Source organism: Meriones unguiculatus, chromosome 18, assembly GCF_030254825.1.
Source record: "Meriones unguiculatus strain TT.TT164.6M chromosome 18, Bangor_MerUng_6.1, whole genome shotgun sequence".
Lineage (NCBI taxonomy): Eukaryota > Metazoa > Chordata > Mammalia > Rodentia > Muridae > Meriones > Meriones unguiculatus.
Genome location: NC_083365.1, coordinates 27,636,111 through 27,758,006, shown reverse-complemented (window position 1 = coordinate 27,758,006; position 121,896 = coordinate 27,636,111). Strand labels below are relative to the sequence as shown.

The 121,896-nt window shown below is 42.5% G+C and overlaps 2 protein-coding genes and 1 pseudogene across 5 annotated transcripts; all 3 read right to left on the bottom strand.

Moving 5' to 3' along the window:
- Positions 1-861: 861 nt before the first annotated feature.
- Scg5 (secretogranin V) lies at positions 862-49,201 on the bottom strand. 2 transcript variants are annotated; one of them, XM_021649473.2, is made up of 6 exons: positions 49,066-49,201; positions 47,177-47,409; positions 15,327-15,476; positions 12,180-12,292; positions 4,897-4,950; positions 862-1,404 (listed from the first exon to the last, which is right to left on the bottom strand). In XM_021649473.2, the coding sequence occupies exons 2-6, from the start codon at positions 47,400-47,402 to the stop codon at positions 1,309-1,311; spliced, it is 639 nt and encodes a 212-aa protein (XP_021505148.1). In that variant the 5' UTR covers positions 47,403-47,409; positions 49,066-49,201; the 3' UTR covers positions 862-1,308. The 2 variants fall into 2 exon arrangements, with proteins under 2 accessions (XP_021505148.1, XP_060227882.1); XM_060371899.1 differs by lacking the exon at positions 49,066-49,201 and adding an exon at positions 49,008-49,026.
- LOC132649125 (U6 spliceosomal RNA) lies at positions 32,006-32,099 on the bottom strand (annotated as a pseudogene).
- Positions 49,202-52,129: 2,928 nt separating the features above from the next.
- Arhgap11a (Rho GTPase activating protein 11A) lies at positions 52,130-72,744 on the bottom strand. Of its 3 annotated transcripts, none has more exons than XM_060371898.1 (12): positions 72,726-72,744; positions 68,463-68,533; positions 66,348-66,444; positions 65,124-65,377; positions 64,305-64,468; positions 63,991-64,134; positions 62,455-62,529; positions 61,581-61,748; positions 57,796-57,922; positions 57,224-57,329; positions 54,876-55,014; positions 52,130-54,566 (listed from the first exon to the last, which is right to left on the bottom strand). In XM_060371898.1, exons 4-12 carry the CDS (start codon positions 65,186-65,188, stop codon positions 53,035-53,037), a joined length of 2,520 nt encoding a protein of 839 aa, XP_060227881.1. In that variant the 5' UTR covers positions 65,189-65,377; positions 66,348-66,444; positions 68,463-68,533; positions 72,726-72,744; the 3' UTR covers positions 52,130-53,034. The 3 variants fall into 3 exon arrangements, with proteins under 3 accessions (XP_060227881.1, XP_021505153.1, XP_021505152.1); XM_021649478.2 differs by lacking the exon at positions 72,726-72,744 and adding an exon at positions 71,300-72,124; XM_021649477.2 differs by lacking the exon at positions 72,726-72,744 and adding an exon at positions 71,300-72,124 and having other exon boundaries at positions 54,903-55,014.
- Positions 72,745-121,896: the final 49,152 nt, after the last annotated feature.

Below are 121,896 nucleotides of genomic sequence, written 5' to 3'. Positions count from 1 at the left end.
TGGCACATCCTTCCACAGTGGCCAAGAGAAATGGTCTACATTAATTCTTCATATCCATAGCCATAAAGATTTCTACCTTATTTGCTATATTTCCAGGCCAGTGCTTACCATAATCTGGTCTTACTATGGGGCCTCACCTGTGTTGCTAGTGTGGAAAATTTTAAGGCATATTCAAGCGGAGAGGTAAAAGCACAGAAAATCCTCAGGCACATGCGACCCAGCTTCAACAGCCATCAATATAGCTAATCCAATTCATCAAAACCCCAAATTCCTTCCCTATCTCTCCTCATCACTATTAATGGATTATTTTAAAACAAATCTGCACACCATCTGCACAAATTTCAACCGGCATCTCTAAGACACAAGAACTCTTTAAAAAGTTGCCATAAAACTTTGCAACAACTAAATCACCTCAAATATTCAGCTATTAGTCACACTTCCCCCATTGTCTGATAGATAGTATTTTTCAAACAAATAAAAACGTACACACATTTCATTTGGTTCATTTTTCTCATAAGTTTTTTTGTTGTTTTTTTTTTTGTTTTTTTCTAATTTGTAGCATTTCTCACACATAAGCCCTGGGCTTGGGGGCGGGGGGGAGGAGCTTGCCCTGAAAATCCTTCTATCACAGAGAAACACTGTCTTGAAAATAAAAATCCTTCCATTCTGGGTTTTGCTGATTATCCCCATCATGTGTTGAATATTCCCAGTTGTAGCCTATGTGAAATGGGGATCACACCTTCCCCATTGACTTCATAGCATTAGTACTAAAATTAGATAGTTCTGCATGTCACTTTGCTCTATTAAGTGGAGAGACTGATTTTTATACTGTTATTTAAAAAGAAAGACTTCACAAGCCAATGTTTGCACATACATTTATTAAGAAGCAGTGGAGTGAGATGTGTCGGCCCCTCCCCCGGAGTACAAACTTCTTTATTGGTGTGTAACAAGGCCCAAGGGCTAGGCACACTACATAATCAAAATCAAATGCTAGCTTTTTTACAGACTTGGCCCAAACAGCACAACCCAAAACTGCCAGAAATCTGAGCATTTCATATCCGTGTTTTTATTATACTTGACATATACATTTTAATTGTAATGGTTCTTGCAGATCCACATCAAAAACTTCCCCAAAAGAAAAGGAGCTTTCATTCTAGTTTAGCAGAAAGCACAGGCATCGGTGTGGAGGCGAATGCAGGGACAGCTGCTTTTCATCCATAATTATCTATGTAAGACACATGCTGCCACTCACGGGGCTCTATGACATGCACATAAGCATCGCATGGGTTTCCACCTACTGTCTTCTCTTTATTCCGGCTCCTTCTCCTCTTCTGAAAAGTGGGGGACAGATTTCTTTGCCACAACATTGTCCAGCCTCTTGCCTTGCAGATAGGGATTGACACTCTGAAAAAAAACACAGACCTCTCACGTGAGTGAATGAGAATTGTTTTCTGACTGTTGGGTTAACAGGAAAATAACATGGCACTTAACCACCCACCTGCCAAATGATGGCTCCAGCAAGCTGGTTATACCTCAATGCCCAATAGTAAACAGTCTATAGTATACTATATACAGTCTACAGTCTCACTGAAAGATGTCACTAAAAGTGTCATTCATATAACCATAGTGTTCTTGATCAAATGCATGTCTTTTTATGTTGTATTTAGCTTAAAAGTGTGGGGTGAACTGGAAAGCAAAATCTTACTACTAACTTAGTTACCAAGTGTCACATGAAAGAAAATGTTTATTCTATGGTCCTATTTAAGTGGGAGTGGGACTCCGGAATGCATTAATTATTCTACAGGAAGCATGTTCAAAAGAAAAGACAAACAGGGCATGTAGGAATTAGTGTCTGAAGACTACTCTCAGGTCACCCCATGCTTGCAAGTCTTGTATTCGAGGATTCTGCTAAACAGAGTTCATTAATGGCTCTAGCAATCACTTCTAACCTCCCCCAAGTCAAACTCAAAAGCTGAATTAAAGCACAAAGCCATCCAGAAATGGTCTTCAGTTTTTATTCAGGCCTTCATATTCTGGAATCTCTTTCATCTGTTGATGTTCTGAATGAGTCAAAGAGTTTCCACCGCTTCTCTAATAATATCAATTTTTTTTTTTTTTTGAGGTTTGGATTTGAACTGGTAACTGGAGCTCTGCAGCACAGTCTTCAGTGAGCAGGAAAAATGTCAAACTTTTTGGAAGGTATTTGTTTATTGATGTTGCCTTCCAGCAATGGAACAGAAATGTGAGAAATAGGATGAGGTTACGAACGAGGAGCAAACCTGTTGCAATGCTAAGCCCTTATGAGTGAACACACACAGTTTTCATGTGGGCCTGGACTGCATGGCTCTCTTGAAAGGTGAGCAGGAAGGTTCCAAAAGGCAAGGAATAACCCTTGTCAATGTTTTTCACATTCTGTTGTGTAAAACATGAATCAGTAAGGACCCCAGCAACTTTGCAAAGATGAAGATTGCAAAGCGAAAGGTGTGTCTTTATATACTTTAAGAGAGATTTGTCACAGAAAGATATTCATCCTCAGTGTCCAAAATAGTGCTTTCTGATGGAAATTGTCAACTAGTGTGGTCTGGTTGGCTCACCCTAAGAAATCATAGAAGAACCTGTGAGTAGGCAAACTTAATGTGCTTGGCACAAGTACATTCAATACCAAAACTGCTTTGCTGTTTTGCAACAGTATTCTTAAAATTCTAATATGTTAAAAGAGAATATTCAAATTTGTCAGCTGTGAGGCTAAGTAGCTGATAATCTGTTTAAGAGAATTAGTGTATTTTAAATGGTAACAAGATACAGCTTCAGAGTTAAATTTTATTCAAAATCACCTAAAGGCACATTGAGCTTTTATTTGTGAAGCAGCTAGGAATTCAAATGGTCTGGAGTGAGTATAAAAGTCACAGAAAATTACATGGGGCTTTGGTTGTAACTTTAGGCATCAGCCCTCTTGCTAAGAAACATCCATGGTGCAGGATGGGCTGTCTAGACCCAGAAAATGTCAAAGGTTGGAGCAACCGGGAAGAGGGAGGCACTGAAGCCAAGCCTTGACAGTTTTGAATTGTTGTTCAATTATTTAATCAAACGTTTTGTTTTTAAGTGTATTCTGAAGAACTCACAATACTTATATATGTATGGTCACTCGTGGGTAGGTTATAGAGAGATCATTATTGACACCTGACAACTGAAGGACAGCTTGGGACAGATCCTTGCTTGCTGCCCTCTTCAACCCCTCAGGAGATGGTGAGCTTCACTGGAGTAAACCTTAATTTTTCAAATATATGAGCTACCATTTCTGTAGATCAGCTCATGCTGCAGACAGAGCAGTTAAGGTCTTCAACCAAGATGGGAACAGCAGCTGTAGTATGGCAATATGGAAGGAAAATTTTGTTTGCCCGTCCGTCTAGAAGGGCCCAGAAATGAGAATGGGATTTATAGATGTCTGAGAATAGAAAGAACCTGATACCCCAGGGACACAACTGACCCTTATTTTCCTAAATTCTAAGCCTTGTCTCTGTGGAAGAAGTTGAGGCCAAAGGAAAAATACTTTGTAACATATAGCTAGAATTTTGAGTTTTGACAATCACTAGTCTCATGGAAATGTGATCCAAGGTAAACCTAAGTTCCTCAGAATCAGGGCAGAAGGTGTAGCTGGCCAGCAAGTAGAAGCAATTAAACCTATGTGCTTAGTTATTCTTTTTGGGTCTGTCATTGGTCTTATTTGGAAATGTCCTTGTTGCAACCATAGGAGAGATTCAAGTCATCTTCCTGGTTAATTATGTATATTCTGAACTCCCAGAATAGAATTTCTTGATGTTCTCTCAAGAGCACATTACACCCTTCCTCTTGCCATCTGCAACTGGAAGCTGTAATCACCAAGAAAAACCCTAATAACCCTGTTCATTCTCCCAAAGATCTGCTTCCAGATGTAACAGTTTTCTGCTTCTTGCATGGAAATTGCCTGTGAGTCTTCTGTGTTTGTCAGGGAGCCCAAGGGCCTTATGGTTACTACCAAGGACACAAACCCCATATTTGTTAAAGTATTTTCTGATTAAACTTGGCCAAGCTCATCAGATTGGCTACAACTGCCACTGACTAGATTCCCAATTTTCTCCAAGATCCCAGGTGCTCGCTATTGCAAACAATGGTCAGTGGCCTTGGGTATACTTTAACTAAAATAATAGCTATGGTAGTACTTTACTGTGTACTAGCAAGGTTTTCACCCCTCTTGTCCGGACATTGATCACTGCCAAGTCTCATGTACTGAAAACCCAATGTGACCTTGACATTCAGATTTGTACCAGGCAACACCGTATGAGGAGTAGCAAAATGCAAAACACAGAGACAAAGGCCCATCTTGAACAATCCTCCAAGGAGAGCAAACTCAGCCTGCACTCAACTCGGCAGCCAGCAAATGAAATAGGTGGACTGCATGTTACACCAACCTGCCTAGGTTGATAAGAAAGATAAAAAAGATAAGAAAGATAAAAAAGAAATTAAAAAGTATGGCCCTCATGATAACACTTTCACACCTCCTGCTCTCTGTCTTATGATTTACATAATGGATACAGAAATGTGAGACATTTCTTCCAATGGCTTACAGAGTATCTGAGGAAAATCATGCCTTCACAGCTTTCCTCCACACTCCTCCCCTGCAGGTGTAGGAGGTTGTGCCAACTATTGAACCTTCCCTTCATGACCGCTGGCCTGAAGGGAAGTAATGAGTGTTCCGTGATTTTCCTTGTGGCCCTTGCTATACAGGACCTCTGTTCTACTCTTTGGAATTGCATCACAAAAAAAAAGTTCTGCCACTTCCTCAAAACTAAATGTCCCAACTGCCCCTCTCAGAAACATGAGACATCCCAGCAACGCCCAGATCCCCGTGTGACCTACCCTCCTCTTCCGAGTCTGTCCTCCCTTCATCTTCTCATAGAGGAGTTTCTTGTTCTAGAGTGGAGAGAAAAGAAAACACAAGTGAAGAAGTCTGGGTTGCATTTGGAAACTGTCTACTTTAAAGGGACACTTGGGGTGTCCCCTGGATATTTGCATACACATATTTTGGAAACAAAGCTACATGAAAGGAACACCATGTCAGAATGATAGACCACAAGGGAAAATCTGGGGACTGCATTGCTTTTCAGAGAGTCTTTTGCACTGCACAGTGTCACCAACAATCTCATAAACAGGGGGAGATGGCATGTCAGACTGCAAGGGTGCGGGAAGCCCATCTCTGCACTTTGAATGGCCTTTGTTTAAAATAAATAACCTTATCTTGCTATCTAATTCCCTTTTTATGAACGACACACACAAGTGTTCTCTGGAGCAGTGTCCAATCATTAACAACAACCCTCCGGGTAAATAAACGAGCTGTTGACTTCTGCAGCAGTGTCCCTCCCACAGCTCAAGTTAGTGGTCCCATCAAGCCAATCACAGAACCATTTGGTCTATAACATTTTTAATAGAGTGAACTTAAAAACTGCCAAAAAAAATTCTTGACAGAAAGCAAAGTTATATTGTGTGTGTGTGTGTGTGTGTGTGTGTGTGTGTGTGTGTGTGTGTCAGGGTTGGGGTGGGGGGTGACGTTCTGCTACCACAGTTTGTATAAGTGTTTCCACATACTGCTGTGTCTCCAACACACAGTGGATTTAAATGAGCTCTAGAATATCAGACACATGCTCAACACATTTCCCTCCAGTTGAGATCATAAAAGACAGAACGCTTAACCTGAATATGGAACCAGAGAAAGGGATTTGGGTGTTTTCTTTGTGTTGTTTTATTTATTTGATTTTTGAATCATAAGGAAAATAATGTATTAAAGAGATGATTCATCTTGTTGTAACTACAAAACCCTAACACTGACTTCTAGAAAAACGAGCTGACAGAGTTCTGGTGAGGAGCAAGTTTATACAGCATTTGTATCTTCTGAGCTGTCTGGTTATTAACAAATATTTAAATGGTAGATTTGAAAGTGAAAATGACAAATGCCAAGAATGTGCTGCATCGTTTTCTTGTTCATTAAAACCTACCACCTACAGTTTACAATGAAGAGCTTTGCCCAACCTCAAATATCCAGGGGTGCGATGTGTGCCAGGAGAAGCTCTTCCATTTGCTAGAAACACAGGCACTGGCCAGAGCCCCTGTCTCTGGCTCACTTGGAGATTGGGTCAAATAAATATCGGGAGGGAGAAAAGGCAGGCCTGCTGGCCGTTCCCTTCAGGAATGAGAATATTACACTTGGTCTCAACCTCAGTGTCTGAATGTAAACAACTCTAATGCACATAGAATGTTCCGGGTGCTCATGCCAGAGCTGGGAAGGGGGTTGGGGTAAAAAAGTGAGGATAGTGACTTCTCAGATACATCATTTTCTCCAGCTGTCTGAACTTGAGGGGAGACAGTAGGGCTTGCAAGCTGGTACACTAGGGCCCACTGCCCGTCTGTCCTGGCACAGATCCAGCAAGCTGCAAATGAGATGAAGGCAGCAACATGTCAATCCCCTTTAGAGGATCCTGGGGGGAAATTATAACCAGAAGTATGCAAGATCTGGAAGTCTTACTCTCAAAGATGGTCCCTGCATTTCTGGAGAGCTGAGCTCAGAACCAGTATGTTCATGCCCCCGCCCCCCACACACACTCCGTGGTGGATGTAGCTGGGCTTTCTCCGTTAGCTCTGTGCCAGGGTGGATTTGGTGGTGGGAGTTGGCAGGTGTAATGTGAATGAAAGGAGTATATGAAATGAATGAAAATAAATCAGCCACCTCCTCTGACACGGAGTTGTTAGTTCCTTGGGAAGGAGTGGCCTAAGTTACAGGAGAACAGCTGGTTTAACTTCATTTAAGGGCTTTCCATTATACTATCAAGATTTTGGACAACTTATTTCTATTTCTAAAGAACCCTGGGGATGGACATCTTGGAGAACTGCCTGATCCTAGGACAAGGCTATAGAAAGTACAAGAATTAATGGTGCTAAATATCTGATTGGGCCAGAAAGGAAGGATGTGTTCAAACAAGTGCTAGAGTTGTTCCAAAGGAAGGAAAAGCCAACTGGAAGAAATTTCTACTGGCCAAAATGCAGGATATTTTGAACATCAAGATTAATAGAAATGAATCTCTAGAAGTGCCAAATGAACAAGCATGTTTATAAACAAGGAAGGAAGTAATGGAAGCTCTCTATGAGAGTGGGATGCAAATTACCAAGTGGAAAAAGGACAAGAGAGCAAGAAACTTGTCATTCTGCATCTATGGTGGTTGTAGTTGAGTCTAGTAAATCCCATCAATGAGTGAAAAACATATGGGTTAACATCTTCATGGAAGTCAGAGTGTTTATACTCTCAAAGTAGTTTCCCACAAGTTAACAATTAATTTCAAATGGAAAATGATAACTTAATGCCAGAGAAACACGGACACCACTTTACAAGAGGGAATGAAATTTCCCCGAACAGGGGACAACCTGACACCATGTACTCCCTTGATGTCTTGATGTAAGGTGCCAAGGATATACGTAACTATCATGACTATGAAGAAGCCTAAAACGATGATCTCTTGGACACAGAGAGAAGAATAGTGACTAACAGAGCCGAGGATGGTGAAGATGGAGGGAACATGGTGATAACCCGGGAGTGCATGCAGGTAAAGGAGGAATAACTCCAAGGGCTCTTTGGCACAAAAGAACAAGCATTTAAACATGTACTGTGTGTTTCAGAGCAGTGAGGAATACTCTGAACATTTTCAACATGCAGAAAAGAGCCAAGAGGTGCTGCAGAGGTGGCTCAGCAGTTACTACGACTGGCTGCTCCTCCAGAAGACCCGTGCTCCGTTTCCAGCACCCTCTAGGCAGCTTACAACCCCCTCTAACTCCAGTTCCAAGGAATCCGGTGCTCCCTTCTGGCCTCTGTGCATACTGTACAAGTATGAAGCATAGACAGATATGGGAACATAGCACCCATAGCCATAAAATAAAACAACAAAAGAATTTTTTTAAAAGAAATGAGCACAGTCTGAGGTTATGAATATGCCAGTCACCCAGATCTAATAATTGGGTACATGTACTGACATGACATGCTCTACTCCCTAAATATGTACAACTTATTATGTGTTGAGTAAAAGAAGAAATAAGATATGTAGCTCAAGTCTAATGGCATGGAAACTCAAGACAAACCAGAACTGAAGAGTGCTCCAATATTCAAACATGGCATGGTCCTGCAAGATAAACAAAGCCAGAGAGGGGTCACACTCCTCCTGTCTCCTATGGCTCAGCTAAAGCTCTGGTCAAATATAGACAAAAGCTGTATCAAGCACCGGGAAAGAGAAAACATTTGTTGTTTTACACAGTGATGGACACTCAGCAGGAAGTATGTTAAGGGGAAGTGCTGACATCAGATCTTTGGCCATAGGCCTTGGGGATTTTAAGTGAATGGGGAGAAGCTTACATCAGCCTTTGGTCATAGACCCTCGGGACTATATAGTTAGATATATACACTGTCAGGAAGGTTTCCAGTCCTAGGATAGGACCCCAAAGGCCACATTATGAGGGATGAATCATTACTGTGTTTGTAAAGATGGAGTTCAGTTCTCAGCTCTGCAATCACAAGCTCTTGTTGCTGAGCAGGCTACTCAGATCCCCGTGCTTGCATTTTTTTCCTCTATAGAATGAGAGCGAGGAGGATAGGCAGCCTGAAGGAGATGATTGAGATAAAATATTAGCACAGAGTCTGATGTGTAGTAAACAAGGAATATTGCAATTTCCTATTATTTTAGCAATTATTAGTAATTACCCACCACAGGGCCTAGAAGTCATGTGTTGTCTATTTAATAAATATCGTTTTGTGTAGTAACAAGGAAAGAGTGTTTCAGGAAATAAGACAGACAATGATATTTGTAATGTAGGAATCATTGCTAAAGATGAACTCTGCTCCAGATAATATAAAAAACAGGGAGGCAGTTCTGCCAAGGAAGGAAGCAAGGGTACTTTTGTGCAGTTGAGAGATGACTGTTTTGCAAGTTGAAAGGATAGTTGAGCTGCAGACACGCTTGAGACTATCCTTCTAAACAAACACCCAGGCTGCTTTGTGGACCCCCACTTAAAAAAGCAATAGACTCTCAGTTCACACTTCCATGAGAAGATCAAGCAAGCAGGGTTTTATTGCTAGGTGGTAATGAGAAAATAAACAAGGAAACTGACGTTTAAACAAACACATCATTAGAGCTGATAAGAAGCATAAATGTCATTCCTTTGCCATTGATCTGTGATAGCACTTTTTATACTTGCTCTTAAATTCTAGTCTTGGGCTCTAATGTGGATATGGAATCTGGGTGACCAAGAGAAGCACAAGGCAGAGTTCCAAGAAGGGAGCGGGAAGGAATAACAGGGCATGTGTGTGGGATTTGGTGAGAGAGAGCTTCTGAGGAAGATGGTGTGGTAGTGCATACCTTTAATCCCAGCACGCTGAGGCAGAGGCAGGTGGAGCTCTGTGAGTTGAGATGGAAGCTAGCCTGGTGTACAGAGTGACTCTCAGGACAGGCAGGGCTACGAAGAAAGACCCTGCCTCTAACAGACAAACAAACAAAATGCTGGAAAGAGAAGTTACCATCTCTTCTACCCCATCACAACACCAGATGGGCTCTGCCTACACTCAGACATGTCCTTGATTGCCTTTCTTCTTGTTCTCAGGCCTAGCTTCCACTTAGCTTTGCCCCCTTCCTTAAGACTTCAGTATTGCATCTCCCTAATGCTTCAGCATCCCCTGTGGTTGTGTAACAATCAGCCCCACCAGCCTCACATCTTCCTCTGCCATTAGTTTCCAAATTACCTAGCAATAGGACCCAGTCCTGACTGTGCTGTAAGAATGGGCAGGGTATCAATGCAAAATTGGACTAATTTTATCTTCATGCCTTTCGTTTCAATTTTCTTCAACACTGTACACCCACTGAAAGCCCAGAACCACTTCCTGGTGAATACTGGAGACTGAGCACCTTGCATAGTATCTGAAACAAAGTGAGCTCAGAGCCTGTTTGCTCCTCTCTGAATCTGGTCCTTGCCACTGCTTGGCAATACCTTACCCATCTATTGTGGAGCCCTTGACAGCACTCCCCTTAATTATCTGCTCTTTCCTTTCCGTCTCCTTACTGCTTCAAGCTGGCATGTGAATGCATAATGCATCTCATCTTTTCTCTTTTTAAAACTCCCCACAGGAAGAATTTATATTCATAAACTTTCATGTAGACTTTGTCTTTCCATCCCTCCCTCCCTGTCTGCCTTTGACTCTATCTGTCTATCTATCTATCTATCTATCTATCTATCTATCTCTATCTATCCATCCATCTATCTACACCATATAACCATTCTATTAAGTGTTCTCCCTTTGAAGTAACAACTTAATCTTCATCACTATTTTTATAATCAATGTAAGTGGAATTAATTTATTAATTTCTCCATTTTTTTTCTGTCTTCAGTCTCTCTATTTTATTTCTTACTAGTCCTTTGAGATACATTTTATAAGAGATTTTCATAATACACAAGATTTTTTTTTCAGTTTATGTTTAAACTGTGCCAGTAGAAGAAGGCTTAAAAATAGTTCTACAAAATAATTTTCTCTAACAGAACTATATATGTGGAGAAGAGAGTGAGAGTGATGAGAGTGAGAGAGAAAAAAAGGAGAAGAAAAAAAAGAGGAAGAGGGGAATAATGCAAATTGGAGGTGAGAGGTTAACTAGAGTTGCTTTGGTGTCTTAATTTGGAAATGTATTTTAAAGGCAGAGGGAATTCAGCTGACTCAATGTAAAAATGAAGAAAGATGCTAGAAAAGAGATTCTTAATGAGGATAAATTTCTTTCTCCAAAATAGTGCAGAAGGAAGGGGAAGGTTTAGCTTCAAGGTGTCAGTGTGCATTGTAAGCTAATTACCAAGGCCGCAGTTAGCGCTGACCTGAGGAGGAACTGATGAGGTCCTAGGGGCTTAGGCCACCTGGAGTGTCTCAGGAGTGGACACTCCTCATTCACTCGTTCCCCAGATACATTGACCATCCACTTTCACATGTGAAGCAGCACTGTTCAGCATTTCCCCATTTTTCTCACATGGCTTCAGCACTGGCTCACACAGACCTGACCACGGGCACCTAGACATCTTCCCATTCAATTTTAATTTCCCTTGGCTCATTGTTGTAGCCTGTTGGGATCATCTTGAAGCCCAACTCTGTCATCCAGAGTTCTCCCTTCCAACTTTGTGTCATCTGCTGAGAATCTGAGAAGCACGTGATCCGTATTTTCATTATAAACGCTGCTGCAAATGCTGAGTGGCGCAGCCCTCAGACACAGGGTAGCCTCTACCATTTCCCTCCGCTCCTGACACAGGTTCTCGAACAAGCTGTCTGTCGGTGATATTCTCTTGACTCGGCTGTGTCTCTTCTGCTCTCCCAATGGGAGATCATAAGAGATCTCGTCAAATACTTCAATGACGCCCGAGTGCTCCATGCCCACTTCATTTCTCTCATTAAGCTGGCACACAAATGCAGCGCACTGGCAATGGAATAATAGTTGCAGATCGACAAAATTTGTTTTTAATCACACCGGTGCCAAGGGGCCGTGATTTCTCTTTCCAAGTGCTTATAAAAACAACACCCTTCCTTGACAGCTACCCATCGTTGCATGCGACCAAACGGCGAGCTCCCTGCCACGCAGCTGGAGATTGTCTCTCTTTCCACAAAGCAGACTTACATGTGTCTGTTTCCAAGTCTGGATGTCTTTCTTTCCTTGATTCTGCAGAGATATGCACAGATCATCTATCTCCCTTAGATTAGGGATCAACTTTACACATTTCTCAGTATCTTTTCTTTTGAAAGAGTCTTTTCCTTTTCACTGAGTCCTGCTGTGTGGCATGAAGCGCTGGTGAGACATGAGAATGTTGTGACTTGGCTGTGGGGGGGGGGGAGCAGAGCTGATGCCTCTGGAAAGTGTATGGTCTGGATTGCTGTCTCTTTCCATAGAACTAGTATACTGCTCTATAGACACACCAGTGTGGTCTGGAATAATAATTGCATAGTGTCCCCCTGAGCCAGAGATTTCCACGGAATCAACGCCTAAACAGTTGTTGTTTCATCCCTCCATGCATTCTGTTTATCTCTGACACTACTAACCCCAAGAGGTCTGAGTGAACACCCTACCAGCCACTGAAAATGGACTTACCCACTTGCCCAAACCTGGGTAGTCATGTTCTGGATCAAAAAGGTGCTGGTTTAACTGGAATTCTCGACTGAACTCTGCAGTGTCAGGGGCGTTTTCTAGACATCCATCATCCGCTGCAGACAGAGGTTTTTGAGAAATGGTCAAGGCATCTGTTGTTACTCTAAAAGTTGATTTATCAAAACCATCTAGACACAAAAAGGTCATTGTCTGTTCATATCAGACACCCCAAGTCACGTTCTCTCTGGGATCCAATCCCCCTGGTAGATGGGATGTTCCAGGAGCAAAGACCTGTTGGCTGCTCTCCAAACCCACTTCCCTTTTCTCCTTGGCATATAGCAAGGCTAATTTTCCAGCCTTTCTTTGCAATAATGTGGAGTTGTGTGCCTGAGCCAATATAATGCAGGCAGAAGTGATTATTCCATTTCTCGACCTATCCCAGAAACCTTAGGATGATTCACTCTCCCTAGCCCTACACAATCTGCCTGTATTCATGCTGCCAGTAAGGGTAATAAGGGGCCTCAAGAGTCAAGAGAGCAGAACTACCTACCATTATCATTTCCTTACCTTCCCGTGATAGGTTCAGGTAAATGAAAAACAAGTGTCTATGGTGAAGAACCACTAGAACAAGATCTCTCAGCCTGTAGGACACAACCCCTTTGGGGTTCAAATGCCCCTTTCACAGGGGTAACCTAAGACCATTGGAAAACACAGGTATTTCATTACAGTTCACGACAGCAGCAAACTTGCAGTCATGAAGTAGCAACAAAAGTAAGTTTATGGTTGGGGTCACCACAACATGAGGAACTGTATTAAACAGCCACACACAGAAGCCGAGAACCACTGCTCTAGCAGGTCTCATTTGCTTCCATGTCAAGTGTCTCCTTAAGGGATATGTTTTCTTTCCACATGAGCCCCTCTGTTTCTCTTGGATGACATCTTCAGGAGCCACTCCAGTGCCTTCGGACAGGTCTTTGTGCTGTTTATTATACCATCAGTGGCTTAAGTTTTAGAGTGAGACAAAACAAAGGCTAAGGAGCAAATCCCAGTGCATGTGGGATCTATAGATTCAGCTTTTTAAAGTTAACCTGACTTCTCTAATTCTGTTTATTTACCTATATGATCGCTAGGTATCGCCCTGAAAGTGAGTTTTTAAAACTTCCTGTTCCCAATGTCTTTTAGACAACACCTTTAAAAGGGGAGAACTAGGGGTAGGAGATGCATGTCAGTGGTTGAGTGAGTACCTGGTTATCATTTGTGAAAGCCTGCGTTCAAGTCCCAGCATCATAGCATGAGGTGGAGAAGCAGAGAGAGGGAAACAAAGGCTGTGGAATTTTGTGCAAGGTCAGGGTAGGAAAGAAGGCCCCATTTCAAAGGTCTTGATGCTGTGTGTTACAAAGGGATAATGACCTGTCACAGTCAGTAATGAGAGGAGATCTATTTGCAATTAGCCAGGTTGTCTAGCTCGTAGGACTGATCTGAAGTCTTTAGACATCCAGTGTTGCAGCCCTGGGCACCAGAGGACTAGTGTGAAAGTTATTAGTCTTCCAAACAACTCCCAGTGTGACTCCCCACTTCTCACTGAGCTATTTCTTTTTCTTTTGTGAACTTATAGTTATCTATTTCAAAAAAAACCCTAATAATCCTTAACATTTACTTATATTAAGTATAAAGATGTACGTCGGTACATTAGTGGAGAGTCCTGATGGATAACCTTTGAAGAGATTCATGTAAGTGAAGTTAGTCTTTAAAATCATCTGTATGTTAACATATAAATTTGGGTGGGGAGGCAGAAAACATAAAACTCCTTCGCTGAAACTTTGGAACAAATATTTAAGTTTTGTCTTAAATATGAATGAGTCACCCGTTCACACTTGCCATGGGAGAAGGACCAGTCACACAGAGTGGAACATTATCTTTTTTAAAAATTATTTTAGATGGTTCTCTCTCTCTCTCTCTCTCTTTTATATGTGGGAAAGGAATACCAAGCAGAGTGGTCTGAACGCAGTGGCTTTGCAACCTTTTGGTAACTATTTCTAAGTACCTTTGAGTGGGCTGAGATTGAGCTGTAGAAATGAAGCCTTGCCAGGGACGAGGCTAAGATTTGGGGAGATGAAAATGTGCCCTTGAAGTCACCTTCTGGCCCTGCCGCCATGTTAGATTCTAGAAACTGCACTAATCTGTACAGGGAGATGGGTGACGATTCAGATGGGAGCATGGCGGGGCAGGGGCAAGTCGAGGTTCCATAGTTCAACTGTGCCATGCTGTATCATGCGTGATTCTAAGTATGGTGGTGTCGGTCCTAGTCAAGTGTTGCTAAATTGAGCGAGTGGTTATCAAAAGCAAACCAAAAGTAGATTCAGAGGGAGAGTCCAGCACTAGCACCTCATCTGCCTCTGTCTGCTCTCTCTGGTTCCTCTCCTCTCAGTGTCCTAAGTGCATGCACAGGGCACTATGTCACACTGGTCTTGCTCAGGATAATCTGGAAACAGCACTCTACATTCTTGAAGGCATTGTGTGTGTCATTTTTTTTTTTTAATAGATGAGGAAACAAGCCTAAAGAAGTGATATCATGCTGTGTGGTTAAACCTAGAACTGAGATCTCTTGGCCCACACCCTGGGCCTCCTCCCTTTGTCTTCTAACAGTAGATTGTAAACCTGGGTATGCTCCAAGGCAGGTCACTACACAGATGGCTAGGTCCCAGGTTCATTTTGCCTGATTCAACCAAGCAGCTGCATTTCTAGTTTATGTTTATGCTCTCAGGTTTTGCTGCTGCTGGTGGTCCCAGAACCCACTTTAAGAACCTCTGTGCTACATTCTGTCTTATCACCTTTTCCAGACCCCCGCACTTTGAGCTGATCTTTCTTCTTACCCATCCAAAACCCTACAAGCAAGTCAAAGGTGGCTGATGGGTTTGATGCCAGCCAGTGACTCAGAATTTCCTGTCATCTGGGGCCAGCCTCCCCACAGTGGTTCCATCATATCCAACTCCCATGTTGTTCCACCCAACATGGGAGCTCTGTGCTTCAGGGAAGAGAGAGGCCTCACCCTAAACAAGAAGAGGAACGTTCTTCAGAGAGAGCCCACACTGTAGCTCGGGAGAGAACTTTCAATTACCTTCCGTTACAACCCAAGGCTGTGTTCCTTACCAGTTTTCCCCAGAGGACAGGGATTTGGAGGGTCTGGGTAGCCTTGATCCTCACTGAAGTCCTTCGGAATGTTGTCACCCGTCAGCTCTGCCACTATGTTGGGGATGTTGCCAAAGGGACCCAGGTGCTGAAGACCCTCATGAGCTCCCCCTACAATGGGAGGAAACATCTTTAAATTAGCATCTACTCCGCAGACTATACAGAGGAAGCACTGTGCTGAGTGAGCAAGGGGAACATCTTACATGGTTCCTGCCTTCTTGAGGTTTGGAATTTAGCTGTAGAAATGGACACACAGTACACGTGAATCATTTCCTCATGTGAATTATGCGCGGCACGCACAGAAACGCTAAGACGGCATTATGGCGCTTGGAGAGGAGACAGTTCCATCTGGCTGGCGAGACGGAGGGGTTTCTGGATGCTCACATAGGTGAGCTGGGCTCTGGAAGTTGGGTATGGACTTGGGTGGTAAGGAGGGGACACAAGGAGGCAATTGTCACAGAGGTCTGATAGATGGAAAGAACACAATGGGGGGAAGACTAAAGACAAAACTTACTAACATCCTGCCACCCCATCACAACTGCTCAAAACTGATGACTCCAAATGTTCTCTTCTGGGTTTATTTTTCTGCATAAATCTTCATAGGTGCTGGAGCAGTTGCTCAGTGGTTAAGAGAGCTTGCTGCCCTTCCAGAGGGACCTGAGTCTAGTTCTCTGCAGTCAGCAGTGGCAACTACCTGTAACTCCAGCTCTAGCGATCTGACACCCCCTTGTGGCATTAGTGGGCTCCCACACTCCTGTGCACACACACTCACACAAATACATAAATGGAAGAAACATGTTAAAATATGTAATTATTCTATTGCATATTAAAATCACAGGAATCTTTCCATTTGTCTGCCTGTGCTCCATCTCTGCACTTATGAAGGACAAGGTTGTTTCAGTTCCAATCAGTGAACCACAACACGCTAACTTGTCTTCTAATGTGAGACACTTAGTATTTCCCAATTTATTTTAGGCCCTTAATTTTTTCCATATTTTGGATTAACTTTCTTCAGGATAAGTTCCCAGAAGTAAGTCAACTTACTAGGTCAAAGGCTATAAACTTTTTTTACGGCTCATGATATTGTACTGCCAAATATTTTCCAAAAAGGAGGTACTAATTTAAATATCACCAAAACATGAGAGTTCCACTTTTACAACAGCCTCACTGGCACTGGGTTTCATAAAAATAAAATTTCATATTTTTTCTTGCTCATTTAAATGGATTTGACTGCCAAATCAATTAAATATCTTCCACATGTTTATTTACTGGTTTTCTTTTTTTTTTTTTTTATGGCTTGTCTGTTTATGCTTCCAGAATTGCAATGTTTCTCTTATCAATTTGTACAAACATTTCACTTAATAAAGATATCAGGTCTTTGTCTGTCACATTCTCTGCAACATTTCCCCACATTGTCTGACTTTGAATTCTGGTTGCTATTATAGTATTTTGCTAGCATCAGTTTTTAATATCTGCACAATCCGAGTTGTTTTTAACTCTCCTTTGCAATTTCTCTTTATCTGTCTAGCCTTGTAAAATCATTGCCTCTTCAGGGTTATGACCAAGGTTTGGATATAATTTTTTAGTCTTCTTTAAAAAATAACTCTTTAATCCATTATTTAGTTTAGCATGTTTAAAATAGATAACCTATCATCCCATCTCATTTGTCCGATAACTGTCTGGCCCCGTTTCTTTCATGTGAGCAACAGATTTGTAAGTGCCTCATCCATACACAGACACAACAGGGAATCAGAAGAAGCTCCTGTGAATAGCTTGTTTTACTGTACCTACAGCTGCCTTTTGGCTGTGGACTACTTCAATTGTTGCACGGCTGACATTTTACAAGGTCAAGAGGCTTTCTGTTCCCAGACTTAGAAAGACTTCCTGTTTTTCAACTCTGTAGGGAAGCTGGTGCTCATCCCTCATAGCTACTTTAATCTATGTACAGGGTGCTTACAGATGCCCATAGGGAAGATCTACTCTAAATTAAAGATAGCCTGTTGTGCACAAAACTACAGCCGAATCTGGGGAATACAGCCTTATCCTCTGGGTCCATAGGAAGCATGACCTCCCCTTCTGGACACTTACCCAAGTCCAGCAAAGCTCCCTTGTCCTCAGTGAATACACTGGTTTAGTCTTTTTGGCCAAACTTACTCTTCTTTGGATAGGCACCTAGTTTTCTTTGGGGTTGTAAACATATCCAAGTAGGATCATCATGGGTCGACCTTTGTGTCTTTCTGAGGTGTTTTTCCATCACCGTTTCTCTTATGTTTGATTAAAGTTTAACTCTAAAGAAACAAGCTTACCAGCCTTAGTAGCATTAACCCTCAAATCCAGACACCATCAACATGCTAGGTTACTGTGTGCTTATATTGTATTCCATTGCTCTGCAATTAGAGGAGGTATCTACAAATTATATATTTGGAAAAAAAAAATGGTCCGGGCTGGAGAAATGGCTCAGCGGCTAAGAGCACTGGTAGATCTTCTAGAAGACCCTGGTTTGATTATCAGCACCTACACAATGGCTCACAATCGTCTATAACTCCAGTCCTAGGACATCCAAAACCCTCTTCTAGCCTCCACAGGCAGTGCATGCTCATTACATACAGGCAAAATATCCATATATATAAAATAAAAATAAAGATTAAAAACCTTTTTCTGGGTGCAAGTGATGCATGCCTTTCATCCCAGCACTTGGGAGGCAGAGGCAGGCAGAACTCGGAATCTGAGACCAGCCTGCTCTACAGAGTGAGTTCCAAGACAGTTTGGGCTACATACAGAAACTCTGTCTCGAAAAAAACAACCAACCAACCAACCAACCAACCAAACTATGTGAATATTTAAAATGAGCTAATTTATGTACCTCATAAGCACATGTAGCCAATATTCAACAATATTAACATTCTCATATCATTCGTATTTATTATAATCTATATTAAAATACTGTGCTACATGTCAAAAATCTACAGTGGCTAATAAGTATCAGTCAGCCTCTTACTGCTTACTATTTTCATGTTATCATTCTGATGCTATGTTAGTTGATGTGTCCAGGGGAATAAATTCTTCATTTTAATTCTCTTAGTAATTGGCTTAAAATTCGTAAGTAACACTCAGGTTTTTAATTCCGTTTTTAGCTTGCTACTCTCATTCCACTAATTTGGTCTGCCTTTGTTTTTTTAACTAGATCTTCACGAAGAGCTGTCCAATTCTGACACAGTGGTAGCTACTTTCAGAAGCACTTTGGGGGTACATGCTTGTTTTACCAAATTAACCTCCAAATGGCAAAGGTTAAACCAAAGGATCAGTGCATTTGGTATTGATCTACCCGAAGCTTAGTATAATCCTGGCACTGTAGTCACCACCGCGCTTGTTACGGGGCCTGCTCTCTGCTCTCTGTGTCAATACATGTCTCTGCTTTTGAAAGCACCCTCGAATTAAGCGCCAGGAATTATCTGACTTTGGCTCAGAGGGAACTCATGTCTTCATGCTCCATTAGTAATTAACGAAAGAAGCAAACACAGTTTCCCTTAGGGAAAGCCTGCCAGGGCTCTGTTTACCTCCGTGCACCAGTACCGTTTAAATGAATGTGGCACTTGTTAGGCAGCAACAGATGTTTAGAACCAGGTAAATATATTAGAACACAGGCTCTTTGCAAACCATGCTTACTGACATCCAATCCAGAGGCCCTCCCTGAGGCAGGGACTGGAGGGTGAGGGGACAGGTAGATGTCAAAAGTGCTGTCTTGAGCACATCTGAAAAATAACCTTAAACGTAGTGGCATATGCAATTAAATGCTGTCTTTCTGATTCCTTCTACTGTTTAGAATAGAGCTGTGACAGCACATGCTCAAACAGCCAGGATGCTGTGACACTACAGGTTCTGCTGGCTCCACTTTCCCACGTCTCCTTAACGCTCTGATGTCGACCGAACTTGTTTCAAATTATTTAATCAATTTAAAATATTTCTTGGACACATTCTATGTGTCAACAATTGACCAAGACAAAATACCTAGATTAGGTATTTATATTAGATTAGAGGGTGAGGTGGTTTGAATGCAAAAGGCCCAAGTAGGCTCATGGATTTGAATTCTTGGTCACTTGGGAGTGGCACTATTTGAAAGGGTTAGGTGGTGTGTCCTTGTTGAAGGAAGGAATTCACTGTAGGTGGGTTTTGATGTTATTTTAAATCCAAAGCCAGCCTCAGTGGCTCTCTCTTCCGGTTCCCTGTGTCTGGATGGAGAACTCTCAGCTACATCTCCAACTCCACGTCTGCCTGCATGTCGCCATGCTTCCCGCCATGGTGATAAATTTCATGTGGTTATGGTGTCTCTTCATAGCAATAGAACCCTAAGACAGAGGGTCAGCTGTCAACCAGATTATCGTGGGTGATGTTTTCATTGAGTTCTAGTAGTTAGGGATGCAAAAACAGAACCGACGGGTACAATACAGCCAGTTGTAATGCATGCATCATGCAGCTGGGGAGCGACAGGATGTCACCATTATATACAGAAAATGCAGCCCAGTCCAGGGGCTTAAAGGACTTTCTGCAAGAATCAACACGCCAATAATTTTATTAGTGCCATAGAACACCAAACAGGGAAAGTGTGGTTTCTGTTCTCCAGTTGCTTCTTCAGTTTGCTTGGTTATTCAAAACTCACACAGTAAAACAATGCAGAATACCAAGATATACAGTCCAGTGTGGTTAAGCATGGTCACTCGGGAGTGGCACTATTTGAAAGGATTAGGTGGTATGTCCTCGTTGAAGGCAAAGGCGTCACGGCGTCACTGTGCCATGTAAACTAGAAAGAAATTAAGAAGGCTAAGGTTAAGAATGCTGCTCGGGAGTGAAATGGCAAGGACTGGGATCATGACGACCACACCACAGCTTGAAATGAGGCCTATAGCAATGCACAGGAGAGAGACGAGTCAGAAGTCTGCGGAGCTTGCAAAAGGTAATGAGTGGTCTGGCGGTTGTAGAAAACACCATTGGTGAAACAGGGTCTTTTTAATTGCAGCTTTGAAACTACTTCAGATAATTAATTCTATCCTGTGATGAAGCATTATCTGTGTTCTGCCACCCCTGTGGCACTCTACAAATATCTCTGAAAGAAATAAGAAATATCTAAGTCTTGTCAAATGAGATTTAAGGTCAGTTTTATTTGTGTAAAGTTTATGTAGTAAAATTGGTACCAGGCCACTATTTCCAAAATCTAGGTAATACAGATTCATCTGCAGATTTGTGTATGTGTGTATAATTGCCACAGTAGTGGTGTTTTATTTAGCTGTAACTAATGTAATCTAGGACTTGAGTGGGTGGGCTGAAGGAGTGTGTAAAATAACCAAAGGCCACCTGAGTTGGACTGATCTGCAGTAGAGCCTGTGAGGGTTACTATAGCAGTGATAAAATACCATGACCAAAAGCAACTCAGGGATGAAAGGGCTTATTTGGCTTCTACATCACTGTTTATCATTGAAGGAAGGAAGGACAGGAACTCAAACAGGGCAGGAACCTAGAGGCAGGAGCTGATGCAGAGGCCACAGAGGAGCGCTGCTTACTGGCATGCTCTTCCAGGCTTGCTCAGCCTGCTTTCTTATAGAACCTAGGACCATAGCTCATGGGTAGCCCCCACCCACAATGAGATGAGCCCTCCCACATCAATCACTAATCAAGAAAATGCTTTACAGGGTTATTTACAGCCCAATCTTATGAAGTCATTTTCTCAGTTGAAGTTCGCTCCTCTATAATAACTCTAGCTTATGTCAAGTTGACATAAAACTATGCAGCGGAGTTTTTGGATTTTCACAGTGGCCTGTTCTGGAGCACTCCATTAGGTTCTGACTCTCTTTCAAGCATACCCTACTCTTTCCTACATCCCCTTACCATCCTTTTCCCCCTGATTCTCCTCCTCTGTTGTATACCTTTTCAGAGCTTCTTGGTTTCAGCCTTTCCCTAGATTCAGCTGCATGATCACCTTCAGTTCCCTGCTTTCTAGCCAATGCAGTTATCTGTCTCAATAGAGCAACAATGGCAAGAGATGCCTCCCGAGTCCAGTACCTCCAAATCTCATTGATCTGGAAGGACATTTTCCAGATTAATTAAAAATTGTTTTCAGCATCTAATTCACTTTTGTATTTAAGTTGAGTACCAATAAATCCCAAGCTTCATCTAGCCTTCACCAGGTATAGGTTTTCGGGTGCACCAAATGAATTCTAAGTTTTCATAGAGTGGAACTACAGTATTAGACAGTATTCTGAAGTCTCTTGACTCTCCATGAGCAAAATCCAGAGTGAGGTTTCCAATCACAGTATTTTATCACTCGTCGCTGGAGAAGATGAATCTCCACATAGTATCCAGATGACTGAAGCATCCTTTTTAAGGTCAATATTTGTTTATCTAGTCACTCAAAGAAAACTTGTTTCTGTGAATTTTAGGCAGAGATTTTAAATCATATCTTGGGAATATGGCCTGGCCTCTTTAAAATAATTTTGGACTTACACTGCTAACCTCAGTGACTATGGCGTGACATAGTGTTCTCTGTTATAAAGTACACAATGAGAGAACTCTATTAAACAGTCCCAGCTGCTTTATAAGGTCCTTGTCTCATCCCTTCTTAGAAGCTATTAATCCTATCCATACCACACCCCTTTTGTGATGATTGCATGAATAAAATTAAAGTGGGTTTAGGCAACACAAGTCCCTGTCGATGCTTTTCTTTACATCGATTTATGTCAATGCACATAGGTGTTTTGTCAGATGCAGATTTCCATGCAGTAGGCAAAGGGCGGGTCTACGCTTGTGTAGCTCAGATTTTCCTGTTAATGCTCTTCTCGCTGGGCTTTTGGTGGCAACAGTTAAAACATGTAGCCAAGTTTCTTAGAACAGTGAGTAAACTATGATTAAGTTGGCTCTGAGAGCACTCTTGCTTCCTGGAAGTCAGTGTGCCCAATGTGGCTACTGAGAATATAGTCACTTGAGGTTTGGGGGTAGGGGAGCTGCCACTGCACTGACATCTCTTGGTTTAAAGCTGTGCTCTGGGTAAAGAGACACTCCTTTTCACAACAAAGCACCTCTGGCCTCACTTCCTGTTCCCAGGAGTCCTATAGACTGGGGAAGTAAAGCCTGTCCCTTGCTGTGAAGATCCCATGGTAGCAGAGAGCCTTCAGAGAGCCTTATCTCATTCCACCAAGCCACAAAAGCCTTTCCCAGCTGGACCGTTTGGAACCATCTTCATAGAGACTGATGTTGGTCAGAAACAAGAATAAAATAGACAGGGCCTGGCCTCCCCTCATTCCCTCCATCACTTCCTCTCTTGTGGGTCATGTTATGATTTCAATAGTTTCAATGCTCTTTTCTATCCTGTGGAGATATCTTTTCTATACTGTGAGGTCCATTGGACGAGGGTTACTTCTCTTAAGAGAATGCTAAGAATATGATTTGTTGCCTAAAGCTCTTCAGCAAGTTTTGTAGTCTGCCATTTTGTAATCTGAGGCTCCAGCGTGGTTTTCATTCTGAAAGACATCAGGAACATGCCATGACCGTGTGCGGGTTCCCACTGGATTTTTAAGACTAGCTTCAGCTCTTGAACACCACTGGCAGGATGGCTTGTCAGGACAACTGGGGTCTCCTCTGGGTTCTAGCACCCTGGGGGGGGGGTGGGAAGGCAAATACATCCGTGACCCGGGGCTTGGCTTCCTACTGTGGAGCAAGGTACCAGCAGAAACACTGAGATGGGAAAACCAGCCTCTCTCCCGCAGTTCCTTCGTGTCTGATTGCCGCCTCATGCCAGAAGGCTCAGCGTGTCCAGACGGAACCCTGCCTGGCAGACTTTGCCTCACAATTTGGTAACACCCTGACAAGCTCGCAGCCAGCAGAGTTCCATCAGTGCCCCTCACCCCATGCCGAGGCTGTCTGTGGAGTCATGTAGCTGGGCATCAGTGCTGGGCAATAAAGGAGAATTGTGGCGGGGCAGCCTGGTGCCAAGGAGCTAGTCACCCACCTCATAAAAGGGGAGTTCCGTGAGGAGAGTCTGGCAGGGAGAGAGCATAGACTCTTCAATACCAGCCATTCAGTGAGAGGGAAAGGATCCAGCAGTTTTCACTTATGTTGCCACAAGCTGCAGGCACTAAAAATATACTTCAGTCTTGTCCTGGGTTCCTCCAGTGTCTCCATCCATCACGTAGGAAGCCATCACACGCTTTCTTTCGTCAGTGTCTGGGAGACTGGAGCAACCACAAAACTGTTCTAAAGGGGACCTGGCTTAATCTTCTCCCCCCTCCCCCACTTCAGACTCTTGAGAGAGAGCTGAAGGTGCAAGAGAGACCTTACCTATAGAAATTAAGAGATGATGTGAAGAAAGAAATGGAGGCTCTCAGCTTGCAGCTAGGACAGAGAGAACTGAAGTGGGTAGAAGCATCTGAGCGCTCTCTCTAGAGGCCACAGACCAGGTGGGGAAGAGGTGAGGAGGCTAGACATGGTCTTTATAAAGCATCAGGAAGAACTGAGGAGGGACCATGTCCGAGGAACACTGAGAGTTTACGCAGAAAAGTCTCCTTTGTTCTGAAAGTGTGTGTGTGTCCACCATATGAGTTCATCTAAACACACACACACATGAGAGAGAGAGACAGACAGACAGACAGAGACAGAGAAAGAGAGTGAGGGGGGAAGGAGGAGGAGGGACAAGAGAGATTTCTGCTGAGAGGTAAATGTTCTAACGCTCAGGCATATTTATGACAAGCCACTATATTCTTTAGCTCAGGAGCCATAGACAACAGAACCCCTATTATAGGAAGAACCATCATCAATCCCTGATGTTTAGGATGGGATTCAAGCACACCTGCTACCATACCATGCCATTCCTTAATCTCCCGGTTGGATCTCGGTTTCCTCTGGTCTAACGTGGGAATGATATGCTTGTAGGAGACTCAAATCAGACATTATACCATACGCTCACCTCGGTGCTACGGCTTACTACTCTGCATTTAGTAAATATCAGCTGATTTTTATTACACAGTCATTATCTCCCAACAGCACAATCATTCTACAGACCACAGTCCTGTATTTGAGGGTTTGAACTCAAGACAGTTGGAATATTTTGATGACATCTATGAGTCCTTGCCAGTTAAAACTAGTTAATATTTGAGCTCATTCTACTCATTGTTCACAGAGCAGTTTTTCCCAGACCCACTTACACTCCTCTCCAGGAGCCTGCCCTCTAGTTAAAGGGGACAAAAGATGTCAATGTGGACAGACATCTGATGTAAATGCCCACCTGATAGGGCAGACATAGCAATCAGAGGAAGAGAGATGTGTTTCTCGCGTGAGGAAATGAGCATGCCACCCTTCACTCTTCCACGTGGATGCTGAAGACTCCATCTTCTCAACCTTATTAGTGAAAGATGGACAGGGCTTATGTTGCAATAACTACATTCCTTAGACTCACGACATGTGATCCCAAAGTACACAGCATTTGGTAAATGGGGAAAACAAAGGAATGATTTTTATCTATGCCCATTTGGCTCCTCCTTGAAATGCCTCAGGGCAGGGACTGGCCTAGGCAGTTTGCTTACAGTCCTTGAACCCCCACCCCCAAGTTCAAGCCTGGCCTTTCACAAGTTCAGCCCCTCAAGCTGGCATGGAAAGTTCTGCCTTGGTGAGTCTGACTGACCCATAAGTGAAATTGACCCTTCAGATGTGCTTTGGGTTGAAAAGCAGTTGCTTTCATCCTTTTTTCTTCTCCCTTCTCCTCATACTAGGATCTAAAACATACTAGAACCTAAAACCCTAGGGCTCCTTTGGGACCAGAGGCTACAAGAGTTACTCGTAGGCAGGCAAGCATCAAGGCAGAATTGAGGAGGTGCACTGCATCTGTAGGCCCCCCATCTCCATGTGGTCCCAATTTAGGAGCCCAGGCAACGTTGTTTATTTTAGAAAAGCTTTTTAGTTCACTTTTAAGGTATTTTGCTTAGACACTGCTTGCTTTTCAAAAGAAGAAAATGCCTATTTTTTTTTTCACCAAAGTGTGTTTGTTTTGGCTGTTTACTCAATTGCCAAAGTTCAAATTTTATTCCATAAATTTAATTTTTGTGAAGCCACCATGAGCCCTGCCTCTCTCAATACATACAAAACACGAAGAATAAAACAGAATAATCTGGACATGAAACAGTTTCAAGGAGACCAGAGATCCTGGTAGGTTTGAGAAAAGACATTTTGAATGAGTAATTTGCAGAAGGGCTTCTAGCTCCTTCATTTAACTCTTATTTGTTGTCTGAAATAAAAGATCAACTCATCTAATTATATAGGCCTAGCATACCTTTATACTGAGGCAAAAGGTCCAGTTTTGATGCTTTGAAAACTTTATTCTGATTCCAGTGAAATTATATGACCCACCAGAGTGGAACCCATGTTAAAGTATTGGTAGTCCTGGAAAATAAAATGGCGATTCCATTGTGGACGTGGTTGAATTAGGTGAGGGTGCAGTGTGCCAGAGTCTGCCCGAGTGTGCAAGAATCAGGTCCCACCCCTAGCTGCACTTTGCTTTCTGAAGCTGCACTTACCCACGACATCTTTCGCTCTCGAGGCCTGGGTGTCAGTCCATGATACTGGGTGCTGATTAGTAAGCTGTAACCCACTGCATAATGTATCTGCATCTTAAAAGACTTTTAGGGTGATTTGATGTCAAAGTGCTGATGCACTAACAGGAACTCCAGGACCCCCAGGTCGAGTGCAGTTGTGTCAGGGTCTTGGGTGCAGAGAATGTCCAAAGCCAATTTGAGCTTGGTAGGCATACAGAAATCAGGGTAAGCAGATATCAGAAGCCAAACTAGGAACAGGGAAGGAGTTAGGAAATTCCGAATTGGAGAAGAAGGGTCCATGGTAAAACTTCAACAAATTAAGAAGAGCCACTGAAGCCGCAGGAAATGGAAGTGATGAGACTGGGTAGATCCAAGACTCCCAAGAGAGTGAACATGGCTCTCTGTCCCAGACCCAAAGTTCTTGAATGATCTCTACCCAGGTTCAGCTTTCCAGCCAGCCTGGACTCTTAAAGGGAAACAGACCACAGAGAACACATGGTCAAGACTGGGCAAAAACACGGTGGCATAGAATGGACATGAGAGGGGACAAGGCCTAGCACTGCTGTACCAGGTCCCATCTGTCAGCTACCCTGGGGGTCCCAAGCCCCACACCAGCATTGACTAGGAGGGCACAGCTTGAAAAAAAAAAAAGTAACCATTCCATAATGTCAGCATGCATCCCTGACTCCCAACCCTTGTCTTCAATATAAGACAAGAAACCTCAATCTGGATCGGGTCACGGCAAAGTACTCTAACTTGACCTTCCCAAGTAGTAACAGCATTAGTGAGCAATCTCTTGCTTCCTCTCTCCACCAAAATCTGCTGTAGATAAAGTATCCTCTGTAAATTGCTAACACAAACATCTATTTTGGACAAACAGAACATTCTTTTCTGTTCCTGACTTTTAGCAGATATCACTATAAAAAAAAAATTGGTCCTGAGGAGGGGTGGGGAGTAGAGAGAGCATGTGACGTGTGTGCTGTGGAAAGTGAAGCTTAAAATAAATCCTCCACCAGGCTTTGGTGGTCTCTAGCTTTCCCACCTCCACAAACCTTCCCAGGGTCTTCCTTCTGAACCCATGCAATCTCTGCCTGGCATTAGGTATCAAACAGCAACAGAACAAACAAAATGACTAGGTATTTGTCATTTATCAATTATACATCAGGCACTACAGCTGAAGCTGGAACCCAAAGGCATGTGACAGGAAACACATTTGAAAGGCATCACAAAGGTAAGTGGAGGGTACCTGGGACTTGAGCTAAGGAGGCCCGAAGAGGCGTGGCAGGCAGGACACAGCCAAAAAAGATAGGGGAAACATTGGCTAATCCTTTTGATTTCTCTTTTATGTGCACATGATGGTGGTGATGATTCAAGTTCATGAATAACAGAGGACTCAAGATTGCCAGGAACTTCCCCATCCATCATCCTAAACAAAAACTTTAACTAGGGCTCCTAAGGAGCATCAGCCCTCGACCTGAGGAAGCTTCAGTATTTTGGAACTACCATATGGAGACACCACCAGACGGCAATATAATGTAAACCTCATATGTAACTGAAAATTGTCTGGTAGCAAAAAGAAGCAGGTGAGGCTAAAATTTAGTAATTTATTTTAACCTAGCTCAGTATATCCAAGTTGCTGTTATTTCAACACACAGTCAATCTACAAACTAGAGTTGAGGTGTTTTACATTCTTCTTCCACACTACCTTCAGTGTAGCCTGTGTAGTTTGAACTTAGGAATTTCTCAATACAAATGAAACATGCCTAGGAGCCACATGGGGCTGGCGTGGAATGGACAGGCATGCAGAGAAGGCTGCCCTAGGCTCTGAAGGCAGAGCCTCTGTAGTCTGACAGCTTGGGTTTAAATCTTGGTTCTATCAAACTGGCTGTACGACCTCATGTATAAAATGAGGACACTAAAAATCCCAACATTTTGGGGGCAGCATATGGATAAAATATTATTCCTACGTGTTTTGTATGGATTCTGGCCGATATTAAACATTTACTAAAAGTCAATTGTGGTCATCATTTAAAAAACACACATGACATATTCACATTAAAACCTTACGTGATCCTAAACAAACACACTTGCCTCTTGGAATCCTAAAGCCCTTCTCTATATATAGGTGATAATAACTGGACACTTATTAAATGTCCATGGTGTTGCCCCAGGACTCAGATGCTTGCATCTTATGGGATGTGGCTGTAGTTTTATTTATCACTATTTTGTGTGTTGACATGTGAGCGTGTGCTGTAATGCATGTGTGATGGTCAGAAAACAACCCTGGGGGGGTTGTTTTCTTCTCCCAAATGTATGTGGGCTTCAAACTCAGCTCTCCAGGTGTGCACAGTAATGTGCTTTTTTACCCACTGAGTCTTTTCATGGGTCCATGTGGTTAGCATTTTTTTTTTTAAGGAATACCCCCCCTCACCTCCGGGCTGGAGAGATGGCTCAGCCCTTAAAGGCTAGGCTCACAACCAAAACTATAAGGAATAGCCCTGCCTCAATTCCCCAAGACCAACTAATCTATCATAAGAGTCAAAATCTCTAATGAAAGTGGTTCCATTGCTTTTCTACTGAAAAGTTTATTTAAAGGTTCATACAGGATTTCGGAGGAAAAATAATTAATTATAGCCATGTTTTAAATAGCCTTCTTCTGTTCTGTATCACTATTTTTTTTCCTTAGGATGGATTTTGTTAAAAGTTTGGGGATTAACCGGGAAGCACTCGTGAGGATGTTTGCAACCCGTGATTCAAAACAGGGAGTGATACCCAAGTGATGGGATTGGTTGTGATATCAGAAATGGACAGGCACACCTCAGACCACCAGCTTTGAAGCCCTCCACCCTGTGCTTCCTGGAGGAGATGTGAACTGTTGTAAACTTCCTGGAAGAGTTTAGAACTGTTGTTTTAAAGCCCCTCTGTGGGAAAAGGTTCCAGAGGCTCGTTTCCAAAGAACACTGAAACTGCCATCCAAGCTGGTGATTCCGAGATGCCGTGACACACAGTCCCTTGTCATTTCTCCCTGCCATCCAATGGAGTTCTGAAGGAAGGAAAACAGTACTGTGTTTACCTAACAGGACTGGGTGTCACAGCTACGACTGTGCCCTTCTTCACAGAAACTCAGCAAAACCCACACTCAACAATGAAAATGAGTGAAGCAGATAGAATGGCATTTATTCAACTAACCAAGTTCTTCTGAGCCCAGAATGATCTCTAACTCCAAGTTGTGTAATTCAGAGAGTGGCAGAAACAGGCCTAAAACAAAGGGAAAAAAATGTCTAATGCTAATGTTATTAGACAGAATGAATGAAGGTGTTGCTTTCCAGAATGAGAACAAATTTTGTGGGTGTTGGCCTAGAGTACTGGGATGTTCACTTGTCCTATAGTTTCGGGGACATCAGGCACACTTTAGGGAAAGGCCACCCTGGTCATACATGTTCCAACTGTTTACTTCAGGACTATGATGTGGATTTAAGGGACTTGGCTGGTGGGACATGACATAAACATAATTTCGTTTACATTTTGAAAATATTTTTCATCCCCTAACACTTAAAGAGCTTTAGTCATGCCTGTATCTAACTCTCCTTCGAACAAAACATTTATAAGAAAAGTAGTGGCTATGAAAGATTCTCTGAGAACAAACTGAAGACCTGAATAGTTGGGGAGAAACTGGCCTCTGTCTCCACCCTGGGCATCAGTACCCCCACATCCCGAGTAAGGCCGCACTTTCCTGATCTCTCAGCTCTTTGGTATTCATCACATAGAACAGGCGTTCAGTCCATGTATGTTTCCAGGATGGTCTTTATTTCACAAGAGCAGAGAGTTATAAAATGTTTCTCAGTATTCCAGGTGTCATTTATGTAAACAAAAGGTCTACCCTGCTTCACAAAGTCCTGGCAGCAGACCGACAGTGAAGCAAAATGAGACCCCTCATTTGCATGGACCGCTCCCAAAAATAGCTGCTGCAACTGCAGCTATTATAATTGTGTGTATGGCTGTTTTGCATGCATGTATGGCTATGCAACTTGTGCATGCCTGATGCCTGTGGAGGCCAGAAGAGAGCACTGGGTGCCCTGAAACTGGGAATCCCTCTTAGAGACAGCTGTCCGATGCCATGTGGGTGCTGGGAATCCATCTTTGGTCATTTGCATAGCAGCCAGTGCTTTTAACCACTGAGGCATCTCTTCCAGCCCTTTTGAAATTACTACAAGTTTGTATTGTTTTTTCTTAACTTGGGTTTCCAAGTTTCACAAGTTTCAGGCCTCACCAAACTTGACTCTGTTCTGGGTTGTTCCTGAAGCCATCTATGAAAACCATCATGATTTCTTCAGATGCCAGTATTTCAGCCCCTACTCATTCAGCACAAATACAAATTTTACAAATCTATTAGATCTGTAGCCCTGGATAAATGAGCCTAGAGTCCACTCAGTTCTAAAAAGTCAAAGTGATTGGAACTGAGTCTTCTGATCCCAAGGGAGGGATTTGGGAAAGGGTGGACAAAGGAAGAAAAGAGCAAGCAAAGCCATGACTCCCAGATCCACTGTTGACCTTCCATCGACAGATGCCATATCATCGCCTTCAGCAAAGAACTTCCCTTCTGCAGACTCAATTGACTATGGAATGAGGTGGGTGGACAGGAAGTTCCCAAATGTCCCCTCTTGTGCCTTGATGCTGTCACATGCACCAGTTTCCTTCAGTATGTTACTTCTCACTGGATAACACAACAGCCCCAGGCACCAGTCAGTGGACTATTCTGGTGAGCTTCAGGCATCAGATTAAGCATTCTTTCCGCTATGCTATGCTTAGATGCTTGCCAGCCGAACAGTAAATAAGGCTGATGTCATTGGTCTGATGGTCTTCAGAAATGTCCTGTTGTCAGGCTGAGTCAAGGATGACCATTTGATGGGAAGCAGTATTAGAGTCTGCTCAGGGACAGGGGGACCGAAGCTGGAGCTGCCAAGTTGCAGGGATAGGGTCTGTTTCTCTCATGCCTCCACTTGAAACCTGTTTTTTGGTTTTGTTTTGTTTTGTTTGTTTGTTTTTTTTCAATCTCCACAGCTTGACCTTGCCACTACTGCCAGCTTCTTGGTCATCAGTGGGGTCATGTGAGTTATTAATAAACAACATCCCTAGGTACCCAGAGCACCAAACCCAAGCTCCTGGGAGGCCTGGGATCCAGAAATCTTCCATCTTAGCATTCCCAGCTAACCACTAAAGAGCCATCACGTATGTACAGAGAGTACTGTTTCCAGACAATCTGGAAGTGCTCATGTCTCCTGTCAGGAAGTCAGGTAGGGCAGTGCTCCTTAGTTATTGGGAAAGGGGAGAGTGAGGTTGGAGAAAGGACAGGGATGAGGGAATACGAAGGCGATACGTTTTCTTTCTAAGATGACAAAAATATTCTAAAATGGATGGTTGTGACACAGCTATACTGAAACCCACGAGACTGTGTAGTTTATTAGGACACTGTATACTCTAGAAAATATTTCCTCACAGCTGTTACCTGTTTTAAACAAAACCGAAAAAGGAAGGCCCTGATCTTCTGTCCCGGAACACACACGCATGCATCAGGCCCATTCATGATCACTGTCGGGCTTGTTACAAACTACATAGGACCAGTGGTGTCCTATATAGGCAAAGAGCTCCCAAGCTTTACCCATCTTATGACCACTTTCCAATTAATAGCCTCCTACTTGGCAGTTATCATTCCCTTCCGAGTCAATGGCACCACCTGGTGGTCGTTACAAAATTCTGTCTCCTCTCCCAGATCTTCACCCCAGTACCCCTCTACTTAAACTAAAAAGCTTAATTTTTGTTTGCTAAAAGTCTGAATGTGAAAACAAGGCACTTTCAGATTCAGGGTCAGGAACCTGATCAATTGAGCTATCTAAGCTTTCTGAAATAATTTTATTTTCATTTTATGTATGTCGGTGTGAGGATGTCAGATTCTCTGGAACTGGAGTTACAGTTGTGAGCTCTCATATGGTTGCCGGGAATTGAATCCAGGATGTCTAGAAGAGCAGCCAGTGCTCTTAACCACTGAGCCATCTCTCCGCCCCCCCCCCCCAAAATATGAAATGTTTCACAAATTTATATGTCATCCATGCCAATCTTCGCTGTATCATTCCAATTTTTGTATATGTGTTGCCAAAGGGAGCACAGCAGACCAACAGAGTCAACAAATCTTGGCCTGGGGGAGGCTGCAGAGACTGATTCATCAACATGAGACCATGGAGACCTAGATGCCCTGCTCAGATGTAGCCCATGGGCAGCTCAGTCTCCATGTGGGTCCCCTTATAAGGGGAACAGGGATTATCTCTGACATGAACTTGGTTGCCTGCTCTTTGATCACTTCCCCCTGGTGGGGCAGCCTTGCCAGACCACAAAGGAAGATTCAGACAGTTCTGACGAGGCTTGATAGGCTAGGGTTAGATGGTAGGGAAGGAGGGCTTCCCCTTTCTGTGGTATGTTGAAGGGGCTAGGGGGGAAGAGGTAGGGACATGGGACTGAAAGGAGACAAGGGGGTCTACAATAAGGATATAAAGTGAATAAAATAAATACATAAACAAATAAGGGACTGCAAAAAGAAAAAAGAAAACACAAGGCACACCACGCAGGCAATATGGAAGTTACAGCTGATGAAGAAGGAATGCATTTTGTAACAATTCAGAGAATAAGGAAAACAAATGTATGCAACACATGGAAGGAAAGCTGTTCGAGTTTGTAGATCATGAAACAAATACTAATTAAAACGGTAAGATGCCAGTTTTACCTGTCAAAGGGTTTTTATAAAAGTGCTCATAAAGAACAAATGGAAAAAACTGCCTCTGAAGAGAGGAGAGAGGAAGATAGGAAGGAAGAAGACAGAGGGAGAGACAGACCCTACAGATATTGGTTAAACAGTTGAGAGCAATCTGATAGTAACTAGGAAATAGAACCTAAAGATACACAGAGTTTGGTCAAATTATTCTGTTCTCAGGAATATCCATCCTAGAAAATGTATCAGGAATATACATAAAGGGCCACGTGACTATATATTCAGTGAGGAAACATTTATTAAGATGATAAATTGGAAAAAAATTCTAAATGCCCACCGTTGAGGAATGTTTGCACTGTGTATATCCATGTAATAGGATATAATGCAGTTACTAAAAATAATGACACTGACTTGATAGTATATAAAACAATATTTTGCTGCAATATTACTACAATCCACAGATAAACAGTATTTATGAAAGCTAGAGAGGCGGCTCAGTGGCTAAGAGCATTTACTGCTCTTATGCAAGGACCTGCGTTTAGTTCCCAGAACTCACATCACGGAGCTCACAACCCCCTGTAATGAGGGATCTGATCTGATCCGTCTTCTGGCCTCTGCACTCACGTGCACATAGCTCCCCCCATCCTGGCTCCCACCCCCACACAGATAATTTTAAAACCTTTATTTGAAGTGTTATTTTTAAGACTACCCATTAAGAGGAAATTACCAAACTAAAAACACGCCCCCACATATGCACATAAATAAATAAACCAAAATGATGCTAAAAATGGAAACGTCTAAGTGGGGAGACTGTGAACAGTCTTTATTATTTTTGTCTTAATTATTCACAATGGCTTTTATTACTTTTATGATTAAAAAAAAGGTTTAAACATAATTACTGAGTCCTTAAAGTTACTCCCTAAATTTTGTTGTGAATTTGCAGGGATAAGAAAAAGACAGAAAGGGAAAAGAAGAAAGGAAAGGGAAGAGGATATACATACATACATACATACATACACACATATATATGTACATACATGTGTATAAATGTATAGATACACACAGCTTCTGGAGCAGTAAATTTCAACAGAAGTTTTAAAAATACATTATTATTTTTTCATAATTTATTCACTTTATATCTCAATTATAGCCCCCTCCCTCGTCTCATCCTAGTCCCACCCTCCCTTCTTTTCTTTCCCTCTCCCCCTTCTCTAGTCCTCAGAAAGCGGACTCCCTGATCATCTGAACCTAGCCTACCAAGTCTCATGATGATTGCCTGAATCCTCTTCCTCTGTGACCTGGCAAGGCTGTCCCAACAGGGGGAAGTGATCAGAGAGCAGGCAACAGAGTTCATGTCAGAGACAGCCCCTGCTCCCCTTACCAAGGGACCCACTTGGATACTGAGCTGCTTATGGGCTACATCTGAGCAGGGCATCTAGGTCCTCTCCATGCATGGTTCTTGGTTGGTGCATCAGTCTTTGCAAGGCCCCCTGGGCCCAGATTTATTGGTTTTGTTGGTCTTCTTGTGGAGCTCCTGTTCCCTCTGGGTCCTTCTATCCCAAACTCTTCCTTAAGACTCCCTGTGCTATGCCCAAAGTGTAGCTGTGAGTCGCAGCCAAACTTTGATCCCCTGCTGGGTGGAGTCTTTCAGAGGGCATCTGTGGTAGGCTCCCATCCGTTCCCTCTCTTCAACCACTTCGGTAGCTATTCTATTTGCCCTTCTGAATGAGACTTAAACATCCTCCCTGGGGTCCTCCTTGTTACTTAGCATCTTTAGGTCTGTGGGTTATCCTGTATTATATAGCTTATCTTACACCCATCAGAATGGCTAAGATCAAAAACTCAAGTGACAGCATATGTTGGTAAGGACGTGAAAAAAAGGGAACACTACTCCACTGCTGGTGGGAGTGCAAACTTGTATAACCACTTTAAAAATCAGCCTGGCTTTTTCTTAGAAAACTAAGAAGAGTGCTGCCTCAAGGCCCAGCACTATTCCTATACCATTCCTAGGTATAACCCAAAAGATGCTCCACCCTACAACCACATTTGCTCAACTCTGTTCATAGCAACTTTATTTGTAATAGCCAGAATCTGGAAACAACCTAGATGCCCCTCAACTGAAAGAATGGATAAAGAAATTGTGGTACATCTACACAATGGAATACTACTCAGCAATTAAAAACAAGGAAATCATGAAATTTGCAGGCAAATGGATGGAACTAGAAAAGATCATCCTGAGTGAGGTATCCCAGAACCAGAAAGACACATGGTATATACTCCACAGAAACCTGCAAGGAACATTTAAAATGTTTTCAGTTGTCCCACTGGGGAAAATCTACTGACCTGTAGAGGCTAGGGATGCAGGCTATCCATCAATAAGAAATTTTGCAGCCTGGGCGTCAACAACACTGTTGAGGGTGCAAATTCTGCTATAGATTCAAACATAAGTGACCTAAATCTAGATCCTATGCTCTTGAGCTGTCCATTCTTGGCACACTGCTTACCCACCTCTATTGTAAGCCAGAACCATCCACACAGGAGTTAGGAGGACAAAATTGTAATATATAAAGTACTGGGCAACAGCAGACACAAAATGGGGATTATCTCTTCTACTAGAGCATTAATTTTCCTTTGGCTAAGCATTTTACACATCTCTTTTTACCCTCTTCATGGAGTCACTATCCATTTCAAGTATTTAAAAACATAAACATTTATTTTTATGTGTAGAAATGTTTTGTCCACATATATGTATGCATGTGTGTGCCCAGTACCTGTGGAGGACAGAAGAGGGCATCAGGTCCCCTGGTCTGAAGTTAGAGATGGTGCTGATCACCATAGGGGTCCTGGGAACTGAACCCTGGTCCACTGAAGGAGCAGTTAGTTCTCTTAACCGCTGAGCCACCCCTCCAGCTTCACTCACTGAAGTCAGATGAGTGCTATCATACTTCCTCCAGATTTTAAAGCTTTAGTATTTGGTAGGAATGATGAAAAGTAATTTATCGTTCTACCCTACCATCTAGCAAGAACTCAGAGACATACATTCTGAATACAGGGAGCATTACAAGAAAAAGACCGGCCTCCTGCCCTACAAGATGTGTGCCCCATGACCAGAAGGCTGTGGAGTATCTGCGAGGCGTGAGGGCACCAGAGGACGTGAACAGTAGTATCACATATTCATCTCCCATCAGCCATAAAAGCTGCATGTAATGGCTTTTTTAATATGAGCTCTACGGATCTGCCCTAGACATGAAACATATTCTATTGAGAGCAGAGCTCAAAATCTGCTCCCCCAGTCCTACTGATTCCTCATCAGAGCAGCACTTCTGCTGCTAAGCAACAGAGCAGTGCATCCTCTGCCAGAGAGATGCCTCTCAGCCCCTCACACATGCCGCCTCCCTGAGGATGAGGGGGGTCATCTGACCAGCCTCACACAGCATAGGTATCCTGAGGCAGGGGCAGAAGGCCTGAACAGTGCAAGTAAGCTTCAGGAGGAAAATGACTAGATACTGACAATTTACTGTAGCCATAGCTCCCGATCTGGCCAGCTGGGAGTGAGCTGACCACTCCCTGCCTCCAGGCACATCTTGCTGGTCCATGGCCCAGACCCCAAGGCACCAAAACTCTGCCTGTAAAAAAAGCCAGGCTCCAGTGTGCTGTAGTTAAATGAGAACTGATGCCAACAGTCCTGTTCACTGACCACACATTAAAAGAAAAAGCCTTACAGTATTCGTGCAATGGATCATTTTCTGTCAGAAAAACCGCTCGTTCCCCCCTTTCTTTGTAAACACTTTTAGACAATAGCACCTGCATCGTTGCCGTGTTTTCACACACTTCAGTGACCAAGAGCTATTCGGTGTCTGGACAGACTCAACAAGCGGCCCCTCCCACCATCTGCTGAAGGCCTGGAAACATGGAAAGAAGGGAAGAGACAAGAGACAGGCTGGTTGGATTCAGGAGACAGGCACGCTCCGTGGTTTAGAGCAAAGGAATTCTTCCCAGCAGGCCCATCCATCCCTGCCGCCTGTGGGGGAAAACCTTAGTCATTCACGGTTATGCAGTGCAAGGAGGCCTGCTGAGCTGTCCCACTAGGAGGGTGGCATTAGGAAGGTCCCCTGAGCCTTCCACTGCAGGGCAGGCCAGCAGCCTAGACTGGCTGTCCCCTCTGCCTCACGCAAAGAAAAATTAGGATAGTTTCCTGGGGAGAATGATTACCAGTCCTGGCATCTCCTCCTGGGTAAGAACCTCAGCATAGTCCTCTCAATCCCTAGGTACGTGTCAGATTTCTGCCCTGTGGGTTGAATGCTCCTCCCCCATCTGTGGACTGAGGATAGAATATTAGAAAAAAAAAATTACAAAAAGGTCTGTGCTTGCCCCTCCAGAGGTTTGTAATCAAAAGTATTTGACCCTGTATGAGTAACACTCATAAATACCAAGCTGAAGAGACACCAGGATCGGAAGAGACTCCGTCTTCCGTTATTCCAGTGGTGCTGGTGAGCTCTGCGCATGGGACTTGACCAACACAAACAGAAATGGGTGAACCGTCCACCCAGCCAACACCACTGAGGGGATATCTGGATTGTGTGGATGCCTTCTTGTCTGCAAGGAGAGGCACCAAGGGGCAAGTACAAGATGAGCCATGGGAAAGGCAGGAGTTATCCTGTGTGGGCTTAGGGGCTGGGCATTGTAGAGCATCTGCCTCGTTTACTGATTGTTCTGACATCAACAGCCCTGTTGACAGCCTCAAATGTGCTCAGTCTTTCTTTCCTGCCATCCGACCCCATAACCATCTTGAATTTGACACAATGGCCAAAGAGAATTTTTTTTTCTTTACTTCTACTCAAACCCAAGTCGCCAGGTCATACACCCTCAGAGAAACACAGCTCCAGTATGATGACAATGAGTCCAGTGGCAGCGTCCCTGGTTCAATGCCCTGTCTCCAACAGAACCATGTCTGTAATAATCCACATACAGGGCTCTCTGCTTCTAGCCCAGCATGCTACAGACATGCACTGAGCTTTATTTTCAGGCTCTTTAAAGTAGGGCTATCGGTCACAGTAGGAGCTACCAGATGGGTCTGTTTCTCTTGTTTGCTATTCTTCATTTAGCCAGCCCACTTCACTGAAGTGAGGTGCTGAGCAAAAGCACAGCCCACTATTCCAGATCTTTCTCGTGTGTTATCTTTCCTATTCCTATGGATGCCACTTGACTGAAGACCCATGGGAACGGCAGCTGGCGTAGGAAGAACATGGCAATCAAAACCTGCTGTGACCCCGTTTTTCTAAAGTACTGCTAAAATATTTCTAAACTATTCCTCTGGTGAGGGTTGATCCTTTGTAAAGAGGTTGCGACAATACCTGATTTGTAGTTGGTTTACGAAATTCCACAAGAGCAAATTAGGGCACTACATACTGGTTTTGAAGCCGGTGAAGGCCAGAGTTTCTGGAACAAAGTAAAAAGTTGGTAATTACTTGGTGAATGACTAGATGTAGAAGCATATTAGGGGACACTCTGATGGGACACTGGTTCATGTAAATGGTTAGAGAGGTCAGCAAGGAGACAGGGTGGTTCCAGTCCACTGCAGGCCATTTCTAATTCATTGGCACATTTGTCCTTCAGCAGCGCCTCTGACGCTCATCTGTGACACGTTTCACTTTTGGCTTGGCGTTTGCTGCAATGGCCATAAGGCCATGAGAGCAAAAACTGGGAAAGACAAATCCAAGCAGGGAAGGTCAATGCTCCCTCATCTTCACGAAGCACTGTTTCTCCCCGCAGCCCCATTGTCCTAACTCCTACAGTAGGGTACAGATAAGGCCAGGGAAACCGATTCCTCCAACGAGCCATAGGCAATGCGTAGGAGTGTTTTCTCTCTGGCCTGAGTTTAGCAGGACACAGAGAACGAAAAGATAGGATCATCTTTCAAACCTCTAGCTATTTACAGCTGGGAATAAACATAGGAAGACAAAAGACGTAGCTAGCAACAGAAGAATGCTTTGAGATATGGGGACGGGGCCCAGAGGTAGAGCATTTGCCTAGCAAGGGCAAGAACCTGGGTTGGATCTCAGCTATCACTAAGGAAGCAAACAAACAGACACATTTTGTGTTGGTGCCTTGATGTCCCTTAATTTGGCTGTCACAATGCTGTGAGATGGACCAGAGAGTTCATCTCCGTTTTGGGGGGGCTGGGAAAGTAAATGGTACAGTGGATGCCACTGCTTCATCACTTGTCAGAACATGAACTGGACTAGCCAGGCCTATCTCAATGTACATCCTACTGGCTGTGTAATCCATCCTCCCCTCACCCCCCAAACCCAAATCCCACATGCCTCTCCCTCTGCTAAAAATCACGGGGCACACAGTGCACAGCAGTCAGTGTTAAGGTCAGATTTAATTGCCATGCCTAACTGTGGTCTGCTTCACTTAGCTCTTTATGGGCCGCGGTGACCGAGGCGCTTGCACCAATTTGTTCCAATAGGGAAGTTTGTCAGAACATTTACTTCCTGTAGCCTCGGGTCCCCGAAATACCAACCACCCAAATCCGCATGTGGTTTACCATAATGCCTAATGTCATTATTGTTTCTCAACTAAATAGCCTGGGAATACAAGTCTACAGGGATAGATGTATTCAAACCTAACATAGCTGGCTTGCCAACAAACTTGAAAAAACTCAAGCCATTGTGGGAAACCTTAAAACCTTCAGTCTTTATGATGATTATATCAAATAAGACAGGTTACAGGAAACCAGTTTTGCAAACCATAAATGTTCTATAAAATTCGGTTACTGCTCTTCTGGTTCCTACACGGACATAATCCACTTTGTCAATTATCTGTGAAAAATCATCCGTTGCAGCTTCCCAGGTGACTCATCACGCTTCTCATTTGGCTGGGTCTTTTTCCAGATGGCACGAATCGAGTGACATGACACAGGGTTCGGCTCTAAACACCATGGGCTTTGTACAGATATGCTTGGCAGGAAAACTCCCAGGAGCCAAGGTTCACAAGGAACCAAGAAGTCTCCTGGGTTAAGCCCACACTACAGGAAGGAGTCTTGAAGTAATGCCTTGATGTGTGATCCTTTAGGCTTAGTGCTTGCATTTTCTTCCCTGCCAAACTCTCATGTGAACCATATGGAAAGTGGGATGAGAGAAAAAGGGTTAGAAAAAAAGAGATAAGTTTTCAAAACTTCATTAGGATTTAGAGGCAACACGGTACACTGTCCTCACTTGGTTTATTTAGGCTATTCATAGTAATGAACTGGGTGTATGGTTTAAATGCTGTTTTTCTACCAAAATTCCATGCATGGGGGCTTGGTAGACAGAAGAATGAATTAGAATGTAGAACTCTCAAGAAGCAGGACTTTGTGGAAGAGCAAGGTCTAACTCAGGCCCTGAACCCACAGATAAACACTAGCTGTACTCAGTGTTTCTATCCCCCCAAAACTATGTGTTGAAGTCTGAATCCCAGTGTTGTGACAGTGCAAGTGGCCTTCATGAGTTCTCCTGCCCCTGTGCTACGTCTGGATGCTGTGAGGAGTCAGCTACCCATGAGGCATGAAGCAGGCTTTCATCAAGCAACTTTGCCAGGGCCTGATCTAGACTTCCAAGAGCAGTAGACAAGTCACATGGTGCAAGAGCAGTAGACAGTCACATGGTCTACCGGATTCTTTTGTTAGTGCAGCCCAGACAGTCGAAGACAATCTGGGCCCAGATAAGTCACTTCTCTAAGTTAGCAGCTGTTGTGCATTATACTTCACCTCCCTAACTATGCTGCTTTTGTGTGCTCCTCTTTCACATGTCTGCTGGCTGGTTTTGTGTCAACTTTACACAGGCTAGAGTTACCTGGAAGGAAGGAGACTCAGTTGAAAAAAGGTCTCCATAAGAGTGGAGATAACCTACAACCCCTGCATAGAGGTAGCCCATGGTAGCTCAGTCTCTAAGTAGGTTCCCTAGTAAGGGGAACAGGGGCTGGCTCTTTGATCACCTTCCCCTGAAGGGGGAGCAGCCTTACCAGGCCACAGAGGAAATTAATGCAGCTACTCCTGATGAGACCTGATAGGCTAGGGTCAGAGGGAAGGGGAGGAGGACCTCCCCTATCAGTGGGCTTGGGGAGGGGCATGGGAGGAGAGGAGGGAGGGAGGATGGAATTGGGAGGGGATAAGGGAGGGGGCTACAGCTGGGATACAAAATGAGCAAACTGTAATTAATAAAAAAAATAAATTAATTAAAAAAAGATCGGGTTGTAGAGCATTTCTTAATTACTGATAAGTGGGGAAATGCCCAGAACATTTGGGTGGTGCTATCCCTGGGCTGGTGGTCCTGGGCTCTATAAGAAAGCAGGATGAGCAAGCCACGAGGAGCAAGTCAGTAAGCAGCACCCTTGCGTGGCCTCTGCATCAGCTCCTGCCTCCAGGTCCCTGCCCTGTTTGAGTTTCTGCCCTGACTTCCTTTAGTGATGGTCTACAATGTGGATGTGTTAGCCAAATAAACCCTTTCCTCCCCGAGTTGCTTTTGGTTATGGTGTTTCATTACAGCAATAGTGTAACCCTAGCTAAATAAGACAGCACCATAAGAAAATCATATTTATTTAGGGAATGAACTATAATTGTTTTTGTTGTTTATAATTTTCATGATTCAAGAGTAAGCCTGACTGAGATAGTGACAATGTCTGTTTATTCATCAGAGTGTCGTAAACATTGTTTACAACCACTGAGCTTACCACTCTGAATCTGTGACTTTGTCTTTGAGACCCGGTCACATTATACACCCAGACTGGCCTGGAACTCAGTACAGGAAACAGGCTGTCCTCAAATGTATGATCCTCCTGCCTCCACCCAAGTTTTCAGTGCTTGGGTTGCAGGTGCGTGCTACTACATCTTGCTTTGGCCTGTATTCGTCAGCAAACTGTCTTATTGCAGTGGTTCATATTTCCCTACATTTTGTGCACACAATAAGGCTGTATTTTTTTTAATCACTGTTGCAAGGACATAAAATGTTTATTAGGATTACTTTTCCAAAGCCTTCCCTTCCCTGCCCTTCATCTTCAACTATTTTTTTTTTTTAACACAGGTCCCTGGCAATTAGCACATAAAGGACTTTGAATCTCTCACATCTGAAAATAATGACCTTAATAAAAATCTCCCCCAGTTCTGTATCATCTGGTTCCCCCTCCTTCCCAGTCCTTTCCCCATTCTCTGGCTGGACCTGACCATTCTGGAAAAAAGCTTTTTGTTTGTTTGTTTATTTGTCTTGTTTACATCTATCTTCCTCCCCCTTTCCCTCATTATTGTCTCAATCCACTGCAATGTGGGTTTGTTGCACCCCTGCCCCCAAATTCTTGGCTCTGTCCAAATCTCTGATAACTCTCGTGGGACCATACCTCATTGTCTTCCAAAGACATAACAGGGGTTCCTCTTTTCGTGGTCTTCTTAATGCTTCATCTTCCTGATCAGTCTCTTTGCTTCTTTCTCCCATTCCCCCTTCATGTTTTTAAAACTCAGGGCTGCAAGCAAGCTAGGCAAATGGAGCTACTTCCCCAGCCTGCCCTCCTCCGGCCCCCCAGCTTCCTCTGCAGAGTCCCTTCTGCCTGGCTTAATGTGTCCAGATCTTCAGGACTTTGTCTCAAGTGCTCTGTCTCCGTAAGTGATGTGTATCTGGACACCTCAGGCACGCTACAGCCTCAGCCATTTCTAACATGGAGATGACTCCAAAAGAGCCTCCTTCACCCAAGCGTCTCTCTTGTGTTCCGTACTTCTGAGCTACCACCTTCACACCTCTTCCCAGATGCCCTGGATTACCGTAAATTATCATCTTTCCTATCTTGCATGCATTTAAAAGGTTTCTTATATTAGCCAGGCAACTGATCTACACAGGAAGTTTAGACTCATTTTCCAGGATCTTATTTATTTATTTAATGTAGATGAGTGCTCTGTCTTCATCTACACCTACATGCCAGAAGAGAACATCAGAACCTTGTATAGGTGGTTGTGAGTTCACCACATGTGGTTCACCATGTGGTTGAACTCAGGACCTCTGGAAGAGCAGACAGTGCTCTTTACCTCTGAGCCATCTCTCCAGCCCCAGGATCTCTTTAAAGAATTTCAGTTGTGTGGGTGATCTCAAGGTAGCCTCAGAGGACATAGGCCAAAGTGGAGGCCCACATGCAGCCAAAGTGAGTTGCAAACTCCTCTTCTTATTGATCCCTCTAGAATGGTAAAAACTAGAAACATACTTTCGTCAAGTAAGCTGGGCCAAGAGACAGCCCTGCTTCTTTTTCCTTTAAACGCAGAGAGAGAAGACCCAGTTAAGTGAGGCTCCTCTTCTGACCTTCCATGTTTGCTCCCTGCGGTCCTTCAGCCTTTGATCAGGAGGCAGATACAGCCACCCTGTGGCAGGGTGGAGGTACTGCAGCTCCTTTACTCAGCAAGGTTGGCCGAGTGTAGGCTCCTTAAAACCTACCTGCCTTTTCAAGAATGCTATCTTAAGAAGGACTTCTTTCCCTATTTGATATAATTTTTAAGTTTCAGTTCTCCTTGTTCTAAAACAAATAAATTTAGGTTCTAAAAGTCAGTGTTATGAAAAAGATTTTTTTTAATATTTTATGTTTAACAATAGAAGTATAAATTATTTAGGACCATCAAATGCTAATATGTAATGGTTTGAGACGTAGTGTTATCCAGTACTAAGTATCTAGTGGGGGTGGGGAGGGATAGACAGCTGACAACTTAGGAGAACAGTTTTCTGTTGTTTTGGTTTTTGTTCTTAACCAGAGGCTGTTAATATTCCAGAGCTAGTCTCTCTGTCCTGGCTTGATCCTCCCCAATTCAATAAGCGCATCAGTAAGCAGAGACAACTGTTACTCTCCAAAGTCCTCACCCTTAGCAAACAGCTCTCTGAGCCTGGGTCTGTGCCTGGGACAGCTGGTAGCGCTCCTTGCTTCTGAGGGCAAAACGACAATAGCATTTAGCCATGTCACAGAGATCTGCTCCAGGAGCTGGGGGAAGACGGGTCGTGCCGAACACAAGGTGCAGAGAGGCTGACCAATGGCGATGAGAGGTTGGAAATAAGACTGGACACCCAGGAGATGGAGCAGTAATGTGAATTCAAGGTCATCCTTGGCTATATAACGTGTTCGAGGTCAGCGTGGGCCATATGAGATCCTGTCTCAAACAAGTGAAAACTGACACACAAGCAAAGCCCATGTGCTGCTGCTGACTCATGGAGAGGAGGGGTCTTGCAGTCCTCTTACTAACGGCTTGCGTGACCGAATGTGAAGGAAGCCTTGCTTCATCCATAAGAGAGTCAGTTTTCAGAGAAGTTGCAGAGACCACGCTCAGCAAGGAAAAAGTGTGTGCACAGTGAAGACTTAGTTCACATGCCATGGAAGCTCATGCTGTTTCCCTCACATAGGGCTACTTTCTAGCAGCCTTTACTTTGTAATTTTGTCTTGCTTTTGGCCAAGAATTTAAACATTTGGAAGATGCTACTGCTCAGCAGTTTAAGGTACCTGCAGAGAGGTGCTTAAACTAAACAGAAACAAAGAAATTAAATAACTTGCTAAAAGATGACATCTCCAATAAGTAAGTGATGGAACTGGCATTTAAATCCAGGGAGATTTGTAATGGTTTTTACTCATAATGACTACATTAAATATGTGTTGAAGTTTGCATAGGAATACATGCACTGTGTATGTTCTCTATAAAAATGGGGGTGGGAGGGCACATATAACTGTATCTTTCTGATGCTGTTAGAGAATGGAAGAAGCTATTCCACAGGGCATGAGTGAGTCTCTGAGCACACAATACAACAGATGGACGAGTTCAAACAATGATATGTTCACATGAATAAGAATCAGGCCATCCAATTAAAACCCAGGACAGACTGGGAAAAGCTCAGGGCTTGTATTTGCTTTCTCTTCTCCCACTGTCTTTGGACTATTTCTGGTCAGTTTCCACCTCAGTTATCAGAGGCACGATTCTAAAATGGCTCCAAGATCCTTATCTGATGAGCATGAAAGATTCTCTGCCTTCCTTGTGGTGGAGACTAGATGACAAAGGTGGCTCAACAGTCACTCCCACGATTCTATTGCATTGCCCTTACCAGGCTAAAGGAGCCTACAATGGAGAAGCAAGATGGCACAAAAGAGCAATCTTGTTCAGGATACTCTGCTGCCCAAGGGCGGCCTCTAAGAGTTGAAAGGGACCCAGCCGACAGCAATCAAGCCAAAGGGAACTTCAATTGACAGCTGCATGAACACCAAGTCTGCCAATCACCGTGATGAGCTTTTTTTAAAAAAAAGCTCTCACAGCAGCTTGGTTGCATTGCTGGTCAACACCTGAGCTCAGCTTGGTGTGATTCTGAATGGTGTGAGACAGCCAAAGTCGTGGCCAGAGGTAACTGGGAGACAACAAGTGGCCTATGAAACTGATAATGCTGTGCTAATTTATGGTAGAGCAACAGTCAGAGGAAGCACAAGTCAATATCCATCCCTTAGGGGACACTGTGATGGCTCCCTACCTCTAGGATAACGATGGAAACTCATTATCTCTGATTTGTTGTAATTCATGCTCTTTCATTCCTCTGTGCCTTTTCACCATGCTTCCCTGAGCATTTTCTAGGCAAACGTCAAAACCCAGGTCAACCATTACTTCTCCTAAGAAGCATTGCTTATGAGCTCCACCCATTCCTGATTGGTCTCCTACTCTTTGCTCCATGGAAGCAGTGTGCATCAGGATACACCATAATGACTTCTTGTTGGTTCCCTTCTCCCAGTTAGCCTGAAACATTTAGGATAGAGGTACCTTGAAATGGCATGATCTGGTGCTTTATATTTGATTGTTAAATCATTTTGTTCCCTGAGGTTTGCCTGCTGTTACTTACAAGAGAACTGCCATGTACCCCAAATGGCGCTGCGCAACCTTGCTTCCAAAATTATTCCTGATTGGCTGAAAAAAATGCTTATATACCTGGGCAGGGCAGAAATGAGGAAGGCATTGCCAAAGTTCATGGGCTCTGAGGACAGAAGGATCATGGGAGGAGAGGGACAGGTGGAGGAGAATGAAGGAGAGTTGGCATGGAATAGATGAAGAAATGACATGGGCCAGGAGGAGTGAACTTTGAGAATGCCGTGGAGAGGAACTGTCCAGATGGAAAGTATATGCATGTATTTATGGGGATTATAGATGGGAAGTAGCCCAGATAGAAATGATTAAGGCAAATGTGGGTTTTGGTGGTAACAAGGTAGTTTAGGGGGTTAACATGTGCCCAGCCCCAGGCAAAATAAGTCTTATCTAAAAACCTATCAGGTATCTGTGTCTTTTATTATTTGATAGCAGGTTATATAAAACCACCATAATAATTGTAGGCATTTAATAATAAACATTATTAACAATTTGTGTTTTATACAACAGTACCCCAATATCCTGCAAAGCACAGATAGAGGACAATATATAGTTGGATACTGAATGAATAAAATGAGGCTTTGGATAAGCATAGGCTTTGATACCAGGAAAGACCTCCATGACAACAGCAGAGTGATTAACCACGTACTTTATGCATGGAGAACGAGCAAATATTTACCATCTCAAAAAAGATTATATAAACAGGAACAGGTGGCCAGTGCCGTGAAAAGCTTAGATTCTCCCAACAAGAATGGCAAGGAGTCCTATATAATTTATCCTGATTATAAGCCATTTGCTGTGGTTGCATGCTTGCAGATTCAAATTACTTGGGTTAATCTACTCCTGAAAACAAATGTCAACAAAAATGCACAGCAATCTCAATGGCTCAAAGTGATGGGCAGCAAGACAGAAATGGGAATCATTTACCAACACAGCATTCACAGACCCCTCGGGCATTGTAAGGTGATCAAAGCAGTGGAAATTATGTATCATTAATCCATCAGAAACAATACTTGCTCGATGTGGCTCTTGTGAGAATCGAAAGTGAGAATTCATATTTTTCTATAAGATCCACTGCCTTACTCCCAAGGGGAAGGCATGTGTGTGTGTGTGTGTTCACAGATAAATGAAATACAGCTTTTTACTTAAAGTTTTATAAGAACGTTATGAGGAACTTGGAAAACTGGAAAAATTCACGAGAGATGGTCATGCCATGCTTGTGAATGTGTTATGTGTGTATCAGTATTCATACAGGGGGAACTAGGGCCAGGGATGCAGCTCAACCCATAGCGTGCTGGCTTAGTATGTGGCCTGCATCCCAAAGCCCCAGATTCCTTCCTCAGCATTTTATAAAGTTGCCCCCACCCCCATCTTAGCACTGGGGAGGTGGAAGCGGGAGGATCGGAGTTCAAGGTCATCCTTGGCTACATAGGGAGTGCAAGGTGACTCCAGTTTATTTGAGACTCTGCCAGTGGAACAAACAACAACCCCCACCCACACGCATCAGAACAAACAAAAAGTCCTGGGAAATGGAGACTGTAGGCTCAGAAACACAAAGGAAACATCGTCCCTTTGGAACAGTACATACCTTCAATGCTCTGTGGCCCAACAAGATTCATGGCTTGGTGAGCTGGGTATTCCACGCGTGGCCTGGCAATGCCCAGCTGCTCCATCACGCCATGGAGCAGCCTCTGGATGTCTGTTTCTGAGACCCGGTCAGGGGTCCGTGAACTATAAGCAAGTGCTGGATTCCATTCAAACATCAGCCAAAACAAAAGAGCAGAGAGCATGACAGAGACCACCCTTGAGGCCATTTTTAACCTGCAGAAGAAAGGACCAAGGGTTATACAACTTGGCCAAAATTGGCAACGGTGATAACACAACTGTGGTGATATAATTATGAATCACAAGCTGAGACTGAAGGACCACCCTGAAAGGAGACTGCAAAGAAAATTTCCTAGAGGTTTGCTTTTGTATCAAGTGTCCAAGTTAGGTAGGAAACCACTGTGTGAAGGGAGTAAAAGGACAAAAGAAGGGATGAAGAGATGGCTCAGAGGTTAAGAGCATTGTCTGCTCTTCCAGAGGTCCTGTGTTCCCAGCAACTATGTGATGGCTCACAATTATCTACACTGGGATCTGATGCCCTCTTCTGGCATGCATGCATACATACAGATAGAACACTCATATAGATAACGATAAATAAATCTTTTTAAAATACGAGAAAGACAAAAGAGCCTAGGATAAGGAAGTCCCTCTAACTTGCTGAAAAGTCTAAGCCAGAACAGTCGTTCTCACACCCATGGTCTATGATCCTTACCAACCAAGCACTTTCAGTTTTGAGAAAACGGAGGATGATATTTTGATTTTTCCCAATGAGGGAGGGGGCCACAGCAGGGATACAAATTGAATAAGTTGTAATAAATAATAATAAAGATAAATAAATAAAGAAGTTAGAAAAACTAAAACAGAACACACACACACAGAAAGTTCTGGAGTGATGGCCAAGGGTGTATTAACTTAGCAGGCAGGCAATACATTAAGATCCTGAGCAGAGGTAGCCTCAGCTCAGATCACACCCTTCCAGAAAGCTATATGAAAGACGCTTCCTTGACTGCACACCACCTAGGTGATCTAGGCAAGTACCGCGGCCTCCTCTTCTGCAAAACGAGGACAGTAACAATCTGTCTTGTAGAGTTATGGTGAAGATAAAGGTCAAAGTCATGTAAAGGGACATGGAACAATGCCAGGTGCTGTGAGACCCCCGTGCTTTTATTCCAGTGATGGTGACATCGCCTCCCAGTTCTGAAACTTAAAGATCTGTGGAGGCGGCAGGGAGGGGAGGGAAGACAGTGCGATGGTGGGGAAAACGCAGCTGTGGTGTCAAGCTGCCTTACACGGTGGCGTCTGTGGAGACGCCTGCAGAGCAATGAAACAGTATCACACAGCTTCCCTGGCAGCGTTTGCTTACTATGGTGCGTCAGGCATCAACCAGATAAACCCATCTGAGTACTCAGTAGGGGTAGGGGTTGGAACAGAAAGGGACAAGCATCTTTCCTAAAACAAATAGTCACTTTATCTAATGTGCTTTTCTGCAGCTAAAGGCCTTTCGTAGCTACTGGCAGACATCAAAACCTTGCTCTTCAAAGAGCCGAGGACGGCAGTTTTAACAGCACAATCTACAGTTGTGATAAAAAAGCTGGATGCAGGCCTCATCATCCCCGTCTTTTTTCCATGAATCCCGAGTGCAGGGTGTTTTCTTTACTGCCAGCCAAAGGATGAACTACCCAATCACCGCTCTCAAAACTCGTTCCTTCCCCCTTATTTATAGCCAACCCTTGTGATCCCTGCACCCATCCTTTGTCTGACCCCAGCCTCAAGTTCAAGCATTTCTAGAGGGCACCCTCCCCCACCTTATGTACCCAAGTATTCCCGTGTTTCACAGGATGATCAGCCAGACGCCATCGCTGCTGTACTCACCGTGGGGTCCGCTGGCGAGCTCGTTGCAATCAGGGCCGAAGCAGGGAGCTGACGTGCTGGATAGCTCCTGCGTCACCTCCCTCCCTTCTTAGCCCCACCCACTCCCCGCCCACAGCAGGTGGAAGCTGCCTTCCCAGAGTTCCTGAAAGGAATTCCAGATGTCTGCGCCTCTGGCCTGGAGCTTACAAAGGATGCTTTCTGTGTTTCTCTTCGCTGTGAGATTTCTCAGGTGCCCGCTTTTTCCATCGGTCTCCTATGAACGTCATTTACCTCCTTCATTAGTCTCAAGCAATTCCCTAAACGTAGACCACCACTAGATAACCCATCTTTAGTTTTGGATCTTCTAGATTTTAAAATTAGCATACAAACGGGTTTCATGCTGGCGTTTTCACACTTTTCTAGTGCCTTTTCCTTTATCCCCTCACGTAAGCCTTTTCCCTTCTCATTGTCCCATCTGGTTTAACGACCTACACTCAAACCCACAGGTAGAAAAATCAAGACTCTTGAGAGAAAACGTCCAATTGTCTCAAATGTGGCAATGGCAGGGGTGACTAAGAAAAATCCAAGCCCTGAGGGGTTCTGGTGACAATGACACCTCTCTTTTGAATCTTTCCTTAACTCCCGAAAGAAGCCATACTTCCAAGACATGCAGAACTTACCCAAGCAAACCTAGAATTTATTTTTATATTTTGTGGTGCTGATGATGGGACCCACCGTCTACAGGACTCCTCGCCCTGCGAGCAACAAGAGTACAGCAGTGGCAAAGCCCATCAAACTAGGCATGAGTTGCTTGGGGAAACTTCTGGGAAACAGTAAGGCCCTAATGAGGCTGGAATCTTTTACTGCAGCAGCAAACCCATCTGCATTTTAATGCAATGAAGACTTGAGACAGAGCTTTCTGTGTGAAGCCTGGCATCCTTCCTCATGCTTTTTCTTTGCTTGATGCTTTTTGTTTCAAACAACATGACACATAAAACTCTGCTGGATCTAGGTTCAAAGCTTATGATGGCACACAATATTTACTAGAAATGAATACTGTTTATTCCAGAGTTTACTTCAATGCTGCTCAGTTATAGTCAGTTTTAGTTTGAAAAAATCAGTTACTACATTTTGCTGGCTGTGTAGTTGACTGAAACATACCAAAAATGTCTTAAGATTCGTATCATACTTTATCGACAGGGTGTGAAAGCCTTTATACTGCTGACAAAATGCTGAACATAATGATGGAAAGAAAGAAAAAACTTTATTTTGGTGTCCAACTTTTGTGATTTCAGTACATGCTCATTGGCTCCACTAGTTTGTGAACCCACAGTGAGTCAGCCCTGGTGGTGGGAGTACATGATGGTGGGTCACGATAAACAGCAGAGGACAAAAGGGACTGGGGTTCCCCAGTGACCCAATTCTTGCTAAAGGCTCTACAACCTCAAATAGGACCACTAGCTAGGAACCAAGCATTCAGCACGAGCCTGCGGGTAACATCTCACATTCAAGCTTGAATATAAGGATCTCACCAAGGCTATCTCCAGTGACCCTAGCTCAGCCTCAGGAGTAGCTGTGCCTACAGGACTTACCAGTGCACCTGACTGTAACTTGACATTTTTAAAGTAAAACATGAATCATGTATACCCTATACTTGATGATTCTCAAAATCCTACATTAAGTTCACAGTGACTGTGGAACGTCGCCCAGCAACCTATTAACTTTAGTTCTTTGTATATTAAAATGCACTGCTTATTTAGGAGAACACCAAATATTAGATTTTTACACTTAAAAAGTGTGAATAATTCTTGAAGTTACTGTACATATCACTTTTAACTTTGGAGATCACAAATGTATTACTATCTGATCATAAAGAAAATGAAATTATGGAAAGGGGCACGGTGGAGATGAGGGAGGGAGGGAGGGAGGGAGGGACTGGGAAGGAATGAGGGATCGGGACACGGCTGGGATACAGAGTTAATAAAATGTAACTGATAAAAAAAAATAAAAGAAAAAAGAAAAAAAAAAGAAAATGAAATTAGTAACAATTATTTTTGTATAAGACAATAAATACGAAGATGAAACCACATTTTAAAACTTTCTCAACTCTCACATATGAAATGATCTGGAATCTTAAGTGTGTTGAGGATTTTGCAGAATCTTTAAAACTGAGACAAGATCTAAATAGCCCACATCTCTATCTCCTGTGGGCATCTGCACCATGCCCTGCTCAGGCATCAAAGACACACTGAAATCTTAAAAGCAATTCCTCATATACACAGCTTAGCTCAAAATGTTTCAAATTTTGAAGCACCTCAGCTTTGTTTTAAGGATGTTCAATCAGTAGAGCCTATGTGAATATTCCAAAATCTAAAATATTTCTCTCTTAACTTTAGGTAATGGATCCACACAACCTATTCTAGCCATATATAAAATGTATGGCTAGTCTGTTTTGACCGGATAAATATGAAGTTTAGGACTAGAGACATTTAGTTTTTAAGTAAACTGTAAAATAGTTCTGGGAAAGGATTACTAGGTAATGAACATATGAAATAACCTTGAAATAAAACAAATCTTAGGGCAGAAGAGGTAATTTTTTTTTTTAATATCTATTTTTACAAGCACTGGTGTTTTATCTGCATATATGTCAGGGTGAGGGTGCCAATGGTCCTGGATATGGAGTTATAGATAGTTGTGAATTGCTGGGAGCTGGGATGCTGTAGGTGCTGGGAGCTGAACCCAGGTCCTCTGGAAGAGCAGCCAGTGCTCTTAACCACTGAAGCATCTCTCCAGCTCCACTCGTTCCTGTTGTGGAGGAGGATTGGTTCCTAGAACCTACACAGTGGCTCACAACCATCCAGGGTATCCAACCCCTCTTCTTACCTTGGAGAATAGGCACATGTGTCACACATACTTACATGGGTTCACATACGTAGATGGAGACAAAATACAAATAAATCTTAAACTCCCCACAGATCTTCAAGTAGAACCTGGCAAAGCAAACTAAGGACTTGCCTCACATACAGAGACACTAATTGTGTGTGCAATGCTTTGCATCTAAAATATAACAGTCTGAGGCAAGATGTTTCCAGGAAGTTATTTTTAATGTCCATGCTAAATAAATAACATTTAAGCACAGGATAAGACTATCAGATATTTACCTAAGTAAAATGTACAGAGATACATTAACAAATCAAATTCTAAAATCAACCATCTTCACAGAAAAAGAAAACCTTGATTAAAATTTTCAAGTTAAATTATTCCTCCTTAAAAATTTCATTATCATATTGGACAAAATAGATCAAAATATATTTTAAAGGTAATTACTTTTAAAAATGAAGTAGGGCTTAAAATTAATCAATTACTTCAACATCATAATATATGAATGTGCCTTAGTCATCATTCTGCTTTAAGCATTGTCTTTAACTCAAAATTCAAGTGAAACCACAGGAGACACTAACCAAATTCCTCAGTCCCAACAGGAGGAAGTATTAGCATACCACTGAGGCAAATTAACTTCTAGGATTTGGGTCAAGACAATAAACATGAACATAATTCAAGATCTGCAGGACTTACCCAATCTTTTTATGTATTAGAATTCTGTAATGGATCATGTTTCTGACTTGGAGGAATAACAAGAGACAAGCACAACTTCCTGTATTCTTCCTATCATGCATCCAAAATAAAAATCATGTCCCTTTTTAAAATAAATAGATCTAGGCAACAATTTCTTTAAAAAGTTAATTATAACCTTTGCTTGAAGAAATCACAATAAAGTTAAGTTTAAACGCTTCAGTCATAAAGAAGAGCAAAGAAGCCTTATGTGCAAGCATGAAAATCCAAATTGCTCCAGCAGTGAGTGAGACTGCTTCAGAAGAAAACTACTTGACAAGCACCCCGAGCTCCACACTAACACACACCGCAATCTGGCTGACCACCCCAGCAGTTGCTAATTTTATTTACACTGATGACAAGCACCACGATTGACAGTTACAAGTCTACAGGCTTACTCGTTGGTAGCAGTTGAGTCTTCCCAATAGGATTTTTGGGAGAACCTTTGTACCAGGCTCTTTCTTTTTCTGATGGTTTCCTAAGAACTCTGTCTTTTATCCCAGGGGCACAGACATTGTTGTTGTTTACAACAACTTTTAATCTATCGTGATTAGTGAGATCATCCAAGGGAAACTTGATTTGGCCGTCGGATTTGCTCTCCTGTTTACAAAGTCTAGTAGTTCCACGAGAATCATGCATAAGATCTGGATGTCTCTTCATTTTTGTGAACACTTTAGAAGTTACGTCAACACTTGATTTTGAGAGTGCATCACTGTACTTATCACACGAAGCCTTCTGTGGTTCAGGACCGGACTTAGTACATGAAATAGAGGGATGTTTTGATGTGCTTTCTACACAAGAGGGAAGAGCACTGTCACAGCTCACTGATTTAACCAGAGGAGAAGCTGCGTCACTAAGGATTGCCAATCTCTGCCTCACAGGCTGCCTGCCATGCTCCAACAAAGAATTAATTCTTCTGACAGACTGACGGACAGGGGTACGCTGGAATTTAAGAGGTGATTTCACTTTTGCTCTATTTGGTTCATTTAGAGAAAGTTTATTAAACCACTGTATGTGATCAGAGACCTTCCCATGCTCTGTCATTTGTGAACCTCCAGGAACTGCATCCTCACGTTTTTCCACCAGTGACCGTTGCCTAGCAAGTCTCTGGGGCCGAGGTTTGGAAAGGACTATCACACTGCACGTACTCTGCACTACAGACCGAGCCTCACCTTCCCCAGCACCTTCACATGCCCCCGAGTCCCCTTCCACCACGCTCTCATCCCTCCATGATGGAGGGCTCAACTGGCCCCTTCGGGACTGTGGCTCCTCTGTTTCCTCCTCACCGGGAAATTCTTGCTGGATTAAGTCAGCTTTTGGTGCTTCTGAGTGCCTGTCTTCACGTTCCACCTTCAGCTGAGCTGAATAACTTCCCGCGCTGGCTTCTCTATCAAATTCTGGACTTTGGAATGATGAGAAATTACTTTCTGGAACACAGTCCTCGTTTTCACCTGTGCAGCTCTCATCATTTCCCTTTGATCTTCTCACATTCACTTCACTGGATTCACTTTCTTCCCCCATGTTTGTTCCTGATGACCGCCCACTATTTATCACTGTAGTAAGATCACTCCCAGATTCGGAAAACGCTTTCTGAATCTTCTGCAAGGTTTTGGAGGTCAGGTTACCTTCATCCCCGCTAAGAGAACAACCCAGCAGACTGCTATCAGGCTGACTGTGGAAGGTGGAAGGCCTGAGCTCACATAACGTAAGTGGTAATTTTTCAACAGTAATATCAGGCTCCAACGAGAAATTTTTCACCTCAGGACTTATTATTATTGGAGAAGTTCCATTTGCACCCATGTCGTGAAAACTTGAATTGCTGGGTTCTGTCCAAGACATCCGGTAATCCACTCCATCTAGCTGATCTGGAGTTAGTAAGTGTTCCTCAGATTTGCTGATCTTTTCTGTGCCTAAAATAAAGCAGTTGATGCTTTTAATACTTTACATTTTGCCTAGTTTTGAAACACAATCCAAACACATAACAAATCAAGTTACTAAGCATTCTTTTCAAAACATTGAAGATGTTATAATTTAAGATAAAAATGTCCAATATTGACATTTACAAGCTTCTTCCAATTGTTGACAGAAAACTACACTGCCAAGTCAAATATTTTCACCATTAAAACGAGACCTTCTAAGACATAAAATAATATATTTTGTCTTAAAGAAACGGATACCAGAATTTGAGGTAAAATTCTAACAGTATTGTGTAAATGTACCTTTCTTTAGCAATCTTTCATCAATACCTGGGCTAAAAAGCAGGCCTGTTTTTACAGATTCAATCCTATTTTTTAGATTGTGTTGATTCGCTAGTCGTCGACCAACATTTTCATATCTATTGATGACAGAACATCCATTCTGTACAGAAAAGAAAATTTGAAAATGGTTTAGTTAAGTAAATCCAGTTAACTAAAAATAGTAAAACCAATTAAGTATTAAAATCAGGAAATAATTTTAAAAGGATTATATAACTGAAAGATAACTTTGTAACAAACACAAATATTCTTGTCTGCTGGTGAAATGTGAGAAGATTAGGTAATATTTTGTGAAGTAAAACAAAAAGAACGTAACATAGTTATTCAGTATTAGAAAAAGCAAAAGGTTGTGCTATTTCTGTGCTCTCTCTGTGTCAATTTGCCTGTTGACAAACTGTGTGCATACTGTGTGTGTGTGTGTGTGTGTGTATGTGTTTATGGGACTAGGGGTATGGGGTAGGGTGGTAAAAATTTTGCCTCATAATATTTACACTCTAAGATGAGATTTAAAATCAAGGTCAAAAGTGAGATGGAGAATACTGAAACAGTAAAGAAAACACTGCTGTTGATGGGGGCGTACAATTTCACACAGAGGATGAGAAGGCGAAGGGCAAGAGCATTTCAGAGAGAAGCTGCCAGCACAGCTTCTACAGCCAGAACGAAGATCAGACGCTAACAGCTCAGAGACATGCTCTGGGAACGGAGTACACGGAGCACTTCCTATTAACGTAGGAAGCTGGGGCTTCCTCCGAAAGGTTCAGACAGACGAATATTATGAGTTGGCTTTTTACAGGACTGTTCTAGGTGTCAAATATTGCAGAAAGGGCAGAAGCAGGCAGACCTACTTAGATGCAGGCTCTCCAGAGGAAAAGACACTCTGGAGGTAGCTAAGAGAAGTCAAGCAGGCTTCTCTAACATACTAGATGCAGCACATGAGGATGTGAGTGAGGAATCAAGAGCATGCACCGTTCGGCCCAGGTGGCTGGAAGAGCAAGCTGCAGAACTGAAGGGGATGATGGCAGTGAAAAGGACAGCTGCAGCAAAGGACAGTGTGTGTGGAATCGGTTTTGCCTGAACATCCAAGGAAGGAGTGAGCAGAAATCAGAGTTCAGTGCCACAACACACGCTCAGCACAATAGAAGACAAAGTACTGGCAGAATCCAAATCAAAGCAAACACTAATCCCTGCGAACAAAGACAGATTCTGCCTTGTTTAGGAGGGCTTTGTGGGCCACAAAACTTACATGTTCCTGTCTTAGACCAATAGCGTTGGATAACCTGTTACAAAGGCGTTTGCAAAGTAGCAGGAAAGTAAACAAAAGAACAGTAAGGGGTCTTGAACCAAATGCTAAGAGGGTAAGTAAGGCCTTTTAGTTGACAACTCCTGACTACTTGCTTAAGAAGGCTTCCTTGTTTTGTTCGTTGTTCACAGGCCACCTTGTTTTATTTTCTCTGTTTGCTTTTTGAGATAGAGTCTCACCATGTATCCCTGACTGGTGCAGAATCACTATGAAGACTAGGCTGGCACTGAACTCATAGAGATCCCCATACCTCTGCCTCCCAAGTGCTGGAATTAAAGGAATGAAGCCCTACCTTGAGAACAGTTTCAGTGGAGTTCTGAAATTAAAATAATAATAATAATAATAATAATAATAATAATAGATAAAGAGCAGCAGTTCAGCCAGGCCCTGTGGTACATGCCTGTAATCCCAGCACTCAGGGAGGCAGAGGCAAGTGGATCTCTGTGAGTCCCAGGCCAGCCTGGTCTACAAGAACAGCCAAGGCTACACAGAAACTTTTTCTCTCTGTCTGTCTATGTGTATATTTGTGTAAGAGTAATAGTACATGCTAAGGAAGGCAAATGTGAAAGGGTGTAATTCTACAGTTTTGTGTTACTATGATTTGTGTTATGCTAACAGATTAATAAAGATATGAGCCACTATTCATGTCCTTAATTGTGAACATAACTAAGAAATGCCTATAACATCAGATAGGCATACCTCTAGGGTTATCTGTGAAGGCATTTCCAGAGATTGCTAGAGAGAGTTCTGGCCCAATGAATCAATCATTCCATCAATGATTCATAAGCCAATGGCATTACTGGGCGGTTATAGAGAAAAGGATAAGTGCTTAGATCTAGACCATGCCCCAGCCCCTTCCTGTATTCCTTCTCTTTTCCTAGCTACCAAGATGCCAAGAGCTCTGCTTGCCACATCCTCCCCAGCAGAGTGAATTGACACTTGTGAAAACACCAAGCAAAGAAATCCCTCCTTGGTGCAGCTTGTTGGTTCTTCTACCACAAGGACAACTTACCGAATCTCTGTTTTTCCCCAGGCTAAATTTCAGACGAAGTGATCTCCGAACCTTTTCTTTACGACTGACTTTAGGAGAGAAGCAGCCTGCTCTTCCTGATTCTACCCTAAAGAGTGGAATTTAAAATGACAGTTTCTGGTATAAATATCAGAAATTCTTGCAAAATGAAAACTTGATTCATAGTTCAAAAACATCATACTGTTAATAATGTAATAATTTTATATTATTAATAATTATAAAAATCACTTAAACTTTAACATATTATATATAAATATCTGCATATGAAAATTATTAGTCATCCTTCGTCATTTATAAACCAGTATCATTAGAACAGATTACTTATAAGCCCAAGAGAACTTAAAATTACACAATCAACATAGAATAGGATTTGCATCAAGGACAGGGGATTCAATTTAGCATTTGTTCTTCTTTCTGATAGTATATGAAGGGCCAACAATTATTAAGAACACAAAGACTGAGGGATTTAAAGAATCGGATTAAGCTATAATTCTTGGTAGAATTACAGCATGTACTAGTCACCCAGTGAAAACACAATGTCTTGGACAGATCACCTGTAAACTTTTTTGCTCGCAATCCTTTTACTTCGCCTCAGGTCTGTATTGATCACGTGGTTTCCACTCAAGGCGATAGGTGAGAGCGAACTCTGAGATGACCCATCTGGGCTTGTATCAAGGTGAACTATAAGAAGAAGGACAGGTAATCCATTATACATACTTTCTTTACAAAATATAAAATAGCAGCAAGGAGATTTAAGTCCAATTTCTACCACTCAAACAGCAACAAGTACAATTTCTGCTTAGAGGTTTCAGGTATTAATAACTGACCAAAAGAGAAAGTATTAATGTCCCATTTAACAGTTACCAATTAGAGGTTAGACTAAGCATTAATCTTATATTAATGTTTTAAAGTTCTGCTTTAAACACTTAGTACTAAGAGAGGGATAGACCTTGCCAAGCTCTGAAGAGTATGTCTATCTCTTACTAAATGGCCTCAGGCTCCGGAAATAGTTTCTTGATGAACATTACTGTCAGGAATTATTAGAAGTGAGAAAGGATATACATGACTGTCAAAACAAAACCTATGATGCATAATATATGCCAATAAAAAACTTAAGAAACAAAGGAAAGTAGGTAGGTAGCAAACAGAAGATACACATACATTGGACTTACGTCCTAATCGTACTCAGTAGAGTTCCAACACACAGTTATTGATAAAAGGTAGTGACATGTGAACTGCAGATTAATGTCTTTATATACCGAGAGAGTGAGAAAAAGGGGGAGGGTCTTTTTTAAACTCAAATGTGGAAATCCACTTATCTTCAGACTTAACAAATATATTCTACCTGATTAGTGACCAATTAAGTAGGCCAAAAAAAAAAAGAGAAAAAAAGAAAAAATGATGAATTAATAGCAATAGAATTACTGCTCAACATTTAATAAAGAAAATTCACTGGTGATTCAAACTCAAACTAAGCTTAAAATAACAAGAATGTTTCCATTTTCCACTTGGCAAGCAGTTGACTGAAAGACTACAATTCCCACAGACCACTGGGAAGTCCTCCAACCTTGATAGGCTTTTAAATACTAATATTTAATATTGAAAAACTTTAAATATTGAAGTTTCTTTAATAGTTTAAGACTCCAACCTCTGGTGATTGAAGGTGCCACCAGATGTAGTTGTCAGCCTTCCTTCACAACCTATGAGGAAGGATTTTCCTTCTGGAAAACCACAACTTGCTATTCTGCTTAATTTAAGTATGAACCTTCAAAGGAAACAAAACCAAGGGATTTTTAGGAAAAAACAAAAAACAAACAAACACAAACAAACAAACAAAAAAAAAACACCAAACAAACTTGTAAGTCAGTTCCTGTGCGCAAAATGAAACGCTCCATGGTGCGTTTGAAACAATTATTAAATGTGAGATAGGGACCAGAGGGTTGGGCTTCATTTCACTTTTGGTTGATGAGAAGGTTAATATGAACCAATTGATATTCTGCATGTGCTTAAGAATAAAATAAATCTAAGGCTGTGGCAACAAAAATGTATGTTTAGTAGCTAATAGGATTTCAAATGTTACTGAAATGAAGAAATGACAAATGTCTAAAACAATATGCAAATTGCTTTGGCCCAAATTTAAAGGCTTTTATAATATATATATATAGATTTGATATGATAATCATATTAAAATCTGTATACCTAAGGAAGTAATCAAGAAGGAGGACCCTGGGTAAGATGCTCAATCTTCATTCAGAAATGCAAACGAGATGGACATCATGGACATCGGAAGAGGGAGAAAATAGGGAACAGGTCAGGAGCCTACCACAGGGGGCCCCTGAAAGACTCTACCCAGCAGTGTATCAAAACATATGCTGAGACTCATAGCCAAAGTTTGGGCAGAGTGCAGGCAATCTTATGAAAGAAGGGGGAGATAGAAAGATCTGGAGAGAACAGGAACTCCACAAAGAGAGCAACAGAACCAAGAAATCTGGGCCCAGGTGTCTTTTCTGAGCTGATACTCCAAACAAGGACCACACATTGAGACAACCTAGAACCCCAGCACAGATGTAGCCCATGGCAGCTCACTGTCCAAGTGTGTTCCCTAGTAATGGGAACAGGGACTGTCTCTGACATGAACTCATGGGCTGGCTCTTTGATCACCTCCACCTGAGGTGGGGGGCATCCTTACTAGTCTACAGGGGAAGACAATGAAGCCAGTCCTGACGAGACCTAATAGGCTAGGGTCAGATGGAAGGGGAGGAGGACCTCTGCTATTAGTGGACTGGGGGAGTGGCATGGGAGATGAGTGAGGGAGGGTGGGATTGGAAGGGGATGGAGGAGGGGCTACAGCTGAGATAAGTGAATAAACTGTAATTAATATTTTTAAAAAAACCTACTTTAGTAACAGTCTCCTTATGGATTTGGAGAAACTTCTGCCCTTAGCTCCGTTGAGAATAATGGAGCCCTACTTATCAATCCAGAGGAAACAGGAAACAGGTTTTATGTATAGTCACATAAAACCCGAGCACCAATGCCATCTGCAGAAGCCCAAATGCTTACTTAGTTATTTATAATAATTTCAATGGATATGAACATAAAATACAAACATTTTATTTTTATCAGTGTTTATTTTTAAGAGTAAATCTTATAAAATACAGAACTTTGAAAAAATGTAACGTTTGGCCCTTGTGGGTGGTATTAATCTGAATAGTCTGTTAAGAACAGGCCAGGGCCTCTGCCCAAGGGAGGATGCTTCAATTTCACTCAGAAGGGGAAATAAAATAGACATCTGAAGTAGATGGAGGGAGGGAACCCAGTGGGAGAGGGGGTGAGGATCAAGGAAAGTGGGGCCTGGGAGAGCTGGGAGACAGAATGTAAATTAGCAGGGGGTGGGAATCTCTGGGACGGGACGGGAGAGGCTCCTGAGAGTATATGGTGGTGACCCTAGCCAGACGGGTCTTCCAGCAGAGGGAGGGGACACTAACCCACACACAAAACCTTCAAGCCAGCCAACCAATGACTGGCCCAACTTAAGTCCCATGCCACGAGAGCGAGCCCAGCCAGGACACCTTTAATATTTTGCTATACCTGCAGGCAGGAAGCTAGTGTAACTGTCATCTGAGTGGCTTCACCCAGCAGCTGATGAAAACAATGCAGAGACCCGCAGCCAAACATTAGATAGAGCACAGGGACTCTTATGCAAAAGGGGTAGGAAGGACTGAAAGAGCCAGAGGTCCAGGACACCACAAGAAAACCTACAGACTCAACTAACCTGGACCCACAGGGACTCACAGAGACTGAACCACCAACCAGAGAGCATGCATGGGATGAACTAGGCCTTCCCCACATATGTAACAGATGTTCAGCTTGGTCCTCATATGAACCTCTAAGAGCAGGAATAGGGCCTGTCTCTGACTCTGTTGCCTGCCCTTGGATCCCTTTCCCCTAACTGGATAGCCTTGTCGAGCCTCAACAGCAGAAGATGCATCCAGTCCTACTTGGTTGGTATCTATGGGAAGTCTCCCCTTCTCTGAGAAAAAAGGAAGGAGAGCATACGGGGAAAGGGAAGAGGATAGGAGGAGAGAGGGAAGCTGAGGGGACAGGAGAGGAGGAGGGGAACTTCCTACAGAGATAAAAAGTAAATTAATTAATTAAAAAAATCCTAGCACTCGGGGAGGGAGAGACAGGCAGATCTCTGTGAGTTGGAGGCCAGCCTGGTCTAGAAAATGAGTGTAGGCGAGCCAAAGCACCACAGAGAAACCCTGTCTCAAACGAACAAACAGAACAGGGACCCCATGTTAATGTTTACATCCCCAATGACAAAGAGTCTAGTTGCTACCTGATACTGGTGTAGAATTGCTGCTGAAGAGATGGCTTGGCAGCAGTTCAAAGTTCAAGTTGTTTTTGATGGACTTCCTTTTCTTACTTGAGAAGGCCTGAGAAGACTCTCCTGGTAGTTTACGCTTAACACTTGGTGTAAGAATCAATGGTGACACAGAGGACTGGGCTGAAAACCACACAGAAATGACATGTTTCTCCACACAAATGGTAACATACAAAAGCTTTAATTTCTTATAAGCACGATTACTTACAAGTTAACAAAAAATGTGAGATACATTTTCATGATCCACTATTACTTAACTAAATCAACATTCTGCAATTATTTAAAATAAAAATAGCAAAGTTACAAAGAGGTAAAATTCCCCCCCCCATTGTTACTATGCAGCCCAGACAAGACTCGAACATGAGATTCTTCTGCCTTGTTCTCTCATGTACTGGGGTTAAAGGCACAAGCAACCTTATTGAGCGTGGCAAGACTTAAAAAACAGCAGTAACTTAAACTGGATAGAGTAATAGACATATATAATAGATGAAGTAATGTCAATACAGGGAAGAAAATTACATTCAAAGATAAACTGTTTACCCTGACACAAAGTTAGGTTGAGCCACATTCAAATGCTCTAAATTATAAGCAACTGAAAATCATGACTAAGATTACTTTAAAGATGACAACAGATAAAGAAAATTCTTACCTACCATACAATTCTGAGTTCATCACACTCAAATGTAACTAGTAACATAACGAAGTATACTCAGTGAAATATTTTAAGGAAATAGTGCTGGGATGTGATTATTAGGCAATTATTTTAATTGTTCTTCACAGAGCACTAAAGATATTTTTATTTAAATATTTATATATAACAAACACCTACCGGTTCTATCTTGTTGAGGTGTAATAGAGGGTGTTCTGCTAGATTTAAGTTTATTTAGGGCTCCATTAACAAAGTCTGAAATGCAAGGCACATACAGTTACATAGGCAATTAAGAGTAGCATAATCTGCCCTGTATCAATAATAAAAAGGAAACATGTCTAAGAAATAAGCTATATTTGTGGCAGGGAGCTTTATAATTTGAACAGTGTGGTCTAGAAGCCAGGAAGAGATAAGAAAGCAATCTGCCCTACAGAGTTTAGAGGCACTTATAGATTGACCTCTAGGACTGTGATTTCTAAGTCATTCAATTTGTGTCCTTTGACCCAGTAGCTCTATGAAACTAAAAGAGAAATAAAAAGAATCTACAAAAGTAGCAAAGAAAGAGCAAAAGAAAGCAATAACTAAGCCAAAAGATTCCAAAAGAAATGATTCCCAAAAGGCTGGAAACTGGGCTGAGGAGATGGCTCAGTGGATACACTCTTTGCTGTGCAAGTGCGAGGACCTATGTTCATAGCCCTAGAGCCCCATTAAAGCCAGGTATGGTACTATGCATCTGGAGTCTCAGTAATCCTTTGGGAAGACTGGAAGGCAGAGAGAGAATGGAAGAATCCCTAGAAGCTCCTGGGACAGCTCGCCTGACTGCACAGCAGTAACCAGAGACCCTGTCTCTAAGCAGGCAGAACGCAGGACTGACATGCAAGCCTGTCCTGACTTCCCCTTGAGAACCCATGCACGTGAACATGGGCACAACATACGGGCGAAGCCTTGCACGGAGGAAGGATGGCCTCACTCTTCCTCACCAAAGGGAGACGGGCACTATTATCACCACGCGAGAACTTTGTTCTATGTTCTTTTGAATCTTCTTCAGTAACATTTCCTTCATAACTGACTTCACGCTCCTCATCCACACAACTAAGTTCTTCAAAGACCTGGCACCTGCCTTTTGCCAATCTCTCCACCTCCAGGTGTCAAACCTTCAAATTACATAAACTTACAACATACTTCACTGATGTCACACCTCAAGGTACAAATCTTCACTGTTTTGCTAACACACTGGATCAGAGTCTCCAGTTCCACATTATACAATGTACACACCCACCAGATGACTCAAAACACACTGATCTGTTCCTAGAACAAACGTGTTTCTGTTCAGATTTCTCAACTAGCACAGAATGTACAGTTTCTGTTTTCATTCACTTTCTGTGTTCTACACATCCTTCAAGAAGGCCCAGGTTGAAGGCTGGGGATATAGTTCCAAGGTATAGTGCTTGCCTAGCCTGTACGAGGCCCTAGTTTCAATTCCCGGCACAATAATAAATAAGGCTTGGTTACACAAGCTCCTGTGATTACAGCCCAAGGAACCTTTTGTTAAAGATTAAGCATTTAATATCAGATTGTATTATCATTTGATAATACATGCACGTGCTTTATTTCACTAACTAGGTATCCAAAAGACACATAGCACAGCTAATGCTGATGTTTGCATTTTAGATGAAAGCCAATCTTAGTACTACCCTAAATAACAGCAACACTCACCCCCAACACTTTGTCTCCTTTTTCTCTTACATTCACCAGGAGTTTCATGATCTCCTTCAAAGCCTTCCAGGGATGGAGTAGTACAGAGTCCATCAATACCTAACATGGCTGGTATCTTGTCCAGGATAAAATCTGGCACACGTCCTAAATAAAAATATCCACAAGACAATTATTGCTTCCCTCCTTTCCCACTCCAAAGTCTAGGTAACAATAGCCCCTTTCTAACAGCTGTCTTCGTAGTTCACGTGGGAGCGGCCAGGATCTCCCTCACTCAAACAACCAACCTCCTACTTGACGATGCCACTACCTCTTACCAATATCTGGCGCACAGTCAATAAGAGTGTGCACGACGGCTGCCTGCAATCGCAGCTTTTTCTCGGTGTTGGCAGACATCTTCTCATGGCCGTCACTTGTCTGAAGAAGATTCGGTGCAAATATAACTGCAAGATTGCTGCTATCCATTTTATTCTCACTCGCCCTGATGACAAAAGACTTTATTAAATGACTAAAAAGGTAAAATTCCAGGAAGCTAAAATACCATAGTGAGTACATCTACTTTGTCTGTCGCCTACAAGTAAAACAGCCCTCATCTACAGACCCACATAACTGGCCTAAGGAAGGAAGGGACAAAGAGGGAAGGCACATTAAGGGTAAGGCTTAACTGTCAGTCTGTTTGCTACGCAGAAGGCCACAGTTCTACCCTTAGCTCTATAAAAACAAAACAAAGAACACAAGAACCCAAAATATATGGTCTCACAGATTTAAATATAAACCACCGTAATCAGTTCACACTTTGTTCTTTCACACTAAGTCTGTCTATCTGATTTTAAGAGCCACACAGAGAAAATGAAGCATTAGAAGGCATCGGTTATAAACAAGTTCACTAACAGCAGTTAGAGTAAAATTAAGAATACACATTTTAAAAGCACAGCAACCAGGATCCATCCAGTAGAGGATGAGTCTTGTAAATACCAATAAGGGCTTAAGGTAGCCATAATAAAGATTCTAATGATGCAAAATACTACATTACTTGGTATATTGTTTCTTGGTCTATTTTCTATAGTAAAGACTTTTTTTTTCATTTCAATTAAATTTATTAATTACTGGAACTAAGGCTTTTAATTAGCACTTACCTAAGAGAAACATTTTTGAGAAAATTAAAGAAGTATCTTAATATATCAACTGTAGGATCTGCCATAAGACATGACAGCAACAATGTAGCTTTATTCTTCTCCTCTGCTTCTAACTGTTGAGCTTTGAAAAGTGCTTCATGCAGATCAGCTGGGAGGACAGGTTCTGGCAATTCCCGGAAGAACTGCTTAAGCACGCCTGCAACATCACACGGAAGCGCAGAAGACAGGCAGGCCTCGCCATTGTCCAGCTTACTCTAAAACAGACACAGGAATCTTGAGCCTTCTAGACGCTTAAGAACATATTATAAACAGTAATTATTATTATATCCAATTAAGAACTCTTGTTTAAAAACACCAGTCCTTGACTCTGACATAATCTGATTGGCCTGCTCTTTGATCACCTCCCCCTGAGGGGGGAGCAGCCTTACCAGGCCACAGAAGACAATGCAGCCATTTCTGATGAGATCTGATAGACTAAGATCAGAAGGAAGGAGAGGAGGACCTCCCCTATCAGTGGACGTGGGGAGGGGCATGCAGGGAGGAGGAGGGAGAGTGGGATTGGGAAGGGAGGAGGGAGTGGTTTATGGGAGGATACAAAGTGAATAAATAAAGTGTAATTAATAAAAGTTAAAAAAAAAAAAAGAGTCCATGAGCCAGTGGTTACTTAGTAATGAGGCCTGAAAAACTCAAACCAACAAAATCTAAGACCAAGGTCTTAGGAACCGCTCTCACTGAGTTCTTGTGAGGGAGCTGATACATGCAGAGCTGATTTTTTTCCTTTTTTTCCTTTTTGTATTTGAATTAAATTCTTTGGTTTTATCAAGCTAGGGTTTCACTATGTAGTTCTGGCTGTCCTGGAATTCACCATACAGACCAGGCTGGCCTCAGGCTCACAGAGATCACCTTGCTCTGTCTCTCGAGTGTTGGGATTAAAGGCATGTGCCACTATGCCTGGCTACAGAATTAAAATTTAAATATAATTCTTTAAAAAAATAAATAAATAAAATAAACACCAGTCTTTTCTAGAAGGCTAAAAATAATATAGCTGAGTTTTCTTTTCACATAGAATTATTTTATAAGACTGAAGAGCACAAATTTGGATGCATACTATATTTTTAAAGCTATATAAAAACAACAAAATTTTATTTTAAAAAATATTTAACCTGTAAAAATAAAATCAGGAGATAGTACTAACAAAAAGGTATAGTTCAAAACCATGATTACCTTTAGTGCCTTTAGACGAATAACAGATCCTGACTTCCTAAAAAGCCCTTCTGTATGAATATGCTCTTCTAAAGACGTGCATGCATCAACAAGAAAGCTGAAAGAGAAATCATGTTCTTTCAAGAGTTCAGATACACACCTCAATAACCCATTCTACCACAAACACACAAGCAGGTCAGGCATTATGCCTTCTTAGCTGCAGTGCCAAAAATTCTCCTGATCCTGTCACAACATATTATCTAGTTGTTTTCCTTGTTCCCCAAATTTTCCTCTAGGGTCTACAGCTTTACTTACGGCAAGGAGACAATCTGTGCCACACCCAGCAAGGCTCCAGGGACAGAACTGACTAAGTAAGGCAAAGAAACGAAGCAAAGAGAGCCACAAAGAAACAGCCGAGGTCACACAGACTGGCTCTTGGAGAGAACCAGCCCCCTGCTCACGCTCAGTGTGTTTCGTACATAGATTTGAACAAGGAGGTGGGGTTATTGCTGAAGAAGCAGGCAGGATTATTACATGCAGGAAAACAAAGAGGCAGGGCTTACAGTATACACTTAGATCAAGGAGACAAGTTTAGCTAATCTCTGTAGGAGATGTCTTTGAAGACTATCAGTCTTCATTCTGGGTGGGGTGGAGGGCTGTAGTGGACACTTTCTTAACACTGTCAACACCTGCCCTCAGTCTCCCACAGAAGGCTTTTCCATTCCTCCACGGGCATGAATCACTGGGGGCCTCAACATTACTATGACCATGTGAGCAGCACATACCCACCAGGACTTCACACACTCAGGGCTTTCTGTCTGACACAAATGTGCCCTCTCAAGTCTACACTGTTTTCTGCTTGGCTTCTGACTTGCCCCATCTCTCCCTAACTCTCCACCAGGCACATTCACCCTCACTACTTCAAACAGCCTTCACCAAGGACACCACTGCCCTCTGTCTCACCAAATTACTTATCTACTCATTGGTGCCTCATATTGCTTGATTCATCAACACGATACATCTAACCTCTCCCCTGCTCAAAAAAAACGTCCTCTTCACTATTCTTCTGGTTTCCTGCTATCTCTCTAAGCTGCTCACTCCCAAGCTCCCTATGTCCCTTCTCTTCTACTGATTTCCACATGTGGAATGACCTGGGCTTTGTTCAAAGCTTTTTTTGAAGACCAAGTTTCATGTAGCCTGGACTGGCCTCACATTTGCTGGCCTCACATTTGCTGTGTATCCAGGGTGACCTAGAACTGCGATTCTTCCAGTCTCCTGTCAAGCACTGGGATTGCAAGTATTCACCACCATGCCTACCTGGCCCAAGGCTTTCTCTAGCCACTGGCTCTCCACTGGTGGTGACCTGGTATAACATATACAGCTTTAAATAGCTATCACCCTACATTTCCTCCCAAGACAACATCAAGTTTTTTTTCATCCCAACATTTTTCCTTGGAAAAACAAAAGCCTTCCCTGTCCTTATAATCATTCTCATGTTAAAGGGTGAAGCTTCCATTGTACCTACAAACTAATCTCAACCAATGTAAACTTTAGATTCAACAGCTGGCATAAAAAAATTACAAAGTATGTCAGCTAACAAGCAATGACAAAGCTGTATTGACACTTTGTGTCCAAATGCAGCCCTAGGAACAAGATGACTGACAGCTGGTTCTGTTCACTTACTTACAGGTAGCCCAGAGATGACAAGACTTTCAGTTGTTTCTCTTGGATCTAAGAGTGCAAGTGTTACCCAGCAGGAGTAGGATGTGATGTGTGCTAGGCCACAGCACTCAAGCTGGAGGGCAGAGAAGGATTCTGTGGAGCCAGATTTTCTCCTTCCACCTTACACATGGGTTTGGCACTAGCCCTTCCTCGGGCTGACATTCAGGCACCAAGTGTCAATACAGCTCCCCCATTGCTTGTAGCTGGCATACTTTCTAATTTTTTGGTGCCAGCTGTGGAAAGCACCTTTATCCCCAAGTTATCTTCATAGCCCTATGTTTTTTATTTTTCATAATAGGTGATGTTCAGAGATGAAAAAATGTACTTTTAAACAAATGTATGCACCAATCAACTATTTTGAAACTATTTTTAAAACCAGTTTGAAATAGTCTCTTCCTTTTGAAGTCTGATTACCTTGGAATGTGTCCATATTCTGGAACAACTGAATGAGGCAATGAATTTAAAGGAACTCCAAATATCTTACCCTAAAATGACAAACTCAGTTACTCTACACAGTATTAGGCATAAAATAAAATCATTAACATTAGGCAAACAAAGATCTCTGGAATGAAAACATTATCAGAAATAAACTCCAAGTTGTCATTCAAGTACATTGACTAGCAAGTAATTCCTCCAAGACAGTTGGTAAGTAAAACAGTTAACTCCTGAATTCCTGTCACATGAGTACTTTGTAAAACATATCAAATGTGGGTATGTTTAGACCTTATGACTTTCCACTCTATACAGCAGAGTGTTTTTCAACCATGTCCTGAGGTACACAAGGCCAAGGTTGCAAATATTTAAGACAATTTTCACTTAGCTACCTATACTTTTTAAGAATACACACTCATAGTTTAAAACACCCAAAAATATACTTGTGTTTTGGGTTTTTTTGGCATGATCTTCATACTTCTTCCTTCTTAAAAATGCGTCACTGATTCACTGATTACGAAGGCTGTGGCTTCAAACTAAATTGAAAAAGTCAAGCCTGTATATATGTCTGCAGACTCAAAATTAAATCAGTGCACCTAATCTCCTGCTGATTAGTTCGGATGCGCCTGTTCTCCATACTGCTTTTGAAGTACTTCTGATTGAGAACACCACTAGGCACTGTTAATGATTCAACCCAGTTATGAAATTTTACTAGTTCTGTTTCTAGTACTTATCTTGTTTTGACAAGTATCCTAAGCAGAAAAGATCACCCACTCAAAAACAGAAATCAAGACAGCCAATTTTCAAAACACTAGCTTTTCTAAATTTTAGCTGTGCAACCTTAATCAAACATTTTTCTGCCTCTTATGCCTGCACCAGAATCTTGTGTCATCATGTTATAGAAAGAGTATCTCATTAGATTGTTATTAGCATTCATAGCTGAATTTATACCACACAACCCTTAAATGGGATATGAATAACTGTCATAGTGGAATAGGAGGCAAGTGAAAGGTGCTATGCCAGGCCTACCTACAAAACTTACCAGGAATTACATTATAAAATAAGAAACTGAAGCTCAATGAGAATGAACAAGCAGCCCACATTCATAGTTAACTGTAAAGCAGGAATCAAACTCAAGCCTGTCTCTAAAGGCAAGTAGAAGGATGTTTGTTAAGGAAAGAAAGAAAAAAGAGCAAATGCCTTATCTTTAAGGTGTGACAAGACAGTTTCACCAACAGAAGTAACCACTGTCATTTTTAACCAAAAACAAACACACTGAATTGGTGTGATGACACACCTCTCTAATCCTAACACTAGGGAAGTAAAGGTAGGACAATCAGCTCAAGGCAGCCTTAGCTAGTGAGTTCAAGGTCAGCCTGTGCTTCATAATACTCCATTTCAAACAACAAAAATCTTTATGCAAGTTAATTAGTTCTTTTTCTTCAAGTATACCAAGTGCTTATAAATTACTCACATCCTTTTTTGTTGTTATTGTTTTGTTTTTTTGAGAGAGGGTTCCTCTGTGTAGCCCTGGCCTGGAACTCACTCTGTAGACCAGACTGACCTAGATTTCCCAAGTGATGGGATTAAAGTCCAGAGATCGACCTGCATTCTGCCCTGCCAAGTGACGGGGGTTATAGACATGTGCCACCACCACCCCAGCTCCCAAAAACTTTTAAAGTGACTTATATTCAATTTTTCACAATTGGAGTCTTGATTACTCAAAAGAGAATATCATTTTGCCCCAAATCTCTTTACCTCTACCACTAAATCAAGAAGTAGGTTTTTTGGGCCAGTGAGATGGTTTGGTGACAACCTGTATTTGATCCCCAAGGCCAACCTAACAGGAGAGAACTAATTCATGCAAGTTGCCCTGAACCCCAGATGCATGCCACAGCATGAGTGGGCCCATACGCACACACAAAAGTAGTTGGGGAGCATGGGATGGGCATCTTGAAACTTTAGCAGAAATAAGAACTGAACTTTTGCTAAACCATTTAAAACAGCAACAACAACCACAACAAAAAAACTTCAACCAACACACTCTACAACCTTGTTAAAAAGACAGGCTTGTAGCCAGATGGTGGTGGTGCACGTTTTTAATCCCAGCACTTGGGAGGCAGAGGCATGCAGAGGAGTTCGAGGCCAGCCTGGTCTACAGAGAGTTCCACGACTACACAGAGAAACTCCTGTCTCTGAAAAAAAAAAAAAAAAAAAAAAACAAATCCAAGACCAAACAACCCCTCCCCCCAAAATAAATAACCTAACAACAAACCAACCAGGTTTGTTTCAGTCTAGGACTCATGTTGGGTGGACACTGTTTTATACTGCTAAAGAGGCCAGAAAGTGTAATACGGTCAGGCAGCACGCCTGATTTCCTGAATCGCTGAATAGAGGATAAAACATGATGCCCGTTTATGATGCTGATTTTCTCATATGCTGATTTGTTTGAAATCAGTGACGGCTCACAGCAGCCTGGCAGATGACAGACTGTCTCCCTCCCCACACACTGCTTGCATAAAAACACAATAAATTACCAGGTCAGCGGCACAGTATTTATAAGCAGAAGGCCCAGGATAAAAACAACTGGGCACTTTAAAGAGGCACATCTGATCGTCACAACCCAGATGTTACTGACATCTGGCAGTGTTCTGATCCAAAATTTCAACCGTGCTACAGCAATTTTTAACGCTCAAGTTTTTGGGCGGAAAAAAAAAATCCTTAAACACGTGAAAACGACCACACAGATTTTAGTCTAACCACGTCTTTCCTATCCAGAATAAACTAGGTGTGGCCCTGTCCCCACGCGTTTTACTTACCCTTATTTCCGTAGCTGCGGTTTCATTTCTCCTGCGATCACAATGCCCGCGGCCACCCTTGACCTTAATGCCATAGACAGCCCGAAGCTGCTGCAGCAGGGCCAATCTGACCAGCCTCCGATCCCACATCCCGAACACGTCGCCCACTCTCCGAGGCCGACTCCGGGCCCCGACTTTCCTTTGCCACCAACTCTTCCAATTTCCGAACACCCTCAGGCTCGAGCTCCGCTCCGCTGCCTTCCGGCCACCTCCGGCACTCTTCGGGCCCAGGGCCCCGGCCACTTGCACCGCTTCCCTTCGATCCTTTCTCCGCTTCCACAGCCCTTCTGCTCGCCCGCCACACACTTCACTCTCGTCTCAGTTCCGCCGACCTTCCTTCGGGATCCCTCGGCCCTGTCAGCTACTTACACACAAACCTCCTTTCCCCCCACCCCCTCCGACTCTTCCGTTTTCCCAGACCAATGCCTGCGGCTAGCTCCTCGCTTCCGGACACTTCCGCCTAGCCTCTTCCGCGCAGGGTGGGGTTGCCCGCTCGGAGCTCACCGCTGGAACCGCAACCCCGTCCTCGTCCCTGCAGCCGGGCCAGCCGGCTGTTCGGGGACCTCCCAGTCCCGGTGCCCGCCCGGGCTGGTCCCCACCGTCGCCCCGTCTCGAGCGCCGCCTCTCCCCTAGCCCATCAGCCTGCTCCGGCCCGGGCCTGCTGAAGCTCAGGGGCTCGGTTCATGCCTCCGCCCCTCCTCCTCGGCACACATCACACCGGCCGGCACCGCACTCGGCAGTCCCGGCCAGACTCAAACGCCAGCGCCAAACGGCGTCCCGCGTCTGATTGGCCCGCACCTGTTTTCAAAATGAGGACCCTTCGGGGTGGCCAGGACATGCCTGTGTGGAAGTTCCGCGACGCGCACGAGGTGCGGGCTTAAGAAATGTGAAAAGAGAGTGAGTTCCACTCTCTCTCTCAGCAGGTCATTTTCGGAAGTGAAAACGTCTACAGCGTGTCTGCGTAGACTCGCTTTATTCTTCAGACACTATACTTCGGGGATCCGACTAGACAGCTCATATTCTCCCCCCCCCCCACCCCCCGCTCTTGGCTGAAGCTAAAGGACCCGCCACGGAAAAAACCTGATTCTACGGAAGCCCGCGTGAATCAACTTTAGTTATGAATCACAAACGCGGTTGTTGTTTGTTTTGAGACCCCACCCTAAGGTCCTAGCTGGGAATTGGAACCTTGCTATATTGGCTCTTGTTTGGAAGAGTGATTGTAGCATTAGATTTTCTTGCACAGGGACTTAAGTATAACAAAGATGACTTGTGGCGAGAGAGCAGTGGCGGAGTACGGCCTCTACGGGAGGCGGCTGCAGCAATAAGCCTCCTTCTGTGGGATTTGGCTAACGGACCAGGAGTCCGGACCCACCGCCAAGGTCATTACCGGAACCTCCGATGTCTGATTTACATGCAGATGGTCGCCCTCCCAGCTTGTTCCCCGAGCTGCCTTTGTATTGTCGAACGCCAGCAATCCCACCACCGCGTTCTGTTGCTTGCGGATGTAATTACTGTAGACCAGGAGACGTACTCATAATATAACATATATATTTACTTGCACCCCATGAAAACTCAGAACGTCCACACATTTTTTTTTCCAATGGGGTGTTGGTTTTTTGGTATCCGAGAGCGTCATGGAATAACTAGTTACTAATTAATTGAGGAATTTAAGTAGGGAATGTTTTCGTACAGTCATTTTGTTTCTACAGTGAGTTAACAGAGCAAAATAGACATGAAAAGAAGTTGAGGCCTTGACATGGGCAATCCTGGGAAGTTGTTGGGAATGAGAGGATTAAAAAAACAAAAACAAACAAAAAACAGTTAAGGCTCAGGTAGTCAATATCTATTGAGAGAGGAGAATCACTTTTCTCCGGAGATGAGGCTCGAGTGGTCAGCCTGAAACACATACACATAAGAGCAACTAAGGCATGTAGTAGGTTTGTTCCAGAGGGATAGGAGTGCATCACCACAGCAGTGAGCATAGTTGCAGGCATGTAGATACGTATGCCTAGAGCAGCAGCTCAGGTTCACAGCTTGCTCCACAAACAGGAAGCAGGGAAAACTAACTCAAACTGACACAAACCTATTGAAACCTCACAGTCTGCCCCCAAGGACACACTTTCTCCACCAAGGCCACACTTCCTATCCTCCCCAAACAGCCACAAACTGCAGACCATCTAAATGTCCAATTTTTATAGGAGACATCTCATTCAAATAAGGTGTCATATATACAATGTGTGTGAACATTCAGTCATAACTTTAAACATAACTGACGTCATGTGTATTTTTCTCTAGACCATGTTGTCCTGGTTCTCAGATGGCTGAGAGTTCCTGTTAAGGTGCTTAGATCAGCTCTCGAATATTAAATAATGTTTTCTATTTACTATTTACATTTACAAATGTTTGTGCTGACTACTTTTATGGCAAGTTGATACAAGCTGGAGTTATCTGAAGAGAGGGAACCTCAACAGAGAAAATGCCACTACAAGTTTCAGTTGTAGGGCATTTTCTTAATTAGTGGTTGAATGGTACCATCCATGGGATGGCAGTCATTGGTTTTGTAAGAAAGCAGGCTGAGAAAGCTACGACGAACAAGCCAGTAAAACAGCACCTCACCATGGCCTCTGCATTAGCTCCTGCCTCCAGATCCTTGCCCTGCTTGAGTTCCTGTCTTGGCTTCCTTCAGTGATGGACAGTGATTTGGCAGTGTAAGGCCAAATAAAACTCTTTCTTCTCCAAGTTGCTTTTGGTCATGGTGCTTCATCACAGCAATAGTAACCCTAAAAGGACCGAAGTTGGTTCCAGGAAGTAGGTTATTGCTGTGACAGGCCTGGATATGCTATTATAGGAACATGGAAGATGTTAGGACCGGAAAGGCAGTTGAACATCTGAAATGGAGCTTACTGGGTCTTCCTGTTAGGAGCATGGAAGACAATGATGCTGAGAACAATACAGATGATGGTGGCCCAGCCCAAGAGGTTTCAGAAGGGGAAAATATTAGTAAATTGCCTAGAGACCATTCTTGTGACATTTTGTAGAAGAATGTGGCTGCTTTCTGCCCATGTCCAAAAAGTCTTCCCAAGGCTAAACTGAAGAGTTTTGGACGAGTGACATTAACAGGAGATTTCAAGACAGCCTAGCACTGCCTGTGTGGCACGGTTATTAGTAGTCACTCTTATGCAGATCAATAATGAAAAGGAACAAGCTGGACAAAGAGAAATACAAAATGTACAGTTTGAGGAGAAAAGGAAGTGTAATGGAGCTAAGTCCAGTGTTCAAGGTGATAAAAAGTTTCAAGAAAAGCCTGTTGCTACGAGGAATAATGGGAGTGGTGACTTCAAGGCAAGATCCTACCCATCTAAACTTGCACCTTGTGAAAGGAAATAAAGGAAAGCTTAAGCAGTGAAAGAACCCATCAAGCACAGAAAGCTCATGCAAATGTAGTTGAAGGAGGTGGCCAAGTTCCATCCCCATCAGGCAGGCAGCAGAACTTATTAACTTCAGCAATGTGGCTGTGGCTTTAGAGTCAAGTATATAAGACAGGAGTTGTGGAATTTTCTTCTGGGGCTCAGAAAAGCCACAGAGGCCAAACGTATATCAAGGATGTTTCTGCATGGATACCCAGAGGGGCCACTGTGTGAATCTGCGAAGGTGAAACCTGAATTATGTCGGAAACCCCAAGATGTTGAAGATGTCAGAGTTGTGGGACACCTGTTAAGAAGAACTGCAGGCCAGGTGTGGAACCAGCCTGAGAGAGAAAGAAGTGTGCTGCAGTCAGTCAACAAAGTGAAAGGAGCTGAAGATTTAAAAGAGTGCTCTGACATCAGGCATAGAGATGCAGGATTTAAAGAGTTTGCCCAGCTGACTTTTGGTCTTGCTTTGGTTCAGTATTTCCTCACTCTGCTCCTTTTCCCTCTTTTTGAAATAGTAATGCATGTTCTGTGCCATCGCATGTTGGAAGTATGTGATCTCCTTCTATATTTTTATTTTAAAGAGGGTTACAGTTAAGGATTGCTTTGAGTCTCAGAAGAGACTTTGCACTTTTAAACAGTGTTGAGATTGATAGACTAAGGGGACTTTTGAAGTTGAACTGAATTCATTTTTGCATTGTGATAGGGTTACAAGCCCATGAGGGTCAAGGAGTGTAGATTCACATATTTGAATGCTTAGTCATCAGGAAGTGGCACCATTTGAAAGGATTAAAAGGATTAAGAGGGATGGCCTTGTTGGAGGAAGAAGTGTGTCACTAGGAGTGGCTTTTGAGGTTTTAAAACCCTATGCCAAACCCAGAGTATCTTTCTCTGCCTATGGATAAGGCTATAGTTCTCAGCTACTGCTCCGGCATGTGCCTACATGCTACCATGCTTCCTGCTATGATGATAATGGACTGAAGTGCTGAAACTGTGAGCAAGCCCCCAATTAAATTCTTTCTCTTATAACAGTTGCCTTAGTCATGTTATCTCTACACAGCAAAAGAACAGTGACTTAAGACAATGCGTGTGTGTATATTGATATATGCATATAACAATAGTAATTGAAGAAAAAGAGGTCATGAAGTTTAGAGGTAGTGGGGGTGACATGGGACAAATTGGAGCAGGAAAAAGGAAGAGTGGAGATGATGTAAATATAATACTGAGTCATGAAATTCTCAAAAAAAATTTTTTTTAATTGGCAAAAGGTAGAGGGATGTGACCAGAATGTATTATACACATACATGAAAGTTTCAAAGAATAAATTAATTTTTCAAAAGTTAAGGTGAGGTGGCTGAATGGACTCAGCATTAAAGACAAGCTCCTGCAGAAAGCCATACATTTTTAATAAGAAATGGTGCATTAAAGAGAAAGCTGAACCTACTCCCTGTCTTCTTGCTCAAGTCATATCTCTAAATGCGGCTAGTTCTGATGAGACCTATAGGCCAGGGTCAGATGGAAGGGGAGGAGGACCTCCCCTATCAGTGGACTTGGGGAGGGGCATGGGAGGAGATGAGGGGCAAGAGGTGGGATTGGGAGGGGTTGAAGGATAGGGCTACAACTGGGATACAAAATGAATATTTTGTAATAAATAAAAATAAAAAACAAATTACGAATTATTAAAATAAATAAATAAATAAAAATAAAATTTACCTTGATCATTTTTCATACTGCTAGATTTGGTTAATATTTTGAAATTTACGTTTGTATTTATAAGATTGTGTCTTTTTATCTTTCCATTTAGGAATGTGCTCATTTTTCCTATTTTCAAATTATTGGTTTATAATATTAAAAAAAAAAACAAGAAAGAAAGAAAGAAAGAAAACGGCCCTCATAGGCCCATGGGAAGTGGCACTGTTACGAGGCCTTGTTGGAATAAATGTGGCTTTGTTGGAGGAACTGTGTCGCTGTGGGTGGGCTTTGAAATCTCAGCTGCTCTAATCAGGCCCAGTGTCTCGCTCTCTTCCTGCTGCCTTGCTGATCTGGGTACAGAACTCTCATCTGCCTCTCCAGAACCATATCTGCCTGCATGCCGCCATGCTTTCTGACATGATGATAATGTACTAAACCTCTGAACTGAATGCCAGCCCCAACTAAACGTTTTCTTATAAGAGTTGCCATGGTCATGCTGTCTCTTCACAGCAACGGAAAGCCTAGCTAAGACATGCTTTGAACTATTTTGGGGGGAGGAATGTAGAAGTATTTGGTACATTGGGCTGGAAAAAAAAAAAAAACATTGAATATTGGAAACAGAGCTTATTGGGATATTGTAGAGGGGACTTTGAAGGTAATAATGCCAAGTTAAATATGGACAGTTGCAGCCTGGCTAATGAAGTTTTTAGAAAAGAATAAAGACTCTACAAGGAACAGGTACGAGACCTATTTATGTAATATTTTGGCTAAGAATTTGTATGTTCTAATAAGACTACGGCTGAAGAGGCAGCTGTGGCTTTTAAAGGGATCAGTACACAGTGAAGAGAAAGCTGCTTCACTGGGACAGCAGGAAAGTATTTCCTTGGTGTCAGCACCCAAAAGAAGATGCAACTCCGATCTAACAGAGACTGGCTATGTCCCAACCTGGTAATGGAACTCTGTAAGGTACACATCACTCATGTGGAACTGGTTTTGACAGCATGATATACTGAGGGGTCATGCAGAACAGGTGATACTGGTACCATGCCGCAGGTTCGGGGTCCCTCTGCAGAGGCCTCTGAGAGGACAGTTAGTGGTCAGTGAAGGTAAAGTTTCAGCTGCAGTGCAGATTCCAGGACTCTGTAGTTGACAGGATCGTGGCATGTCTACCAACAGAGGTAAAGGTGTATGGCAGAGATAGTCTAAACCCAAAGAGAAAAGCTGTGTGTGTGTGTGTGTGTCAGATGGCATGGAAGGGTGGGCTACTCAAACCCTTTGGAACCCAGAAGATTATATTGTGAGCTCCAGATGCTGAACATGTGTTGCTTTGATGTGTTTGTTTACTTGCTATGCTAGGCTTTTTAAGTTAAAGTGCTTGTTCTGTGTAATTATATGTTGAAAGCATAGAACTTGTTTTTTGTTTGTTTTTTTTTAATAGGGGATTATCATTAAAAGAGTTTGGACTTTTAAAGTGTTGGAATTATGATCCTGGGGATTTTTAAATTTGAAATGTATTTTATAGTATTTTTTAAAAAAAACCAATGGGGGCTAGAGAGATGGCTCAGCATTCAAGAGTACTGGCTGCTCTCCCAGAGGTCTTGAGTTCAATTCCCAGCTAGCATATGACATCTCACAAACCATGTATAATGGGATCCGGTGCCCTCTTCTGGCTTGAAGGCACTCACGCAGACAGAGTCCTTTACACATAAAATAAATATTTTAAAATCGTTTTAGAATTCTACATAAATATAAAATAAATAAAAAACAAGACTTTGAAGACAATGTGGGAAGGTTGTGACTTAAAAGTGGTGTTATTTGGGCTAGAATGCTAGGTCAGCAGTTAAGATTGTATACAGCTTGTCTTAATTACTTTTCTATTGTTGTGGTAGTACACCATGTCCAAGGCAATGTATGAAAGAAAGTATCTAATGGGGATTACAGTTTCAGAGGGCTGGAGCTCATGATGGTGTAGCAAAGGCATGGTGGCAGGAACAGGTCACATCTTGATCCACAAACAGAAGGCAGAGAAGGGCAGAGAGCTAACTGGAAATGATATGGGCTTTTGAAAACACAAGGCCCCATTGACACATCTACTTGAATAAGGCCAGACTTCCTAATCCTTCCCAGATAGTTCTACCACCCGGGGACCAAATCTTCAAACACATAAGCCTATGGGGTTTATTTTCATTCAAACCTCTTGCAGAAGACCCTAGTTTGATTCCCAGCACCCATGATCCCAGTTCACAAACATCTATAACTCCAGCTTCAGGGAGGCCCAATGTCTCTGGATTCCACAGGCACCTACACTCATATGCACATATGTATACACACACACACACACACACACACACACACACACGAATCTTTTTAAAATGTTGTTTGTGTGTCAAACTGACAAGCAGTGAAGTTGTGATGGTTAGTTTTGTTAATTTGACACAATCTGGAATTACCTAGAAAGAGAATCTCAATGAGGCACTATCAAGAGTGTCATGATTGTCTTAATTAATGAGGGAAGATCCAGTGGGTGATACCACTTCTGGATTTGGGGCCCTAGACAGTGTAGGACCAGAAAATAAAAGCTGAGCACTAAGTATGCATGCATTCATTTCTCCTTAGTCATGACAGTAAATGAGATGTGACCAGTTGCTTCAAGCTCCTGCCACTCTGACTTCCCTGAAGTGATGGACTGTAACCTGGAGTTGTAAACTCAAATAAACCCTTCCCTCCCTAAGTTGGCTTTGGTCAACATATTATCTCAGAAACGCAAATGAAACTAGGACTCTGATCCAAAATGTCTTTAACAGTCCCCACTTGACAATTACACAAGTAGAAGAGGCTAGAGTTTTATCCTCATCCCCAAAACAAAACATGCATGGCACATTCTTTGGGCCTTCCCAAAAGCAGATGCTGAGAGAAACTTAGATGTACAGGAGAGATATTGGAGGGAAGTACTTTAAAGGAGAAAGGGAAGATAGCAGTAGTCAGAGGGAACCTTTAGACCAAGACTCTGTGAAAGGGAAACAGAAACGTAGAAGAATTGCATAAGAACCTCCAATTGTAACACAGCTCTAAGCAAAAATGCACAAGTTTCTGGGGAAGTTCTCCATCCAAGATCACATGATAGAAGAGTCCACATCCCACAGACATGAATGGGTCATTAGCCGCAGCACAGAGTATAAACACAATGACGGACCTAAGAGTTGGCAACATCAGTTGCTTACATCCTTGGAGTTAGGGAATTTTGATGGCCTTGGAGAGTAGTGTCACACAACTGGGGCTTGAATTCTAGCTCTCCCACTTAGTGACAGCTGGCCTTGAACCCACAGAGATCTGCCTGCCTCTGCCTCTGGAATATTGGGATTAAAAGTGTGTGCTACCACCACCCAGCACTTCTGTGACTCTTAAAATTCCTTGTATGAAAGCTGGACATAGTGACACACGCCTTTAAGTACTTAGAAGGCAAAGGCAGGGAGATCACTAAGTTCAAGGCCAGTTAGTCTATGGAATGGGTTCCTGGACATTTAGGGGTATACAGAGAAACCCCGCCTTGAAAAAAAATCCTTATATGTAATATAATCCACCTCAATAAGTTATTAGGAGAATAACATGACCTGTGTTGTAGTCTCAGCATTTTTTGTCTGGTATATCAAACACTGCAATAAATGTTAAATGTTTTTATGATGTTTACTTAAATTGGTGCAAAGTCAGAAGTCTCAGCCTTCATGGAATTTTGACAGATGAGATGCTGAAAGGAAGGAAAAGGCCTCCATCACATGTGTTTTGTGGATATAAACATATTTTTGTTTGGGTCCCATTTTGGAATGTGAGGCTGATTCAGATGGTCCACAGCAGTTAACTATTTGCCACATGTAGGCTCTGAGAGAAGCTCTTTGCCAGCTGCAGATAGTTTAAGTCTGAGGACTCTGGAGAGAGAATAAATGCCAGAGCCCAGAGAGTGTGGAGCTCAGAGAAAGAACAAGGCTGCTCCTGCTTCCCCTTTGCTGCTCCTGATTGCTGTTGTGAGACAAAAAGTTGGAGATCTCCTAAATGAGGATTGGACTGACTCCAAGAACCCAACGACCCTAACCAGCAGGAAGCAGCTAAAAGAACTGCGCTCCCTCACCCATTAACCCTTTCTTTCTCCTACCTGGTGTTGGGGTGTTGGAAGGGATTGAGGTGGGGTAGATAGAAAAGATAAAATAAAAGTTTTTTAGAAGTACACTTACACTTGTGTTGTGCCCTGATCTGTAAACTCTTCTCAGGATCTTTCTCAAATGACCATTTCTTCTGCTTCTTAGACTGTGCTGAACTTCACCTTTGGGGTGCTTAGCAACAAGGAAGAGAGGATCCAGACTCAGGTCCTCATCTCGTGGCTATGCAGCAGACCCTTTACCAACCGAACCACCTCCCCGGATCACTGATAATATTAGTCCCTTGTTTTACAAACTTTCCTGAAAAGTCAAAGAAAGACAAAAAAAAAAAAAAAAAAAAAAAAAAAAAAGCGCTAACGAACGTCGAGGCATCTTCATCATTATGGCCCAAATGGTTAAGACAGTGTTGTTTGCTAGGGATGTCAGTCACCAGCTGCATGAGTTCATGACATTAACTGTCTCTGACCACGCAGCAGAGGTGACAGCTGAGTAGAAGTGGCTACTAACTGCAGATGGTAACTTTACAATGTGGGAAGAAAGTAAATAGAAACACATGAAGAGGCTGTGTGGCCATCTCCCATTCATACAGCCACTGTGTAGGCTCTGGACTCATAGGCACACCGGTATAAAACAGGTAGGGGACATGACTTGGAGATATTTCTAGTAGATATTCTGTAAGAAAGAGTTGTTCTTCTGTATAACCTCAAAACTGAGAATGTTAGCGGCGTTCTTCTCTAGTTTCTTGCAAAATTTAAATTCTGCAACCATCTGCAAAGCTCCATCAAAGGAAGAGGTGGTAAAGAACAAGACACATTCAACCTAACATGAAAGTCATTAATCCTTTTTGCATACCCAGGAAGGACTGTTATTCCCACTTAACACACAAGAAAGCCAAAATTTGAAGAATAAAATTGGACAACTCAACACATTAAGCCTTACTTCAATGCTAGGTCTAACACACAACACTGATTGGTGAAGTTCCAACCATTCCTGTGAGGACACAATAACCTTGATCGCTAAGTCACCTTTTGTTATCCCTGACTGCATAAAATCTCCCTAGGGAACGCTGCCTCCCTCAGGAGTCTCCAATTTCCCATAATGGGCTGGTTACTTTTATGATAGCTCTGACTTTCCTCTTCAAATTGTCCTGAGAGGTGAGACACTTAATTGTGGTTAGATGTCCCAGCCGCTTTAGTTTCTTGTGGTGAAAAAGAGAGAAGGCCTCGTGGAAAGGAATGACAACACCAACAAGTGCGAAAATCCGTTTCAGAATTATAGTTGAGGCTGAGCACTTGCTTTTGCCTGATTCCTGGGAAGAACGAGTTCTAGATTTCACGGTGTGGGTACCTATCTCATGGCACGGAACAAATGTGTGTTTTCCACTGTGAATAGCCAAGAAAATGAGTTATTTATTTTAACTTGTAAAGTAATTAAGTGTATGATTATTTCGTGTCCAAATACACATCTTATTACACCAAGTTCCATTCTTTTGAACATGTTTCTAACATTAAGTGGGGAAGGGAGGAACAAAAAGACACCTATATATAGACGAATGGTCTCTTGTAACGAATAATTTTCAAAAATTTAAACTGAAATGATACATTTTAAGAAAAGACCAAAGGAAATTTTATTTTCTACTTTAAAGCAAAATTAATGCACATATCCATTTTATTTTAAATTAACTAAGAACTATACTAGACTTTACCAGCAGAGGGAAGTAAGGGAACATAAAATAACTTTTGATTTCAGGTAATTTGATGCTTGAGTTGGCAGCAAAGCTTTCAACTGTATGCTTTTTCAAATAGCCAGAAGGGCCATGGAAGCACACTAAATTTAATTAATAATTCTGCTTGTGATGGACAAGCAAAAGATGTGTAGATCAAAAAGATATTGTCTTACATCTGAAATTATAGAAGAGAAGAATGAATAATGGTGGTGACTTTTTGAAATAGGGTTTCACTAATTAGTCCAGAGATTCTGGGTTCATGATCCTCCGGTCTCCTAAGTGCTTTGGGCTACAGGTGTGCTTTACTAGCCTGGCTCCTTAAGTATACTTTTAAGGTCTTGACTTTAAAGTTCTTTAACCAATTGTATCTGTTTTTCTCTAGCAGCAAAACATAATGCAGCCTGTAGTGGATGGGACAGTTTCTCCATGGCTTCAATCTAATGATTCTCAAGAGTTCCCTGAGTTTCTCTTCTGGAATGGACATAGGTACCATTTTTGTACCATGGGTCAAATGACTTAGTACACTCACTGTAAGGAGATAAATGCATATTGTGTGTTATGGGACATTGTTTTCTATTATGAAGACCACCAAACTTATGGGAGGTGAAGAGGGAGGAAAGCACTGGAACTCAGATACTTCCTGAAAGGCTGCTGTGATAGATTTTGGTAGAGTGATGTATAGCTTGACACCCCAGCCATCAGTGAACCCAGATTCTTATTTGACTGTGAATCCTATTAGCAATCCTAGCAGAGTTCTTCTATCGCTTTTGGTTCACTTAAATTGCAGGTGATTGTAACAAAAAATCTGATCACGTTCGAAGAACTATTGCCTATTGAAGAACTCCTTCTGTCAGCCGGCCTGTGGCAAAGTCTTTGAGACATTTCCTGATTGCTGATTGATGTAAGAGGGCCCAGCCCACTGTGCGCAGTTACACCCGTAGGAGTTTGGGCCTGGGTTGTATAGGAAAGCCAGCTGAACATGAGCCAGAAGCAAGTCACTAGGCATCCTTCCTCTGTGGTATTTGCTACAGTTTCTGCCTCCAGGTTCCTGTCTTGAGTTCCCGCTTTGGCTTCCCTGCCTGATGGGCAAGTGGCACTTAAGCCAAATAAACCATTTTCTCTCCCAGTTGCTATTGGTTAGTGTCTTGCCACAGCAACAGAGAGCAAACTAGAACAATAGGCAATAAAATTTATGTGTCTATGCTATTTTAATAGTGGGGGGAAATCTAATTTATGGGTTTTTTTTCTTTTTCCCTGAGAATTAAGGGACTTTCTGTGAAGTGCAGAAAGGAATGATTACATGTGTGTCAGAGATGTGTACTTTCAAAACATTTATTCTCAACTCTTTCTCTTGAAACCCTCTTTTTGCTCAGTGTTAATGTTCACCATTGCACAGATAAGCCCATTCATTATTTATTTCAAGATCTTGTTTCAGATTTTCAGCTTTTTTTCCATTACAATTTTTTCCTTCTCAACTGATTCTTTCTCTAATCCTAAAAAAAGGTACTTGTCTCAGGAAAACACCAAAACAACAAAAAAGAAAGATAAACAAAACCTTTCTTTTAGTTCTTTAACTACCCTTTCTTTCACACCCATGATCTTCCACAAAATCCTTGCAAAATCCATGGTTTTCAGGTCCTCTCTGTCCTTGGGTCACTGTAGACTGGAGCTCATGGTCATCAGCGCATTGAGAATGTCCGTGCTAAGGAGATGGCAAACTGATTGCCAAGCCAGCTGGATGGTTTTCAGCCATTCTCTCACTGTCCTCACTAACTAGATAGTGCCTCTCTCTTGGCTACACTCTAATCATTTCCTGTGTCACTCACGCTTATAACTACTCAGCTTCCCCAGCGTTTTGTCTTCATTCTCCCCTGACTCTGCATGGTCAGCCTGAGTGATGTCACTCACTACTCTGGCTTTACTTTCTTATCTCAGGGCTTCCAGCTCTGTATTGCCCTGGTTCAGATCGTACTGTAATGCTCCAAACCCACCTAGATAAACTGTCTCCATAAACTGTTGTCTTGACTTGCTATTTAGGTTTTCTATGTGCTCCTCAGTCTCTTTGTCAGCACCTTGGTGTCCACACCTCAGCAGCTTGCTTGTTCTTCTTCCAATTTTTTCATCTCAGTTAATGCCATCACCACCCATTCATTCTTGAAAATCAAAATTTTAGTCATCCTAAATGCAATCCATCAATGTCTTTTGAATCTAGTCATGTATTAACATCCCTCGTTGTTCAATTTAAGAACAACTGAGACTTTGGGATTTTTCTTTTTAATCTTAGATTTGGTCTCCCAACTCATCCTCTCTAGCTCCATTCCATTTTTTTTTTTTTAATTTATGCCATTTTCTGGACAGTGGAGGAGACAGCCTCATCTCCAGAGTGCCATCCAGGGCACTTCTATGCAAAGGTTCTTTGCATCTTAATCTTGACCCCAGTTCAGCAGCAGCTTTGCTATTTTCTCTGCCATACTCTATCACATATCCTATACAACACTTTGGCAATCACTACTGAAAAATAAGTGTTAAGAGGAAATGACGTCGCTAACACAGAGTGGGAGGGGGAATAGGAGGAAAAAGCCCGGAACACCCCATGTTTATAGAAAACAACTGGCATTTCCTGGACTTAAGCTGGGGAGAGGTGAAAGGGAAGCTCAGAGGGTAGGATACTCATCATGAGGCTCTGAGGTTGAATCAGCACATCCATACAGAAGCCAGACATGTCTATGAGTTCTTATGAACCCAACATTGGTGGAGTGGAGACAGGAGGATCCAAGGAACTTGCTTGCCAGCCAGCCTAGCCAAAACAGTGAGACTCAAGTTCAACCAGAGACAAAAGACACTGTCTCAAGGAAATAAGGCAGAAAGCAACAGAGAAAGGCAAGCGATTGCCTCTCTGGCCTTCATATATACTGTGTATGCATATCCCACATATGTACACACCACACACACACACACACACACACACACACACACACACACACTTCCCACACAAAGAACAGAATTGCCCCAAAGGTACATATGAAAATGTATATAGCAGTATACATAAATATATATTGCTGGGGCTCATAAAGTGGTCTTTGTTCAGGTTTTTGCATACTAAAATAATACGTTAAAGTTAAATAATTCCATAAAAAGTTCATTTAAAAAAAAGTTTGTCAAGAAGAAAGCCTTAAAAAAAAATTAAAGTAATCTTCCTGTCATTCAAAAACAGAGCCTCGGGCTGAGCAGATTCTTTGGTCTTAAGCAAGCTTTTACAATACGAAGCATCACAAGGTATCCCAGAAGGGTTTCAGAAATTTCCTGAATGCTTCTATCTCTCCCGCAGAAGACATAAACACCAGAAGTGAAATGGAATCCAGGGTTCTTCTAATTGTTTCCTAACCCCATTTGGCTTATTTCTATCATTGAACTTCTGGGGCTGCTCCAATATAAAAGGTTCTTAAGCGCTGAGATGGAGCAGTTGATTCCAAGCCGTGAAACTGACAAGGCAAATAGGCAGCCGAATTGCCACTTACCTAGGGAGGGATAGGAAATGCCTGCCATGCTACTTTTTCCCTCTGAATCTGCAGCCAGGGGCTCAACATTGCCCCCCAGACCTGGCTCACCATCTCTCCCTAGTCTGCAAGAAATACATCTCTGCTAGTCTGAGCCCTGCCATTTCTGAGTTGCCTTGGAGCTATAGGAAAACATCATTAACTCAATCTGTGTTACCCTGAAATGCTCAGAATAAAAATAGCATCTGGGAAGCTACTTCCTTAGGTTCTTGCTCTTTCACATTAAGATTTCATTCTTCCTTGAGCTACTGTTGCTTTCTGGTCATTTCTTCACTACTGCCACTTTTCTAAAATTTAATTTTTTTCAACCAGTTTCATTAACAAGCTCACTGGGGAGAAGCATAAATTCTCTTTCTCTCTGTGTAGAAGAGGGAGTGGGGTGGGTCATGGGGACAAGCAGGTCTACCTAACCGTGGGAGTTCGTTTTCTGGTCACATATTTGTTTATGAAGATGGCATCAAATAAAAGTGAATTTATTGCCAGACCTGATGGCTCACACCTTTAATCCCAGTACTCAGGAGGCAGATGCATGCAGATCTTTTAGAGTCCATCCTGGCTGATTTGGAGTATGCTTGTGTGTAGAATAAATGCTTACACTGAACTAGTCAACCTGTGCCCTCCCTACAGAACTGCTGCTACATGTCTGCTTTTCTCTGCCAGTACAATAGCTTGGGAAATCTGCTTGCTCTTCTGTGCTCAAATGGAAGAACTCTTTTCTAGGTAACACTTTATCCCACTTCATCACGTGAGGAAGACAAACCTAGATAAACCCGGACACACTTCAAAGCAAGCACTACAGAGTCACTAATATCAGTTGATCTACATGGCAAGTGAAAACAAAGACACTGTTTGACCTCCTTTCTTGTTGCTGTGAAAGAATGCAGGACAAGAACAACGTAAGGCAGGAAGGGTGGATTTGGGCTTACAGTATCTGATTATCTGTCCATCTCAGTGAGAATGGTCCAGTGGTTGTGGGGGCTCCGTCAATGGCAGTGGGGGCTTGTGCCCAGCTCATTCACATTTTAATGGATCAGGAAACAGAGACAGGATCTAAAGCAAGGCTAGGGTCAAACCACCAAGGCACATCCCAAGTGGTCTATATCCACCAGGTGGGCCTTATGTCCCAAAAGACACCAAATGATGCATAGTTGGGAACCAAGTATTCAAAGGCATCAGTCTGAGGGAGAACAGTCACTAATCAGTACATGACAGTTTACCTCTGCCCCTTATATCATCTAATAGCCATTTCAAGGTGCCACATTCATTCAGTCCAACTTTCTGAGTCCCCAGAGTCTTACCAGTCTCAACACTGTTCAGAAGTTTAAAATCGCCATATAGACTCAAGGGAAGCCCTTATCTGTAAATTTCTGTAAAATCTGACAACAAATTACATATCTTTTCTTTCTTTTCCTTTTTTTTCCCCCTTTCTTTTCTTTCCAAGACAGGGTTTCTCTGTGTAGCCCTGGCTGTCCTGGAATTCACTCTATAGACCAGGCTGTCCTGGAATTTAGGGATGTTCCTGCCTCTGCCTCCCAAGTGCTAGAATTGAAGGCCTTCACCATCACTCCCCAGCTGCATGCTTTTACCATATGATGGCACTGAGTAAATATTTCCATTCTCAGAGTGGGGAATGGAGTCATAGCAAGGAAAGATCAGACCAACGCAAGGCTGAAACTTAGTACAACAAACATCAAATTGTGTAGCTCCATGGCATCATTTAGGCCAATGGTTCTCAACCTTCCAAATGCTGCAATCTTTTAATACAATTCTTCAGGTCATGGTGACCCCCAACCATAAAGTTATTTTTGTTGCTACTTCCTAATTGTAATTTTGCTACTGTTATGAATCGTTGTAATGTAATGTCTGCATTCTCTGATGGTCTTGGGCAACCCCTATGAAAGCCTTAGGGCTGAGACCCACAGGTTGAGAGCTGCTTGTGTAGGTTTTAAAAGGCTTGGGGAACTGTACTTCTAGGGTCCTGTTGGTTGAAACACATAACATGTTCTACATGCTTACAGCTTTTCTTAGCAGATATGGCGTATCCCTGACATCTTCCTCATTAGGAACTCTCCACTGCTATTTAGCCTTCACCTTCATAGCTTCATGCTCAACTCACTTACCCTTATCCATAGAGGTACCATCCAGGCAATCTAACTTAAGATCATTGCCTTTCTCAGGAACCATGGTACCAGCATTGATCAGAGTCCACACCTGCAAAATCAACACCAGATGGATGATGCCAGGCTCTGCTGCTAGCTTCATCTATACCTCAGCCCCTTTTCACTACTGTCATAGTGGCCTCTGAGTACTTACACAGAACAGAACAAAACAAAACAACTTCCCTGGGTAGCCCTGTTCAAGCATGGCATCCCGAAGGCTCTGTCTTCTTACAAGTGAAGATCCCGTAAATGAACTTGCATTTTTAAGTTCCCTAGGCTTTGCTGAGTGGCATCTTGCCCTTAAAGCACCTTCCCTATAGTCCCATCATGAAGTGCAGACACTCATCTCTCTCACCCCTACTGCTGCTTTGCCCATGCTGCAATGTTCACAGCTTTAAGTGCACTTGGATCCTCACTCTGTTCTATTTTCTCCAGTGTCACTGCAAAGGGGCTAAAAGCAAACCAGTAGCAAACATGCCCAGCTCACAACGTTATGCTACTCTGAAAATTTTCTCCCCCAAACAAAGGGGATGGTTACTTTTAATTCAACCTCACACATTGTCAGGACATGGGCAACATCTTTTGCCAGGATGTAATCCAGTGAAGTTCTTCAGAGTCCCTTTGAATTTCCTGGAGCATAGTCTTTTGCTGAGCCAATGAATTCAAAGCTATTCTCTACTCTCTCTTCTGTCAGATTCGGTGAATCTGGTTTTATGTTGATTCTTTGTACATTTGAAGTTTAGTTTTGTTCAGGGCAATAAGCATGTATCTATTTGGAAACTTTTACATCTTTTACATGCAGTTTGACCAGCTCCATTTGTTAAAAAAAATGTCTTTTTTTTTTCCAGTATATATTTCTTTATCAAAAGTCAAGTGTCCATATGTGTGTAAGTTTATGTCTCGGTTTTCAATTTGATTCCATTGATTGGCATGTCGGCTTTTGTGCTAATTCCATGTTGTTCTTATTACTATAGCTCTGTACTGTAACTTGAAATCAGGGATGGAGATACCTTAGGAATTCTTTCATTTTTCATGTTTTTTTTTTTTTTGTCTTTTTTTTTAAGCTATCTTGAGTATTTGGGGTTTCCGTAGTTAGCTGAAAATTGTTCTTTCAAGATCTTTGAAGAATTGTGTTGGAATTTTGATGGGGATTGCACTGAATCTGTAGATTGCTTTTGGCAGGATGGCCATTTTTTACTATATAAATCGTAACGATCCATGAGCATGGGAAATCATTCCATCTTTGGATATATTTTTAAATTTCTTTCTTCAAAGATTTGAAGATTGTATCATACAAAACTTTCACTTGCTTGATTAGATTCATTCCAAGACATTTTATATCATTTAAGACTATTGTTGTTTCCATGATTTCTTTCTCAGTTCATTTGCCAAATGTATATAGGAGGGATGCTGGTTTTGTGAGTTGATTTTTTTATCCAGCCACTTCACTAAAAATGTTTATCAGCTGTAGAAGTTACCAGGTAGAATTTCTAGAGTCACTTATGTATACTATCATATCATCTGCAAATAAACATACTTTGATTTATTCCTTTCCAATTTGTATCCCCTTGATCTCCCTCAGTTGTCTTATTGCTTTAGTTAAGAGTTCAAGTACTGTGTTGAATAGGTATGGGGAGAGTGGACAACTTTGTCATGTTCCTGATTTTAGTGGAATTGCTATGAGTTTCTCCCCATTTAATTTGATGTTAGCTGTAGGCTTGCTGTAAATTGCCTTTATTTCATTTAGGTATGTCCCTTGTATCCCTAATATCTCCAGGACTTTTATTGTGATGAGATGTTGAATTTTGTTAAAGACCTTTTCTGAATCTTTGAGATGGTCATGTGGTTTTTGTCTTTTAGTTTGTTTATATGGTGGATTACATTTCTTGATTCACATGTGGTAAACCATCTCTCCAAATCTGGGATGAAACCTACTTGATCATAGTGGTTGATATTTTATTCTTGGATTTGTTTTACAAGAATTTTATTGAGTTTTTGCATCTATGTTAATAAGGGAAATTGGTCTGTAATTTTCTTTCTTTTTATGCATTTTTATGTGGTTTGGGTATCAGGCTAACTCTCACCCCGTAAAAAGAATTAGGCAATGTTCCTTCTGTTTCTATTTTGTGGAACAATTGGAGGAGTATTGACATTAACTCTTCTTTGAAAGTCTGGTAAAGAAATAAAACATCTGCACTAAAATCATCTGGCCCCAAGCTTGTTATTGGTTGGGGAACTTTGTTTTTAATTAATTAAAATATTTTAAGTTTTCCATTTATTTATTTAATCACTTTACAGCCTGATCCCAGCCCCCTTCCTCCTCTCCTTACACTTCCACCTTCATGCCTCTTCCCACATTTCCCCCTTCCTTCTTCTGAGAGAAGGGGAGGCTTTTAAGGGGTATTAACCCATTCTGGCACCTCCAGTTGTAGCAAGACTAGGCACAACATCTCCCACTGAGGCCAGACAAGACAGTCAGCTAGGGGAAACGGATCCAAAGGCAGGCAACAGAGTCAGAGAGAGTCCTTACTCCCATTGTTAGGGAACCCAGATGATGACCAAATTGCACATCTGTTACATATGTGTAGGAGGATCTAGGTCCAGCCCATACATGCTCTTTGGTTGGTGATTCAGTCTCTGTGAGCCCCCATGGGCCCAGGTTAATTTATTTTGAAAGTCTTCTTGTGGAGTCCTTGACCCCCTTGACTCCCTCAATCCTTCCTCCCACTCTTCCACAAAATTCCCCAAGCTCGGCTTATTGTTTGCTGTGGGTCTCTGCATCTGTTTCCATCAGCTGCTGGATGAAGCCTCTCAGAAGACAGTTATGCTAGGCTCCTGTCTGCAAGCACAGCAGAGTATCATTAATAGTGTCAGGGATTGGCTCTCTCCGATGGTGGAGGTCTCAGTTTGGGCCAGCCATTGGTTTGCCGTTTCCTCAACCTCTGCTCCATCTTTATCCCTACATTTCTTGTAGGCAAGACAAATTTTGAGTCAAAGTTTTTATGGGTGGGTTGCTGTCCCCCTCCCTCCACTGGAATTCCCACCTAGCAAGGAGGTGGCACGATCAGGCTCCATATCCTCTGCTGCTAGGAATCTCAGCTAGGGTCATCTTTTTAGACTCCCAGGAGCCTTCCTTGTCCCAGAAATGCCCACCCACCAATTTCCATTCTTTCTCCTAGTCGCAACCTCCACCTCCTTCTTTCTCCACTCTTGATCTTGACTCTGTGGTTGCGAGACTTAATGACTGCTTCTATTTCACCAGAGGTTATAGATCGGTTTAAAGTGCTTATATGATCTTAATTTAACTTTGGTAAATGCTATGTATCAAGAAAAGTATCCATTTTCCAATTTGCTGGAAAATAGAGTTTACAAGTATGTTCTTATGGTTCTCTGGATTTTCTCAGTGTATGTAGTTATGACCCCTTTTTCATTTCTACTTTTGTTAATTTGGATAGTTTTTCTCTGCCTTTTGGTTAAGGGTTTGTCAATCTTATTGATTTTCTCAAAGAACCAACTCACTGTTTCATTGATTCTTTGTATTATTGTTTGTTTGTTTCTATTTTATTGATTTCAGCCCTGAGTTTGATTATTTCTTGTCACTAACTCTTTTTGGGTATGGTTTCTTCTTTTTGTTCTAGAGCTTTCACGTGGTCTATTAAGTTAATAGGATGATCCCTCTCCAATTTTTTATGTAGGCACTTATTACTATGAACTTGCCTCTTAGACCTGTCTTTATTGTGTCCCATAGCTTTATGTTGTGTACTCATTGTCATTCAATTCTAGGAAGTCTTTAATTTCTTAATTTCTGCCTTGACCCACTTTTCATTCAGGAGAGAGTCGTTCAGTTTTCATGAATTTGTAAACCTTCTGTTGTTTTTGTTGTTGTTGTTGATACATAGCTTTAATCTGTAGTGGTCAGATTGGATGCAAGGTGTTATTTCCACTTTCCTGTATCTATTGACACTTGCCTTGTATCAGAGAATGTGGTCAATTTTGGAGAAATTTCTATGAAGCACGGAAAAGAATTTATATTTTTTGTGTTTGGTGAAATGTTTGGCAAACCCTGATAGGTCCTTTTGCTTTATAACACCAGTCAGCTCTAGCATTTCTCTGTTTTGTTAGACCTGTCTGTTGTTGAGAGTGGGGTATTGAAGCCTCCCACTACCAGTGTCTGAGGATCAATATGTGATTTAAGCTGTAATAGCCTTTCTATGCACTTTGGTGCCTTGTGTTTGGTGCATAGATGATAAGAATTGCAATGTACTCTTGGTGGATTTGTCCTCAATGCATATGTCCCATCCTTTCCAATTTCTTCTGATTAATTTTGGTTTGAAGTCTACTTTGTCATATATTAAAAGGCCTATACCAGCTTACTATTTAGGTCCATTTTCTTAGCATGTCCATTTTCCATTCTTTTATCCTGAGGTGATATCTGTCTTTAATGTTAAGGTGTGTTTTATGGTTACAGCAGAGGAATGAATCTTGTTTTCACATCTATTCTGTAAGTCTGTGTCTTTTTATTGGAGATTTGAGACTTTTGATGTTGAGAGATAACAGTGAGTAGTGTTGTTGATTCCTGTTATTTTGTTGTTGGTGGTGGTTGTGATGGTGGAGGTATATGTATATGTGTGTATGTATGTGTGTGTTTCTCCTCTTTTGATTTTTTTTTTTTTTTGGTCTGGGATTATTTATTCCTTGTGTTTTCCTGGGTGTACTAAATCTCTTTGGGTTGAAGTTTTCTCTTTAGGTCATTCTGTAGGCTGAATTTGTGGATAGATACTGCTTAAATTTTGTTTTTATTGTGGAATGTCTTATTTTCTCTGTCTAACTGGGATTGAAAGTTCTGTTGGGTATAGTAGTCTTCTCTGGCACCTGTGGTATCTTAGAGTATGTAGAAAATTGGAAGCAACAGTCTTGACCATAATATCTTTAAGGCATTGTATTTATGCTTTCCTGGGCAACAAGAAAGATAGGGCTTCTTGCTTCATTCATCCAAATACCTGCCTTGTTAACAATTATGTTATAGTCTCCTCTCAGTTCATGCTTTATTTAAGCACCTGCTACATCTTTACCTTTGCCTACACCTCAGAACATCTCCCCATGGCCTGTAAGAATATCCTTCAGAATCCTGTCAGAGTCTCCTCTAAGAATTGTGATGATGCCGTTAGCCAAGATTACTTTCTAGATGGGAAGAGCAATGCACCATGTATGCAAGAACTCTTGTCCTGGGTTATAATTTTGGATATGCAAAACATAAGACTCATAGGACAGACTTGGTCAGAGGTGCTCCCTGGAGAGAGTGGGACAAGGCCATGACAAGCTAGGACTTGAAGGAGGAAGAGGATTGCCTTGTGAATCTAGAAAGACATTAAGTAAAAGAACCAAAAGAAGGAGTGATGGACAGGAGAGACAGCGAGCAATTGCAGGAATAGTGTCCAAAGGGAAGTATGCCTGAAAGACACAGTCTTATGTGTGGTAAGACTATGGAGGTCTTTTAGTGTGAAATGTGACTTTGAGAATTGTCACAGGCAATGCAACCACTGTCAGCCCATGAGAAGGAATAATACCACACAATGTAGTATCATGAGAAAAAAATGTGCAATGGTAAAGTTTGAGGTGTAGAGTCTATTTATATTACCTACTGTCAGGAAAAAAAAAAAACAAATAACAAAAACAAAAAACAATTTCTTTGCAGTTTTAATACTGTGACCACATCATTGTCCACTGATGCCCAATGTTGCATTCTGATAAATTCCTGAAAATACCTCATTGCAGGACAAGTCACATTTCTTCTCTTTTATTATCATTTCTTTCCCCTGGAAAGGTCTTGTGGTTTTACTGTAGCACTTACATAACCTACCAGACTCTCGGTAGCTGGATTTTTCTTGAGCTGTCAGCTTTTCCATTCATATTGGGAATTTTGAGGTACCTGGGCCATTCTTCAGATTCTCTTCATTTATTCTCCTCACAACTTCTAGGGATGATCTTATGCTACGTAAAATGTCTTGGAGGTAGCTTTGATTGTTTCTCCAACACATTTGAGACATCTAGAATATATCACAGCTGAGATGTTTGCTATACGCTGGGGCATTCAGAGCATGTTGACATCCGCAGGTCGCTGCCCACCTAACCATGATGCTCCAGGCAACAGGGTTTGCTGCTCTCTAGATAAATAAAAGACATAAAATTATACCTCAAGATAATGAAGGTGTTTCTCATATCTAAAGTCACACAACAAAGGAATTAATCTGTAAGTTAGTACAATCGACTGTCTTAATTAAATTCATGTTTGTCCCTAAAAGAATTGTTTCTATAAATACTGCCTTAAGGCTATTTTGTACTGTAATATTGCAGTTTACAAGGAAAAGAAAATTATGGTGTTTTAGAAAATATGATTTTAGAAAATTATAGAATTGTGGGAGCTGGGAAGCCCAAAGGCAAAGTGCTGCATCTACTTGCACTCTGAAGAGGGCTTCTGTGTTCTACCTTCCTACTATGGAAGATAAAAGGGCAGGAGAAGGAACACACAAGCAAGCAGAAAGGGATGAACTCACTTTCATAAATTCATTTGTGTGATAAGTAAACCACTCCCAAGATAATGACATTTTCTATTCACAAGGGCTCCTTCATATCTACTCATCTCTTAATATACCCTACCTTCCAACTATTACTGTAACTTTTATTCACCTGATGTAATTGTCATCTTAGAGGCTTATTGCTTCCTTCTGCTAACCTAGGACTAATCCTGAAAGCTTCTAGTTTCTGTACAATCTTATCTAGGCCTAGAATGTTTTTAGCATGTTGATATTTACTGCTGAATAAGTTCACTCTTTCTAGCTCTTTCTGAACTCTGGCTGGCTGGTTCAACTCTGCTGTTCTGGCTCAAACTCCTCTCCAATCTGGCTGATTCAATTTGGCTTCTCTCAACTTCTCACCAAATTGCACTGCTTGGCCTCAAACTAATTCTAGCAATCTATTCTAATCTTCTGGCCCCCTTTCATTCTCTGGCTCATTCTCTTTACCCATGTCTAGCTTGTTCTCTCTCCAACCTGTCTCTGTAAAACTCACCCATTAAAACTTCCTTTGAATTCCACAAACTAAACTGTCAGTTCCACTGCACTGCCTTTCAACTCACTGCCTGAACATGCAGAGATCTGCATGCCTCTGTCTCCTGAGTGCTAGGATTAAAGGTGAGTAGCACCACACCTGGACCTAAACTTTTCTTTACCTGAAATGTCCTCTATACCAGGCTGGCCTTGAACTCACAGATCTGCTTGCCTCTGTCTCCTGGATTAAAGTTGTGTCTGTATTCCAGCCAGATCACATAGACCTAGAAGGTCTTTGGATGTGATCTTTTCCCAGAGCAGCCATGTTCTGAACTAAAATTCCTCTATATCCAACCTTGTTGCACTGCAGGTTAAGTTTCCAACATATGGACTTTGAGGAATACATTCATACCGTGAAAGATAGCCTTAGAATTGTCTCCTCTGTTGTTAGCGTTTTTGTCTTGGTGGTATCAGGACTCAAACCCCAGGCTTCGTGTGTGCTTTGCACACACTTTGCCACTGACATACGCCTCCAGTTGCCATGTGACTCTCTTAGGTGTGGCATTACCATTCTGTATTTCCATCCTCAGTAAGCTGGGATAACACTAAGATTTGCTTTCGTCAATAATACACAGTGGAAACGATACAGCATAACTTTATATGTAGAAGAGGCTTCATAGTTTCCATATCTTCCTCATGAAGCCCCAGGTGATATCTACTACCAACTCAGTTCAGTGTTTCCCTGTAAGTGAACCCAAGCAAGACCAGCAGAGGCGCCATCTAGCTGAGTCCACCCAACCTGTGGAATGATGAAAAGCCCTGCTCTTGTTTTATAAATTTGAGAGTTGTCTCACAACTTTTTATTTTTTTTAGCAGCCTTCAAGTCTCAATTTGATTACTGCATCTCCATGGTACTGTTTATTAATTCTCTTGTAAGCTGGTGTTTAAGGCTTAATCATATTCAAGATCATGTTTTTGGCAATGAGGCTTCATTGGGTGCATTCTACCAGGAGGCACATAATACGCCTCTTTTTTTTTTGTGACTAGCAGCCACTGGTTCTCTTTAGTCTATCATGACATTTGTAATTACAAAATAAGGGTTTTCTAATATTAATTCCTTATATATTAGAATGGAACACTTTCATAAAAAATTTTCTCTCAGCTCATAGGGCAGAACAAATTGAGTTCCTTTCTTTATCATTTGACAACTCAATTATTGCATTCCTCGATGTTTGTCAAAGGTGGACAGGGAGGTTATATTTTTCCTTGTTTTGTTTTTGTTGTTAATATCGTTATGAACTCATGAATTTAGAACATTTGATGCATTTCATTCCTCTGCTCTTCATCTTTTTGATGCACAAATTGTCCCACATTGGCTAATGGAAAGCTAATGTCTAGGCAGCAGCAAGCCCTCTTGCCTGGAGCATCACTTTTAGGTGGTCCATGACCTGTAGACGTCAGCTCTGTGGACATGCTCTGAATGCCCCTGTGTATGACAAGTATCTCAGCTCTGATATGCTCTAGATGTCTCAAATGTGTTGGGAGGACAATCAAAACAAATCTATGACATCTGTTCTGGAACTGGGGGAGGCCTGCACTCGGGTACAAATTGATGCTCATCTTACCCCAGGCTGCTGCAATGAAACATGGTCACATGCCACGCCATGACATTGAAGTCAATGACAAACAGCATATCCAATCGTGATAAGACACCTGAAAATTTCCTATTGCCTGATGGCATTATAGCCACCAAAACAACCATTAATCTGCTAGGTACTATATGATACTTTTTGTGGCAATTATAGTTTCATTTCTGCTGCTTTGACAGATACTCTGAGAAAAGGAGTATAGAAGAAATGTTTTATTTGCATTCCAATTCCACATTACGATCCATTCTTCTGGGGGAGTCAAGGCAGGAACTCAAGCATCTAGCCACATTATATCCATAATCTCAGGCAGAGGGAGGATAAACACATCCATGTTTGCCTGTGCTTAGTTAGTTTTTCCCTAACTCAAGGCCTGGTCTATGACATCAGGACATGTCCAAGGTCAGTCTGTCCACCTCAATTAACGGTCAGACAATCCCTCACAGTCAAACCTGTGGATGAACCTGATCTAGATAATTCCTCAGCTGACGCTTCCTTCTAAGACCTCCCCCCCCCACACACACAAGGCAGCTCTACAAAGGAAAGTGTTTATAGAAAAGCAACATACCACGAGGCTTCAGCAGCAACCTTATGTGCCTTTCACCACAGCTCTTGAGTGTGTTCTCTCCTAATGGCCTTGATTTAAACCTTGTGCCTTTTGTTCTTCATGACCCCCTACATGTACAAAACACACTTCTGATACTGTGAATAATAATAATAATAATAATCACCACACAGAGTGGTTGTCCTGGGAAGGAAACTAAAAGTGATCAAGAATTACAATGACCCAAAGTGAGTGATGGCCATTGCTCACCAGGTAGGCCTGTTCTTTCCCACCAGACCCATGGTCTTGAAGAACAAGAACAAAACTCCAGAAACTGTTAAAGAAATTGCTTAAGGCAAAGACATAAACAAAACTTCAAAAGGCCCTGTAGAATATATGGGGAAACTGATAATAATCTAATTGGAGATCATATCCCTCTCAGTCCCATGACGACCACATCTGAAGCTAAAAGCTTGTTTATAGTGCTAAAAAAAAAAAAAAAAAAAAGTCTGAATCAGCTTTTTGTTTTCTTTCTTTTTTTTTTTCAGACAGGGTTTCTCTGTGTAGACTTGGCTGTCCTGGACTTGCTTTGTAGACCAGACTGGCCTTGAGCTCACAGAGACCCATCTGCCTCTGCTTCCCTGAGTTCTGGGATTACAGGCGTGTGCCACTGTGCCAGGCTTGGAGCCAGCTTTAATGTTAAACTTATTACTAAGTCTGGGTGGTTTCAAAGACCCAAGAGTCATTATTTACAATAGAAAAAATTGATGCATGCAGGTGGTGACATGAAGGTAGCTGAAGGATTGTAGGGCCTAGATAAACAGATAGAAGAAGAAAGTTACTGTCTAGGGCAAAATTTCTGTCTAGACAAAAATCCTACTCTACCAGAGACACATGTTTGAAAGGGCTTTTCTCTTCAGGATATGTCAAAATTTCTAAGAACAAGAAAAGAATCTTGCTTGGAACAATGTTGAAGCCATTTGTGACACAGCATAGCAAGAAGTCAGGGTACTCATGCATTATTAGAACACACGCACACACACACACAGTCAACAAACTATAATATCAGACAATCATTTTGACCCAACTTCTCTACCATGACCTTCTGTGCCAGCAAAACAGAGGCTCTACCATTCATGTGTGTGCAAGTACACTCAACGATGTTCACACAATGAGGAGATCACCAATGAATTTCTCAGAAAGTATCTTTGTCATTACGTGATTGAGTGACTTTTCCATAGCCTGGGTGGCTTAAGCTACAGAAATGGACAGTTCTGAGAATCCAAGTCAATGTGCTGGCTGATTCAGTTCTTGGAGAGAGCTTCTTTACCGGATTACTTCATTCTTACATAGGAAAAGGAGAGAGAAATAGTTCTTGTGTCTGCCTTGTTTTGTAAAGACATTAACCTCACTCATAAAAGGTCTCACATTCATGACCTAGTTAATTCCCAAAGCCTCACCTGCAAATACCACCACATTCTGATTTGGGTCTCTGCCTGTGAACCTGGGGAGATGAGGATGTGTAGCCTAAAGAAAGTCTTGCACAGTTCTCTTCTTTTCTAGTATGACCAAGCTCATGCACATCTGTGCCTTTAGACTCTGAATCAGTCCTTGAAATCAAGTGCGCCTTTTTTTCTGATACTGTAAAATAATGCTTAATAACTACAAGTGAAAGTCACCAATTCCAGGACTTTTCAGTGGAAAGATGTAGGCTGAGGGCTATAGCTCAATGGCATAGTGTGGGCACAGTATGGATAAGACCTTGGCTTTAATCTTCAGTACATATGTGAACCCACATGAACATACACACGCATCATAGTTTAAATTTAAACTGACTCAGAAATTGAGATATTATTAACTCCAAGAGCTAAGAGAGTATACAGAAATTCAAAGGGGACTTGCATGGACATTTCTGAAAGGTAACCTGTCACAAGAGCAGCTATATATGAAACCAAGTAATTATACAAGTAATTTTTGAGAAATAGGTGTAAAACTATAGAAGTTTTCAAAGCCAAATGATCAATAATACACATTTGCAACTGAATGAACCCATTTTAAGGCTTACTGTATGGCAGGGAATAAGCCAGTTAAGGTTATCAGGGATAACAGGAATGTCTCCCTTAGCTGGAAGAGCTCATAGTATAATGTTGGAGATCAGACTCCCTGGAGAGCACAAGTGGAAAACACAGATGAGTTAAATGGGGTAGCAGAGCCCCTGCAAACTGGAGACAGTCTGGTCATTCAAAACAGGAAGCTGTCACTGGCTTCTGTCTAACTGCTGTTGTCACATAAGGCAAGCCTAATGAAACTTTATTTTATTATCAAAAGAATAGCCACCAAAAATCCACATTTAGTGGGATTCTTCAACTTTTAAATGTTGAAAAGAAAACACTTAAAAAATTTACTGTGATCTGGGAACCATTCCGACCCGCAGACTGCAGGTGGAAGTTTGGCTCAAGAGCTTTGTCCTGTGACTTGTCTGGAAGAATGAATGCCACAAGTCACTGTCGGGCAGTTTCATATGAACTCTTAAGAGTCAAGAATATGCAGATTCCTTAGGAATTTATTTTCAATTATATGAACGTAAAAAGAAGTCTATTAGCTAGAAATTACCCCCAAACAATGGCTCAAAACAACAATAAACATTTAGCTTCTTATACGGTATGAACCAGAGATTCATGAATACCTTAGCTGATTCCACATCCAATGTCTCAAAAAGTTGTAGCTGTCAAGTGAATTTCTGTTCCTTGAACTTGAATGAGACTAGAAGATGCTCTTCTGTGATGCTTTACTCACATTGGGGAGGACTGTTGGGTTGCTTCTTTTATATAAATATCTTCACTGTCAGAGAGAGAGAGTTAGAGAGGGGGAGTGGGAAGAGGAAAGGGAGAGGGAGATGGAGGGGAAAAAGAAAGGGGGAAGGAGAAGGTTGCATGCTGCAGTGTATGTAATGAGCTGGCCCAAGAAGTCTCAGCTTTGTGAATTTTAGCCCTAGTTGCTATAAGAAAACACCATTGACCAGGTGACTCCAACAACAGATATTTATATCTATAGATCTGAAAGCTGGGAAGTCCAAGATCATGATGCTGGTGGATTTGGGTTTTGGTGAGGGTCCTCTTTCTCATTGTGTCCTCATGTGGGAGAGCTATGGAGCTCTGTTGTATTGCCATCTTCTTGTAAACTCACCAAGTTCATGTGGGCTCCATCCTTATGATCTTACTCAGACCTAGGTAGCCACAATGGCCTCTTCAAATCCTACCCAGTACTGGAGGTTAGAACTTTTAATGTAGTTGAGACACAAAATGTTTAACTTATAATACTCCTATTGGTGACAGCTTAAACCTGTGACATGCGAGAGGGGGTGGGATACTGTGGTATAAAGGGGACTCCTCTGGAGACTGGCCGTTCCAATCCTAAACTGAATTGCTTTAAAACTGGGACTTTTTAAAAGGTTGTCTTATACAAACCTCTGATAAATAGGATAACAAACTGATGTTTACAAATGATACAGAGGGCCATAGGTGTAGCTCAGTGGAATGGAGCCGGCCTAGAAGTTATGAGATCTAGGATTTGATCCGTATTGAGAAGTGGGGGAGGGAGTAGGGGTTTTCTTTTCCTGTATCCATATAGTTAAAACCAAGTGAACTGTGTTCTGAACACTCTGTGGTGGATAAGATACTTGCAGTCCACCCTATCAAGAGTCCTGATCATTTTGCAAATCTAACATATAGAGATTTGCAGAAGTAATGAATGCTATATGCCCCTATTCATAGGGCAATGGCAACAAAACTGAGCCCAGTGCTAAAATGTAATCAGTGTCAACCAATGGACAAAATTACTTCACAATAAGTAGTCAAGGTTCGTGGATGACAAATGCTGACTGAGGTTGAGAATTCTGTCTGTTTTCATTACAGCTCAGAGTGAGAAAGCCCCAAGCAAGTATTCCAGGCTGACAGAGTCCTAATGCATAGCTGGTTTATCAACACTCATTCTCCCCAGCAGGAGGTAGGAGTAGCAGGGGATAAGGGTATCAGGGAATGGGGACAGCAGATGGTATGGGTAGGAGGGTGATAATGGGAGTATGGGTAGCCAGAGGTGGGGATGGGGAAAGCAGAGCTGAGGGTAGCTGGTCAAGGAGATAGCAGTAAGTGAGGGGAGCAGAGGACAGGGAGGGCCCCTGGGGATAGTTCTTGTTATTATTATTTTTTTTTGTAGGAGATGGTATCAACATAGTTTCATGAGCACAGACAAGTGAGCTACAAAAATCAGACATTTGTAATGAAACAAAAAAAAAAAAAGAAAGAAAGAAAAAGAAAGCTTTCATTGTGAATAGCATTTGTGGGCTGCAAATAATTCAACAAAGGGATAGAAAGTCATAAAAACTGGAGTCATTTTCACACGTTCTAAATTGATCTTTTATATTCAGGGATGATACCCCACGCCGTAACTGGTGAATGGTAGGAGCCTGCTGCTGTTGCCGCTGAGAGCTTTTGGTCTAACTGGCAGTCTTGGTTGGAAAGCTGGTTATGAAAGGTATACACACAGAAAGAAGTGTTCTGAGACTCAGCTAAGGCGCGGTGTGGGTATCTTTTTCAGCTGAAAATAAGCAGATTCAGGATCAACAGACGACTGGAGTCAGAGTCTCAGGAAACACATGGTCTGTGCAAACAAGGCAAAGCTTGATGGGTCTAAGCGCATGCTCAGCTAGCTCTGAAAACAGAGAAAAAAACCACAGAGGGTGTCAGGGAGCAAAAATGCCCAGGGACGCTTTCCCACGTTTCACCCGCTAAGGTCAGGTTGCTGATGAAACAACCCTGGCTACTTTCCCTCGTCAAGTCGGACTCATTTGTCCTGAGATCGACTCACACGTCACTGGTGAGCAGCGCAGAAGCCCATCTGCAGCGTGCATGCTGCGCTTTACCAATGTCTGGTTTCCCTCCGCACTGCTGGAGTGCTGCTTATTCTGTCTGAAGGACCTGGCTGCCATGATCCTCCCCGGGACTCATCTTTCAAGACTCAGCCGAGGAATAAAGGCCACCTGCCCATGCTCAGCGTGAAGCCCAGTACATGCATCTAACATAAATCACATATGTAGAATATTCCATCCATCACACACGTACATACCACATCACACGTCCACCACGGACAGCAATCTCACACATAGAGAGTTAAACCTGCTACACCAACCATATACGTATACAAACTGCACGATGCACATACACAACACATAGCAATCACACATACACAATTAAATATGATACATGGATACCAATTATACACATTCACAGCACATATAGAAACCACACACACACACACACACACACACACGCCAAACATACATGTTAAACACAGTGCACACACACTGATCACATTCGCATACATATGTATTGCACCACATACATACAATGTGCTTTCTTTCACTTAGTTCATCTCATGAAGCTTCGTTATTTCTATATGACATCAATTATCTCCTTACCAACTCTCTCAAATAGGACCATAGCTACATTTTCACTAATTGACTGTTACCTAAAACATGAAAAAAAGGTTTATTTTATAATCACAAGCCCCAACTGACTGGAACATGATTTTTTTAAAGGAGGCATAAATGTAATTTTATCATTGAGGGACTCTAAGTTGAAGTTTAATTACGCCATACAGGGAATAACTAGCCTGTGGGTGAAGTCACCTGTGAAATAGCCACAAAATTGCCAAAAAAAAAAAAAAAAAAAAAAAGAGAGGCAGAAAAGGACAGAGAGGCAAGAGGCCTCAGTAATTTGTCTTTGAATAACAGAAACCTCTCAGCAGTGTAGAGTTTCTGTGTTTCTTCTGGAAAGTAAATGGAGAGATTCCACCTCCGACTCCATTTACTGTTGCCTCGAAAGTAAGCTCTTTCCACGGCTGATGTCATGTGCCTTAATGAACAGTACGAGGTTTTACAGTTGTGGAGTGTAGCAAGGCTGCTGTTCCATCTTCCAAGCCATTACCACACATTATCTATGGCTTTTGGGTAATTGAGCAAATAATACTCTTGACAACCATTCCCCTCTTTGACTCCAAAGCAAGGTAATTAATTAAGGCCAGAAGGGGATTGTTAGCATCTGCTAATGAACCACAGTTGAGGGATTACTTAGGAGAGGAGAGCACTCTTGGAGCCTGTGAATGCACACGAACAGGAGTGGCTTGGCCACTGACGCTCTCTGTCTCCCCCATCACTGAGTCACCAAAGGGTGCATTAAGTGTGGGACAACTGGGGCACTTCTGTGACATGGCCCTGCCTGATGTTGTTTGTATAACTCTGAGTGCCTATTTACTCCCAGACCATATGGCACAACAAAATTTGATGATGCAGGTAATGGACTGACCTACCAGAATTCACTCACCACTGTGCTATGTAACCTGAGTGTCAGGTGGTCTTGATGGGGCTCATGATGAATTCATAAAACAAGTAGTGACCCCGTGATGGCAGGTGAAAACTGGGAAAAGGGTTCACCCAGTAGCTCAGTGGAAGAACACCTATCTACTATGGGTGAGATCTTGGATTCAATGCCCAGTACGTCAAATGAATGAATGAATAAATCCACTGTGATACTTGGCTTTTTTCATAGTTTTAAGGCCAAACGATCTTGTTCACAAAAATATCTGAAGGCTTTGGGCTCAGCAGTCCCTTCCTTCCTGGGAGGATACCCAAAGGAACTGCCAGGTTTTTGAACAGCATTTTCCATTGAAGATGATGGATGGCTGAAAATAACTTGTCCCATTATAATGGTTTGGAGTGGCAGGGGAAGGTTCAGGCTGTAGTCACAGAGGAGTGAGTTATCTGTAACATAAGACATTGTTAGACAGTCGTAAGAAGTCTCAGTGCCACACAGCAGGGTAACGAGAGGTAATAATGACATACTCTACAGTTCAAAATTCTGCAAGAGAAAAGGCCCGAATGTTTTACCCGTAAAATGATAAATGTTTGAGAAGATAGATATGTTTATCCTGATCTGAGTATCACTACGTATGTATGTATGTAGTATAAATGTGCATTTGTATCTATCCTAAAACATCACATGGCACCAAACAAATATTGTCTATTTTTGTTTTTATCTGTTAAATTAATTTAAAATTTAAAATTATTTAATTAAGCAATACATTTATTCTTAACAGTTTCTCAGCTCTGTTAAGTCTCTTTTCAATTTTTCAATTTTGTTGAAAGCAAAACATTGGAAACCATTTGCTTTCCAAAGGAGTGTTGTCAGGTCTTCAGGTTATTCACCTTCTGAGTGTTAATATTTCCAGTTATTTCTTTCCCTGGAGGTCTACAGTCTGTGGCTCTGAGCCTACAGGGTCTGGGAAGGGTTGAGACGTGATGTTCTTTCCTCTCGTTCTTGGGACTAGAGTATTGTGGTGGGAAAGACTGTGTGGATATCACTGGTTCTTACGGAATCCATTTTAGATATGTGTGTGTGTAAATCAGTCCCCGCCCTACTAACTATTCCCATATAACCTTAGAGAGACTCTGCATAAAGTGTAAGAGTTTATGCACCCCACTATGAAGGTCACTGCCCTACCCGGGACATGGACATGATGGACTCACCATCCATTCCCAGTCTAGATGTAGGGCTGAATGTCCGGGAGATAAGGCTTTGTTGGAAACTGCCTTCGTCCCATTTTTTTTTTTCTCCTGGGTCCCAGAAAAAACACATCTTGAAAGTCATACTCTGGGTTTCAATCAGTGTTCTAAGTAAGTCGTTCCCTAAATTTGAGTAGGTGAGTTGATTTTGTACTCTGCCTTACCAATGTGTAAAATGCAATGATGATGGTATTTGCCTCGTAGAGTAGATCTTTGAGGTAAAGGAGTTCAGGTACATAGAGTATAGTACCTGGCATAAAACAAGGGTTGGGATTGGTAGGTGTCAATAGAATCAGTTTTAAGTCCCCTAGGTGGTGACACAGCGTTATGAAGCTATCCAGATGTCTAAAGTGAAATGCAAGTCTCACAGCGGCTCAGCTGTGCATCGTGGTTCCTGTGGCCTGGCAGGAATAGTATTTAAGTGAGGGGAGGCCGTGGCCACTGTCAAGGGAGTTCTCTTGGGGCTTTTGCTTCCAATGTCTTCTTTGTCAATGGGATAGAGAACCAAAGCAAGCTGAACCACAGCGAAGAAAAGAACTAACCGTGAATGTTCTCCACTCTAGGACAAAACATATCTCATGAGTTTCTGTGACTTTGGAGTCAAACTGCTAACCTGTATAACAAGGAACCAGTGCTTGTTTGGTGGACTGCGCTTCAGATACGCTGAGTGGTCTCCCCCGAGATCCTCAGTGACCAAAGAGATAAGGCTGCAGTTAATTTTTCCTACCTATTTCGAGCATATTTTTACTCCATATCACTCTGCATTTCCTTATTGACTCAATATACTAGCCTGCTTGAGTGTTGTTTCTTTCTTCTTAGAACAGTAGGCTTTCTGCTTCTGTCTCATTAACATTTAGTGTTTATGTAAAGTTCGTGTTTGTCTGATCTGTCAAGGTTAGAAGAAAAAAGAAAACCTGGGTGCCAGAATAATTATGCTGGGCAGGAAAGCAAAATTGTGCCACAAGCTTTTGAGGGTTCCTGCAGAGAAGGATTTTTAAAGATGATCGGATTCAAACTGTGGGCAAAGAATACATTAACAAGCTTCGTTCTCACTGGTCGTTCACCCTGCTGCTTTTCATATAATTAGTTGGTTGGTGGGTAACAACTGAACCTGGGAAGGCTTTGGGCACTCGGATAAGGACTTTGGTGACTTACATTCCCTTTAGTCAAGAGACCCACCTGGAATGAGGAGGGAGGTGCGGGAGTTCTGCTTCCCTCACAGCAGGACTCCACAGCACACATTTGGAAAGTTAGCCTCCTTCTGGAAAGTTAGCCTCATTTTGCCAGCCTTGTGCTGTTGCAGAACCGCTAAGCCCCGCTGAGCAGAGGAAGGAGACAGGTCCTTACAGGCCACAGTTTGGAGCGGCAGTGCAGGCAGAGTGACAGAGTGACAGGGTGAGGACACAATAGAAAAAGGCTAGGAAACCCGGCTCCTGTTTCTTTTCATCATACTTCTAACTCTGTGAGAATTATTTGTTGGCGTACACTGTGTGAAGGCGTGTCTCGGTCCTGTCACCTACCCAACACACTCTCTGATTGGCTTAATAAAGAGCTGCTGGCCAATAGCTGGTCAAGAAGTGGAAGGCGGGACTTCCTGGTAGAGAGAAGGGGACAATGGAGAAGATGAGAAAAGGGGATTTGCCAGCGTGACATGGAAGAGGTTGGACATTCGGAGAAAGAGAGAGAGAGAGAGAGAGAGAGAGAGAGAGAGAGAGAGAGAGAGAGAGAGACAGAGAGAAGTAGCCGGGTTCATTTGTATGAGCTAGCTGAGACACTACCTTGCTATATAATGCTTAAGCTTTTATAAATAAGTCTCTGTCATTATTCCAATGGGGCCAAGAATGCCCCTTAATAATTATTGACTAATGTAAATCTCAATTATAGAGGGCCTCCTTTGGAAGAATCAGTGCTCTCAGTGTTTGTAATATGGCTTGGAAGAAAAATGACAAATGGAAGATGAACTTATAAAGATGGCACCTAAGTGAAACGGGATAGTATGATTTTGGCCAATATGAAGTGTCCCCGGTGTACCAAAATGTTCCGAAGCTGTTTTGAAATTGAAATACTATAGGAACTTGGGGTTTTGGTTCTCATATCTCTGGACAAGCATTGGCAATATACTCTAGACAAAGAGCATCACGTACATGCTTGTAGTTGGCCACATTGGGTTTAGTACTCACTGAAGCAAACACACGCGCACACACACACACACACACACGCACACACATGCACACACACAACACACAGATGCTCACCATGGGCTTCTCAACTACAAGGTTTTAGGAAGAACTTACTGCAAGCATTGAGCTCTGGTTGGTTGAGTCAGGAAACATGTAGGGAGGCAGGAGTTTTGATCTAGTTTGGATGTTGTCTGCAGGGACAATTCTGTGATGGGGTGTCTCAGCCATTGTTATTCATAGAGAAGGAAGACTAGAATATACACAAAGTGGCAATAGGTAAAAAAAAAAAAAAAAAGAAGGAATAATTTATTTTGTCTGAGAGAGGGGTGTCCGGGATTTTGTGGTTAGAGCCGTGACCTCATTTTGGTCTGTACTGAATCAGTTATAAAATGGAATCGTTTATCATGACCCCATTTGAAACGAGTGTTGCGTGAGCCTGTTTATTTCTGATGGCAGAATGACGGGGCAGCTTCTAAATATTGGGTGCTGTTTGCCTCTGCTTCTCCCTCAGAGCTCAGAGCAACCCCAGATATGCCTCTAGCTTGGATTAGAAGCTTTGGGTATTGAGACAGGCCTTTTCAAAGAGCCAACAGAGACACGGCAGGCGTCCTTGTGGCAAGCACAAAGGAGAGTGAGCATGGGGCAGTCAAGGTACCTGAGGATTGGGGGACATTCCACTGCAGCTCCAGAAGAGGCAGTTTCTGAGATCTTGAACGTGAGGTGGTCCCAGTTTCTCTGGGTTTGATGAGTTTCCACAACAGAACACTCACTCTTGCTATTAAAAAGCGTCAAACACTTTTTTGAATCCTGATCTTTTGGTGTGAAAAATTCTTGTTTCTTCAAGGAAGCAAAGTCCTTACGGACTTCTAGACGATTGGAATTATTACATAGGTGTTCTTCGTGTGGCAACACTGCCTCTCAACTATTTAACTGAGGTGGATTTATGAATATTTTTATTAGGATTAAGTGAAGGAAATTTTCCTCCTGTAGTTTACACACACTCGTCTTCATTGCCTTTTGAGCCACATGGTCTGGTGTGGCTCCCTACAGGATGTAGACACTGGGAGAGAGCTGTCACTCTGTGTGCAAGTTGGTGTCTTTCTCACAGGCTGTCGCCAAGTGCTAGTTTGCTCATTGCTTCCTGATGTTTAGTCAAGCTCATGTTTTAGGCACTAAACTCCTCATTGACTTTTACTGTCAACAGGGAAACCAACATTTCAGGCAGAGATGGAGGCCCTGCTGGCTCCATCAATGACTCTACATTGCAAAGTTCTTTAAAAGAAAAAAAAAAAATCAACTTCTCTTGGGATTCTTCTAAGCATGACAGTAAAGAAAAACAAACAAAACAACAAATGTTTCCTCATGGCCTCTACTGTCAGGTTCTAATCCATTCCTTTCAGAAGATGCCAAGATAGAAGCGTAGGTTTGGGTGCAATTTTGGAAAACCAGGATGCCTGAATCACTGTGTTCTTGGGCTCCTTCTTGGCCAAGGAAGAGATGTGAGAAGAGATGATGAACATGCCATGCACTGAGAGGGGAAGGCCGGATCTGCTGGTCAGCTGCGGTGAGGGCAGTTTCTCGGCACCTGCACAGACTGTTCTTGGCTGCCTATCTGCAGCAGTGCTCCCTGCATTGAGTCAGGTGATTCCTAGATCTGCTTCTCTCCGCATTCCTGGTACTGTGCAAGTGTTATTGGGTCCACAAGCATTGGCTCTCTCATATGTCTGTGAGAAAAATTATGTCTATGCTGTAGGGTTGTTATAAAGAATACAGGGTATAATATATCTGAAACATCTTATACAGTGCTGACAGCACATCAACACCTCTTTTGTTAAGCTTGTCTCAATGCCAGCACTGTCTAAGGCATAGCAGAACATTGCAGCCTCTGTACAGGTCCACACAAAAAGAAAAAAAAGACCTGCTGAGGGCATAACTCAGTGGTAGAAGACAGAAACATGCAAAAGACCCTGGGTTTAATCCCTAATAGCCAACACATACACTCTGTCTATCTCTCTCTCTCTCTCTCTCTCTCTCTCTCTCTCTCTCTCTCACACACACACACTCACACATACACTCCCTATCACACAAGGTCATACATACATACACACAAACTCACACTCACACATATACACATAGCAGAAGGAAATGGAAGGGAGGGAGGGAGGGAGAAGGAGAGGTGGAAGGGAGGATGCACTGGCTAGTGCTTGTGATGTTTAATACTCCTTGTCATGTTCACTAAACATGGAACCACCTAGAAGACACTTCTCTGAGCCTGTCTGGGAGAGTGTTACTAGAGCGACTTAATGCAAGAGAGAAAATACACTTTGAATCTGGGAGACATTATCCCATGTGCTTGTCATTCAGACTGAGTAGAAAGGAGAAAGCAGGGGTGGGGGCATGAGCATTCATGCCTCAGTATTCTCTGCCTGTGAATATGCTGTGACCAGCTACCTCCGAGTCCCTGCAGCTGTAGCTTGAGAGACTCTTGCCTCCACATTGTCCCTGCCATGAAGGACATCAAACCATGACAAACCTTAATGAGCCTTTGTCACATATATAGTCAGCAATAAGAAAGATAACTAATCAATGCTTACATTTACTTGCTACTCATTTTTAATTTCATGTTTTTAGAAGTAATTGTTTACATTTATGTATCTGTATAGGCATGTTCATGAAATTATATACCTATAACTCTATCTGCATAAATACATATACATGTATGCATGTTTACCACCAACAACCTAGTACAAATGGTTAATTCATCTTCAGACCCAGAAGATAGTAACAGCATTACTAACAGAAAATGCTGAAGAGCATATGAAGAAGACTAATTAGATTTGCTGAGTCAAAGCAAGAAGGCTAATATGGAACTTAGGTCATTCAAGCATAATGCTACTTTATTGGAGTTGGTTCTTTGCAGTTTGATGTGGGATATATTATATATATTTAGGCTCTGGAATCACTTAGGATCATATTTTTGTCTCTGCCGCTTGCTGGATATGTAACATCGAACAAGTTTCTAAAAATCCTTTGTCTTCAGTTTATTGATATGTGAAATGAATAAAAGCACCTACGCTGTGGGGTTGGTGAAGGAATTCAGGAAGACTGTGTACATAAAAAGCTTAGAGTATCAGTCAGTTCGTAAGAAGCAGTCAGTGGTGCTCTAGAAAGATGGCTCACATTACCACATAGGAGGAGGACAACCCGGGCTATGGCAAACATTTTCAAGCAGGGCTCAGCAGAACACTGCTCTCAGGCGTGTGGTTTTGGAAACAGCTACTTTGGTTGCCCGCGCTTCTCTAACAGAAATGACTCTTAGGGATGCCTGGCCTGGCCTGGCCTGGCCTGTCTGTTTCTTATAATTGTAATCTCACACAGAATAATAATATGGGAGAATCTTTTTGAACAAGATGAAGTGGGTCACGGACGCAGAGATGAATTCAATGAAGGGCTTGTGTGCAGGTAGTGCTGCTAAACGTTTTAGGCTCACATCTTCAAATGTGTAAGTCTGAAAATCCTGTATTGCTCCTCCCCGTCCCCCCCGCCCCGCCCACCAAAGCTTTCTCTTCCCCTTCCCCATTAGATTAGAACCACCTACCATCCTCAGAGGTGGCATGCCAGGTCATCTAGAAGAGGTGTTTATTATTTCCACTTAGGATATTTCAAGACCTGACTTGCGAAGTCTTCCTCTCCACACACATTAGCACCTTTGCAGTTTTCTGTTAGAGTCAGAGGCACTGCCTTTCTCCGTGGCTCCTGAAGGCTTGGGGCTCTGGGCTGCTGTTTCGTTTTATTCAAGTTCCACTTTTCCTTTAATATGCTTTTCAGATCCGACTTTTCCCTCTTTACTCCATATTTATTACTCTTTTCCCAGGACCTTGGACATCTACATACAAATTACCATACCAACCCTCAAGTGCTTAGATCTTGACTTTTTCTTCCCTCAGACCATGTTGAAATTTGGTTCCTTTGATTATTATGACATGCTATTCCCCACCCATGACTGTCAGCTGCGTTGCGCCAGAATCACCTCAGCCTGATAGTCACATTTCCCATCAGCTCTCATCTCTTACATTCCCTAATGTGGACCTACCAAATCGAAGCAAATCCATTCTCTAAAATATCCCTTGTCCATTGCCTATGTGGTACCAAGTCCATGCCTTCATTCCCAACACTCCTCCATGCCCCATACTTCTCTATTCAGAGGAATCTGTGTGCTGCATTCCTTTTAAATCCTAGCTCAGAACACTTTCCCCAAGATGGCTTCCATTTTTTTTTTCTTCTTGTCCATTAATTTTCCTTCCTTGGCTTATAATGTCCCCAACACTTACCCTGGCATTGTTTTTATACAGTGACACATGGTGGACTGTCATTATTCTCCAGGGTCCCGGGTGCAGTCCATACTCAGAGACTTCTTCTCCTGATTTTAAACCATTTTGCCTCCACTCGACTGCAATTTTCTTGAGTTTTGCTTATGTCTCGTTAGCCTCCAAAACCCACAGGTTGTCTGTCAACAGCAAGAACTTAATACATGAGACGAATGTTACAGAAGCTAAGAAGAAACAGACACTAAAGCCCCAGACGTCCCCTTTGTCCTGGGACTTGCTACACAGTCCGAGTTTCCTTCCTGATAAGAAGGTGGAGAACAGAGCAAGACTAATGCCAACCAAGGCTGCTCACCTGTCCAAGACTGTGGCGCACGCAGAGAGCCAGGACAATGCCCACGAGGAATTGAGCACTGCTGAGTCCTCGGTACTGGAGGGCTTAATGATGGAAAAATAAACCCACACATGGTGCTGCTGCCTTTTCCTGGAATTAGGATGGGCAAGTGGTACGGTGTTCTCACACCGTGGCTAACCAAGAAAGCAAAGAATGGAAGAATCCGCACAGACTGACTACGTTCCATTGACCTTTGGTTTCAGAAGTATCTACGTACTCAGTGCATGTATGTCTTAACCTAAGCTCAACCCTCATTTTAGCACAAGCGCCCCATAGCTCTCATGTGTGATATGCTAACATGCTCCTAGGTGCCTTCCAGACACTCGTCTGTCTTTGTTGTTTTTCCTGTTACTGTGATACCATGCTTTGACAAAAGCAACTTACTGGATAAGGGGGCTTATTTGGCTCATGGTGCATGGACACAGTCTGTCCTGGCAGGAAGTCAAGGTGGCAGGAGCTTGAAGCAGTTGGTCACATTGCAGCCACAATCAGACGGGAGAGATGGACCAATGCTCAGCTCTCTTTTCACTTTTGTATTTAGTCGAGGACCCTAGCCCATGGAATGGTGCTTTCCATTTCCAATATCAACGATGCCCCTTGGCTTAGATTCTGGGTGTTCTAGATTCCATCAAGTGGACAACATGAATTATCATCCATGTATCTCATTTCCTCTGATCTCTGTCCACATTGCCACCCATTTCACAGAAAAGGAAACCAAAGGTCCCAAGATTGAGCAGTTCACAAACACAAGAAAAGCCTACTAAACAGAGCCCTTCTGAGGACACAGTGAATTTGCTGAACAAGTAAAGAAAAAGGAGGCGAGGCTTCCACTGAAACTTGCCAAGTGATCCTGGAGGACTCCAATATGGCGCATGGCCAGTCACGGTGGCAGTATTTGCACCCTGAATCGCCTTGCTGTGGGTTGACTGAAGGAAATCCAGTTTGAAGGCTTTCCCCCATTTGTCAACCCATCTCCAACCACTGGGTTTGATTTTGTGAGGTAGAGAGCTGCGGAGAGCCACTACCTCTTCCACTGCGTGCGGTTGTGACGTGAAGTTAGCTTTAATCTGCCGACTCACTCTGATGAGATTGCTTTGGAAGTCACTCCAAAGTCACCAAGGCTAAAAGGGATGTGGCTGTTAAGACAGAAATGCATTTCGGTTAATACCTCTGCTGTACCGAAGCTAAGCCAGTGCCAGCCCTAATTCCTAAAGGAAAACAAATCCACAATAATCCATCTTCTAATTCTGTGCAGACTGGCACGACACCAGATCGCATCGACTAAGAGTCCTCTTTTCTTCACACCCAGCTCAGACCAAGCCCTCAGGGGGCTGAATTTGAGGTCAGGAAGTTGAACGCAGATGTGTGTGACTCAAGGCAGCATCGACAGTTTCCCGAGTTTAGCTGAAATAATAGCATTCCCTCTGAAGAAACAAGCCCATGCTTTGTCAATGGAAAATCAACTTCTGTGAGCTGCAAGCTGCAAAACCACTTTGCAGGCTGTGAGAAAGACTTTGTTGGGCTGAAGGTGGCTTTGTCCCTCTGTTTCCTTTTGTGCAGTATTGATCTTATTTTATCTCTGGCCTCCGAGGAAACATCCAGATTTTTACTCATTTACACCAAGATGAGGACTATTGGGAACCCTTGCTTCCTAGAAATAGTCATACTTGAATGTCAGAGTTTGATTGGATTGAAAGTGATGGACAAGGAGGTAAACACAGAAGGTTGAAGGGTAGATATTGTTTTAGGGCAAGGGCAGATAAAGTATAGCCCGAGGACCAAATTTGACTCACTATCTGTATTTTTGGTTTTTTTTTTTTCTCTCATAGATCATAAGCTAAAATGATCACAAGCTATAGCTTCTAGTCTGGTTTTATCACAGTTATTTTTATTTTGTGTGTATGTGTGTAAGAGAGAAACAGAGAGGGGGAAGGGGAGGGAGATTCAACTCACATTCTGAAAAGGTTTTATTTTATATTTATCTGGTTGGGAACTTCTGCCATGTTGCATGTGTAGAAGTCAAAGATAGCTTGTGGGAATCAGTTTTCACCTTCCACCATGTAGTTCCAAGGATTGAGCTCAGGCTGTCACACTTGACAGCCCCCAGAGTCACTTACTAACAAGCATGAATCCATTCATAAGCATGGAGCCTTTGTGACCTACACATCTTACTTTGGACCCCCCCCCCCCCTTAGAATTCCTGCAATTGGGATAAAGTTTCTAACATGCCTTTTAAGAGTTCATTTATTTTGTAATTTATGGATGTGTGCCTGCTTCTCTGTATGGGTATCACACGTACCACGTGGTACTAATGGACTCCAGAACGGGGCATCAGAACTCATAGAGATGGAAACATAGGTGGTGGTAAGCTGTCCGAGGTGGGTGCTGGGAACTGAACCTGCAAGAGTAGTGAATGCTCTTAATGCCTGAGCCATTCCACTGATCTCCCAATACATATTTTGAGGGGACCTTTCAAACCATAGCACCATCCTTTACAAAAATGTTTGCTGTGCCCTTTAAGGTAACTGTTCATATGATAAACAAGTAGCTTGCAGGGAAGATAGCAGCTCATGAGGAAACAGATGTGTCTGAATGAACTAAGCTTTGTTACCACTCAAGATGACATCTCAGGGTCAGGAGGCCCAAGATGTTTTCCATAGCCGTGGATCATCTAAGTTCTTCCCCTCCACACTTGGCTAGAGACCAAGACAATAGATTCTTGAGCTCAAGGCTGACAGAATGTGCAGTGTCTCCTGAATAGCCTGACTAACCCCTGAAATGTTGACTTCTAGGGATAACTCAGTTCATTGTTTCTAGGTCTCCAAGAAGAGTAGAGCATCCTTTGAGCCATCTTTTGTCTTAAAGTAGTTTTCCTCCGTTTGTTACATACCCGTCAAACCCTTTGTTCCACAGACTTCTGAGGTGCCAGACCCAGCAACATTATCTACCCAGTGCCAGGCATACAGGATGAAAAACAACCACAGTTCCTACTTCTGAAAAGGTTCACGGGTTTGTGGTAGAGAAATGAGGAGTGGTTGGAAGATATTCCCAACAAAGGACATGTTTTATAACAAAGGCAGGAACAGGGTATCTGTAGGAGTCCAGAGAACATCCAGGAGTTGGGGTACGAACAGTAGGAGAGAGTATTTCGCTATGCACCAAGTCACTTTATTGACAAATATCTAGAATTTTGGAGAAAAGCGAGAGGGCGCCACATCGAAAGACGGTACGAGCTTTAGTTTGCGCAAACCCCAGCTCTTTCTCCCTGTGTTCCTTTGTGAAGACTGCTGCAACAAAGGACGGCAGACCAGGAATCTCAGCGGGAATTTATTTTCTCACAGTTCTGAGGGCTAAACATGGAAGATCGAGAGGTCAGCAGCTTTGACTTCCCGCAAGGCCCCACCCGCTTGCTGGCCTGCTGCCGACAGTCTTCATGCTTCTGTCACACAGCCTTTCCCCTGTGTGACAGTATCCACCCACCCTCTTCTTAGCACGCCCGCCATATTGGATCAGGCTCTACTCTAAGACTCAATCTATCTTCGTTACCGTTTTAGAGATGTGATCTCTGCGGCTGAGGTGGAGCTTGGTGATGCCCAGCGACCTTGGACCTGAGGGATAAATGCTGCTGGACCTGTGAACACTGAGCTCTCTCTTACTCTCTCCCTTCGGTACTGGCCACCAACCTAGCAATAACCACCTTTCTCCTATGGCCTTGTCTACTTTAGCCTGTCTTTCCTCCCTCTCTCACCTACATGTGGTGCTGCCGTAGTAACTTGGAGGTGGACTCCTCGCACAGCACTCTCTCTAGAAAAAGCAGGGTGTTCTGTACTTCCTACTTAGCATCCTCTGTATCACAAAAGACAGCCAGATAACCCAGGCTAGTCTTTAAAAAAAAAAAAAAGCATCAAAAGGAACCTATATTAAAGGATACTTTAAAGGTAACTCATGAATCGAATATAAAAACGAACATTAGTCACAGATTTTACTTAACTCACTAGTAAAAGAAGAAACAGGTACGATTCTAGTTAGCTCAGAGGGGAATGCAATGGATGGAGAAATATGCATTCACATGCTGAAAGCTAAGCTGAAAGCCAAATTTGCTCTATAGGTGTAAAGTTGATGAGTAGTTCAGTGATTCCTTGCATTCCTCCAGCTGCAAATTGCATTGATAAGAATCACGTGCATCAACACCAGGATTGTGGGGGGGGGGAAACTTTACTGCAAAGCCCAGGCTAGCCTTGAACTTGTGGCTCTCCTGCCACAGGCTCCCTTGCCAGGAGTGTCCCACCCTGCTATGCTTTTATTATAATTTTTCCGTATTTGGAATGAATTATTAACTTCCAGTAAACCTGAAAAGATAAAAATGTGTTTTGATAACTAAATTGATGAGATAAACAAAAACTTTTTTTTTTTCTTTTCTTTAGTAAATTGAATATTGGTAGTGCTGGGAGACTAGCTTCCACCTTGGGGGTTGGGTGACATTCTAATACGGTATAGCTTTTAATCTATCAAGCTTTCCTGCCTTCTTCTGAATCATTATTCCTGGATCCTAGGGAAAGAGTGCCCTAGGTGTCCTCTTACAGCTGCCCGGGCCTCTTAAATTGAAATTCTGTAAAACACTAACTCACAAGGTCTTTGTGCTTCTGCTAGCAAAATGTTATGCAAGAAGAGAGGCTTCTCTTCGACCTCACTGCTTGATGCCCGGCAGCCTAGCCATGGGGTGGAAATGTCCAGAGAGTGGTAATTGTGACAGGAAAAAAAAAGCTGTGACCGGCACGTGATGCCTGGACATCTGTGTAAACATCCATGAGGCTGAGGATGCCTAAAACACTTGCTGAGATCATGGATTGAACAGACTAGAGCAGACTTATGAGAGAAGGGTTGGGAATGGCTGTGAAATGGTCCCAGTAGTAAAATTTATGTCTGTAGTCGTCCTCTCTGTGGTGTTATTTTCAGATCTGAAACATTAAACTTTTTTTATTTATTCCAATTTATTCATTTTGTTTCCAAGCTGTAGCCCCCTCCCTCATCCCCTCATAACCCTACCCTCCCTCCCTCTTCTCCTCCCATGCCCCTTCCCCAGTCTTCTGATAGAGGATGTCCTCCTGCCCTTCCATCTGACCCTAGCCTATCAGGTATCATCAGGACTGGCTGCATTGTCTTTCTTTGTGGCCTGGTAAGGCTACCCTCCACCCCCTCAGGGAAAGCTGATCAAAGAGCCAGCCACTGACTTCATGTCAGAGACAGTCCCTGTTCCCCTTACTAGGGTACCCACTTGGACACTGAGCTGCCATTGGCTACATCTGTTGCAGGGGTTCTAGGTTATCTCCATGAAAGGTCGTTGGTTGGAGTATCAGTCCCAGGAAAGACCCCTGGGCCTTTTTTGGTTCTGTTGCTCTCCTTGCGGAGCTCCAGTCCTCTCAAGGTTTTTCTGTTTCCCCCTTCTTTCATAAGATTCCTTTTACTCTGCCCAAAATTTGGCTATGAATCTCAGCATTTGCTTTAATACTCTGCTGGGTAGAGTCTTTCAAAGGCCCTCTGTGATAGGCTCCTGTACTGTTCCCTGTTTTCTCTGAGGTCTATCCCATTTGCCTTTCTGAATGAGGATTGACCATCTTACCCAGAGTCCTCCTTTTTGCTTAGCTTCTTTAGGTGTACAGATTTTAGTATGATTTTTCTATATTATGTCTAATATCTACTTATAGTTGAGTGTATACTATGTGTGTCTTTCTGTTTCTGGGATACCTCATTCAGGATGATCTTTTCTAGGTGCCACCATTTGCCTGCAAATTTCATGATTTCCTTGTTTTTAATTGCTGGGTAGTATTCCATTGTGTAAATGTACCACAATTTCTATATCTATTCCTCCATTGAGGGACATCTGGGTTGTTTACAGATTCTGGCTATTACGAATAAAGCTCCTATGAACATGGTTGAGCAAATGTCCTTGTTGTATACTTGAGCACATTTTGGATATATGCCTAGGAGTGGTATAGCTGGATCTTGAAGAAGCACTATTTCTAAGTGCTATTCCTAAGCACTATTCCTATTCTGAGAAAGTGCCAGATTGATTTCCAAAGTGGTTGTTCAAGTTTAGACTCCCACCAGCAATGGTGGAGGGTTCCTCTTTTTCCACATCCTCTCCAGCATGTGTTGTCACTTGAGTTTTTAGTCTCAGTCATTCTGATGGGTGTAAGGTGAAATCTCAGGGTCGTTTTGATTTGCATTTCCCTGATGACTAAGGATGTTGAGCATTTCTTTAAGTGTTTCTCTGTTATTTGATAGTCTTCTGTTGAAAATTCTCTATTTAGCTCTGTACCCCATTTTTTAGTTGAGTTACTTGTTTTGTTGCTGTTTAACTTCTTGTGTTCTTTGGGCATGCACAACAATTGGATGTGGGTATGAGTGGGTGCGTACTTCCATGTGTACATGGGCACGTGAGGACAGCTTCTGTCAGATGTTGGGTTGGTGAAGATCTTTTCCCAATCTGTAGGGCTGTCGTTTTGTTCTGATGACAGTGTCCTTTGCTTTTCAGTTTCATGAGGTCTCATTTAATGATTGTAGATCTTAGGGCCTGTGCTGTTGGTGTTCTGTTCAGGAAGTTGTCTATTGTGCCAATGAGTCCAAGGCTCTTCCCCCCTTTTTCTTCTAACAGATTTAATGTGTCTGGTTTCATGTTGAAGTCTATGATCTACTTGGACTTTAGTTTTGTGCAGGGTGATAAGTATGGATCTATTTGCATTTTTCTTCATGTGGTTTTCCAGGTAGACCAGCACCATTTGTTGAAGATGCTATCTCTTTTCCATTGGCTGTGAAACGTTTTTCACTTTGTCTCTTTTCTACTGAACTTGCATTCCCAGGCCCACCTGGGAATACCACAGAGGAAAGAGGTACAGCTGGCTGTCATAGCCTTCTGTCCTGGGCAGGGAGTGGCGTGTATCTTCCTCCTTCCTTCAGCAGTGTGGAAGCTGTAGTAAATGGCTCTGCCAGAATATAACCATCAACATGGTCTAAATTCTGGGCCTTTCATTTCCCAAAGCTGACCGGTGTGTGAGTAACTGTACAACACAGTGTTCAGAGCATTTCTGCCTTAGCAATCATTGCTATGCTAGAGGAGTACAAATCTGCTTGTGACTCTTACACAAAGGTAAAATGAAATAAATAGCACAGTAAGTGTAACCGAAGTATAAAACTAGTGGGCATTACAGTTAAAATATAATTTAAGGGGCTAGGGATGTGGCGTAGTGATAGAGCATGGCATATTTTAGACCCTGGGTTTCATTTCTGACACTGCAACAAATAAGTGTCAATTACACATGATAAATATACTTTGTGTAAGCAAAACAACTGCTCCTGCTTACAGGAGCTGGATGTGGTGTTGCATGTCTGTAATCCCAGCAACCAGGGAGGCAGATGCAGGCGGATCTCTGTGAGTTTGAAGCCAGCCTGGGTGATAAATCAAGTCCAGGAAAGCCAAGGCTACACAGAGAAACATTGTCTTAACAACAAAAAGATAAAAAGAAATGAAAAAGAGAGAAAGAAAGAAGAGAAAGAAAAAGAAAAAAATCCTGCTTTTAAGCTTAGACCTGGGAATAAGCAGTCTGTTGTCAAATTCTAAATGGAGCTCATTTATTTGTGTGTGCATGGCCATGCATATCTGTATGTGCATATTTATTTGGGCATGCACAACATTTGGGTGTGGCTATGAGTGGGTGTATATTTCCATGTGTGCATGGGCATGTGAGGACAGCCTCAGGTGTCATTCTTCAGGGACCATCTACATTGTTTTCTGAGTTAGTGTCTCTCACTGGCCTGAAAATTGACAAGTAGGCTAGACTGTCCAGCCAGCCAGCCCAGGGATGCCATTTCCACCTTCAAACCACTGGGATCTCAAGCGTGTACCACTGTGCCTTTTTAAAACAAAACGAATCAAAACCAAACCAAACCAAAACAAAACGGAGAGCTTTAGGGGATTGCGCTAGTGTCCTTATGCTTGCAAAGCAAGCATTTGCCCTTTAAATTGGTTTATTTTAACATAGAACAGTAGAGCAGACAATGCCCGTTTTCATCAGTAGAAATTAACCAATGGTGTAAATAATAACCATCCAAACTTCTGGATGGAATCAGGAGTAGAGGAATATTCCACTGTGTACCCCGAACTCCAGGCACTGACAAGCCCTGCTGTACGGAGGTGGGATGCCTGCATCAGGTGAGGCACCTCCCTGCCGTTAGCAGACACTGCAGTGGATGTGCAGTGTCAGGCGTTAACGTACAGGTCCCTTCTCTCATCTCCTCCTCTGAGCGAACTGTCACTAGAGGTCTGTGATAGCACTCTAATGATGCTTGCTCTCCGTGGGCTTTTGCTAGAATCACACAGGCGATCCTTGGGTACTGCTGTTGAGTTAGGCAAGCATACGGAGAGGTCTAGTAACCTGAGCTGTCTCATGCACACCCTGCCTCCTGCAACAGTGCACTTGGCAGCCAGTCTCCCTAACCTTGCATGCGCCATGTACACACCTCTCTCCTAACATTGTACCTACCAACCTTAGAACTCTCTTGAACCATCCCCTGCATGGAGCTACATGTACCCCTATCTCTGAATAATATAGATTTCTCCTCCTCTAGCAACAATCAAACTCATACTGTTCCTCTTTGAGAGCATTCCCAATGTATCCGGTATGAAGAACAGAAGGCCTGGTCTGACTGAGCTGGCTTTAGGTACAGGCTAAGTAAGGCAAACTGTATATCCTTTTTAAGGGCAATCATCTCCTTACCATTTTATGCTTATGCATAATTGGACATGTGTGTGATTGAAATTGGACGCATAGCAGGAAGAGACATGTGGAGTAGGAAAATGAATATGTGACTTACTCTACAGATTAGAGAGTGCCATCTTTACACTCTCTAGTAACCAGCTCCATGTTCTTTCAAACGCCATATAAGGAAGCCCCAAGTGCTATCAGGGCCCTTGAGCACCTTCACTTACACAGCTTGTTGTCTTCTTGGCAGTGCATTCTTGTATAATCTGTATTATTTCCTTACTCTAGAAAAGCTGTCTCACTATTTTTGAAAATCAGGGTGAGTTCTTTTTAATTCTTCAGATAAAAGGTCCAGAACTTGGAAACACTGGACCTGAGCCCCTACCTACTATTACAATGCTAAATGGCAACTTTTTTGTTTGTTTGGGTTTCTTTTTTTTTTCTTGTTTGGTTTGGCTTTTGGCTTTTTGAGACGGTTTCTCTGTGCAGCCATGGCTGTCCTGGATCTCCCTTCATTCACCAGGCTGGCCTCAAACTCACAGGGATTCACCTACTTCTGCCTCCCAAGTGCTGGGATTAAAGGTGTGTGTCACCACCACCGGCCCTAAGTGGCAACTTAATTCTAAGCTGTTCCGTGATAATCAGAGTTATGTTGAATCTACTGCTAAGGACAAAGTGACCACACAATAAAGAAGGTATTCGTTAAAAGAAAATTATTGATGTTTAAGGTTACATCTCTAGGCCTGGACCCAATTATGAGAAAGCATGCTTATAGAGAAGGAGGAAAAGAGGGCGAGGGAGAGACAATAGAACAGACAGAGGGAGGCAGGCATCTCTGAGATCAAGTAGCAATGAATGTTTCTTTCTCTGTGGTAGTTCCTTCCATTTGCTGAACCTTATGTTTTATTCTCAGAGCTCGGTCTTATTCATATTTGACTTGAACTGTGAGAAGTAGGTTGTCTAGCAGAATGGTTAATTTTCTGAGTCGTTGAGATACATTTTTACTGGCTTCCACTTTGTCCCTCACCCTGACAAGCCCTTGACCCTGGCTTGGGATGTTCAGAGCCAGCAGCATGTGTTTGCTGGGGTTGGGGCAGACTTTGCGCTTGGCACAGAAGGGGACAGAAGGGACAGAAAAGCCTGTCCTTCCCTTGTTCCATCAGAATTCACATCTGTCAGCCTCTGGGGCATCACACTGGAACCATCTGCTTGACCGGTGCTTTCTGTGCGTGGGGTGGGTGGGAGAGACAGAGAGGGTGATGTGGGAAACCTTGAGGCCTCTTGGGATCCTCAGCAGCATCCAGTGTCCACAGATCATCCACAGCAGAAACACTCTGCCTTTGTTTTAGAC

Coding starts and splice junctions, on each gene's coding strand:
- Scg5 (XM_021649473.2), bottom strand. CDS start 47,402: ATGGCCTCAAGGGTGGTCTCTGTCATGCTCTCTGCTCTTTTGTTTTGG. Junction 15,477..47,176: donor TGGGCCACAGAGCATTGAAG/GTATGTACTGTT, acceptor CTCCCATTGTAG/GGGGAGCTCATGAGGGTCTT. Junction 12,293..15,326: donor CTGTCCTCTGGGGAAAACTG/GTAAGGAACACA, acceptor CTCTGTCTGCAG/CGGATGATGGATGTCTAGAA.
- Arhgap11a (XM_021649478.2), bottom strand. CDS start 71,428: ATGTGGGATCGGAGGCTGGTCAGATTGGCCCTGCTGCAGCAGCTTCGG. Junction 68,534..71,299: donor CCGCAGCTACGGAAATAAGG/GTAAGTAAAACG, acceptor TTGTCATTTTAG/GGTAAGATATTTGGAGTTCC. Junction 61,749..62,454: donor ACCTCAACAAGATAGAACCG/GTAGGTGTTTGT, acceptor TGTGGTTTTCAG/CCCAGTCCTCTGTGTCACCA.